Genomic DNA, 121,896 nt, shown 5'->3' with positions numbered 1-121,896 from the left:
TGTCTTTAGCTTACCTGGGTCCTCTAACTGCAATGCCCGGCTGGGGCAAGCACCTCGCCCTGGAGGATGAAGTGGTTCGGGATCTGTAAAACTGAGGGCTATACTTTATGTCTCACTGCATGGATAAATAGGCACCGGAGACCTTACTTGTCACATCCCAGGTAACATCTTAGACGCACTCTTTCGAGTGCTCTGGTATTGTACGACACATGCAGGTAAGTAGCTGAAATCTCCAGGAGTTAGATGGGTGGCCTTTTGGGGGGAGACCAGGCTCGGGCCACAAATGAGGGCACATCACACCTTCGCCAAATCCATGTCTACCTTGTCAATCTAAATAACTGAGAAAGGGCAGGTAGATATTTTACACCTTGAAGATTTGTTTTCTGGTAATGTCAAAATGAAATATAAAGAAATAAAGAACAAAGTAAGAGAGACAGAAAAGAAAGAGAATGATAGACAAGGAAAGATCGTGTCGGGGGAGGGAGAGGGGCTGCCCCGTGAGGGCACTAAACTTTGGATTCATTCTCCAGGTTTGCCACATCACCATTCCTTTCTGTCTGCTCCTCGAGGTTCTTGTCCTCCTCTTCAGTCTCCAGTTCTGCATGTTGGTTGAGTTTGCTGGACACAGACCAACTCAGGGGCAGCTCTGCCCTGCTGGCTAACTCGGCCAGCTCTTTGGCACTAAGGGACGGGGTGCTGGTCTCATAGGTCTCGTGGAAGCTGTTGTAGTCAACTTCATAGAACCCATCCTCCAGCGTCAGGACAGGTGTGAACCGGTAACCCCACAGGATCTCACTGGTGATGTAGGAACTCCGAGCTTGGCATGTCATCCCTGGGGAGAGGAGAATGGAGGCTTTAGTATATGCGAGTGTGGGCTTTTCGTAGCCAAGGAGACTCAGCGGACCGGGCAGGGCTACCGCATGCAGCCATTCAGAATGACCTGCCTACTGTGCCACAACTGAGGAGGCGTCATTCATGCTGTAGACACCTGCTAGTGTGTCTTGGAGATTCTAGACCTCCCGGTGGAGTCCTGGGGAGCAATGACAGAGTCCTGGCTCCCATCAAGCCACATGTGCCTGCACGGCCACGCACACACAGAGGAGGGCAAGTGTACCCATGTACACAGGTGTGTATGGCTACGCCTTGTCTACTCTGTGTACCAGGAGAACACTAAAGTCATGACTGTGACCTTCCACTGCTTTTAGAGGCTTAGCATGAGTCCTAATGGGACTTGAAGGCTTCAGCCACACACTTGGAATGAAATTTGACTTGTGGCACTACACTTAGGCTGCCTTTAAGCTGGAGGCCATGGACCCACCTGCCATGACACACAGGCTGCACTGGGGTCCCCAAATGAGCTAGAAGGGATATCCCCTTGAGTTTGTGCTTTCCTCAGGCTCAGTGGGCATAGCTGCCCGTATTGTGTAATGATATACTACCTTAAAGCTCTTCCTCCTGCTTAAAGATGAGAAGACATTTTCTAGTTTGTACAAAAATATCATGTGAACTACTGGTAGCCCCGGAGTGAGGAGTAGCTTTCTTTTAAATGTGAAATGGCAGAATGGGGGAAATTCCATCCATCTCCTTAGAAATGAAAACTAGGCAACAGGCTTGGCATAAGATATGGGAAATGACAATCGTGCATTTTTTTTTCCTGACGCCAAAAAGCTCTCTTATAAAAATTCTCAGGAAATGACAGCACTCATTTAGTCAGTAATTCAGGGCTCACTTCTCCATTAGGCAAGTAGGCACAGTGTCTAGGGCCCATAATACTTTTAGGGGCCCATGAAAATGTTTTAATTTCTTTTAAAATTAGAAAAATAAACTTTTAGCTAGAAGAAAATGTTAATACAGTCATCTTTATACCAACACAGTTATAAAATATAATTAAAACATTTTTTTAAATGGAGCAAGGGAACCACAGAGGCAAAACTACCAGGGACTCAAAGAAGTCATACTATCACCCAGGCAAGCAGCACACCAGCTGATCAGTATGTCATCTGTTAAGACAACCAATAATATACATTAGGCAGCTGCTTTGTGCTGAATGCAGGTGGGCTAGAGAGAAGAGGATACACGTGGGTGTTCACACAGAAGGGTTCAGAGCGACAAAATGGCCCTGCCGCAGTGCATTTGCTCCTTGTGTCCAGAGAAGCAGCTGGGGTGCCGGGGATGTAAGTGCTTGACTCAACAGCAGCTGTCAGAGCCTGAGCCAGCAGCAGCCCTCACTCCAGCCCTGTGTTACCTCTCAGCCTCAAACCTGAAATGCTGCCCTTCCTCAGTGTTTCCTTGGCTGACCCACAAAAACCCCACTTTATTCCTCAAAAACGAATATTGCAGAGCTTCTAGGTGTTGGAAAGACAGATCCACACTGACTTGATTTTCTTTCTCAAATGATGTTTTTCCTCTGAGTTATTTTCTTTATTTGTGCTTGGGAGCGGTGAGGAAAGACAGGTGATGGCAGGGATATGTGGGCTCAGAATGGGGTGCAAATATGAGTAAAGGGGAAAGGTGATAAAATAATTATTTTTTTTCCATAAAGGAAGTACATGTTTATTGTAAGGTGACTGGAAAATGGAGAAGGTGGTGATAACAGTTGGAGAAAACAGTAAGCTAACCAAAACCAAAAAGCAAATCTGGGGAAAGATGTCCACAGGGGGTTTTGGAAAACTCCAACATATTCTGGAGAATCTAGAAGACCACATGCATGTGTAGGGCTGTGCATGAGCCCCCCAAACCTGGGAAGGCCTTGAGCTCTCACCACTGTTGACCCGAGGCTCTGTGCAAGCAGGAAGCGAAAGTTAAGGCAGAGTTGTAAAGTGCCTGGCTGAGTGTTGAAGACGTGTCCCACCATGCACACAGAGCCCCTTGACAGAGACTGGGAGATATATTGGTTATAGGCTTTTCAGAACATCTTTGTCTAATTATTATCTAATAATTAAGTTAACTGAGCAGAGACTTTAGTGGCCAGACATATGAAGAATACATACCTTACAAAATTAGCTCAGGAAAGTCACTAAAAAACAAATAACAGCAACAAAAAGCCCTGGAGAGGAGGGATAATCAGATTTTCAGGGTTGCCACATTATATTATTTAAAATGCCAGTTTTCAACAAAATTTTATGACACATGCGAAGAAACAGGAAAGTATGGCACATACACAGAAGAAAGATAGTCCATAAAAACAGTCCTTGAGGAAGCTCAGAGTTTGGACTCACTAGACAAAGACTTTAAATTAGCTATTTTAAATATATTCAAAGAACTAAAGGAAGTCATGTTTAAAGAACTAAAGGAAATTAGAGAAATGAGGTCTCACCCAATAGAGAATATCAATAAGGAAAATAAATTATATACAAAAAAACAAATATAAATTCTGAACTGAAAAGTATAATAAATGAAAGAAAAATTCACTATAACAACTTAGTAGATTTAAGCTGTAAGAAGAAAAAATTAGTGAACTTAAAGATAGTTCAATTGAGGTTACTGAGGAACAGAAAGAAAAAGACTGGAGAAAAATGAACATAGCTTCAGAAACCTGTGGGACACCATCAATATACCAACATATGCATAATGGGAGTCCCAGAAAGAGAGCATAAAGAGAACGGAGCAGGAGTATTTGAAGACATAATGATGGAAATTTCTTAAATTTAATGAAAACACATTACAAATCCAAAAAGCTTAACAAACTCCAAGTAAGTTGAACTCGTTACATACAAATGATCCTCAGTAATAATAACAGTTTATCATCAGAAACCATGGAAGCAAAATTATCCTCCACAAATGAAAGAGATATGAAGACATTCCATGAACAAAAATGAAGAGACTTTGTTGCTAGCAGACCTGCAGTATAAGAAATAATAAAGGGAGTCCTTCAGGCTGAAATGAAAGGGCATTAGACAGTAACTCAAATCCACATGAAGAAATAAAGAACACTGGTAAAGGTAACTATGTAGGTAAATATAAATGTTTTTCTCCAGCATAATTTTATGGTTATTCCATTTTTATGGCAATTATACTATTCTATTATGTGGTTATACCGTGCTCTATTTAATCTACAAAACAAAGTGATTCAAAAGTATGTGGTGGGGCTATTTGTTGAGGGAAATGTTAATAATACTGACTTGGTTTGTGGAAATTGTCCTAAGTATACTCTTAGGGGCTGAATTATGTGTCCCCTGACCCAAATCCGGATGTTAAAGTCATAACCTCCAGTATTTCAGAATGTGATGTATTTTGAGAGGGGATCTTTAAAGAGGTAATTAGGGCCGGGCATGGTGGCTCACGCCTGTAATCCTAGCACTCAGGGAGGCTGAGGCAGGAGGATCACTTGAGGTCAGGAGTTAGAGACCAGCCTCATCAAGAGTGAGACCCCATTTCTACTAAAAGTAGAAAGATTAGCTGGACAACTGCAATAGAAAAAAATAAATTAGCCCGGCGTGGTGGTGCACGCCTGTAGTCTCAACTACTTGAGAGGCTGAGGCAGGAGGATGGTTTGAGCCCAGGAGTTTGAGGTTGCTATGTGCTAGGCTGATGCCACGGCACTCTAGCCTAGGTGATAGAGTGAGACTCTGTCTCAAAAAAAAAAAGTGTCAATGTGTCTATCAGTAAAATATATATATTTTTTATTTCAGCATATTATGGTGGTAACAAAAGTTACGTTTATTGCCCTTGCCCCCTCCCCCACCCCGAGTTAGAGCTTCAAGCATGTCCATCTCCTAGACGGTGCACATTGCACTCATTATGTATGTATACACCCATCCCCTCCCTCCCCCACATCTGCCCGACACCCTATTAATGTTATTCCTAAATGTGCTCTTAGGTGATGATCAGTGAAACCAATTTGATGGTGAGTACATGCGGTGCTTATTTTTCCATTCTTGGGATACTTCAGTTAGTAGAATGGGTTCCAGCTCTATCCAGGAAAATACAAGAGGTGCTATATCACCATTGTTTCTTATAGCTGAGTAGTATAACTATACCACAAAAAGTATTCCTAGGATAAATTCGTAATTTTCATTTCTTCAGAAAGATTCCTGGCTTACATATTGACCTTGGTCCCAGATCAGTCTTTACAAATGTGATGTTTTACTGAATTTCAAAAAGTAACAAAACGAAACCAACTGAGTTAGCATCATAAAAAAGGCAGAGCTACTGGGATGATATCAGTGTGTATGTATGTGGTATTCACTTTCCATATCAGAAACATCATCAGAAAGTTCCCCAGAAGTAGGTTTTTTTTAGTGAGTAAAGTACTCTCTGGAAAAAGAGAGGCTTTGTTTGGTGAGGAGAAAAAGGTGGAAAATCTGATCTTGATCTCCAAGTTGTGGGCACACTCTATTCTCTGGGCATGCTGGCTGCCTTATCTTTTGTTTTGTTTTGTCTTATTTGACAAACAGAAATTGTACAGATTTATGGTGCACAACCTGATGTGAAATATGTGTACATTGTGAAAGGGCTAAATCAAACTAATGAACATATCCATTACCGCATGTATAAGTATGAGGTGATTTATACATCTACTCGTAGCAATTTCAGGTATATAACACATTGTTATTAATGGCAGTTAACGTTAGCTTTTATATTTTTATGCCAGTGTTTACCCTGTTTGTTTTATCTTGAATGTCCTCCCCCCAGTGGAATTCTGCTCATCTTTCTTTTTTTATTTCAAAATATTAAGGGGGTACATATAAATGTTTTAGTTTACATGGTCCACTTTTGCAATACTTGAGTACCAGCTATAGATGTGCCCATTGCTCAAATAGTGTTCATAGTACCCATTAGGCAGGGTTTTTTTCCCCTCCCTTCCTACCTCCCCCTGCTTGATTTCCGCTGAATTTTACTTTCCTCTGTGCACATGTGTTCTCAACAGTTAGTTCAGATTTAATAGTGAGTATGTGGTGTTTGTTTTCCATTCTTCAGATACTTCGCTTAGCAGAATGGTCTCCAGTTCCATCTAGATTGCTGCAAAGGTATTAATTCATCTTTTTAATGGTTGAGTAGTACTCCATGGTAAACATATACCACATTTTATTAATTCACTCTTGAACTGATGGGCCCTTTGCAATTGTTAATTGTGCTGCAGTAAACATTTGAGTGCAAGTGCCTTTTTGATGAAAAGTCTTCTTTTTCTTTGGGTAGATACCAAATAGTGGGATTGCTGTATTGAATGATAGATCTACTTTTAGTTATTTGAGGAATCTTCATACTATTTTCCATAGGGGTTGTATTAATTTGCAGTCCCACCAACCATGTATAAGCATTTCTTTCTCTCTGCATCCATGCCAGTATCTATTGTTTTTGAACTTTTTAATAAAAGTCATTCTACCTGGGGTAAGGTGATGATATCTCATTATGGCTTTAATTTGCATTTTTCTGATGATTCTTTTTTCATATTTATTTTTTCATATGTTTACTGGCCATTTGTCTTTTTTTGAGAAGCTTCTGTTCTTGTCTTTTGCCAGCTTTTTAATAGGGTTGCTTGGTTTTTTTCTTGCTGATTTGCTTGAGTTCTTTGTAAATTCTGGATATTAGCCCTTTATTGGCTGTATAGCTTGTGACTATTTTCTCCCATTGTGTAGGCTGTCTACTGGCTCTGTTGATTGTTTCCTTAGCTTTTCAGAAGCTTTTTATTTTAATCAAATACAATTTATTTATTTTTGTTGTTGCCATGATTGCCCTTGGGGTCTTAGTCCTAAATTTTTTGCCTAGGCCTGTATCTAGAAGAGTTTTTCCCTATATTTTCCTCTAGAATTATTATGGTTTGATGCCTTAGGTTTGAGTCTTTTATCCATATTGAATTAAGTTTTGTGAGTGGTGAGGTAGGGGTCCTGTTTCATTCTTCTGCATGTGCCTATCCAATGTTCCAAGCATCATTACTGAATAGGTCTTCTTTTCCCCAGTGTACATTGTCATCTAAAACTTTGTCAAAGGTCAGTTGGTTGTAGGTAGATGGTTTTATATCTGGGTTCTGAGTTCTGTTCCATTGGTCTATGCCTCTATTTTTGTATAAATACCATGCTGTTTTGGTTACTATAACCTTTAGTATAGTTTGAAGTCTGGTAATGGGATGCCTCCAGATTTGTTCTTTTTGCTTAAGATTTCTTTGGATATTCAGGCTCTTTTCTGGTTCCAAATGAAATGTAGAATTATTTTTTCTGGATCTGTGAAGTATGACATTGGTAATTTGATGGGGATTGCATTGCATTTTTAAATCACTTTGGGTAGTATGGACATTTTAACAATGTTGATTCTACCCATCCATGAGCATGATATGTTTTTCCATTTGTTTGTATTCTCTGTGATTTCTTTCCTCAGAGTTGCATAGTTCTCCTTGTACAAATCTTTCACTTCCTTGGTTAAGTATATTCCTAGATATTTTATTTTCTTCATAGCTATTGTGAATGATATTGAGTCTTTGATTTGAGTCTTGGCTTGACTGGTATTGGTATATAGGAATGCTACTGATTTGTATACATTGATTTGTAGCCTGAGACTTTGCTGAATTTATTTATCAATTCCAAGAGTCTCTTGGTGGAGTCTTTGGGGTTTTCTAGCTATAACATCATATCATCAACAAAGAGGGATAGTTTGACCTCCTCCTTCCTGATTTGGATACCCTTTGTTTCTTTCTCTTGCCTGATTGTGCTGGTTAGGACTTTCACACTATGTTCAATAGAAGTGATGACAGTGGGCATCCTTGCCTTATTCCAGTTCTTAGGGGGAATGCTTTCAACGTTTCCCCATTAACTATGATGTTGGCTGTGGGTTTGTCATATGTGGCTTTTATAATTCTGTGATATGTTTTTTCTATGCCTATTTTTTGAGGATTTTTATCATGAAAGGGTGCTGGATTTTGTCAAATGCTTTTTCTGCATCTAGTAAGATGATCATATGGTCTTTTCTTCTGCTGGCTTTGGGTTTGGTTTATGCTTTCTTTTTTAGTTTCTTGAGGTGTGATGTTGGGTTGTTAATTTGTGATCCTTCTGTCTTTTTGATGTAGGTATTTAAGGCTATGAATTTTCCCCTGAGGAATGTTTTTGCTGGGCCCCATAGATTTTGATAGCTTGTACTCTCTTTGTTGTTCAGTTCAAAGAATTTTTTTATTTCTATCTTTATTTTATTCTTGACTCAATAATTGTTCAGCAGCAGGTTGTTTAATTTCCATGACTTTGTGTAGGTTTGAGTGTTTTTTTCTTGTGATTGATTTCTCTAATAGTTTTATTCTGCTATGGTCTGAGAGGGTACATGGTATGGTTTCAATTTTTTTTTTTTTAATTTGTTGAGGCCTGTTTTGTGGCCTAAGATATGATAAATCTTGGAGACTGTCTCATGTACTGCTGAGAAGAATGTGTATTCTGTAGTTTTTGTGTAGAATGTTCTGTAAGTGTCTGTTAGGTCCATTTGATTTAGAGTTTGGTTTAAGTCCACTGTTTATTTATTTTCTGCTTTGATGATTTGTCAAGCTTTGACAGTGGGGTGTTAAGGTATCCAGCAATTATGATCATGCTATTTATTTCTTTGCTTAGCTGTAGTAAAATTTGCTTTATTATCTGGGAGCCCCTATGTTGGGCACATAAATATTTAGAATTGTTAAGTCTTCTTGTTGAATTGCTCCCTTTATCATTATATAATGACCCTTTTTGTCTTTCTTTACTTTTGTTGGCTTAAAGTCAATTTTACCTGACATGAGAATAGCTACACCTGCTCTTTTTTGATTTCTATTTGTGTGGAATAATTTTTTCTCTCTTTCATTTTGAGTCCGTGTGTGTTCTTGTGGTTTAGATGTGTTTCTGGAGACAGCAGATATTTGGGTTGTGTTTTTTCATCCATTTGGCCAGCCTATGTCTTCTGAGAGGAGCACCCAGTCCGTTAATGTTAATTGATAGAATCGATGTGTGTGGAATGTTGATCTGTTCATCCTGTTGGGTAGTCCCTTATTACTTTGTTTTACCTTTTCTTCTATAGTTTTATAAAAGTTGTGAGTTTTGGGGTTTTTTTTAAGTGATTTTACACTGGTGGGTATCTCTTGTGATGATTTGTGTATAATACTGTTGTTCTGAGTATTTTGCGAAGGGCAGGTCTGGTCATGGCAAATTCCCTCGGTGTTTGCTTGTCTGGAAAAACTTGATTTCTCTATCAATTGTGAAACTTAGTTTTGTAGGATGCAAAATTTTAGGCTGGCAGTTGTTCTGTTTAAGTCAGTTAATCATGAGGGCCCCAATGCCTTCTGGCTTGTAAGGTTTCTGCTGAGAAACCTGCGGTTAGCCTTATAGGTTTTCCTTTGTAGGTTATTTGATGCTTTCATCTTACTGCTTGCAGAATTTTCTCCTTCATTTACTTTGGCCAGGTGGATTACTATGTGTCTTGGAGATGACCTATTTGCTATGAAGCTTGCCAATGTTCAATGTCCTTCTTGTATCAGTATGTCCTTCTTGTATCAGTATGTTTATCTTGTATCAGTATGTATCAGTATTTCTAGTGATATCAGGGAAGTTTTCTTCAATAATTCCCTCAAATAGGTTTTCCATGATTTTAGCTCTTTCTTCTTCTCCTTTAGGGTTAGCTATAATTCCAATGATAGTTCACTTCACATAGCCCCATCTCTCTCTCAGTGATAGCTCAGACTTTTTAATACTCTTCTCTGACTCTTTGAATGACTGGGTTATCTCAAAAGCCTTGCCTTCAAGCTCTGAGATTATTTTCCTTGGTTTAGCCTGTTGTTGAAGCTTTCTGCTGTGTTTTGAAATTCTGTAAATGACTTTTTCATTTCATTAAGTTCTATTATATCCTTCCTTATATTGTGTAGCTCTCTAGTGACTTTCATTTTTTCATTGATTTCTTAAAATCTTTTTTTTGGCTTCTTTTTGTTGGATTTCAACTTTCTCTTCAATTCCATGCATCTTATTTGCCATCCATATTCTGAATTCCATTTCTGTCACCTCAGCAATTTCCTTGTGGGTGGAATCCACTACTGTAGCTCCATTGTGTTCCATCGGAACTATTTTTTTTTTTTCATGTTGCCAGGGTTCATTTTCTGGTTTCTTCTCATCTGGCTCCTCTTCTCTTGGTTCTAGGCTAATAGGATTGCAGGACACCTGTTCTCCTTTGCTGGGGACTCTCCTGTGGCATCTGGGGCTCCTCCTCTGTTTGGCTTCCATGCTGAGTAGGAGGTGTGCTTGGCCCCTAGTCATAGGGCACGACATGGGGGAGTGTCTGTTCCCTCCCTGACCCAGAGGAAATGAGGCAAAGGCTACCGCTGGAAGTCTGGGTCAGGAGCAGACCTGGCTCCATGTGCCAGGGAAATCAAGATGGTGTCAGTTGCAGAAACCTGGGAATGGCAGGCACCAGATCTCTGCTGCACCTGCTCTCTGGTGGAATGTCTCTGCACAGACTCTGAGCAGCTTTCCAGTCCCCCTAGAAGTCTGCAGTGGAAGAGGAAAATCCCTCACAGATTGAGCTGCCTGTAACTTTTGTTTCTCTCCTAAAAATCAGTGTCCTCTTGGCTTGCTTCTATCCTGCTGTCTTCTCCTTTCAAAGCAGTGTGAATTGTATTGAGACCTCCCAGCTTGCTCTCTGAGATGGTGGGTGATCCTTGTAAGACTCAGCCACACCCTGTTTGATTGAGTTGGTAGATGCTGTAATGAGCTAGAGTTCTTCTCCGTGTCACTGGTTGATGTGTGCAGGAAAGAGCCAACTGTAGAGGTTTTGTGTGTGTGTGTGTGTTTGTTTGTTTGGTTTGGTTTTTTTTTTTTTTTGCCTGTAATAAGCTCTAGCCATTCAGGAGGAGCACTCGAATGACCCAGGCTTTGGGCTTTGGGAGGGGCCCTGTAGCTCCCAGGGTGTTGCTTGTTCTCCACCACAGCAGAGGTGGGTGGAGAAGTGAGGCTGGGCATGGTTAGGTTGGGTGAGCCTAGAAGGCTTTGCAAAGCCTCAGTAGGGCTCAGAGATCATTTTCCTGGCCACTAGGGAGAGCCTCTGGGAGCAGGATTGAGGCAGGCTCTCCAAATGGGGATGGCTGCTCATGAGGAAGGGGTCATAATTCCCCGACTGGCTATCAGGAGTGAGCTTCACCCCTCTGGCTACCCCTGCCCTCTGATGTCTGGTTGCAAACAGGCCCCTGAACGTGTCGCACTGGGTTGCTATAGTGCTGCAGGCTGGGATCTTCCCTGCCAGGGGGCCTGCCCTGGTCTGACAGAGTGGCTTTCCTGTGGGGGGGATGGGTGCTCCCCCAGATTGCTGTGTCTTGGACCCCCACTGTATTCTCCCATCAGTTCCACCCACATGGGCTCCTGTGTTTCCCAAATCCAGCCCCTAGATCTCCTCCCTGTGTCCCCTAGCAACTTGCTTGAGTCCTGTGGGCATGTGATGGATCAGGCCTGCAAGTCTGACCTGCACATCTCTGGGAAGTGCCGGCAGGCAGGGAGCTCCCAGACCAGGCACCCTGGGTCCACTGCAGGTCCTCAAGTGGAAAGGCACAGGCCCCACTTTCTGTAGCAACCACGGACTGGAGGATGTGCCAGCTGAGGAGAGGCAGCCGCTCACTAAATCCTCGGCTTAAACTGCTCTCCCAGCTGCAGTGGGCAGGGGAGGGGAGAGGGAGGATAAGAATCTGAATGGAAGAGAGTCGGCTCTCTGGCTTCTCAGGTCACTCTCTTTGGAGGCGAACCCTGTAGGGAATGTCCAAGCTCTGAGATGCCACAAGTTCTCCCCACGATTCTGTGGGTGCTGCAGTGCTTGGGCTTGTGGGTGTGGAAATGCTTCCAAGTAACTTGGTAGCCCGCTGGTCACCGAAGATGTGTGGGAAGAAGGGCTCCCCCTGTACCTCTTCACTGGGCTCCGAGCCTCTCTGGGTTTGATCCTCACCAATATCTTTTCTTCCTTTTTCCTCTTCCTTTTTTACTTCCTGGTTTTCCTGCATGAAGTCCCAGGCAGGTACTTCTTCCTCTGCCCTACACCTGAGCTGCGTCCTTGGTCCCCTCCCCTTTGTCTGAAATCCTGCCTTTCCTCCGGGACCGTCCAGTGAGCAGTGTCTCTAGTCAGCTGTCTCACCCCGAATTCCCCTGCTCATCTTTGAAGAGCTAACTAATTTACGGTCTCCTTTCTAAAGCACTCTATGACCAGCAGTCTCTCATTGGAACTGTGGAGCCCAGGGCCTCCTAACACTTCGGTGACCTCCTATCACAGTGTTTATGCAGCAGTTTGCAGTTAGCTGCACGTGTCTGTTTTCCTGTTGAATTGTGAATGCCTTGAGGATCTATTTGTCTCAGTCGTTTCCATATCCCAGAGCACTTAGCACAGTGCTTCAACACCGGAGGTTCTGAACAATACCTTCTGTTAAATGGGAAGAGTAGACTTAGGGAACTATACACAAACAGCTTAATACTGTTCACTGGCAATGTCCGAAATGTACTATTAAATAAAGATGGCTTATGAGTCATTAGGAAAGAAACTGGGAGATTTCTGCTTCCAGCATTATGTCAGACTATTAATACATGTGAAAGACCCTCAGCTAAAACATGAAATGCTGGAAAATTACAAAATCCATAATTTTAATCAAACCTGAGTTCAATGAAAAGCAAGGGACAGGACTTCTGGTCCTGGTAAGGGTGGAATAAATGCAGCCGTTCCCTCCCACTGAGCACAGCTAAGACCTCTGGACAAAGTATTACACAAAATGCAACTCCCTGAAGACTCTGGAAAGTTTGTCATAGCAGGAAGATTGGGGCAGGGAGACCAAACTTGAAGAATGACTTGTTTGAGGATATATTTCTTTCTCTTTTTTTCCTTTCTCTTTTATGTTCTGGCTTCAACCTGAACATGGCCCCAATGCAGAGCTGTAGCAGGTGCCGACAAGAAAATCTCCAAGAGAAACCCTGCTGGGAGCCAGGACAGGTGCCGCTGTGAGTCAGGGGGCAGGGGGCAGGATCCCCATTAATTGGGTGTTCAGCCACCACCCTAGCCCTGAGTGTGGCCCCTGTTGTCACTGTTCTGTGGTGAGGCAGTGGCACAGGCACTAAAAACCCTGGGAGAAAAATCTTTCTGGCCCCAGCACTGGGAGAAGGAGATTCCATGGCCCGAAGAGTTTGTGGATGCATTTTTCTCTCTTTGAATCCACTGTTTTACTCTGAGAGTGGCCCCAGTTGTGCGAAACCATGAGGAGTGTGGGTGGCTCAAATGCTGAGACAAATCTTGTCTTCAGAGAAGAAGGCTGGGAAGAGGAGATCTGGGAGCTGAAAGCAGGGGAACCCACAGAGAGAGAACTGAAAGGGGATCCCCAGATTCTGTGTATGAATTGACATAGTCTGAGCTTTGCATGCACAGGATGGAAAGCAGTAAGAAAAGATGAACTTAAACAATTACCATGTGTTTTGTAGTATGCAATCACACTTCTAAACAATGTCAGTCAAAGAAGAAACCATAATGGAAATACATTAATACCTAGGGCTGAATGATATTGAAATACTAAATATCAAAATTGTCTGATATAAAGCAGTGGTCCCCAACCTTTTTGGCAGCAGGGACTGGTTTCACGGAAGACAATGTTTCCACAGGCTGGGGCGTGGAAGGGGGTGGTTTGTGAATGATTCAAGTGCATTACGTTTATTGTGCACTTTATTTCTATTATTATTACATTGTAATATATAATGAAATAATTATACAACTCACTATAATGCAGAATCAGTGGGAGCCCTGAGCTTGTTTTCCTGCAGTTAATGCCGCTGTTGATCTGACAGGAGGCGGAGCTTACGCAGTGATGTGAGTGATGGAGAGCGGCTGTAAATACAGATGAAGCTTCCCTCACTCCTGCTGTGCTTCCTGGTTCCTAACAGGCCATGAACCACAACTGGTCCTCAGCCTGGGGGTTGGGGACCACAGATATACAGACAGTAAGAAAAATTTATAGGCCTAAATGCTTATATTAGAAAAGAAGAAAGTCATAAAATTAATGTGCAGAATATCCAACTGCTTAAGGAATTAGAAAATGAACATCAGGAGTATTCCATGGGAAATAGGTAATAAATATGAGTGTATAGATTGATAAAATAGAAAACAAATTAACTTCTGTCAAAAAAGAGAAAAGCTAGTTTTTTGAAAAGTCTAGTACAATAGAGAAAGCTCTGATCAGATTGGTCAAGTAGCAAATACAGAAGGTAAAAGTGAATGGCACTGGGAGCCCAAAGGGTGATACAACTACAGAAACAGCAGAGCTTAAAAACAACAAAGGATATTATAACTGACTTTAACAATGTAGATGAAGTGGGCAATTTTCTAAAATCATATAACTTACTGAAACTTATTTAAGAAAATAAATAAAAAGCTAAGAAGTCTTATAACCAATTATGAAGTTGAGCCAGTGATTAGACACTTCCCATAAAGAAATTACAGAGCCCAGACAATTTTAAAGATGAGTTAAATGAAATATTCTAGGAAGAGATCATGAGAGTTTTTGTAAGTTCTGGGCTCTGAAGGTCTGAAAATCTGGAGTGCTGACGTCTGAGAGCAGGCGAGGAGGGAGGGGTGCCCAGCTGTAGAACAGAGGGTGGATTCGCCTTTTCTCTGCCTTTTGTTCTACCTGGGGCCCTTAGTGGATTGGATGGGGCCCACCCACATTGGTGAGGGCAGATCTTCTTTATTCAGTCTACTGATTCAAATATGAATCCGTTCTGGAACCACCCTCACGGGCACATCCAGAAATAGTATCTTACTGGCTCTCCAGGTATTCCTTTACTCAGTCAAATCACATAGGATCACACACATACATCACAAGGAGGCTGCTTGATTTCCGTAGTGTTGTCTGGCTGAAGTTATTTCTCCAAAAGTGTGTGTGTATATGTGTTTATCTTTTAAAAATGATGTAATTTCACAATTTATCTACCGAGACCTTGGCTGTTTGGATCCCTAGTTGTTCTTCTAAGAGTTTGATCTGCAGGCAGTGCATGGAGGCAGCCTGTCTTTGGAGGCCACGTCACTCCTTGATGAGCAGTTAAAGCCTGGAGGGGAGGGAGTGCATGTTGTCAGTGGTGACTGCAAGGCCCACCCCACCTAGGAGCCAGGAAAACAGCCGAGGCACCGCTAAGGAGTCTGTGATAGGCACTGAGCAAACACAGCCGGGCTCGCAAGACAGGGATTTAACAGGCAAAGCCCTATTTTTAGATTCAGTGACAAATTAGGATGGCAGAAGTTTGCGTATAGAATACAAATATGCTGAAAGCCACCCACAGGAGAGAGCCCCTGGGCAAAACCAGAGGTGGAATCAGGAGGTAGATAATACATCAGTGTGGCCTGAGGAATGAGACTTCAATAAAGTAAAATGGACATAAACCACTTTGGAATACTGTAAAATTAATCTACATTGCTGGTATTCCAGAACAGAGAAAGAACTGGCTGCAGGCCAGGGATGGGAACCTGCTGCCTTAAAGCCACATGTGGCCTTGTAGGTCCTTAAGTGCGGCCTTTTGATTGAATCCAAATTTTACAGAACAAATCCTTTTATTTTTATTATTACATTTTTGTTCATCTTTTATATTTTCATTTTATTTTCAAAATGAATGTATCTAAAATACCAAAGCATAAAATAAGTTTCAACGAAATAATCCTCCCAGATTGACCGGCACAGTTAGAACATTAGTAAGCCATAGGGCTAAATTGACGGCTGCTACGCTCATGATTTAGTTCTAACTTCCCCCACCTGACCGGCGCCACTACTACATGAGGCTGGTTGGTGAGGGTTTATGGAGGTCGAGTACAACAGTCTGTTATCAGCTTTTGACAACCGTGCATTGTGTTTCTATTTGAAATGGAATTTGTGAATGGTTGCAGAGCTAGACAGTATTTTTCAATTCTGCCTGCTTAACAGCTCATCATATCAAAAAAGACCAAGAGAACATTGAAGGAAGAAAACAGATTTTTAAATGAGGATTGGGAATTGCAATATTTTCTTGTTCCTGCTAAAGATAAGATGGTTTGCTTGCTTTGTGATCCTGCAATATCAACAGTAAAGAAATTCAATGCTCATCAGCTTTATAGCAGTCATAAGGACCAAAATATTTTAAATTAGAGGGAGAGGCATGAAAGGTTGTATTGCAGAAATTAAAAGATGAAAAGCAAAAGCAAAGACAATTCTTTCAAGCAGCAATAAGACTTGGAAATAATGCCACTGAAGCAACTTATAAAGTAGCTTATATACTCGGGGGAAGAAGGGAAGCCATTCAGTGATGTAGAAATTGTGAAAGAATGCGTTGTCAAAGTTGTAGGATGCTTAGACCCTGATAATGTTTCAAAATACAAACAACTGCCTCTTTCAAGGAGAACCATAATTGATTGGCAGCACAAATTAGCCTTCAACTTAACAGAACAACTTCATGTAATACTTCAAAAGGAAAATATATATTATTCAATCGCTTTGGATGAATCAACTGATACTACTGACTCGGTGCAGGTTTCATACTTCATTTGGGTCATAACAGAAGATTTTCTTTGCTATGAACAGAACATAGGGAATAGATGTCTTCAACAACTTTCCAGATAAATGTCGTGAAGTTGGACTGAATTTGGTAAATTTAGTGAGTGTATGTACAGAGACAGTGCATCTTCCATGACAGGAAACCATGACGGGTTCATTGCCCAGGCAAAAAAAGTATTTACTGATCCAGATACTCTCATTTGTTTTCATTGTATCTTGCATCAGCAAAATCTCTGTGCTAAAGCAGCTACTATGTTAAGCGACACTTTGCAACAAGTTATAAGTGTTGTTAACTACATTTGTGCAAGTGCAACATGGCATCATCAGTTTCATAACATGTTAAAGTTGAACAATGAGGTATTCAGTATGGATTTGTCCTATCATTCTAAAGTGCGTTGGCTATCACAGGGATAGGTGTTAACCAGAATTTTTTCTCTATGAGAATAGATAGTTAAATTTTATGAAGAACAGAATCTGCAATGCAAATTATTGAAAGAAGATTTCTATAGGAATGCAGCATTTCTGGGTGATATCACGTCAAATCAAGATGACTTGAATATTTCTTTGCAAGATAAAACTAAGTCTATGTATGATATGTGGCAAAAATCCAAGCATTTTGAAAAAGCTATCTTTTTTCAAAACACTTCTTCAAAAGGAAATTTCAGATGAACATTTCCCTAGTTAGCAAAGCTCATTGATGAGCAGGATGATATATGCGAATCATCTGAAGAACAGGCAGGTGTTATAGACCTATTAATTGGAAAATACAATGAAAGTTTCACTGACTTTGAGAATCATGACATGCCACTCAAATTAGCATTTTAGCCTCACCTAGTTGATATGACCTGAAGAACAACTGATGGAATTGATTGAGCTCCCAGTAGATGACATTTTAAAGTCATTGTTTGACTTTAGAAAGATCCAGTTGAAATACGGAAAAATGCAGTAGAATGCTCACACCTTTGGCAACATGCCTGAAAGATGCTTTCTTGCTTTTCAACCACTTACTGCTGCAAATCCACATCCCCCTACCTAAGCCAGATCAAGATGCCCTTAAGGTCACACATGACTGACACCCATCTCTAGGATCAACTGAAACTGTGAGCTCTGCGCTGTCACAAAATATTAAAATGGTTTCCAACAAAAAGCAGATACAACAAAGTCTTTAAAGGTTTGTTAACTTTAAATTTAACAAGTATTTTTCATTTTTTGAAATTATTAAGTACATAGTAGTTAGATTTTTACAAAATAATGTACATTTTTAAGTATATCTAAATGAAGTTTCTTGAATGTGGCCTTATTTGATTACAGCTAAATTAATGCGGCCTTCCAGCATGAAAAGTTTCCCCACCCTTATTGTAGGCACTCGCTGTTTTATTTCAAGTGCCAGGAAACATGATTTGATATTTCCTTTTCCTTTACCTCTGTGCCCATTCTCAATAAGAACTGGCTGAATGAGCACAGTAGAAAGTGTTGTGCACTTATAAGTCTTCGCATTGGGTTGTCCTTCGTGTAGGAGAATAATGTCAGTGATTTACCAAGCCCAGTGTCAAAAAGAAGCAGGATAGTGTAATTTCTAGCATGGTATAAGAACGATTATAATTCAGTAAGTTCTTCCAATTGCTGATCATTTAAATAATAATGAGCCCTGTCTTTCTCTCAGATTAAAACATCCTTCAATAAGCAGTTATGTTTCTTCTTTTACAGTTATGTTTCTTCTTCTTCTGTACTCAAATAATGGAGGGCCAGTGAGGTTTACCTCCAGCTACACAAAAAACATTGAAATGTGCATTCTTTTAATGTTTTAAAAAGGGATTCTACATGTGTACCCCTAATTCTACTCTCACCAAATTAATTGATAAATTTATAAATTAAGTATTGAGTTAAGTAATAACTGTTATTTATTGAATGTTTATTGTGTGTCAGGCACTGGGTACTTTATGTGAATCAACCATCTAATCCCTTCAGTAGCCCCCTGGGGTGGATGCTGTTATGATCTCTATTTTTACATGTGAGCAAACTGAGGCAGAGAGAGGTTAAGGAACTTTCCTGAGTCATACAGTGTTATGGATTGACTAGAATGCCCCCCAAATTCATATGTTGAAACCCTGACTTCCAATGTGACTATATTTGGAGATTGGGCTTTAGAGAGGTAATTAAGGTTAAATGAGGTCATTAGGACCAGTGTGTGGTGTCTTTATAAGAAGGAGAAGGCACCAGAGTGTGTGTGTTCCCTCTCCATATGCACACAGAGAAGAGGCCATGCAGGGATGCAGTCAGAAGGCTGCCGTCTGCTCACCAAAGAGAGAGCCCTCACCAGAAATCAACCTTGCTGACACCTTGATCTTGGACTTCCACCTCCAGAACTGTGGGGAAATAAATTTCTGTTGTTAAGCCCCCCCATCTGGTATTTTTTTAATGGCAGTTTGGGCAGACTAACAGGCACAGTAAGAGTGGAACGAGGATTCTTATTTAGGTATTCTGGCTCCAGAGTCTGTGCTCTTAACCACCACACTATTATTTCTGCTCTTGAAGATAGAGGCCATGTGTTAATTTTGATCTTATAACCCCAATAGTGCCTTACACTGGAGGGTGGCTAACATTTCACAAAATAAAATGGAGTGTGAATGCATTATTGTAGCCAAAGGGATGCTGCCCACCAACACTTGCCCAACATTTGTCTTACCCAAGTTGCTCCTTCCTTCTACCTTCCACTTTCCCCACTAGCCTTCCTTCCAAGCCTTCCCATGTTTACCTCGTCTTCCACACAAACGCTGTTTATTCTCTACCAAAATGTGGGGTACTGGCTATCATCTTTCGGAAATTGCTGGGAGGCACCAAGCAACCTTCATTTATTTTTAAAGAGCTCATGAGATATCCTCAAATCAAATCTCAAACTATAAGATTCCTCTTTAATTTATCCCATTCTATATTTTTGTTTCTCTTCTCTAGCAGCGAAGACCTGAGTTCCTAATAACCTATACATTTATCATTGGCTCTATCCTAAAAGAAACACACAAAACAGTTTTGGAATTGATATACCAATAATTCTATTGAGGAATTGCTTATGCAAGACTCAGACCTCAAAGCCGAAGACCACACATATTCTTCCAGTTGAAACAGGAAAAACCTTGTGAGCTTACTGAGCCTGGAAAGCTCCTAGTAATGTACCAGTGTGTAGAGAACTGGTCAAAGACTGCCCAATGCACTTGAGAGCCAATCAGAAAGCTTTCCTGCTTCCAAAAATTCCACCTAACAGAACACTAACCAATGAAAGACTGTCTCAAGACTTCTTCCTTTTACTCTATAAAACCCACCCTCCTTTCAAAGTCCTTTGAGTTTCTACTGGGAGGAAAGTGATGATAGCAGACCTCCTTGTATGATTCAAATAAACAGCCTTTTGACAATTCTGCAGGTGCTCTCTGTCCTTTTCACACTTATCAACTGAAAACCTGCCAGGTAAAATTGAAAATTTCTTTGCAGTTCTTTTTAACCATAGAACATTCCTTCTGAGGTTGCACAATCAAAATACTGCTCAAAAATTACCTGAACTCATTCTTTTTTATATGTGGCTATGTTATCCATCATATAACTAGTTAGGTTCATTTGTTTCTATTTGTGTTTCCTTTACGATTTGCTATTGTCACCTTTTGTTTTGTTTTGTTTTGTTTTAAAATTTGTAAACCATTTAAATGGTTCAAAAATTTAGTCAGCATAAAGGGATAAATTCAGAACAATCTCATCCCATCCCTCCTCCTATATGTGGTCATTTTCATCAATTTCTGCCTTCTTCTCCCGGGTTTTTTTTTTTTTTTTTTTTAAAGAAGAAAATAGACATATACACATACACGTTCTTATTTCTCATTATTTCTGGACAAGAAACTGAATAATGGTTTCCTTCTACTAAAGTCATTTGAAATCACTCAATGCGCTCATTTCCTTTTACAGCAAACAGCCTCGTCAATGACGCAGGGGGGCCAGGCTGCGGAAGTTGGAGGCAACGGGCCTGGGTTTGAATCCCGGCTGCACAGAGTGGCAGTGGGACCTGGGGCAGGCTACTTAACCTCTCTCACTTCCTCCTCCATCATAATGGGGAAAGGAATGACCAGATTAGAGGTGTTAGACGCTTCTCATGTGAAAGTACTCAATACAGTGTTCTGCCTGAGGACGCCACTAGCGGTTCTCTTAATTCCCTTCCTTTCCTTGGTCAAGTGTAAAAGCAACAGCAGACCTTTCTTGCAGAATTAGCAGCATTGATTAATAGCTTTTATCCCTCACATCAAGTGTTTTGTTGTTTGTTGCTTCTTTCAAACAGAATAAAACCCAACGGGGAAAGATCTGGTGATGCCATGTCTTAGCTTCCTATTGATGTCAGGATTTACTTTATGCATGGCTGTTCTTTGAATATTTCAAAATACTCTTTGGTGCTTGATATTTGAAGTCTCTCTTCTCTTCCATGCCCCTCATTATTCTGATTTTTTCAGGCAGTGATTCTTAACTTTTTAAAGTCAAAGACCTTTTTGGGAATCTAATGAAACTCATAGATCCTCTTCTCTTAAAATATGCACTTGTATAAAAGTTTGCAAATGGTTAAGTGCTTATGGACTCACTAAAAGCCCAAGGGATCCCAGGTTCAAACAAAACAAAACAAAACAAAAAAAGCAAAGATAAAAAAATAATATTACTCTCTTTTAGGGGAAAGCGTGTGCATACATGTAAAGGGGAAGAGGTTTAAGGAAAAATAGGGAAGCAAAGGAAGAGAGAATTTATTTAAACTGCAACTGGGTTTGACAGTATCTGGTACTCACCTCGACAGAATCTTTCTCACTAAATTGTAATTGTCAATATTTGTGTGTATCTTTCTCAAGTCTGGGGACAGGGGTTCCTGTGGGCAGGAGCTCTCTCTTGGCCACCATTTTATCTCCATCCCCTTGTACAGTGTTTGGCAGTATGTCCAATAAATATTTGTTAGTGGCTAAATGAATTAAAGGACCCAAGTGGTAATAATTCATTTACTTGTTCATCATATATTTATTGAGAACCTATTATGTGCAGGCACTTTGATGGGTTCTAGGGGTAGAGTGGTGACTTGGTCCTGGGGTTCACTGGATTTACAGTCTACTGAAAATAAAATAAACATCCAAATAAATGTAAAATTACAACTGTGTAAATATAAAATTATAACAAATGCAATGAGGAAAAGTTAGATTCTTCTATAAGACCACACTTGGTAAGGTGCGGGAATTAGTGAAAATGTCCCTGAGAATGTAATGTTTGAGCTAAGATTTGAAGGATGAACGAGGGGATGTGTGGGTTCGGGGTAAGTGCACTATGAGCAGAGGGAACAGCATTTGCGGAGCATGGGTCTGTTGTAGTAGGGTTCCTGAGGTGTTCAAGAAACTGAAAGAAGACCAGTGTGTTTGGGGTATGGGTGAAGGGAGATTGGTACCAAATAAAAATATTGCTCTGGTTGCAGAGGGGAAATGACTTGGAGGAGGGCAAAGCAAGCAGATGTGGGGAAAAGAGATATGATACTACTTCAATAGTACAAAGAAAAAAATTATAGTTTTGGGACTAGAACAGAAACAGCAGAGATGAGGAGACTGAATTGGACTCAGGACATATTTAGGAGGCTAAATGAACAGACCTCTGCAATGAATTATTTATGAGGGTGAGTTAGAGGGAAGAGCCAAAAAACGATGCCCAGGTTTCTGGCTTGGGCAACAGGATGCATGGTGCTGGTCATTGGGAATCCTGTGTGCAGGAAGACTCTATGTTTGGTTTGGGCAACAGGATGCATGGTGCTGATCATTGGGAATCCTGTGTGCAGGAAGACTCTATGTTTGGTTTGGGCAACAGGATGCATGTGGTGCCACTGGGAATCCTGAGTGCACGAAGACTCTATGTTTGGTTTGGTGCATGTTAAGTTTATTGTGACTCTAAGACATGCAAGAACATTGAGTAGGCTGTTGGAATAACCAAGTCTCAAACCCACAGAAGAGGTCTTGGTTAGAAATATGTATAGGGCTATCAGTGACCTATGGATGAGAATGGAAGCCTGGGAGGGGATGAGATTGTCTAGGGAAGGGTGCAAGGAAAAGGGAAGGCTGAGGAGGAGACTAAGCCTTGTGAAACTTAACATCTGATGGGCAGGAGGAGGAGGATGAACCTGCCCCAGCTGTCGAGAACTAGTGGTGAGACAGAGAGGAGGAAATCCAGGAGAATGAAGGGTGGCAGAAGCAAGTGAGGAGGATACTTCAAGAAGGGCAAATGGGCCAGGCATGGTGGCTCACACCTGTAATCCTAGCTCTCTGGGAGGCCGAGGCAGGAGGATTGCTTGAGGTCAGGAGTTCAAGACCAGCCTGAGCAACAGTGAGACCCCCATCTCTACCAAAAATAGAAAAAATTAACCAGGCATGGTGGCTGGCACCTGTAGTCCTAGCCACTCGGGAGGCTGAGGCAGAAGGATCACTTGAGCTCAGGAGTTTGAGGCTGCAGTGACCTATGACGATGCCACTGCACTCTACCCATGGAAACAGAATGAGACTCTGCACCTCCAAAAAAAAGACAATAACAAAAACAAACAAACAAACAAGAAAACAAAACAAGAAGGGCAAGTGGTTGTCCATATGCACAAGAATGAAACTAGACCCTTATCTCTCACCATATACAAAAATCAAATCCAAGTGGATTAAAGACTTAAATCTAAGACCTGAAACTATGCAACTTCTAAAAGAAAACATTGGGGAAACACTTTAGGACATTGGTCTGGGCAAGGACTTCTTGAGTAATACCCCCAAAGCACAGGCAACCAAAGCAAAATTGGACAAATGGGATCACATCAAGCTAAAAAGTTTCTGTGCAACAAAGGAAATAATCAACAATGTGAAGAGACAACTCACAGAATGGGGGAAAATATTTGCCAACTACCTATCTGACAATGGATTAATAACTAGAATATATAAGGAACTCCAACAACTCAATAGGAAAAAATAAAATAATCTGATGAAAAAAACGGACAAAAGATCTAAATAGACATTTCTCAAATGAAGACATATTACTACAAATGGCCAATAGGTATATGAAGAAGGGCAAGTGATTACCAGTGTCAAGAACTGATAAGAGACAAAACTGCCCCAGACTGACAAGCAGACCTTGAATTCAGACACAGTGGTCACAGTCAACTCAGTGGGAGTTGAGGGGTAAAGAGGGACCCAGTGAAGTGATTTGAGAAGCGAGTCTGAAGTGAGGAAATGGGGAGAGTTAGTATAGAAAAGTTTTTCAAGGATCTGCCCATGAAGATGAGGGAAGAAAGCCATAGTTAGCAAGGGATGTGGGATTGAGTGAGTTTTTAAGATGTGAGACACACGACTATGTATAAACACTGATGAGAAAGGCTTGCACTGAGTGGGTGTGGCTCGGTCTACAGGTGGGAGAAGAGGTGATCAGCCACAGCTCTGGAGAGATGGCTGAGGCTGGGGGGAGAAGGAGCTACACCTCCTCGGTCCTCACAGAGGGAAGGACACCACCACGGGTACCGGTACAGGTAGACACAGTGGCAAAGAACTGAGGGAATTTCTTTCTGTAAGTTTTCCTTTTCTTGTGAAGTAGGAGGTGAGGGGGAGAAGATTTGAAATTTTCTGTGGAAAGAGGTGATTTGATCAGAGAGACAAAGAAGGATTTAGACAGGTGGGTAATCAGCAATTTATAGTAAATATTTGTGGTTACATACCCCACATCCATTCCCTTTCCTTCTTCCTCACGTACCCAGTTTTATCAGCTGCCCCTAGCACAGCCCATCAGCTTTGGGGTCCCACTTGCCTTAAGCTCACTGACACATTCCATCTCCTTGGCCACCCCCGCTGGGGGCCTCCACTGCCCTACCTGACGCCCATCCTCAGCTCACCCGGCTGACTTTTAGCCCTTCCTCGGGGATGAGGTCACCTCCCCCATGGGGCCTTTCCTGACATCCACACCCACTCACTGAATTAGGTCTCCCTGTCATACACATCTGTCTGCCTGTCCCCTTGGTGGCTCTGACTGCATTTGTCATTGTTTATGGAATGCCTGTATTCTCTGAGAGAACACAAGCACGTGACGGCAGGGACTGCACCTGCCTTGTGTTTCTGGAACCGTGCCCAGAGTGGATGTTACAGAGTCTAGCGAGCATTTCTTACACTGACAACCCTCACAAGGACTCAGAGCCAGTTGCAGAGGTACAGTAATGCCTTCACCTGTGGGAAAATATGGCTAGTAAGAGGCTGTTTATGAGACAGGCTAAAACAAGCGGCCCAGAGTTTACAAGATTAGGGGCCGTGAGATTCACTCTGGGCTGAGTGAGCCTGCCCGGGAAGGCTTCCGGAGAAGGAAGAACGCCTTTAGCCAGGTCCTGAAGGTTGGGCAGGGGATGGATAGGTGGAGGGGTCAGAAAGGCCCTGCAGGTGAACAGAACCAATGTGTGTCTTGGAGTCTCCATCTGTCATTTGCAAACACACTCTGGACTAAGGTGAGGTCATTTAGAACTGGACACTTTAAACAAAAAAGCTAAATGTGGCTTCTTGGGGAAACTGTTGGTCCCCGTGACCCAGGTCCCTAGACCACATTGTGCCATGACTTTGCATCTGGGCAGTTATCTGCCCAGATGGAGGCAGGCGGGTTACCAAGAGAAGGAGCTTTCACTGATTTGCATTTGATAAAGCCATTAACACCAATTAAAACAACTTTTAATTCCCCAAGCTGAGATTTGTCTCTGCCATATAAGATGTCTGCGTCCAATGCTTGATTCAGTAACTGGGCAATTGACTTGTTGGAAGGGAACAGAATGTGCAAGCCTCTCCCGCTGATATTTTTTAGGTCTATGAATCTGTCTGGCATTTCAGAAGCACAGAGAAACCGGAGAACATTAACTATAAACTAGGCATAGCTTAGGCTGGCCTCACCATAGTTCACTGTCAGTGCCTGTTCATAATTGTTTACCTTTTCTTTAATTTTTGCCCCTCAGGAGCTATTTTGATCAGTTTGAGAAGTGATAAAATTCCCCTGTTCTCTGAGGACCAGTTTGTACTCTGCCTCGTTAATAGCCTGTGAAAAGGAAATGCCTCCAGCATGCTTTAAATTCTTCTTAAAGTTAATGGCAAAACAATGGTCAAACTTCCTGCCCTCCCTCCTGACCTCACAATCATTTTCAGAAAGATTCAAAGGTGCCTTTCCACAGGGGGAGTAGGGCTGAGGGCAGAGGGAAGGAGTGAGAGAAACATTGATTGCAAGAAAACAGGTGTTTTCTTTTGAAAAAAGCAGGCTTTCAAGGATTTTTAACCAAAAGCAATGAATTTTTAAAAACAAACAAGACCCTTACCGAGTGACTCACAAATCCAGTGTCAGGATGGTAACATAATAGAGACATATTTATAAAAGTGACCACATCTTCTTATGGTCTGTCTAATAAATGCAATCTTAAACTGAAATATGGGGCACATTTTGGGAAATGTAGTTTGCATCCTGCATGTTTGTACAGGTCTTTGGTCCTTGGCGACAGTGAACTGATTGCACGACGTTCAGTAAGTAAGCTTTTGTCCCAGAGGTTCCGGGCATTCCTACGCTGCCCTGGGACTGCAGTCCTGCCCTGAGGGCGCCGCTGTTCCTTTAGTGGCAGCTACTAGATTAGAGAACATCATGCATAGAGTCACTTAGCAGCCTTTCCTAGAGTTTCTTCACAAATCCTCTTTTACTATCAGAAATGTCTCAAGGTGTTCAGGAGTCTAGCAATAGCATACAGACATTCTTGCAATATGCTGGAAGTTCCTTGTTCTTCAACTAACAGTGAAGAGTTAATAAAATTGGGGAAAAATCCACTTATGACACTATTAAGGAATCTGCACCCTTTCTTCACACTTGGAATCTTTCCTGACTTGTGGAAAATTTAGTTTTGGTTTATAGTGTCTGAGACAGACTTCTGAATTAGTACATCCTCGTAAATGTAAGCGTAATACTGTTAGAAATGAGAGCCTCCTTTAGTCTAAATGCACGTTTGAAGGATTGATTTAAAGTGAATATACCAGCTCGTCTCTACATTCCTCACTCCAAACCATTTATGGTGAAAAATGCAAACCAGGAGAGTTTAACGTTTCACATATTTAATGAGAATCAAACATTTCCAGGAGGGTAGAAAAACTGTGTGGCAGAATAAACCCCCACCACACTTTACCCATTGGCTCCCAAATCACCACCAGGTGCCCGAGTTCTGTCCGACTGTTAAATTCTAGTCATAACAGGAGTATCTCATCAATTTTCATTCACATCTCTAGCTTTTCATTATCCTGGGGTGATATGATATTCTTGTGGCTTAATCATTTATTTGGCTCTGACGTTTAAAGACAAGCAGGGACAGAATAACAACACTGTGTTCCTCTCTGGGCTAATCTCTGTCATCTCAACTCACTGTTCGTCCTGGGAAGGAGGCTGGCGTGTTCCAGCTCCGGCAGGCAGTGTGCCAGGAGATGTTCAAGAGAGTTCCTGAGAGAGCAGGAACAGCAGGTACCAGGATGCCGGGTCATGGCACATTTTCAATGAGTTTCATTTTAACAGCAGCACTTCCACAGTAGTGGAATAAATTGTGTGCATGGATCAGATCGAAGGGGGAGGAATGGAGGGAGCCCTTTCATCTGTCCTAGTTGGAGGAAGAAAAGTCATATATTAAATGAAATAATACACGAGTGTCTAGCCCACTGCAGAGCATGTAACATGTTCTAATGAATCTTTATTAAGCACAGATTATCATATTATTCTTATTATAATTTGAAGGATCTAGTTCAATTCTAACTTTCTAGCTCATTTCTTTGGATCCCATGAGTTTTTTGGTCTTTCTAAGAGTGTCCTATTAGATTAAAGAGCTGGCCAAGGGATGTGTGTATGAGTAGGTGTGGAAGAGCAGCATTTCATGTCTTTCAGAAACAGCTTGGTTCTGGGTGCATGTATTAATCATATCTTTTATTTTCTGTATTCTGACCCTATGACATCATAGAGATAGCAAAAATCTGTTTGAATGCAAACCAGCCCATCCCGAGTCCACGCCTCAGCCATCACTCCGGGCCACTAGCCAGTTGCCCCGATGCCCCCAGGGTCAGACACCACACAGCTGAGCACAGTCCACGCTCCAGAGCCTGCGGAAACTATTCGAACTAGCCAATGCTAAGTCTGCTCGCCCAGGCTCAGCTGTTCCCTCCCGCGGAAGCCAACTAAAGCTCTTGCCCACAGTTTTGCATCCTGACTGACCCTGGTGCGTCCCGTGTGGCCCCATGGCATGGGGTGTCCCCTCCTCTTGGGAACTGTGAGTAGCAAACTACCTTTTCACTGGCAGTCATCTGATCTGTTGGCCTTACTGTACCTCAAGTTTTCTATGAATATTTTAAACCAGCTAATAATACTGCAGCGGAGCTTGGTGGCGACTGGAGGCAGAGTCCACTGCTTGGTTGATGCTGATACAGTGTGGGGAAATACGCTGTCAACACTGTGTTTCCTGAGCCTCTAACTGGGACCAGCACAATGTATTGGATGTCATGGACCGTGTCTGTGACTGTTTTGAGGCCGCAGGAGGTCCTCCCAGCCTGGGTTAACCAGGAGTGAGCTGGGCTGCCGTTACCACGAGCCCTTGTCAGACCAGACATCAGGCTGGAGTGGAGCTCGTGGGGGTGGCATCTCTGAGCACTCAGGGTTCAAGGCTGGGGAGGAGTCTACAGGGAGAGGCTGCAATTCCTGAGGCCAGGCAGCTCTGTCTGCAGAGCGTGGGGCCATGGACGGGAGGATGTCTTGCAAGTAGCGGTGCTTCTCACTCAAACCTCCATGAGTGGCCACCTGCTGGCCGGGCTCTTGGAAGGCTCCTCAGAGGGGTGACGGGGGAAGATGCTAATGGCACATATGCCTTTTTCCTCTGGTACCCACCTCCAATTTTCACTCATTGTTCAATCTTGTCCCACAGAATCAGAATTCATTATAATCATATACTCCTCAGAAGTTATTAATGAATTTAGAATGTGCAATTGATGGAGAAGTAAACCGGATTTTTGTTAATAAGTTGGAAAAGCCTCCAGGCAATCCCATGACGAAACCCTCGAGAAACGGATTTGTGGTGGGTGGCTGTGGGTGACAGTGGTCCTTTGCCTGTGCAGCACCACTGAGATGCAGCCACGGCCCCTTGTCATCTTTGCTAGGCTGTGCCTTGCTGAAGTTTCTGAAGGGCTGTTTCCAAATGGACCAGCCTGGGTTCTGATTTGGCCATGTTTATGAAAAATGTTCCTTTTGATACTGAAGCTCAAAACTGGGAGAAGCTGAACTTCTCCACTTATTTCCTGTGTATTTATTTATTCTACCTCCCTAAATAGGTGGGTGACAGTGAGGCACAAATTCAACTCTGAGTGTTTTCTGTGTGTGTCAGGGACATGTCCCCCACCAAGAGCTCAGGAAACGCGACCTTCATGAGTCGCCCAGTCCTGCTTTCCTCCCATGACCTTTGTCTGTGTGTCTGGGGTGGCCCTCGGGGTGGATGCAGAAGGGTTTGGGGAACGGTTCTTCGTTCACTGGAGGCACATACTCCAATATCCAGCTTACACGTTCATAAGGCCTCCCTCGCTGTGCAAATACTGGCAACGGGCATGAATCAATGTGTATGGATGTAGGGAATGATGACATGATTTGCTTTGATCTGAAAATATATTAATATACCAGAAGGCCGACTTTGAGAAATGCTAAAACGTTTGCATGGACGGATGTTAGCTGCAAGCGCTAGGCCTAGGAATGGGCGGAGATACTGCCAAGATGAAGAGCATCTGTGGGACACGCAGCCCAGAGGGCTGAGCTGGGGCCCACAGGGGGCTGTGGGACCCCGGGTGGGGGAGGTTCTGATAGCTCAGCCCTCGCTTCACGTTCACAGTCACATCCACTGAGCGGCTCAAGTCATCACAGCCATTGGCCGGACTACTGCCACGCGGGATTCTGCAGGGAGCGCCGGCCTCTCTGCCGCCTGCCCGGGAAGGCAGGACGAGGCCGCCCCAGCGGTCCGCAGTCAGCTCTCTCCGTCCTCCCGCGGCGATAACGGAGCGAAGCGGGACGGGCGCGGTTACACTGCACGCAGGAAGCCCTGAACCTCCTTTGCTCACTTTGCTGGGAGGGCGGCCGTGCTGTGACAGTGACCGTGGGGCGTGTCAGTAACTCAGCCTTGCCTCTGCCAGCACTGGAGAGTTTGAGGAGGAGGAGACGGGATCTCGTCTGTGTTGTGAAAAGAGCTCTTGAGCTACAGTGTCAACAGAGGACCGGGGTGGAGCAAGAGTGGGCGTGGGGAGGGCAGTGAGGGGCCTTCCTGGGGTCTGGGCAAGGACAGCGGGGGTGGGGTGGAGTGGTCACCGGGGATTGAAGACAGAGCTGGGGGGAATGGGCTGAGCTGGACGCTGGATTGGAGTGGGGGTGCGTGTCTGGGGTGATCACCCGCATAGAGAGTGGTGCTGTACAGCAACGTGAGGACTCCGGGGCGAGGATGCGACTTAGGGTGCATTTGTGAGTTTAGTTTGGACGTCCAAAGCTCTAAGGGGAGCTGGGCGATGGGTGGCTGGATAAACCAGTCTGGAGCCTCAAGGACAGGTGTGGGTTAGAGGTAAATCTGAATTTTCGGGAGGGGATGAGAATTGGAGGCAGAACAGAGTGAGAGAGAAAAGGGCCTGGACTGAACCTCGACAAATTCTGACGTTTCCTGGCTGGTTACAGGAATTTGAGCTTGAACAAGAGCCTGAGAAGTGGTCTTGTGTGGGTTTTATATGGACTGTGCGTGTGTGTGTGTGTGTGTGTGTGTGTATGTGTGTGTTCCAGAAGGTGCATGGGCTGGACAAGAGGAATGATGTGAAAATTCTTTGCGAAGTGAAAATCTTACTTAAATAAAAAGTGATCTTCAATTACTGTTCAGTTGACACTTGGCTTTTGGGCTCTGCACTCCGTTTCTGGAGTTGGCTGACCCTGCTCCATGGACTCAGGTGGCGTCTTCCTTTCTCTTTATCACACATAGCCCAGGAGGATGGCAGAGGAGAGCATATCACACCACAGGGCCACGACACACGGGGGGCCTCCCTGGACCCTCATAGACTTAGGGGTTCGCATCATCGTGGCACTGCTGGTGGGGGCAGGGCAGGCACAGTGTGCACATGTGATATCCGTGGTGACAGGAAACGGCGCCTGGATTCTGTGTGATGTGGCCGTGCCCTCCCCAAGCGACATGCCCCTGCTCTGTAGGCTGGTGTCCGCTGCCCACATCCCCTCTCCCTCCGGGACACGCTTACTGCTAGACTCTACACCTTCATCCGACTGCCAGCGCTTGGTCTTCCTGCTGTGTTCAGGTCTGTGGGATCTTGAAGAACTCCCGGAACATGCCTGCCATCTTCAGACCCCTCCTGAATGCTAAGGGGCCTGCCTCGATGTCCCCACCTGCTCTCCGCTCCTGCTAGGTCCTCCTGAGGGCATAGCAACAGCCCCGGGCTGATGTGAAGTGGTTGGTTTGTGGTGTAGACATTGAGCTTTGGTGTGGTGGCCCTCCCCCCTACCCCGGCTGACATTTGGCCCCTGGCGCTGTAATGTCTGAGGTGGGCAGCAGCTTCCCGGACCCACTCTCCTTGCCCCCTCCCAGGGCTCTGCGGTCCTGCAGGCATAATGCATGGGGCCGCCCTGGCCCGCCTGAGCTGGGCAGGAGCCTGGGGGCCAGACCCTTGGCCTGGCTTTGGTCTGGGGCGCTGTCCTCAAAACTTGAGGATGGAGACCTCTGTGGTGCACAGCCCTCCCTGTCTCTCCTCGCTGGGGGATGAGGTGGCTTTTGCTCACCCTTTCTTCTCACTGCTGGAAGAGATTGGATTGAGGGGGCTGTTTGCTCCTCCTCAGCCTAAGGAGTTGGCTCCCCAGCCCTGGGGTATGTCCGTGGCATTTGTGCTTCTCTCCTTCTCTAAGAGAAGTTCCTGGGGGCGTCAGCGATGGCTCCGCCCTGCTCTGCTTTGAGGGTCCAGGTGGATGCAGAGAGGCTGCTTCCTGGGGTGGAGGAGGGTGGGGATGCCCCGGCCCTGGGACCCACCTTCCTCCACAAGGTGAGGGGCCCAAGAAGCCAAGGGGACCAGCCCATCCAGAGCCCACACCCCCCTGCCTGCCAACCCCCAGGTATCTGGGACCCGGGAACACCCTCCCCAAATGGCTCTGGGCCGAGGCCTGAGCAGGCTGGAGTCGTTGACTGTGTGAGGGGAGGCTCAGGGCTGCAGGGGCCGTGAATGGGACTTGGGGAGCTGGTTGGGGTGAACCCCTCCAAGGACCCTCACTGGATGAGACTGGAGATAGGGGCGGGAGAGAAGACATGCATCCTGGGGGCCCCTCTGTGCTCTTGTTATGGCCCCAAAACCTTAGGGGCAGAACTGGGGTGAGGCCCAGCCAGTGGGGGCCCTGGGGAGCTCCTCTGATGGGGGGATGGATGGTTCCATCTGAGACAGGTGGGGAGCTGCCCCACCATCCCCAGGAAACAGCCCCAGCTCTCTGTTGGTGGCAGAAGTGCCCAGGCCACCTGCTCCAAGCTTGACAGGGAACATAGGACCCCTCCCCCTCCTCCTCTTTCTTTTTTTTCTGAGACCCAAGGACTAAGCTGGGGATCTGTTGGGGTGACTGTAATGAACCAGAGGGTGCCCCCTAACTTCCTGAACTTGGTGAAAATCTAGGAAATTTTAATTTTGCTATATTGTTCCTGGTGAAAATTCAGTAAAATGAGGTCGAGAAAAGGTAATTAAATAAAGTGGCCGTTTCTCATACCTGACCCACCCAGGCCACCACCTGGTTTAGAAAGGTCCCTGCGCCATGAAGTGAATTTTCTGGGGGAAACAGCATCTTTTACACCTATATTTTAGGACAGCCTCTTTCCCGTGATCGTTTCGCAAGCTGGTGAGGTGGTGAGCAGGGATTCGAACTCTGGTCTGTCGGCCTCCCAAGTTCACCTCGCCATCCCATGTCGGGAGGGGCTTCAGCTTCCAGACTCATTTTAGTAACTTGGGTATTTTCTCTTAAAATGAGGCTCCTGTTCCTGTAAATATTTGCAGCTTACTTTGTTACATGTGGAACAGAATTGCTTGGAACGTGGTAGGGCAGGGAACGTGGCTGTCTGCAGTAAGGGCCCAATTAGCTGATTACATAGCACCATGGTATGTTGAGACAGTCACTTTAGAGATTAAGCGGAAAATAAAAGTGAGATCAGAGCATCTCCAGCACACGGCAGGACGCACAGTGAATTAAATGGAGAGATGGAAGCATTTGCTCCCTGGAGACAAGCATGACATTGCAATTTAGTCTGGATGAGAAAACTGGGGTCTCTGGAAATGCCTACCCACACATGGGGATTTCTCTGTCAAGTTTCTGCTGCTTTGCGGCCATTTAAAATTGGCCCTAAAATATCTGCAGTGCAGAACATTTGAGAAGAGCTTTTCATTTGCTATAATGTTGCAGCAAGCAGGCAGAAGTGATGTTTGTGTGCAACTTTCTGATGGATTTAACAAGACCTGCAGAAATAGGTGGTGGTGATAGAGAGACTTTCTTTTCTTTCCTTCTTTTTTGCTCGTCTGCAGAATGGATGAAAAGAGAAAATCTTCCCAAATACTGTGCTCATGCTCAAGAGCACACTGGGCAATCCACGCTCCGGAGGAGGAGCGGAAGGGTGCCGAGGCCAGAAGAATCCTCTGTAGCAGATTCATGGTTCACTGGGGGTGAAGGGACTTCAGAGGCTGTTCCCCACTCCCCCTTTTGCAGATGGGGAAACTGAGGTTGTGGTCACTTGCCCCAGTCTGCTCAGCTGGCTAGCAGCACAGCCTGGGGCACCTCCAGATGCTCCAGTGCCCAGGCTGGTCCTCTTTGCATTGTGACCCCCAAAACATAAAGAATCTGTCTGGAAGTTTTGTCTCCCATACTTCAAACCATTAAACTCTTGTTCCTGTTCTCTCTCTCCAAATGATTGATTTGTTTTCAGTGTTTACATTAGCCAGGAACCAAGTTGGGAATACGCCTAACTCATTTTTCGAACAAATAAAGTTTTCTGGCATGGAATGCTTGGCTGCTGTGTATGGGCCGAAGCTGCTTAGAACGCCCCTCACCTGTGTCAGCACGGTGCTCTCACAGCCCCTGGTGGAGCCCAGTGGAAGAGTTACACACAGTCCTGGGTGGTTTGTTTCTTCCCAGGCACTCCTGGAAACCGCATCCCAGATGGGATAACGTTGTTTCACGAGAACACCATGTAGCTGTGAGCTTGCATTCCTGACCATGAACTGAGCACCAAATAAGTCCTAGATGTGAACCAAAAGGTGTGACCCAAGGGAGGGTGCAGAACCCTGGCAGAGGGAGCTCTGCTCTCAGGACACCTGCCTGGCCGCAAAGCCTTTGTTCTGAGTGGAGAGGGGGTCCTGTGGCCACCCCTTACCCATGGCAGGTCCCTTGTGAGCCCAAGTGCTGCAGACGCTGTAGGATTTGAGACAGGTCTGAGAACAGACAGGTCAGAGATGTGACTGAGGAGAAGATGAGTGGAAAAAGGGAAACCAGAGGAGGACAGGACAAAGGAGGGAAAAGCAGAGAAAGGACAGGGAGTGAAGTCCCGCTGGAGGGCAGGCCATGTGCTCTCCCACTGCCTCAGGGCCCTACCTGAGGACTCGGGCAGTCGGGATGGGCACAGTGCCACAGCCTCAGTTTCCTCCTTTGTTGTGGGATTTGAAAGAGACAATGTCCCATGCCCAGGGCACAGTCATACTCATGCCATAGACATGACTCTTCCTAAAGTTTGCTGCTGCAGGATTCCACCTTGTCCCCTTTTGGCTTCTCCTTGCCCTCTCTGGCAGGTGGTGATTCAAAATCTTTTATAAAACTACCCAGCACTTTCTTATCTGGCAGTGTGACTGTCTGCAGAACCTGGGAAACCACCCCCTCTGCAATACCTAAAATTCCAGCTATGTTATAAAAATGTAGATGCTAGTGCATGATGATGCTGAAAAGAAAGGGAAATCCTCAGAGGCCAAAAGAGGAATTGCGACCTGAGGTCCCAAGGACTACAGAGATGCTGTGGGGAGGCTGCTCTGGGGCAGGTACTGACCCCATGACCTCAGGCAGCTGTTGTGTGTTCACGCCCTGGGAGCTCGGCACAGTGGCTTAGGTGGGACTCATGTACAACGTTCAACATCCAGGTAGCTTTCCTTAGACCCACCTGCCTGGGCACACACCTGCAATTTCTCTTCCCCTTTCTTTCACAATTGGTCTCCTTCCACTTGACCAAAGGTCACAATTCACCAAGATCAATGCCCCAGAGTGCAAGAGCCTCCCAAGGACCCACACAAGCAGCAAGAGATGAGAAAAATCAGTGACGGTGGACACCCTTTTAATCAGGGCACCACGTTGGCCCAGGCTGGCTTTGAGGCTCTCCTTGTCTCCCAAACTCTGACCTGAGTGAGAAGCTAGACATGGGGTATTGTGGCCCATTGCATGGTTCTGAATTCATACGTGTTGCAGAGTGGGCAGGCAGGTGGGATGCCAATTTCCCTTTAATGACCTTGCTTCTTCCATCCCTGTTATGGTCACAGAATGTATTGTTCTCATGAAGACTCCTGGACAGTGGTGCCTTGTGTCACCCAAGCAGCAAACACATGCAAGGCTCCACACCTCATCTGCTTACCTGTGTTAGAAACATTTGGGATTGGGGGAAGGTGTGCTGGGAAATACCACTGGCTTAGGAGCCGCCCAGCTCATGCTCACCTCCCAGTAGTGGGAAGAGCTTGGTGAGCAAGCTTCCTGTGGGCCAGGTACTGGCACTAGAGGTCCCACATTCTGCCTTAATTAACATCACTAACCCTGGTGGGTCCTATTTTTCACTGGTGTCCCAGTCTGTGCCTTGGTTGAATCATTTGCATGATTTTAAGGATGAGAAGGTAAAAATGTCTACATCTAGCAGGTTAATATAACATCTCTGAGAGAAGGTAACACAGGTCAGAGGTAAGATAGTGTTTCAGTTCCTTTAACATTTATTCACATTGATTGGGGAAACATTTTTATATTCTTTTGCCAAAATGCTATTGACTACTATAAATCCATATTCAACATTTTTTTCGCAAAGGTCTATTAAAATTTGTTTTTCTGAAATTTTTGGAGAGTATCAGTCTAAAAGAGGTGCCTCTAACTATAAGAGTAGCAGATATAGTAGTTATTTGATAAGTTTTAATAAAGCCTCCTTGCCATCTCTGCCTTTTGGTATATAATTCTTTGAAACTGAGAATGTGATGATTGACTATAATGACTAGTAACAAATGCTTTTGTAAATCAGGTGGGTTCTAATTATTTGCTTTCAATAAAACTGAAACAGAACCAAACTCATTTATCAGCTTATGGATCATTTAAAATAATTTTTGATGGATCAAAAACTTAAGTGGAAGACCTGCAACAATAAAAATTCCAGAAGAAAACCTAGGAAAAACTCTCTGGACATCAGTGTAGACAAAGAATTCATGACTAAGATCGCAAAGGCAAATGCAACAAAACCAAACATAAATAATGGGACTTAATTCAGCTAAAAAGCTCTGTACAGCAAAAAAAAAAAAATATTAATAATAATAATAATCAACAGTGTAAATAGACAACCTACAGAATGGAAAAAATACTCACCAATTGTACATTTGACATCCAGAATCTACAAGGAATTCAAACAAATCAGCAAGAAAAACCCAAATAATCCCATTAAAAAGTGGGCAAATGACATGAACATTTTTTCAAAAGAAGATATACAAATGGCCAAAAACATATGAAAAAATGCTCAACATCACTAGTCATGAGAGACATAATGAGATATCATCTTATACCAGTCAGAATGGCCACTACTAAAAAGTCAAAAAAACAAGAGATGTTGGTGCTGATGTGGTGAAAAGGCAACACTTATACACCGTTGGTGGGGATGTAAATTAGCACAACCTCTTTGGAAAACAGTATGGCAATTTCTCAAAGAACTAACAGTAGATCTACCATTCGATCCAGCAATCCCACTGCTGGGTATCTACCGAGAGGAAAAGAAATCATTATATCAAAAAGACAACTGTGGCTGGGCTTGGTGGCTCACGCCTGTAATCCTAGCACTCTGGGAGGCCAAGGCGGGTGGATCGTTTGAGCTCAGGAGTTCGAGACCTGACTGAGCAAGAGCAAGACCCTGTCTCTACTAAAAATAGAAAGAAATTACATGGACAACTAAAAATATATATAGAAAAAATTAGCCGGGCATGGTGGCGCATGCCTGTAGTCCCAGCTACTTGGGAGGCTGAGGCAGGAGGATCACTTGAGCCCAGGAGTTTGAGGTTGCTGTGAGCTAGGCTGATGCCACGGCACTCTACCCCAGGCAACAGAGTGAGACTCTGTCTCAAAAAAAAAAAAAAAAAAAAAAAAAAACAATTGCATTTGCATGTTTATTGCAGTACAATTCATAATTGCAAAGGTGTGGAACCAACCTAAGTGCCCATCAACCGAGGAGTGGATAAATAAAATGTAGTGTATCTACACCATGGAATGCTACTCAGCCATAGAAAGGATGAAATAATGTCTTCTGCAGCAACTTAGATGGAACTGGAGGCCATTATCCTGAGTCAAGTAATGCAGGAATAGAAAACCAAATACCACATGTTCTTATTTATAAGTGGGAGCTAATGGAACCCATTGCACTAAGTGAAGTATCCCAAGAATGGAAAAATAAGCACCATATGTACTCACCATTAAATTGGTTTCACTGATCAACACATAAGTGCACATATAGGAATAACATTTATCAGGCGTCGGGCAGATGTGGAGGGGGGAAGGGATGGGTGTATACATACATAATGAGTGCGATGAGCACTGTCTGGGGGATGGACATGCCTGAAGGTCTGACTCAGGGAGGAGGCAGGGGCAAGGGTAATAAATGTAACCTGAACATTTGTACCCCCATAATAAGCTGAAATATAAAAAAGTGGGAGCTAAGCTATCAGTAGGCAGGGGCATACAGATTGGTAAATTGGACATTGGAGATTCAGAAGGGGGGAGGGTGGGAGGTGGATGAGGGAAGAAAAACTACCTATCAGATGAAATGTATGCTGTTCGCGTGATGGGTGCACTAAAACCCTGGATATCACCACTATACAATTCATCTGTGTAACCCAAAACCACTTGTACCCCTAAATCTATCCAAATATACATTAAAAAAGTATAAAATAAATATTTTAAATGAAAAAAGTTAAATTAAGAAACATAATTTTTCATGATTAATCAATATGTGATTTTTTAAAACAAATGACTGCAAGGAGTCCAAAGAACTGAGTGATGTGCAATATCAATACTCATTCTATTCCTTTTAATACTCATTCTATTCCTTTTTATGTAAGTGTAGAAATAATACTTATGTGTTTATATATAAACTAATAAAAGATTTGAATAGTAGTAATGCTGAATTCTATCGCAGACTACCAATAAGTCATATTAAGCTATAGCTACATGCAAAAAAATAAAAAGTTCCATCCATGTCCTTAAGAGATATATTTCTAATAAAATTCTACTATTTGTACTTAATAATTATTTACTAAAATATAACATATTTATGTTTTGATCATCTGTGTTTTACTTATGTTATAATGATAACTATCTAGAAGAAAGCAATTTATCCCTTCAGTCTTATGACCAGAGGAAATTTTAAATATTTTAATTTTATATTCATATTCTTGTTGCAAAGATGTCTAATAGCATAATTAAAAAAGAAGCATAGAAATGTAATAGATCAGGATAAAATTCCTTGGGGGAGGCCAACTGAAAAGAAAAATATGAGGAAAAAAGGACACTGTAGAACTTTAGATGTTTATTTATTTTTTTATTTTTTTTTGAGACAGAGTCTCACTCTGTTGCCCAGGCTAGAATGCCATGGCATCAGCCTAGCTCACAGCAACCTCAAACTGTTGGACTCAAGCAATCCTACTGCCTCAGCCTCCCGAGTAGCTGGGACTACAGGCATTGGCCACCATGCCCGGCTAATTTTTTCTATATATATTTTTAGTTGTCCATATAATGTCTTTCTATTTTTAGTAGAGATGGGGTCTCGCTCTTGCTCAGGCTGGTCTTGAACTCCTGAGCTCAAATGATCCACCCGCCTCAGCCTCCCAGAGTGCTAGGATTACAGGCGTGAGCCACCGCACCCGGCCAACTTCAGATGTTTAAAGAAAAGATTGTTTTGTGTTTTTTAACTGGGTGATGATGAGTATTGAATTGTTATGTTTTTATAGTCCATGGGCTCTATTTAAATGAATGTGTAATTGTTTTATATTTAATGTCAATATTTACCATATGCCAGAAAAGCATCTTTTGCAATTATTTAAACTTACAATAAAAATTATATGTCAAATTAAAAATATGTGAGAGGCATAAAGTTTGTCAAAATTTGTAAGGAGTATGTGAGCAAAAAAGTGAAAGACCACTGACCTAGAACACTCAACTAATTCTCTAGTAAAACGACAGAGTCCCACAGAATTTTTTAAAAATCCAGTTACATGCTATTTATAAAAGGCACTCCTAAAACAGAAGGACATCAAAAGGCTGAAGATAAGATAATAGAAAAATATATATCAGGCAAATGGTAACCAAAAGAACAGTTATGTAGCTATACTAATATGGGAAAAAATGGATTAAGGCAAAATTATTGCAAGAGATGAAAGGATCGCTATAATGATGAAAGATTCTACTCATCAGGAGAAATAAAAATGTTAAATTTATGTACATCTAATAAGAGATTCAAAGTAGAAAAAAAATCCTCAAAAGTACAAGAAGAAACGGACACATTCACCATCACAATGAAGGCTCTATCAGTAATTGAAAGATTAAAAAGACAAAAACCAGTAAGAATATATATACACATGTGAAGAACACAATTAACATCATGAACACGTCAAACACTGCACCCAACAGCCGGGCTCATATTCTTTTTAAGCATCTACAGAATATTTATGAAATTGACTATGTACAAACAGCAAACAAATCTTGATAAATCCCAAAGAAACTATCATTCAGTTCATGTTCTCCTATCACATGAAATTAAATTAGAAGTCAATAACGAGAAAACTAACAAAATCCCATACTTTAAAAAGTAAAATAAAGTTGCACCTAAATAATTTGTTGGTTAATAATCCAACATCAGAGAAATTAGATAACTCTTAGAATTAAACAATATAATGAAACAAAAATAAGTATCACAACTTACTGATAAAACTAAAATGACTCTTAGAACATGAGCCCTAAATTATATTAGAAAAGAAAAGGAAGACAGAAAATTAATGCATGAAACACCCACTTTAAGAAATTAGAGAGAAAAAGTAACAGAATTAATGTAAAGAAGAAGAGAGAGACAATAAAGATGAGGGCAGACAATAATGAAATAGAAAGCAACAATATAATGGAAAGGATTGAAGTCAATTCTTTGGAGGCTAATGAAATTGACCAGCCCCTGATGAGATTAACACAGTCAAAAAATAAAGATAATTTAAGCAAACGCTATTAGGAATTAAAAAGTGTGCATAAATCATTAATATTTCATACAAGTAAATTTGAAAATTTAGATGAAATAGACAAATGCCTAGAAATATATTACTTACAAAAACTGACTCAATTAGAAATAAAAAAACTTGAATAGTCCTATAACTATTAAAGAAACTAAACCAGTATTTAAAAGACTTCATAGGAAGAAAATACTAGATGGAAAAAACCAGATGATTTTCCTGCGAGTTTTTCCAAACATTTAAGAAATAAATAATTCTAATTTCACAGATATTTAAAAAAGAAAGCCTTGGTTTAAGCCTTTTAAGTCTTAGTTTAGTCACGTCCTGAACGGAACAAAAATGAGACAGAACTCACCGGATCCTTGTGAAGACAGAAGGAGATAATGAATGGAAGTCTCTTGCGGGGAGCACCGGCGTTAAATGAACAGTAGCTGTAATTACTGTGCATCAGGGCCCAGCAAAGCAGAGCGTTAATGGGGGGAGATTGCTCCCGAGAGAGCCCGGCTGGCAAGGCAGTCCATGGGGCAGGAAGTCTGTGCTCATCGAGAGTCATTTCTCTGGGGTTTTGCAATAAACGTTTAGCAATTGGCAGGACGCAGTCAAACCCCATGGGAATCAGAAGTAGCTCAGAATTGTAAACGGGAACAGCAAGATCAGGTGGGAAGGTGACTTTTCATGACTCTACCTAATTTCAAAGGGGGAAGATCTCAACCTTGGTTGGTGCCTCTCCTAGCCAGCATGAGGCAGAGCAGAGCACAGAGGGGAGGACCCACCCTAAGGAAAGCGATCCCACCCTAATTGGAACCTGGGTGCTAAAGGGGAGTTATCACTACCTTTTTTTTGGTCCTAAAGCTCCTGAGTTCTCAATTTTCAAAATGCCATTATATATTAATAAGCAAATTTATTCTCAGTGCAACCTTGTGAATATTTTGGTGGTATCTGATGCAACAAATGCAAAGCTCAAGGAAAACGAAACAGGGAAGCCCCAAAGAACTCCGGATGCCTGCAGTTCTTTGCATTTTGGGGTAGACTGTGTGTTGGGGAGGATGAAGTCTATGTGTATGTGTGTGCATGTGTGTGCACGTGTGTGCGTGCACATTTGTGGTATAAGGCAGAGATGTAAAAAATGATGCTTTGGACATTTTCATGATGCCGAATCTCCTGTCTGGAGATTGGGAAATGTGCAGAGACTGTGGAATGTCTCACAGAATCGTAGCTGGAATAACAGGGTTCAATGCATATTGGTGTCCTCAGAGCACATAACACCCAGGCCAGCCTAGGACTCACCAGGACTAGATGTCGGGCTGTGGCTGGTGGCACTTCTGTGGATGTGGTGTCCGGGAGGGGTGACTTTGGGGCCTGAATTTCACCCCTGAACGGAATGGGAGGAATATCCTGACCCCAAGAAGCTTGGGACACGCATTAAACTTTAAGGAAGGTGTCACACAAAGCCCCGTGGGGGGACAGCCGTCACCAGCACTAATTTCCCCTTTGGATTCCCCCCTAATTTTCCACTGGGGAACTCCTTTTTCTTTTTGATGAAGTGAAATTTATAAAGCATAAAATTAATTATTTTAAAGTTAACACACCAGCGGCATTCAGTGCATTCATAATGTTGTTCAATCACCACCTCTTTCTAGTCCCAAACCATTTTCATCACCCTAAAAGAAAATCACATTACGCCGTCTCTCCCCCACTCCTCCTCCCTTCAGCCCTTGACAACCACCGGTCTTATGTCTGTCTCTAGGAATTTACCTACTCTGTGTATTTCATATAAATGGAGTCATACACTCTGTAACCTGTTGTGACTGGCTTCTTTCACTTGGCATAATGTTTTTGAGTTCATCCATGTTGTAGCATGTATTAATACTTCATTCTTTTTATAGCTGAATAATATTCCATTGCATGTATATGCTACAATTTATCTATTTATCCATAGATGGACATTTGTGTTGTTACCACCTTTTGACTATTATGAATAACGCTGCTATGAACATTTGTGTACAAGTATTTGTTAGAGCGCCTTTAAAAATCCTTTAGGTATACACCTAGGAGTGGAATATTTGGGTCTTACAGTCATTCTGTGTTTATCTTTTTTGAGGAACTGCCAAACTATTTTCCACAAAGGTTCCATCAGCAATGTACGAGGGTTCCAATTTCTCCACACCCTTACCAACACTTGTCATTCTCTGTTTTTGTGTGTTTTTTTTAATTATTATTGTAGCCATTTTAGTGGGTGTTCAGTGACATCTCATTGTGATTTTGATTTGTGTTTCCCTAATGACTAACGATGCTAAGAGTCTTTTCATGTGTTTATTGAGTATTTGTAAATCTTATTTGGAGAAATGTCTATACAAGTCCTTTGCCCATTTTTTAAATGAGGGTTTGTCTTTCTGTTGTTGAATTTAGATATTCTGGATGCTAATTTGAAACTATTTTCTTCCATTCTGTATGTTGTCATTCACTTTCCTGATAATGTTCTTTCATGCATAAAAGTTTTCAATTTTGATGAAGTCAATGTTTATCTATTTTTTTCTTTTTGTTGCTTGTACTTTTGGTGTCATATCTAAGAATCCGCTGCCAAATCCAAAGTCATGAAGATTTACCCCTGTTTTCTTCTAAGAGTTTTATGGTTTTCACTCTTCTATTTAGGTCATTGAGTTGATGTTTGTATATGTCTGAGATAAGGGTTCGACTTACTCTTTTGAATGTAGGTATTCAGTTGTCCCAGCACCATTTGTTGAAGAAACTGTTTTTTCCCCATTAAATGGTCTTGGCTTCCTTGTCAAAAATAAAATGGCCCTAAGTGTATGGGTTTATTTTTGGACTCTCAATTCTATTTCATTTGTTTATATGTCTATATTTATGTGAGTTAAATTCAATCACTGCCTGGATTACTGTAGTTTTATAGTATGTTTTGAAATCAGAAAGTGTGAATCTTCCAACTTTGTTCCTTTTCAGTATTGTTTTGGTTATTCAGGGCCCTTTTCAGCTCCATATGAACTTGAGAATTGGCCTTTCTAGTTCTGCAAAAATGGGAATTGGAATTTTGATAGCGATTACATTAAATCTGTCAATCACTTTGTGTAGTATTGTCATCTTAACAATATTTAGTCTTCCAACCAAGGAACACAGGATGTCATTCCGTTTATTTAGATCTTCTTTAATTTCTTTCAGCAATGTCATAGTTTCTAGTGCTTGAGTCTTTTACTTTCTTGGTTAAACTTTTCCAGAGTGTTTTATTCTTTTGGATGCTATTACCAATGGACTTATTTTCTTAAGTTACTTTTTGGATTGTTCATTGGTAGAGTATTGTGATATTGTGAAATATATATGGGACTTCCCATTTCCTGGCACACAGCTCCTGAAACCCTTGGAATCTCTGGAGTGATGAGTGTCTTTTGTATGCTACTGAGATGATTGGCAACTGGGAGACCCCTGGATAGCTTCAGGATGGGGGTTGGCCACCTGAAAGAAGACCATGGCATGATCAGAGAGTTGGGACTTTCAGTTCCACCTCGCAACCTCTGGGGATGGTTGAGAGGCTGAAGGTTGAGCCGATCACCAATGGTCAATGACAAAATCAGTCATGCCTAGGTAATGAAGCTTCCATACAAAAGCAAAAGGACTGAGCTTTGTGGGCTTCTGGATAGCTGAACACAGGAAGCTTCCTGGAGGTGGTTGCCCAGAGCGGGCACAGAAGCTCCTCACCTGTTCTCCTATATCTTGCCCTGTGCATTTCTTCCTTCTGGCTGTTCATCTGTACCCTTTGTAATATCCTTTATAATAAATGGGTAAATGTAAATAAAGTGTTTCCCTGAGTTCCATGAGTTGCTCTTGCAAATTAATTGAGCCAAGAAAGGGGTTGTGGGAGCTTCCAATTTGTAGCCTGTTGGTCAGAATCATAGGTCACAACCTGTGCTCGAGACTGGTGTCTGAAATGGGGGACAGTCCTGTAGGACTGAGCCCTCAACCTGTGGGGTCTGATGCTGTGTCCAGGTAGATAGTGTAAGAATTGAACTGAGTATTAGAGAACACTCAGTTGGTGTCCACTGGAGAATCATCGGCAGGATTAGTTGGTGGAGAAAAATCCCCAGGCACCTGGGGTCACAGAACTGTCCCTTGCTGTGATAGCATAGCAGGAGAAACTGAGCTGTTTTTTCCTATAGCCTTATGTACAGAAACACAACTGATTCTTGTGTGCTGATCTTGTACTCTGCAACTTTACTGAATTTGTTTATTGGCTCTAGTAGTATTTTTGTGGATTCTTTGAGATTTTCTCCATATAGGATCATGTTATCTCTGCATAGAGCTAGTTTTACTTCTTCCTTCCCAATTTGGATAACTTTTATTTCTTTTTCTTACCGAATTGCTCTGGGGAGGGGGGCATTGTGTCTTGACCTGTTCTCTACCTGTGGTTTGGGAGGGACTGATCCCACTCCCTGAACACTGCTTGGCTTAAGCCAGTCAACAGAGCCCATTTGCTGGTCCCCAGTGATGGGTCAGGAGTGGTCACAACCTACTGCAGGACAGTGAGATGCAAAGAGATATTTGCATTAGCTTCTAGGAAGGAAGCTTCTCTTCTCTGTGGAAGCTTCTGGAAGAGATCCTAACTCTTCCTCTTGTGAGAGGTTGAGGTCTGGGATTGTGGCGGACACACCTGCTACCATGGGAGAAGACGCCTGGGGATGATGGCAGGAGAGGAGGGAAGTCAGAGCAGGAGACCTGGAGAAATGGAGTGAGGGCCAGCGGTCACCTCAGGCCTTAGGAACTGTGTCCTCTGAAGCCCTCTTCCCTGGGGTTTTTGGTTAGATGAGCCAAGAGATCCTCATTTGTTTTTCTTATAAGTCAATTTGGGTTCTCTGACACTGCTCTTTGCTTAAAATTTTTAAAAGTTCCAAAGTACACAGTATAGCCTTAGCTTAGTTTAAATTTAACCAGCTATGGTGTTTCCCTTAGACTTTTTGCTTAATCACAACGATGATAAAGATGGAGACGTGTATAAGCAGATGGTAGGTGTTTCTTTTAAGTAAGGCAAAAGCTTTTTTTTTTTTTTTTAAAGTTACCTTTTTATTAATATAATGTATTTTTCTCAAAACATGTTTAATGATGCCTGTTCATTGTTGAATGTGGAGTAAGAAAAAGGAAACAGAGAAGAGAAAAAGAATCGAGGGCCAAGGGGGACAGGTGAGATGACACAAGGAGAAAGGGGTTGTGGAAATGGAGCAAGGGAGGAGGTGGAGGGACAGGGCCTGGGTAGTCTCTTGGGACCTCTTTGCTGGGAACACTCTCCTGCTGGTATCCACTTGGCTCCCACTTCCTCTTGCCTAGTTTGGCTCTAGTGTTGCCTCTGCAGGGAGCCCTTCCCTGACTTCCCTGCCCTCTACGTCTATCACCCCCTCCAGGAACGGATTCTGTTTCCTCCTGCAAGTCCCACCCCTGGCATGCTCACTCTCTGGTTTAGTCTCTCAAGCTCACTTGGCTGTAAGCCTGGGACACTCACCGCTGGGACTCACTACCCGAACACTGCACGGACCATAGTGTGTGCGTAGTAATGACGAGTGATGAGTGAGTGAATGAAATCTGGACAACTTACTCACTTAGGGTGGCTAAGGAGAGGCAGGGGCCGCTCCTCCTAGACAGGACCCCACCCCACCCCATTCCCCAGCCTTCCAGGTGGCCCAGGTAGCCCTGCTCAGAGCTCCCATGGTGCCCCGGGCTTAACTCGAAGGACACCCTTCGTGCGCTTTCCAGGCGCCTCCCTTGGGCTGAGCCCTTGAGCCATGAACGTATTTTGTCTAATATCGCGTTCCCAAAGCCTGGTGTTAGTCTGGTGCTCCGTTTGGAACTAACGGTCTGAGCAAACCCCAAGTCTTTCCTTTTGTTATCTGGAGTTTAGGAGATGATGGCTGCATCTCAGATGCCACACAGATTAAACCCCAGAAAGGAAGCAAGAGAGCTAGTGGGCATTTTACTGCGTTTGGTTCAAGAATCTGTGGCCCAGAGTCTGCGGCCGGCGGGGCCGCGCTGTGGCCGCTGCGCCACTAGATGGCGGTGGCGCCCGCGCGTCGCGGGGCGGTCGGGGCCTCCCGGCCCGGCGGGCTCTGGCCAGCTGACGCCAAGCGGGGACCCCTCGGCTGTGCCTCTGCACCCCATGGGAGGGGCCGCTGTGCTGACTCTGGCCCCAGGGTGCGCTGACACCCCAGTCCCCGGGTGCCGGCGCTCTGCCCTAACCCGACGGAATCTTCCAGCCCTGGGAGGGGATGTGGTGGCCGTCAGAGGGCCGACCTCTGGATTCTGACCCTGGACGTTGTCACTAGAGGGTTTTTGCTGCTTCTGGAGCAATACCAAACCAGCCAGCCAAATCTTACATAACCTCTTTGTGCCCTGGGAAGAAGAATTTGGAGGCCCGCTCCTGAATAGTCCATCACCCGGTCGCCCCATCTCCCAAATTCCTACTGCTAGAGTCATTGTTAGGGCCCCAAGGCCCTGCGAGCCTGTGTCAGCAGGAGGCAGTGCGCTCACCCTGTTGACGGGTTTGTCGCGTTTCTAACTGCAGCTTGGGGCTGCCCCTCACGCAGGGTCCCCGGGGGAAGCCGCATCTGCATCCCGGCCAGCTTGCTGCAGATGCGGAGCCCAGAGCCACGGCATCAGAGCCTGTGTCCTAACGCAACCCTCAGGTGCGCACCGCACAGCTGCAGAAGTGCTGGCAGAGGACGGGTCTGAGGGCAGCGAGGAACGGCGGGCAGGTGTGCAGCCTGGGGAACCTACCTCTGGGTCAGCGGCAGAGAGGGAGAGCACAGGGGTCCTTCCTGCAGGAGAGGGTCCTGGCGTGTGCCCGGCCTGTGTCCCGACCTCCAGGAGCACATGGTGGGCAGGCCAGGAGGGCTCTGGGGTCAGGAGGGAGGCCCTGCACTTTGCTCCCTATGGAGCCGCTACCGGCCAGGACCAGGCGCCCCACAGATGTTTGTGGACTGAAGCATGAAAGTGGACAGATGGCCCAGTGCCCTGCGGCAGCTGGGGTGGTTCTGAGGGCTGGCACCTTGGCAAAGGGCCTGTGCTCAAAGATGAACTTTACCCACCTCTGGCTGTGCTCAGGGCCGGCTGTGCCAAGTGAATGAGCAAAACCAGGGGACAGGGATGACATTCCAGTCTGAGCCATGGTTCTCCGCGGGGGTGACTTTGCCTACTTGGGGTCATCAGCCATGTCTGGAGACAGTTTTGATTGTCACAGCTGGGGCTGGGGTGTTACTGGCAGGTAGAGGCAGAGGGCAGGGGTGCTGCAAACACCCTTGCAAGGCGCAGGGCCGTCCCTCCAACACAGCATGATCCGGCCCTAGATGTCAGCAGTGCCCAGGTTGAGGAACTGCGAGAGAAGGCAGCTGGCTCCCCCGGCACTGTGAGTGCGGATTTCTAGTCCCAGTAGCTCCATGGCCCCCTCGCCACCTCCACTGGTCTCTGTAGGGACCTGAGACCTTATTAGGAGTGACTGCAGTTCCGGTCCCAGTTGACTGTAGGAACAGGGTTCCTGCCAGGCTGACGTTGCCCTTGGGAGTCTAATTGTCCATGGCAGAATTCTGTAACCTGTTCCAGTTCCTCCTCCCAGATGTCAGGATGCCGGCAGTGCCCACCACCCTGCTGGCTGTGTGACTGTTGCCTCTGACTGCAGGACTGGTCCCTCCAGTGGCTTAAGGCAGCTCCAGCCAGCCTGCTGCAGAGTGACAGCCTGGGGGCGGGGAGGGAGAGAACTCCTACACGGAAAGGCTTTTCCATGGCAACAGCTCATTCCTGGTATGCGGCCCCGTCCCCCACTGCTCCTGCCACACTGGGACATGTGCAGCCCCCGTGTCCCCTACCAGAGATCAACTTGGCCAAAAGGATTTATTTTCAATTCTTTGGGGGGAAAACAATAAAAACAACCCCAGAGAGCCCTACTTTGCTCAAGAGAACCAAATCCTTGCGTTTGCAAAATACTAGTGCTTTTATTTGCCCTTTCCTTTCTTCTCCTCCCCTTTTGTTGTTAATTGTGTTTAAAATTCCTGCTTTGTCTTTCGTATGAGTTTCTCCTGATGAGGCTATTTTCCATAACATTTTTCTTTAGTAAATTTCTCCAGACTATGTGGTTAAAATTATTTTTATTTGACTATTATAAGCTCTGTGGCATCGGAAACTATTTCTTTCCATCCATCCACCCATCCACCCACTTTCCCATATACCCACCCACCCACCAATTCATCTACTCACCCATCAGTTCACCCATTCCTGCAGCCAGCCACCAATCCACCAATCCATCCATCCATCCATCCATCCATCAGCACAGGCAAACATTTGGAGCACCTGCTCTCTGCCCCACCCTTCAGAAGATCTTACTGTCACAGAAAGAGATATCTTTCTAGTAGAGCTAGAAATTCACAATGCAAAGTGTTAAATGCAACTTGAGTGTTATGTACAAAGTCCTATGGAGTCAAAGAGAAGGAGCTGGCTAATTTGGGGGAGTCAGGGAAGATCTCAAAGGGGAGGGGGCTTATCAGGGGAGCCCTGGAGGAGCCCTGCAGGGTCATGGGATCAGCATTCAACTGGAGGGAAGAGTGAGTGGGTGAGTCACTGGGTTGCTGGAATGAAGATGGGCAGGAGACGATGCTGGACAGGTAAGCTAGGTCTACATTGTGAAAGGCCTCCAGTGATGTCCAAGGCCATTGCATTTCCTCCTGCAGACAATGGGAGACACTGGCGGATGTTATGGTCAGCACTGTTTTAGACATATACCTCTGGGAGCAGGGATTGTGCAGGGAGGGGGAAATGCTCTTGTAAGTACCTTAAAATTCTCTGGTAGGTTTGGAAACCTCTTTTCTGGGGTTATGGGCTTGTTGCACAGTTCCTGACAACACTCAGAAAGCCCCCGTTGTAGGTGGTGGTGCCTGGCCCTGCAGCTTTCAGAGAAAGAGCATGGAAGAGAGTATAACCCTACTAGCTGTAGAGTTTCTACCTGTGGTTGAGAGACCCACGTTACCCAGTGAACTCAGGGAGCATCTACTGATGGGGAAGCTTGTGGCCTTTGGAGCCAGACCGCGTGGGCCAAATCCCAGCTCCACCACTTGCATGCTGTGGCAATGTAAAATACGTCCACAAATTCTTCGATGCTTCTCCTTTAAGAGGTGGAGTCTAATTTGCCTCCCCTTATGTGTAGGCTGGACTTAGGAACTCATTTCTAATAACTAACATTGAAGCGACATTGTGTAACTTCAGAGACTAGGCACCTGGCTTTCTCTCTTGAATCGCTTGCTTTGGGGAAAATTAGCTGCCAGGTTGCGAGGACACTCCAGCAGCCTACAGAGAGTCGCAGGTGGCCAGGAACTGAGGCCTCCAGCCAACAGCTACCTGAATGTGCCATCCCCAGTCCAGACTTCGGGTGACTGCAGCCCCAGCCAACACCGTGACTGCAGCCTCTTGAGAAAGCCTGAGCCAGAGCTACCCAGCTAAGCAGCTCCTGAATTTTTGATCTACAGAGACTGTGAGACAATAAATGTTAATTGTTTCCAGTCACTAAGTTTTGGGGTAAGTTCTTGTGCAGCAAGAGATAACTAATACAAAAGCTATGCACCCTTGGACAAGTTAACGAACTCTCCTGTGCCTCTGTTTCCTTGCCCATAGGATTAGAGTGATAATAACGGAATCTGTATCATAGAGGAGCAATAAGGATTTTGTGAATTAATACAGGTGAAATGCTTAGAACACTGCCTGGCATGCAGTAAGTGCTCAATAAATGTTAGTTATGATGACAAGTAATTGCATGATCTCAGGCAGAGGTAGAAGGAATGGGGAAGAAAGAGAGCTCTTGCTGAATGAAGGAAAGATAATGGTCCTAACCATTTGGTAAGCACCGCCAATCCAAACTCAGCCTCAGGGTTAGATGTCCACAGGCTGGTGAGGTGCAGGGGATGGGTCATCTCCAGGGGCCCTGCTGTGTGGTAAGGATTCTGCTCAGCCCAGTACCCTGTCATCTCAGTAAATCCTCATGGCTGCCTTTGGCATATCACATACACTCACCTTTCTAGATGTGATTGAAAGAACCCTAAACATCAACCTGGAAAAGCTTTATCAGAGATCCTCTGAAGCTACGGAGCACATCCATGGACACTGGTGTTCAGGGGAGCCCTGAATCAGCGGAAGGGCTGGATCCCATGTCCCTAGGATCTCACTGCCCGCTGGAAGAGTCCCTCCCCTCGAAGGGGCAGCACTCATGATTCCCAGCCAGTGTATTTCGGCAGCGGGTCCCGTCATGGGCACTGGCCTGAGGATCACACTGGCTGTGGACGTTGCTATGATCGCTGGAGCTGACTGCAAGATCAGTAACTAATCTCGGGAATCTGCCTGTTAGACATCAAGGAGTGGAAAGCTTAGGTTCTCATGAACCTGGTTAGAAATAACAATGCCAAGGTGCGAGCTTTCTCTTGTCTCTCTAATTTCTCTTCAGGGGTTGAGAGTTCCCATGCGTTACCTTTCCTGGCATTTGCCAATCGATGCTGACAACTCGAGACTCTCAAATTAGGGGAGGGAATTCCCAAGGTGTGGGTAGGGTAATGAAAGATGATCTAGAAATAGCCACGGTAATTTGACAACTTGCCAAGCTCCTCCGATGTGCTCATCTCTTCCTCTTCTGTGGGTAGTTCTTTGCTGGCTTCAGTCTAAGAGGAGAGTGACAGGTGCCTCTCGGGGAATTTAACACCAGATGTCACAGTGTCCTGAGCAGAATATAAACCTGTAATTTGACGGGGAGCTTCTGACAGGTGTGTGCATGTGCTTGTGGGTTTCACTCTGATCTATCCGGAGGGGGTGGCTTCTTTAGGAATTTCTGTGCTGAGTCAGATTCTACATAATGTTTTTTTTACTCCAAAAGGTAAAAATGAGTGACTTTTTAAAATCCTTCTGTTCATTAAACTTTTTGTCTGTGAATACACACGTGGCTGGTGAATTATGCTAGTGACTTGGCCAGAAGGAAAAAGAGACAGATTGAAAAGAGAAAGAGGTAGTGATCCAAACCAGGCTTTCCAGATGGTCATGTCCCTGGGTAGCAACCTGGTCCAACGAGACCACTCACCCATGGAGCCCCTGCGCAGTCTGAAGGTCGGGGCGTGCGATGCCGGCCTTGGTTGGGTGTTGGATGAAATGAGCATCTGCTGCTCTATTTCTCCATTAAGGGGAGAGACGTCTGACTTGTCCACACACTGGGGACTGCCACGTTACTGTCCTGTTGGTTCTTTCATTCCACAAATGTTACTTGTTTAGATGGCCATGGAGGAGACAGCAGGAGAGGGTTACTCACAGCGATGGTGTATGCGTTTCCTGTAGCTATGGTGGCAAATTACCACAAACCTGGTGGCTTAAAACAACAGAAAATTATTCTCTCACAGTTCCGGAGGCCAGAAGTCTGAAATTAAGGTGTTGGTAGGGCCGTGCACCTTCTGAAGGCTCTAGGGAAGGCTTTTTTGTTGCTTCTCCCGGCTTCTGGTAGCTCCAGGCATTCCTTGACTTGTGGCTACATCACTCTAGTCTCTGCCCCGTCTTCATGTGGCCTTCTCTGTGTGTCTCTCTCTAAGGACACTTGTCATTGGATTTAGACCTCATCTCGAGCTCTTTAACCCAATTACATCTACAAAGACCCTTTTTCCTATAATTTCACATTTACAGGTACTGGGGCCTAGGGTGGAGACATATTTTTTTGGTGGTCACCAGTCAACCCACTCAGATGGGTTGGTACCTGAGCAGTGACCAGAGTGGTCCTCTGTCCACCCGAGAGCTACTGCGGAGTGTGCCTCGGGGTGGGGGCAGCACTGGGTCCTGCTGCTGGTCCCTGGGCCATCCTTCCCTGCAGCCTGTTGGGAAGGTCTGCAAGCCCAGCTCTGGAGCCATGGGCAGGGAAGGCAGGACTGACGCAGGGTGCAGCCTGCTCGGCCCTACAAGTCGCTCGGGACCGTGCTCCGGCCAAATTAGAATCGAACATTCAAGCGAGCCTTTGTTTTCCCAAGTAAATCCAGCTTGCTTCTGCTCACTGTTGGCGTCAAGTGAGGGAAGCATTCCTGGAAAAATGTGTCCTCGGAATCATATTACCATCCTGATTTACGTTAAAATTTCTTCAGCTATGTATTCCCAGAGGGAGGAAATTGGCCACAAGACATCACCAAAAATTCACACATAAGCACAAAGCAAGCCTGAAAGAAAAATCATGTTTGCAGAAAAAGAAGGCAATGTTGCAAATGTGGCTTCCCCAGTGACACAAATGGCCGTGGACACCAGCACAATGTGGCAAAGGAGAAGCCCCCCTTCCTGGAGGGATTTTTCAGCCCCTTGCTTTTTAAAAACAGCATTTGAAGAGAGTGGCTTTGTATAAATCCTTCCTCAGGGTTTACAGAAACCATCATCTTTTTCCTCCCCCTCCTCTTCTCCCTCCTCCTCCTCTAAGCCCAGTGTCTTCTTTACAGTTTCTGTTTGCAGGTTGCAGATAATTGTTCTCAGCGGAGGACCTTGGGGCACTGTCCCTTTAAGGGTTGGGATGGTAGTTTCCCCTGCTCAGCATGTTTGTTTGTTTGCAGGAAGAGGAAAGAAAGATCAAAGCCTGGCCGGGAGGGAGAAGACAGGACAGGACAGAAGCCAACTCCCAGGCAGTGAGATGAACAGTCAGGGTGTGGTGAGCCCAGAGCGGCTCCCACGAATGTTGGTGGTCTGGACCTTGGGCCAGGGCTCCTTCCTGATGTGTCACAGGGGAAGGCACCATGACGTGGGTGCGTAGGCAGGAGGAGAGAGGATCGCTTCTGCAGCGTGTCGAGCTGGCTGCTCGCCCTGCCTAGGTGGGTGGGCATGAAGCCAAGTGAATTTCCCTGCTGGCCTGAGACGCACAGTGACCACGCTCTGTGTGAAGCCACCCCAGACAGAGGAAAGATGTTCCCTGTCATACTTTCTCCAGCAGCAGATGGACTGGTCTCTAGTAATAAATAAGAAATAATACAACTTCCCCCGGAATTGCTGCATTAGTTTCCTCGCATTAGTTTCCACAAACCGAGTGGCATAAATGACAGAAATGTGTGGTTTCCCGCTTCTGGAGGGAAGTCTGAGATCCAGGTGTCAGCAGGGCCGGTTCCCACTGAGGCTGTGAGGGAAGGGTCTGGTCCAGGCCCGTCTCGGAGCCTCTGGTGGTCAGGTGGTGCTCCTCGACCCCGTCTGCCCTCACCTGCATGTGTCCTTCTCCCTGTGCACATCACGTCTGTGCCCAAATTCTCCCCTTTTTATAAGGACACCAGCCATATTGCAGTAAGGTCTACCCTACTCCAGTATGATCTCATTTAACTTAACTAATCACATGTGCAAAGATTCTGTTTCCAGATAAGGGCACACTCTTAGGTACGGGGGCGAGGACTTCACCATATGAATTTGGGGGGCACAATTCAACAACAGTTGTGAAATGTTACGTTGGCATAGAGGGTCAGGGGAGCTTAGACTGATATTGGAAAGAGTCCCCACGGCCCAAATGTTAGGGATAGGATTTGAAAACTTTTGTTTTTTGCTAGAGCGCATCAGAAAAAATCAGGAAGTACTAAGCTGATGACCAGCAAAGCCGGATTATTTAATGAGTAGTGTTAGGATGATCACATGGTCATTTAGAACAAGTCACGAGCCAGCTGCCTAGCTGGGTCAGCTGGGTCAAAGTTCTCAGCCTAAAAATTAAACTATTAAAAGCACTAGAAGAATACAAGGGAGATCATTTTATGTTAATTTTATAGGAATAGGGAAAGCCTTTCCAAGTATTACATAAAACTGAGATCTCATAAAGAAAAATATCAACAGGTTTCACAACAAAAATAAAAAACCAAAAATATCATTAACAAAGAAATCCATGACAGACTGTGAAAGCTACATGCAAAATGCATAGCTGACAGAGGGCTAGTTTCCTTTATATAAAGTAAGCCTTTACAAATCAATTAGAAAAATGTAAAAATCCATTAGGAAATGGCAAAGAGTAAAAAGAATCACCAATAAATATATTAAAGATGCCCAACTGCACGCTAAGAGACATAAATGACATCTAGTTTTCTCTGCTCCTACTGGCAAAGATCAATGTGTCATTCATGTCCAGTGTGGACAGAAATATGTACTCACAGTCGTGCTCGCCTCTGGAGGCAGGATTGTAAATTGGCACAACCCTCTGTAGGGCAATTTGGCAATATCTTTGAAAGCAAAGTATGCACATCCTCTTTTATCTCACCAACCTCATTTCTAAGAATCTATCCCATGGAAATCAAAGAGATGCATTGCAGTGTTGTTTGTGGTAGGAAAAAAGTAGGAAGCTATCTCAAATATTCTTCAATGGAGCACTAATTATAGAAATGACCATATATCCATAACATGGAATGTTATTTTGCAATTTGAAAAGAGTGTGTTTCTATGCAAAGGAGAAAAAGACATTCTATAAAAAAGACATCTGCACTAGAATGTTTACAGCAGCACAATTCACAATTGCAAAGATGTGGAAACAACCCAAGTGCCCATCAATATATGAGTGGACTAACAAAATGTGGTATATGTGTACCATGGAGTTCTATTCAGCCACAACAAACAATGGTGATCTAGCACCTCTTGTATTACCCTGGATAGAGCTGGAACCCATTCTACTAAGTGAAGTATCACAAGAATGGAAAAACAAGCACTACGTGTACTCACCATCAAATTGGTACTAACTGATCAACACTTATGTGCACATACAGTATAACATTCATCAGGTGTCGGGCAGGTGGGAAGGGGAAGAGGGGATGGGTATATTCACACCTAATGGATGTGGTGTGCACGGTCGGGGGATGGACACACTTGAAGCCCTGACTCAGGTGGGGCAAGGGCAATATACATAACCTAAACATTTGTACCCCCACAATATGCTGAAATAAAAAAGAGAAAAAAAAAAAAAAAAAAAAGAACCCAGAGTGCAGCTCTCCTTCCAGGCATGCAAATTCAGACTCCTAAGAAACATTCTGCTGAATAAAGCTTGCTTCTGAGGAAAGTGAGGCCCTGAGCGGTTCAGTGACTCATGATGGCACTGGAGAGACCTCTTAGGCTGAGGCCCCAGGCCCTTGGAGGTGCTTCAGAGGCTAGCTTGGGTTAGAGCAGCATGACAGGAGCTTCCTAACTGGGGATGGCTGGGCTGGGAGAATTGGCTGCCGGAAGTGCAGAAGGATAATAGTTGGGGTCCCGCCAACGTCTAGGTCACATGGGATTATGCGCCACAGCATGAATGCTCTGGGTGACCGAGGTTTGTCCCTTTAAAGTACAATACAAATAAACAAACACTTCCTAACTTGCGGCCAGAAATCTTTCTGAATTGTGGTAGACACTTCCCTTTCTTCACAAGCAGACTGCGCTGCATATAATTTAAGCGTTTTCTTCAGGTCTCTGCGCCATCTTGTTGAAACATCAAATACTGTTCTGTCCCGCAACAGAGACCTGGCCTCAGGAGACAGTGAGGTGGGTGGGGACATCGGCCTCTCTAATAAACGATTCCAGCCAGCTACAAGTTTGGGCTCTTTTCCTTTGATTTATAGCTCTGGGCTTTCCTGCTCACTGTCAGACCTGCCTCTTGCTGCTTTCAAAGTGACGGTTTTAGCAAACCCATCTCCTCCCTTTGCTGCTCCCAGACTGCTCTGGTTGGGGAATCCAGGCACCTGAGCTTGTTAGGATTTCTCATTAGAAAAAAAAAATATGTAAAAAAGACACAGGCTCTGTTTATTTTCGTGTGGGTTTTAGACGTTGTACTAAAATGTACAGCATCGAGGTACCTTCCATGATTGCATTTCTCCCTTCATTTTGGGATTTGTAGTTGTTTTCTGGAATCTAGATGGATAAAGTTACTAGATAAGCAAATGCCAGATGATGGAAAAGTTTCGTTATTCTATATATAGCATATTCAATAATTCTGGACAATTTAAAATTTTTTTTGGTTCACTAAGTCCCACCATCCAAGATGGCAGGTCTCACCTGACCTGTTTCAGGTATAAAACAAATGAATGAGAAATAGAGAACTCTCCAGTCCTTAGCTGATTTTTAAAAAGGCTTGGAAGACAGGGTTTTTTTTTTTTTTTTCTCTTAGAGGTATAATCTTAGATCTAAAGTGCTCTAATGTATTTTAATTATATGTGATGGGATTCCCATCGCATATAATCATTCAGATTCAATCTAAAAAAGAAGAATTACCAGCTAATAAGGAAGGGAAGCACTTTTTCTAACTTGACATTTTTAGATGCTTGAACCATCTGTCATTATACAGGCGAGTAGAACCGCTGAGTACTAGAGATATACCAATATTTTAAAAGCAATTTTTAAAAAATTATTATTATTATCTACTTTATTTCAGATTCTATGCTAGGCTTTTTAAAAGCATCATCTCATTTAATAATTACTGAAACCAAGCCAGGCGAGTATCTCATCAGATAAAGGACCTGAGGTCCACGGAAAGCGGATCACTCAGTCAAGGGCACGGCTAACAAGCAGGAGGTAAGGAGGTGAGTGCAGGTGCTCTGACCCGAGTCCAGGGTTTTCCCTAGGGAGCCTCACCCGCATTTCTCAGCCTAATGGGATGTGTCACCCAGCCCACAGCTGGCCAGGCTTGTTCTGCCATGCTGGACTCCAATAGCCCAGGGAGCAGGGAAGAGGGGTGCAGGTGTCAGATGAGGTACCTGAAATTATTTATTTACAAGGCCTGTCTGCAAAGATACTTGGCTGGAACCCAGACTTTGTTGCTTCAGAAGTATTTTCTTTACTATTTTGAAAAAGTTGCTTACTAGACACAGTGACATGGGTGGAAGCGTTGGCTGAAGTGTCAGGTCCAGAGAAGATGATGGTGGTCAAATGGAGTCGTCTTTGAATATATGTTGCATTAATATAATTCTATGGTAGTGAAGGTACAGTTAAATATATGTATTATAGATACATTAATACATTAATGTGTATATAGGCATATGTGTGTACATGTATGTATGTGTATGCATAATCTCTGTCTCTATGCCTATCTCTCTCTCTCTCTCTCTCTCTATTGAAGTGCAGGAGGGAATGAGAAGTCCCATTACGGGAAGGCTTTCAGGGTCTACAGCTTTTCAAAATTGATTGCTCTGTAGTGGACAGAGCCCCGGTAATGAGAAAATGGCACTCTCCAGCCCCCACTGTCCTTGAGTAAGATGAAATCTCCACTAATCATCAGCTCTGAGATCACTTCACAATCCCTCATATTACAAGGTCTGATGGGTTATCAGGAGAAGGGCCACTTGAGGCACATTGGCAAGCGAAGTGTGTTTTCCTTTTCTTCTCACTTCCACGTTTCCACATTGTTTTTCCCTTTCCTTTAAGAGACTCGGTGTTCTCACCCTGTTTCTTTGTTATCAAAGGAGAACTTAGAGCTTAGGTTCAATTTTTCAGTGTCTGACTTATCTACCCATCTATCCAACCACGGTCCTAGTTCTTAGTACGTGGTAGGCACTCAGCAGATTCCTACCCATCAGGGAGCTGCGTTTGAGATAAATGATCTTGAAAGATGGAAGACATCCCACTGTAATCAACTATAGTCTGCCCTTATAAAAATCCTTTCCTCTTTAGGATAGGATTATGTAATTAAAATTGAGTTTAATCATGTGATATATTTAAAAATATCCATATATATGGTAAGTTACTAACTACTATGATTCTTTATGTCATCATTATGAACTATTCAATGTTCAAAGGTTTATCATTTTCCATTTAATTATTTTTTACATTCAAGGCTTTCTACTCTATAGCATGAACCTGACAGTAACTATCCTCCTTGAATCTGTGTTTATAAAAGTTCGAGGACTACCTATCACCAGATTTTCAATAAAAAGTTTGCATTGAAATAATTAGATGATGCTCTGTGGGGTAAGTTTTAATCTTCTGTGAATGTCTACAGTGGAGCTATATATCTTTGCATTTTTAATGGACGTTGCTAGGATAAAAGGCTTTAGCTATGAGAGTCTTAGGAAATCTCAAGATTTTTGCATTTTCCAAAGGCCTAAGAATATCTTCCTGAAATTTGGGGACAGTATCGCAGCTACCAAGAATGGCCCCTGGCTCAGTTAACAGTGAAGTCAGGGCACAACTATGAATTTTAAAAGTTCCAAAGAGCCCCTCTTTTTCTAAACAGAAATTGGACATACATATGCACATGTTAAAGTAACATATTAATGGGTGAAATTTTGGGTTACTTTTTAATTTCAAGCTAAGCAAGCTTAATTCATATGTCTGAGGAGGAAGGATGGAGAAGAATTGTATGGTGGCTGAGAGTGCAAGGTTACTAGCCCATGAAGCCACTGCAGGGGCAGCTGGCCAGGTGTGGGTCAGATAATGATTCCCTGGGTCCCGTTAGCTCCAGGGCAATATATCAGGACCTTTATGACTCCCACAGGGGCTTCATTCACTGGACTTGAAGTGAGTGACATCTGTCACCCCACACTTATGGGGGGCTGTGGTGGTCTAAAATCACACTCTCCAATCTTAACTTCCTGATGGTTTACCTTCAGTGGGGGTGAAGAGTTAGGCCCTCAAACCTGATTCTGACTACCCGCTTTGCACAGCCTGCACAGAGCCCTGGCAGCTCTCGTTGGAAGGTGGGAGGTATTGACGCCTATTGAACGGGAGCATCAGCTGAGACTGACTTCTAAAGAGTTCCCCTTGGGTGTCCTGTTCCTTCCTGATTCACAATTTGGCTTCTGTCTGGAACAGCTCCCAGGAACAGCTTCCGCCACTGTTCAGTGATTATGGTCTCTGCTCTAGCTTTGCTCAATTTTTGGCATGAGTTGAAATCCAGTAATGTCAGTGGGGTGTAGTGAGAAATGGTTGGAGGCCACTTGGCAGGGGTGGAATCTGTGCAGTTAGTAGCACACCTGTGCTTGCAGGAAAGCACAGCCATCGGAACGCCGCAGACCCCGCAGACAGTAGCGGCTGAGACGTGAATGTGTTCATCCCATGCACTTGTGCTATGATCCACCACTCTGGATCAAATACCTTTTCTGAGATGTTTTGCTGTATATTAATAATTTAAAAAAGTCTCTAACTGCAGCTGATTGCCCATTTATTTCAAGCAATTTTTGAGTTAGCTGAATTCAAGCACACTCGGATGGTCACTTGGGGTTTCTTGTGGTGGAATTTGGTACATGGGTCCACGCCCACAGATGAAATAGCATCGAGTGGCACCCACAGTCCCATTTCACGTTTGTGTTCCAACTGCTTCTCCCTTGACCGTTGGGAAATAAACACAATGCATTTTTTTCCTTCAGAATAATTTCCAAGGAGCAGCATAAGGGATATGAATTGTGTTTAAAGCTGACAGAAAAATAAGTATGATTTCCTCAGCTGATTCCCAATTCCCACACTGATCTATTATAAGAATTATGCCCCCTCCCCAAACCCCATTTTAATAGAAAAGTCTGGAAAATGATGGGAATGTGCCTTGATTAGATGTCTGCTGGCCTGACCTACTGCATTCTCTTCCGACAGGACTCTGGGGCCTGGCGGTCAAGGGCGACCCTCTCTCAGAAATACAGAGTTAAATCCTGGCTTTGCAGTGAATCAGGAAGATGGTGGAACACTTAAAATTCACTTTCAAAGAGACATAGGGTATTGACAATGTGACATTCTCTAAGAAACAAAATTTTCCCACTGAGATCCATAAATGACCCAGTGATATGCCAAGCAACTATGTATTCAGCCCAAAATTCTAAGTCATTTCCCTCAAATAAATGGTTATTTAGTTAAAGTTAGAATAAATGTGCCAGATTAGATATGTTACATTTTACTCTTAACATACACACCAAGAAGAGAGAACTTTTTATGTAAGTCGTTATGTAGGTTGATAATAGCCACAAAGAAAACTAATTCTATAAGCAAGCTTCTATAAAGTCTCACTCATGACTAGCTACACTCTGTTTATTTTGTTTTCCAGCTTTTATTAAAAGGGTTTATGGCCAGAGAGAAACATCCCTGTGATACTTTCTATTTTGACAGCAGGAAATTAATAACATGAATCCAATTTGGAAATCTATCAGATGACCTATTTACATAATTTTTCTGAGATAGATGGTACCAAGTGCTATGTTATGGGTATTTTCTTGCCTCTTGAAGATAGAATTGATGTTTCAGGGAATACTCAAGCAATGAAATATACTCCAGCAAGTTTGGTGACATATAGGCAGGGCTGTAAAGATTGTCATCTCTTGATTCCTGTTGCTACTGGGAGGATAGTGTCTCACCTTCCTCTTTCACAAGAGGGGGCCCAGAGACCAGCCTGAATTGCAGAATGAAGGAGCACGTAGGCTCGGGCTATGACAGATGAGTCCACAAGACAGAATTGTGGATAAGTGTTGCGAAAGCAAAGCCACGGTCCCAATGGTTAAGGTGGGTGGTGCAGATCTGGGACACCCCAGGAGAAAGGCAGGGGCACCGATATGCTCCTTGGGCCTCTCCAGTGGACAGGCTCTGGCCTTGAGAACCTGGAGCCCCTCAGACAACAGTAGCCAGGAAGGGATTGTGGGAGGCATGAGTGATGCAGCACAGTGAATAATTCAAAATTAATCCATAAGTGATTTGGGGATAAAAGCAGAAAAACCACTGGATGAGCTAGAATGGAGCTCCGCAGACCTGCAGATAAATAGTGTTGTATGCTCTGCCAGCCCTTGGCAAACAGGCCCTTCCTGACAGAGGGGCATGAAAGGTAAGTGAGGAGAAGTTTCTGAAGGGACAAAGGCCCATGCTGGGGACAGCAGCCCTGGGTACCCTGTGCCCCTAGGGTTTTTCTGGAGGGACTTTCTGCTGCTGGGGAGATGACAACTGGACTCCCAGATGCTTCTGATGTGTGTTCATGTTGGTGGTTCTCACCAGCACAGCCACTGTCCCTTCACTCAGACCCTTGGCCCTTCCCACCCTGGGTGGCTCTTTTAGCAAGGACAAGTTCACATGTTCAAATAAATAGAGAACAGGTGTGCTCATCTTTGGGGAGGTGGGGATGTGGCATTTTAGTATTTTCCAATACTGCCTGACTGTGGGATAATGAGCCAAACTTTACATATGTGGATTTTGCTTGACATAATCTTAGCTAAAGCACAATGGATCAAGTTACAGGCATGGCCCTTACTCCATTTCCACCTGTCAAATGTCAGGCTGTCTATCCTAAGTGCCAGTGCTGTGTGGGGGGATTTATGGGGAGGGTGCAGACTCCTAGTGATGTTGAAAACATTGTGTCCCTTTATTATTGATCTGGCTTGGTCCAGAAAGGATGTAAACAGTTTACATAGTGTCATGGACTGAACTGTGTTGTGTGCCCCTGGACTTCACAGGTTGAAGCTCTAACTCCCGATGTGGCTGTATTTGGAGATGAGGCCTATAAGGAAGTCCTGAAGGTTAAATGTGGTCCTAAGGTGGGAATCTGACCCAAAAGTACTGGCGCTTTTCTAAGAAGAGGAAGAAGCACAAGAGAGCTCTCTCCCTCTCTCTGGGCCCACCCAGAGGAAAGGCCATTGGAGACGCAGTGAGAAGGTGCCATCTGCAAGCCAGGAAGACACTGAGCCATCATCACCCAATCTGTCGGATTCTCTACCTGGGACCTCGAGCCTCCAAAGTGTGAGAAAATAAATGTCTATTGTTTAAGCCACCTGGTCTATGATATTTTGTTATGGCAGCCTGAGCTGACTCATATACACAGTATGTAAAATAGCCAACATCCTGGTGGGGCTTGCACTACGGAGAGGAAACGGCCTAGGATAGGGACCTAAAAAGCCCCTGGAATGCAGCATTCTGAGGACACACGCCATGGTGATGTGCGGCCTTCCACATGCACAGCACATTTGATTCTAGGCACTGTTGCAACCACAGGGGACCTGGCTGGTTATAGAACTTACAGTGTCTATCACACAAAAGGAAATCAACAGCTAAGCCAAAGCCCAACTATTCTCAGGGCTATGACATGAAGAAATTTCTCCTGAGAGTTCGCAACAAGGTGGCCAGTGGGCAGATCAACACCGCCTTCTAGCAGACACAGGGTCAGGTTCACATGGCTGGTTTTACATCGTTTGGTGCAGTAAAAAGCTTCCATATTGGGCTTCTAAGTAGAGGGTGGCTCTTTGCTCTGCCTGAAGTTGCCAAAGCTGGGTTTGCAAACCTCTGGAAGAATGCAGGGACCGTGTGACTTTGCGTAGACCTTCCCACGTGTTTTTACCCTAGACCAACTTTCTGATAAATATTGGAAGTGATGAACTTGGGATTTCTCCCTGATGAGTTTCTGGAGGGCAGTGTTTGAGCCGCCAGTTTAGTTCAGATACATGCACCTGGCAGCCAACTGAGCTGGGCTAGAACTGACCTTCTTTTTTGTAAGCTGAGGGGCCTAATATAAATATCTGCTGGGCACACCTAGTGTCTGGGTCTTAGCCTCCAAAGACCATTCTCTACCAAAAGGAATCAGGAATCTTTGGAGAAACGTCTGATCCCAGAGCTGGAAATGTTCAAGGTGAACCTATAACATTTTTTTTTGTGCCAGAAAGGAGAGAAGAGCACAAAAAATGATGGTGAGGAAATGTTCAAAGGACAAGGAGCCTCTAGAAGGGGATCCCACTGGCCAAACCTGGGATAATTTGAGCATCACAAATAAATAATGATAGTAGCAGATTATAACCCACTGAATAAAATAAGAATCAATGAGTTCATTCTGATATAGATAGATAGTAAGGGAGGGGAGAAGCTCTTCCCTATAGTTGAAAGCCAACACATGAATGTAGAAAGAACTATGCAGTTAAGAAGGTCACCATTTGGTAACCATTATAGGAATAATTGATTCAGGCAAGAATCGTCAGTAGATGCTAAAATGAAAGTTTGAGGAGGAATAGGATATTTATATGGTCTCAAAGTATCTACTCAGAAGATACTTTTTTCAAAGTTAAAAATAATAACCTTACAGTGGAGAAACCTGACGCTTTGCACCCGAACCAGTGACGGAAGTTAACATCGCCCAACGGGAAAAGCTGACATTGTGTGTCCCTAATACAAGGCACTGAGAAGGACACAGCACCACCTCTGTTGTCATCTTGCCAAAAACACATATGCCGAGTCTAATCATGAGAAACATTAGAAAAACTCAAGTTGAGAGACATTCTACAATGTAACTGGCCTATATTCTTCAAAAAAGCTAATGTCATGAAGGAGAAAGAAGAGCTCCACTAGATGACAGAAGATTAAGAGAAATGACAACAAAGTATGACTTGGGGTTTTCTTTGATTATAAGAGAAACTATGGAACAACTGGCAAAAGTGGAATCAAGTCTGTAGATTGGATAATAACATTGTGTCAATATCCATTTTGTGATTTTGATCACTGCACTGTGGTTTTGTAAGATTGCCTTCACTTTTGCATAATCTACACTAAAGAATCTAGGGGTAAAAAGTGATTAAAAGAGCTCCAATACCACACAGGCATCTACATATATATCTGCCTCTGTGTCTGTATCCAGAGAGGATGATGAGGCAAACGTGGTCAATTTTAGAAGCTCATTCCTTCTGCCCCTAACTTTGATGTAGCTTGGTGAGTGGGGTCCATGTTATGATCCGAAACGAGTTAGCTGTGTGGAGCTTCAGAGCCAGATTCACCTGTCAAATTGTCATCCACGAACTCTAGCACGGTTTGGATCCACAGAGTTAGGCCAGGAGGCACCTTGACAGGTCCCCTAAGCTGTCACCAACAGGCACTGTGCTCTTCATGTGCTCGGCACGGTGCCAAGGGCACAGGGGAGAGAAGCCCCTAAGAGTAGGGGGTGAGCCCTTCCGGATCCTTGATTGTGGCCTTTTGACCGAACCCAAATTTTATAGAACCAATCCTTTTAGAAGTTTGGATTCGGTCAAGGGGCTGCACTTGGGGATCTGCAGGGCCACATGTGGCCTGGAGGCCGCAGGTTCCCCACCCCTGTGGGGGTTTTACCACTCGTAGCTTAGAGTCTACCTGGAGAGATGTCATCGAGCCACAGAAAGCCGTGTGGGAAGACAGAGCACAAACACGAACCCGGAGAGAACCCGGGGGTTCCCAGCGTGTATTTTCCAGTGAAAATGTATGCCAGGGAGAATGACTTTTATGTAGGAAGTTTCACAGGTGCTACTGTTACTCAGCAGTGTGTTACAATTATTCCGATCCAAGATGCTGTGATTAGACAGGAACAAGCCAAAGCCCGTCCTTGCGTCATCGTGAGGTCTTTCCAACTTCCGTATTTGGTTGGGTCTGTGAATGGAAAGTTTAAACCATGTCACTTGGAAGCTGTATTGACGATAGCTGGTCTGTAAGCTCGGAGGCATTCCTGGAGAGTTTATTAAGGACGCCTTTCTGCAGGGACATGTCCCATAACTGCCTGGTAGAGCACAAGGCTGTGTCGCGTGGTTGTGTGATTCATAGTGTCCTTGTGGATGGCAGATTACTGTCGGTGATTACTCCACCTCCTAAGCAGATGGAGGTGGGGCACAGGGGAGTTTGGATGAAGAAAGGCTATTTCCAGGAGGATGGAATTTAGGACTTTCAGCCTCCAGAGGAATTGCTGTTAAGAATAAATGCTGCTGTGAGGAGAGTGGGGAAACTTTAAGTAGTGGGTGTACTTTCCCCCCAAAGAAACACAGAGCAAACAAAAAGGGAAGTGCAGGCATCGACGCAAACACTCATTAGCCAAAGACGTTGCTGTTCTTCCAGCTTTTTCTTTGAAAACAGGATGTTAATAATAGTACTGTTTACTGCGGCATCTCTGCTTGAAGTTCAATTTTAGCTCCCTCCCAAAGGTCAGGAAACCTCTGCTCCCCATTGTGCTCTCACTCGGGGAGAATGCAAATGCCAAGTGCAAACGCAAGTGCTTTCATCACGACTTGGTGGCTGCTTCTGCTTTCCCAGTGGGGCGAGGGGCTGTCCTTGCCGCTGTGTGGCCGAGATCATGGGGGCACGTTTGCGTCGCAGTTCTGGCTGGGAGTGCGGCAGGGGCGCTGGTGGTCTTCCGATGGCCCACGTCCTCATGTAGGATGTTCCCCTTCTATACATCGTTCCGTGTGGCATTGTGTTTCATTTGTTTTTATGTCAGACTCATCATCCAGAACAGGAGAGAGCTACAAATGGTTTTGACATTTTTAAATGGTTAAAAAAATCCAAAGAAGAATAATATTTTATGATCCATTAAAATGACTTGTGCCCACAAACACAATTTTACGGGGACGCAGCCACACCCGTTTTGTAACTGGTTGCCTGTGGCTGTTGTCACACTGCTGGCAGCGTCGAGTCATCGTGGCAGAGACCGTCCACGAAGCCTAAAGCACTTACTCTCCGGCCCTTCACAGAAAATACTTTGCTGAAGCCCCGCTCTCAACTGCCAGATCCTCAAGGGCAGGACCGTGTCTTTTTTATCTTTGCACAATGCCAGGCACATAGAAGGCTCTGGAAAATCCTTGCCTGCCGACTGAGTAGACCTCAGCCTAGGCGCCCTTGCCTGTTAAGTTTTTACCTTCAGAAAGGCCTTCTGGAAGGCTTCAGAGGCACGTGGTGCGTCCCAATCCAGCATGCACCCCTCAGTCCACCACTCCGTCATCGCTGTGCCGGGGAAGGGGCTGTACAGTGATGGACATCCTTTGTTGACAGATTAGAAACTTTCCCCGTGTTTTGTTGTTCTGAGAGCCTTGCTTGTTTCTCTGGGGAGGGGAGGAGATTTGCCAGCAAAACTGGGTGACATCAAAGGGAATCTCTGTGCAGGTGACTAGGTGACCTACATGCCTTGAGGGACAGCTGCCCCTGGAGCCCCGTCTCCTGGCCCTGGAGGGTCCCCATTGGACTGGAAAAGGGGGTGCAAAGATATTTCTACTTGGCAGAGTCTCTTGTGTGATTCTGAGACTGAATTCTGGGGAGGAATTTTGCATTTTGGACCCCTCCTTTAAACTCTGTATTTATGTTGGATGGAGTTTATAAGATGCATGGTGAATATTGGGTGGGAAAATGATCTTACAGAATAAACAGACTCTTTTAGTAAAATAATATCTATAACTTTTAAATTCAATGACATGACAGCCTTCACAAGGAAGCCAGATGTTGCCCTTGGCTCCTGGTGGAGCCCAGAAACACCAGGCACCGGGAGGAAAGGAAACCCTTCAGAGTGCCTGGGACATATTTAGAAAGGCCAAATCTGCTTTTAAAAAAATCATTTAGCTTTTCATCTCCTTATTGAGCATCCACCATGCCAGATTGGGCTACTTGTTGGGAAGAGGGAAAAAAGGCATAATCTTTATCCTCAAAAAATGTCACATCTGTTGGGGACACCCACATGTGGTCAGTCACACACAAGACATGAAGATTTGTAGAAATAAAGTGCAGCAGAGAAGGGGGACTTTTAAGTCTGCTACGCAGTCTGGAAGGTTCCATAAGGGGCAGCATTTAGAGGGAGATTTGGTGGGTGCGTAGGAGTAATTAGATGGTGAGCGGAAGAGGGTGTTCTAGGCAGAGATAAAGTCACAGCACGTGTGCAGGCCAGAGTTGAAATAACCCACGGTGTGTTCAGGCATTTCAGCAGAGTGGAGGACAGGGCCCCTGGACAGGTGGCAAGTCTGTGACATGCGAAGGTGGTTGGTCCTTATTCTTTATCTCCTCAGAAGCTACTGAGAATGTTTGAGCCGGGTAGTGAGGGGATGGGATCTGTATGCTACAAAGTTTGTTCTGACAACTATGAGGAGAGGGATTACAAAAATGAAAGACTATAGTTAGGGAGACCGGTATGGAAGCATCGTAATAGTCCAGGGGGAGGGCATGGTGGTGTGAACCAGCGCAGTGGCCAAGACGCTGGAAAGGAGTGGATGTTTGGGTACTAGAGACAGGTATGAGATGGAATGGACAAGCTTAGCCAGGGCTGCCTCATATGGTTGTGCGGGTTGTACACTGCACAACTCACTACATCTAAGGGGTACAGATTTATATATTTATTACACATATTTCCCAGCAGGTGGCAGTAGAGTGTCTTGAGGAGGGATTCCTTTTCCTAGGGTCCAGCAGCAGCCTAGGGACTGGGGAATAATTGCATTGCAGAACACAAGGGAGGGAAGAGCGTAAGATGACAGCCAAGTTTCCAACCTGGGCAATGAGGAGGCAAGAAATTCCATTCATGAAGGTGTGGAATGCAGGAGAGGGAGTGGGTCTGAATTTAAGACAAGTTATATTTAAGGGACCTGAGAGCCACCTGGATGCAGATGTCCAGGACACAGTTGGCTGCCGGGGTCTGTGGCTCAGGAGGGAGGTGTGAGGCTGCAGCTGAGGGAGCCACCTACATGCAGAGGGAGTGATGCCCAGAGGCAGGGAGAGGTTGCTCTGGGAGAATGTGCAGAAGGGAAGCGAGGAGGGCCCAGAGTCCTGGGCAGCCACCAAGATTTTAAGAGGCAGGTGGACGAAGGGTACCTCGAAGAAGAAGCGGAGGAGGTAGGTAGAGGTGTCAGGCTGACCAAGACCAGGGCGATCTCTGGGGATTTGGGGGGTAATTTTAAATGACTCCAGACTTTCTTTCTGTGTGCTTAGGGTCCAATCCGATTTGTGACCATATAAGACACTTCACTCATTTATTCCCCCATGCATTTATTCTGCACCTACTTATTTCTCCAGTGCCGGCTATGGTGCGGGAACCGTATGAGTACTGGGTGCATAGCAATGAGCGAGGCGAGGTATTGCTCTGATGGGGCTTACATTCTAATTGCTAATAATCTAATTAATGAGATAGCATCCGCTGGCCGTGAGTGCCACCCCACGTGGTAGGACGCACAGTGAGCAGAAAGCTGGTTTCTGTGGGGCGGTCGGGGAAGGCCTCCCTGAGCAAGATCTCTGTGCTCGGAACTGAACCCAGGTGGCTGCAGCATGAGTCAGGCGGGAAAGTGGGGAGAGCAGACCAGCCGGCGGGGGCCAGGCCAGGGGGTCTGGTAAGCCGTGGGCTGGGATTGGATTTTCCAAGTGCGGTGGCATCCCCAGGGAGGGATTGAGGAAAGGGAAGTGACTTGCTCTGATTTGTGTCCTACTGAGAGAGCTCTGGCTGTCACATGTCAAATGGGATTTTGCAGGGAGGTCGCCAGCAGGGAGACCAGCTGAACGCCATCACCTCCGTGTGATGACAACTGACTTCAGGGTGGCAGCTGTAGAGACATAGCACCCACAGGACTTCCACGGGAAGGGAACGAGATGAACCTAGGATGATGCTGCAGTTTTGGACTTAAGTCACCGTATGGTTGATGACATTTACGAACGTGGGGAAGATGGGGAGGGAACAGGCTCTGGGGCAGCTGGGAAAGCTCTGATTTCTGCTTTGCCACATTGGAGGTTCGAGCTTGTTAGGCAGGTGAATAGGGACCCAAGTAGGCGCTTGGGTCTGTGAGTGCAGAGCTCAGGGCAGAGGCTGGACCGGAGATAGAAACTTGGCGTCACATAGAAAAAGACAGTAATTAAAGCCAAGGGCCTGGCTGAAGTCGCTGAGAAGGAACATGGAGAACGGGGGTCTGGATGGACATGCTCTGTCTGAGGGCTTGGGGAAGAGGAGAAACAGCTGGCAGAGTGGGGTGGAGAGGCCATGGGGGGGAGGAGGGAGAGCAGAAGGGGTGGTCACAAATGCCAGGGAAGGAAGGGCTGGAGAGGGAGGCCGGGGAGAGGGGACAGAGGAGTGTTGGAGCAGCAGGTGGACCTTGCTGGCGGGTTTCGGGGGTGTGCTGGGAATTGAAGTCCGTTTGAGGTGTGCAAGAAGACAGTGGCAATGGAGATGACAGTTCTTTCCGTCAGTCACATGGGAAGGAAAGCTGAGAAACGGGGTAGTACCAGAATGCGACACAGTATCAAGAGAAGTGTAGTTTTGTTTTGTTTGTTGGCTCCTTAAGGTGATAGATATTAGACAATGGTTTTATGCTGACGGAAATAAACCATTAGGAAAAAAAATTTGTGATGGAGGGTGGTTGCTGTCTAGGAGTCTCTGAGAGGCTGCGGCGATGGGCCTGGGCCTGGCTCCTGGCGGGACAGGCTTCCTCAGTGACGGGAGCGAGGAGCAGAGAGAGGGGCCCAGGTGGGGTGGGGTGTAGACATGACCATGAGAAGATGTGAATACTCCAGTCTGACCGCTTCTATTTTCTCAGCCATTCGGTTATCCAAGGGGGAGGTGGTGTCAGAGGATTGAACAGAGAGAAGAGAGCAGAAATCATGGGTGTGGTGGGTGGGAAGACAGACTAAACATTTAAATTTAAATGCATACTCCTCGGATCCAGCTGTGGATTTCATGTCATCATAAGAAGAGACCCTCGGGCGGGACATGTGACAAGTACCCCCTGAAGGCAAGCGCACAGACAGTCTAACACCCTCTCTGACCCCCCTACCCCATTCTCCTGGGGTATGGGTGCTCACTGTTCATGTGATGTCCGCTCATACCTGGTAGAGTATGTGTCAGATGACACTCAAGGGTAGAGATGCCACTATGTCTTTCTACCTTTCAGTGTGGCAGTAGGGGACACCTTGCCTTGCTGACATGGGAACTCAAAGAGCCCATAGCGAGCCTCTTCAATGTCAGGATGGGCATTCTGAGCCGCAGATGAGGCTTTTGCTAACTCATCCACCAGTCCCAGGGTGTGACTCTGGACCAGGCCCCCAGAGCAGGGGAGGCTGTGAAGCTGTGTTGGAAACCAGCCCTGCCCTCCCCTACTCATGGCCCAATCTGCTGGTGGCCGACCAAGCTGCCTTCCTCCTCACATGCAGTCATGACCCATCTGTGGTTGGCTTCACGACCCCTTCTCATCCCCTAACCTTGGGGGAAGGGGCTGACACAGGGTCTGCAGGCCAGGCTGAACATGCTGCAGTCCCTTTGGGCGAACACAAAGGAACCACGCTGGAAGGACCCAGGGAGATGTTTGGAAATCTTTCTTGCCCTATGGTGGACCTTGTGAATTCTTAAGAGTTTCTATAGGAATCATGGACCAGCAACATTTTTGTTCCCTTAGGTTGTGCACCTTTTCCAACTTTGTTTGGGGACACAGTACATATTACTGAGTATCTTAAGCAAATAAAGGTCTACTTCTTTAATACGACTTTAGATTTCCAAGTTGTGGATGTGTCCTCAGTCTATTTCAGACTCAGTCTTTACAATCTGGTCTTCTCCATGCTCCTATTGCATGTTTTTCTCTAATCTCATCCATCAGCCCTCCACTACCCATCAGCTTTCACAGATTTCCTTTAATATTCACCCTACCTAGAGTATGCTTGAGAAGATATAAAAGGAAATGTATTCACTTAGCAGGTGCTTCATTAAAATCTCCCAAGGATGGCCCCCTTGCTGGAGAATCATCATCATCGGCATCATCATCCCCCCAAAAGGGTCTTGCTGAAGGTTTTACAGTGAAATGGAAACCCCAGCAAGGGTTTAATTAGCCTGATCAAAGCCTATATCTTTTTATTATAGTGCTTTCTGGCAGAGAGTTCAGAGTCAAAATTGATTTTTCCCTTTCAATGTTAAACTTTATTTTTTCCTCCCCTGAGGGTTTATAAGCTAGCCGCTTGGTTGCACTTTGGGTTATACTTGGCACGGCACCAGGCCATTTGGGATGGGCTGGCCCAGAGCTTCAGCTGGCACAGTCACCTGATGACATCGAATTGGGTAGAATTGGAGAGTGTGAGCCGGTAGGCTGTCCTTTCAAGAGACTCAACGTCAACCGTTATGCATGAGCAGATTGCCCCTACCTGCCTCCTGCAGTCAGGCAAGGTGAGCCGGGTGGGAAAGCCACGGCCAGCAATCAAGAGAGAACATATTGCTGAGCCGTAGCTTTCAGTGCATGAATGAACATAATCCATAACCACTACCTTGGAGGTCCTTAAGGCTTTGTGTCCTGGGCTCCTCTAGAGAGGCACTGGGGCAGGTGGATGAGGAAGGAGGGCTGTCTGCGACTGCATCCTGGCTCTTCCACTTCATCAGCTGGGAGGCCTTGGGCAAGTTACTCTTCTTAACCTCCCACCCAGGACCCACACTTCTCATTTGTTAAACGGAAATGGTCCCTACATTGGAACTGTTTCAAAGATTGAAAATGATCCATGCCAAGCATCTAATAAAGTAATCAGCATCCAGAAGACACCAAACGAATGGCAGCTATGAGAACAGTACGATTGAGTCACAGAATCATAGATTCACTCTCTAAATCGAGCACCTACTATGCGCCAGGCCCCACGATGAAGGATTTGCATGTATTATCTCATGGAATCTTTTTGTGGGTACAAGTATAATTCCTGTTTTTCAGAATGGAAAAGAAGATTTGGAGAAGTTGAGGAAAGTGATGTGAACAATCACAGGATGGTCAAGAGAGGATACAGAATTGGAATTCTGACCTCAAAATCTTCACCAGTGAAGAGAGAAGGAGGAAGGGAGAAGTTCTGCAAAGTAGCTAACCACAAATTCATTTCCTGGCAAGTCTAGTGCGCTTGGCAATGTACAATAGCCAACTTTATAAAATGTTCACGTGACATTTTATAACAGGGAAGACAGACTAGATTTTACTGTGGTAACAAACAACCCAAATTTCAGTGGCTTAGCTCAACATAAGGTCATTTCTCAGTCATGCTCCATGTCCCAAGTGACGTGGCAGGGCCAGTCAAGGGTCCAGGATGACAGAATTTTCACTGTGACGTGCGCTTCCATTAGAAGTGGGAAGAGAACACCACACATCGGCTTGTAGAGTTCGCTCCAGTGTGATTCTCACTCCTTAATGCTTCTGTTGATTGACTGTTGAGTCACACGGCCAAGCGCAGCAGGAACAGGGAAGCGTAATCTAATGTGCGTCTGGAAGGATGAAAGCTGGGCATTTCTGGTGAACACACTAATGACTACACCGCCCTTTAAACCCTAACTCACAAAAAGTTTTCAACTCAGTGTACTGGTTTTCAAAACCACGAGGTGGTCTGCGGTAGGTTGAAATTATTGCTCTCAACGATTTATTCCAAGTCCCTATGAGAGAATTATACTTCCCATTTCATGGACATCAGGCACTGCCATAGGACTTGCTGTGACTAATGATTGTGAGCAGAAGTGAGGTCTTTTGTCACTTCTTTTTGCCTGACATGAGAAAGGCCCATCCTATGTAGGGGGCTGCTCCATCAGTTGGCATCTTGGAGTGAACGGGCTGTGAACAGAGCTGCTGCTGACGAACGGTGTGAATGAGACATAAACCTTCACTGTTTTAAGCCCTTGGGGGTGTTTGTTACTGCAGCGTAACTTAGGCAAAGCAGACAGATACACTGTCTCTATCGTCCATTCTTCATACACAGAGAATAACGAAATTGACCATATAGAAATTCACATTTCCTGTCTATTTTGTGGAAGTATACCTATACTTTACAGTAGAAGTATCTCTGATGACTTAATGTAAACAAATACTATTTAGTTGAATTGAATTAATAGCACAAAAGTGCATTTTCTAAATTGGGACATCAGATGATACCTCAGAATTCTTATGAAAAATCTAGGAGGGGGATTGGAAACGTAGAAATGTTGTTTTCAAATGCAAAGTGTTAGTCTTGTCCTCACCAGGCAGTTGCCTCAGAAGACCGGAGAGTAATCTACATTCATGTCCACTGTCGGCAGAAATTGTAAGGATGAGATGTTACTATCTATAGGAATGCAAAGTCCTTTCTGGCTGAGTCCAGCAATCCTCATTAATTCAGATCCCATCAATTTGTAATTCATGGTAGGTAGCTGGGGCGGAGGCCAGGCTGGCTTTTACTCTTGCATTGCGCTTGTGCTTTGCGGGGCCCTGGCAGTCATAGGTTAGCATTTGCTGCTTTGACTATTCCCAGTGGCTTCAAAGGGGAGTCATTTGTCATTCTGTCGTGGCAACCAGCTGCAAGGTCCCTGGGGACAGTGGAGCTTCTTGCTGGTGCTGGGCCTCTGACTGCCTGGCTTCCCGTCCCTGCAAATCTTTGCTCTTCGTTGTTTTTCACCTGTGTGGTCCACAGGGGAAGAAATGGTCTGCTCTAATGGAATTCGGGAGGCTGAAAGGCCACCTGTGAGGTAGTACCATTACTGTGCCCATTTGAGAACTGAGGAAACTGAGACAGAGAGAGGTCACGTGAGCCCGTGACGGGAGCAGCTGTGGCTTGAGCCCAGGATGGGCTGATGCTACCAACGACATGCAGAGGCACAGATGCACTGAGCTACCACTGAGGGAGAACAAGCAGCTTACTAAGAAATTAACTCGACAAACGAGATCAGGCGTGGGTGGGTGCGCGGCAGCAGAGCAAGGATCTGGTTAACTGGAGAAGCAGCGCCTCTGGCTGCTGAGCTCTTTAGCAGGTGTGTGTGTGTGTGTGTGTGTATGTGTGTGTGTGAAAAATTTGCATGGCTTTCCCTAATGATCCTCTTCTGGTCATTAGAAATTGTCGGGTAGAACTGCTTCACTGGCAACCCGCTGTCAGCACTCACATTACCGAATGCCCTAGGAAATAATAAAACTCCATTTATTTAAGGATATGATAATTAGAGGCTTCACACTATTTGACACTCATCTCCTAATTTGAATGGTGCTGTTTCTTTCCAGGGTGAGTATTGACTTTAGCGTTTGGGTCAGAGCTAACTTTTAGATGCCAGTCCGATTTTATCTTGGGTTTGAATTCTACATTGTATATTTTGGGAGACCATCACTGACTCGAGCATCTATTTTAGTGATTCCTCATGGCCCATTTGGAAAAGGAAGAACCATGGATTTTCTGGTAGTGGTGTTTTAATAATGAACAATTTTTGGTCTTTACAACCGCAGTAATATATGGCTACTCTGATGCCTTGTCTTCTATTTATGGGAATGTTTAATAGAGTTGTAACATTAGGTCTCTTGTAGTATTCTTCCTTTTGGAGAAAGTGGTGGAAAAATTTAAGATTGTATGTGTGCTCTACAGCATCCAACATGAGATTGTTAGGACATTTGGTGAACCAGAACACAGCGTTCCCAAGCTGCTGAGGATTACAGAGAGTTTACATATTTGGGGAGCAGTTGTCATCAGTTTTTACCCAGCCAATGACACTACTTGGATATATTATACTGAAGCAGACATTTTGGAAGGAAGCCCTGAATAAATGTATTGAACCCAATGCTCAAAAAAGAAAGGATAGTTGGATTTCTTGATTTAATGGATGGTAGATTTAAACCTAGGCAAAATATATGTATATGTCTTTGAATTAAAAAAAAAAATAACTGCTTATAGAGATTTACCGGGAAGATACTTCTGTGAAGATTTTCACTCAAGTTCTTAGCATTTCAATCTCATCAATGAACTCTTTCCCTATGTTAGGTGATTGGGGTTATAGCTCTTAAGAGAAAAATGATAAATTCAGAGAGATAATGGCTGGCCAATGCAGGGATTAGTATACTTATTAAAAGGAGAAAATAAGATTTGAAAAATGTAATGGCTATAAAATATCACTACTAGAAGCAGCTTAAGAGCACCGTGATGTTAACCTTCAACCATCTTATCTTTTCAAATTCTGTAGTCTCATATTCTCCCTGTATTAGTAGCATGGCACTTTGATTATGGCAAAGAAAAATGGTTCTTGGAAATCAGACCTGACAGAGCATCACATTCTCCTAGGGCTGTTTTTGTAGACGATGCTTATTTAATTTCGATTGCAGTGCTGTTTTGTGGCACATCTCACTTTGATAAATGGTTGTTAAAAATTTGTGTGAATACCTCGAGAATTTTAAATGGAATTGATAACATTTGGAAACCAACAGAGGAACCTTAAAGAAAAAGAGGAACTAATGGTGGGAGAAAAGGGAAGAGGGCACCTTGATAGTAACAGAGGTCACCTGCACATTAAATTCCAGTTGTCTTTTTTAGGTGCATTTCTCTACAGAATCTGCATGAATCGGCAGCACTCACGATGCAAAGGGCACCGAACATGGGGCGCCAGACAGCACCGTCAAGTGGTCTTGGCTTTAAAGTTCCTGCTCTGTTAGTGCTTTTGATCTTAGCCAAGCCACTAGTCTTGTTGGGCCTCCATCTCCTCATCTGTAAAATGGGCAAAGATTCCTTCCAACTCAAAAATCCTGTGATCTGCGATGTGATTCGTGGGACTAAATTCATGGGAATAATGCCGAGTCAGCGATGGAACTGACGTTTCCTGCGGTGGACAGGTGCCCTCACCTGTTTCCAGCGAATACTGCCATTCGCCTTGGTAACCCACAGGTGGCGCCTTCTGGGAAGTCAGCCCTGCCCCCTTGTCCATAAAGTGTTAGCTGGTGTGTTTCATTCTCCACTTTCCCTCGTTTTCTATGCAGTATTTAAACCTTTCAGAAGTTCTCTTCTTTAAGAAAAACTTATCGGGATAGGAAAAAAAAAAAAAAAAAACCCCACAGATGGAAGGGAACTCACAGATTAAGAGGCTTACAGGAGATCTCAACCGATCACAGTGCATTAACCTTATTTCGATCCTGATTCAAACAAGCCGATTGGAAACCAAAAAAGAAATTATGACATTTGTGAGACAATTAGAAATTTGAGCACTTGGTAGATATTGGATCTGAAGAAATTATTGGTCATTATTTTAGGTGTCACAATGGTATCATAGTTACATTTTTAAAAAAGTCCTTATCTTTTAGAGACACACTGAAACATTTGCAGATGGGATGGTACGATGCTGCCAGGCCGTGAGTGAGTGGGATGTAGACGAAACAAGTCTGGTCGTGAATTGGCAATATCGGAAGTGAACAACGGGTACACAGGTTAATAATGGTACTATCTGGTCTGTTTCTGTGTAAGTTTTATAGGCTCCACAATAAAAAGCGTAAAACCCCCCAAAGACTCAGTGGGGACTAGTCGTTTGCTGAAGTGTTGGAAAGGGCTGCCTGTCACAGTTGCATAATCGTTGGGGGTAAATGTGGAAGTTCATCAATCAGCAAGGCTGTCGTGGGAGCTGACTGGCAACAAGCCCGGTGCTGTGTGGCTGTCATCTTGCCTCGAGGCCCATTTGCCCTCTATAAATAACAGTCTATATGAATGCTTTACTATTTTAACGCACATTTGCCACAGCTGCTGAGCATGTTTGTTTACGTAGCTATGAAACCTTCTGTAAACATCACTATCTCAAAATTGCCCATGTGTCAGGAACATAAACGGCCCCCTTTAAAAATATATTTGCAGATGAGACACGGCCAACTCCTAGATGTCTGGGTGGCTGGTGTCAGAATTTTCCAGGGTTTGATTCATTTTCAAAAATAGAACCCCATGACTGGAAGGTTCTTGAAAGGTCACTTGGCACATCCCTGTGACTTCAGGCAGGACCAGGCCGGAGCCGTCCGTGAAGGATACGGGGCTGTTCTTCATGGGTGTGAGCCCATGTTCCATGAGATCCCTCGGGCAGAGATGATGGGCTCACTTCCTGCCTTTAAGGGGCCCACTTCCATGATCTAAAAGTGGAGCGGACTCTGCAGTGCAGCTGGCATTGGAATACGGTGCATCCACGGAGCCCCCCAGCCTGTGTGGGGCCTGAGCTCCCAGCAGACTGCACGACCCAGGTGGCCAGCTGCCTGCAGGACAACTCAGGACTCCGGAAAACACCACATTGGGATCACCATGTGGCTGGGACGTGCACGCTAGGAAGAGGGCACTGCGTCAAGGTTGCAGCGTGGCGCTCATCCCTGAAAGAGGTCTGCCAATCGAGCCCACTGAACACAGTAGCTTAAGGTCAACCGAGACGTTTTTGAAAGAAATAACGAGTGCGGCAGAAGCTGTTTTGTGTCAGCCTGCTGTTTCCACTGCTCCCTCCAGTCCAGCTCTACAATGAATAATTAGACTCTTGTGAATTTGTTTTCCTCTGTGCATTTGGTCCACATTTTTTTCCCCTATGGGTTTGATACACTGAAGCATTTTTTTCCACTCAAGGGTCTGTTTAATGTCCATAAAACCCAATTGTGCTTTTCGTTCACAAAGAAAACATATCCCACTGAAGCTTAAGAGAGTTTTGCTAGAGGTATTGAGTTATACAAATCCCATGAGGAAAAGACCAAGACATGTCTAGCTCCCAGACACCTCCAGAACTTTCTAGAACACCTTCCTCCACTTTCCAGAAATTAGAAAACTTTTGTTTTGGAGGGGAAAATTAATAGTAGTTGCCTTTTCCCAGCGGCAGGGGTGAGAGTTTTGATTGTTTTTGCTGGTAATTACCCAGTTTTCTGTAAGAAAGCCACGGAAAGGCTGAGGAGTGCTCAGAGGCAAGTATCATTGTTCACTACTAAGAAAACGATGTTTCTCCCTTTGGAAAGTCTCACTCATTGCGAGCTGTCATCAGAGAGATGGGGTCTGCCTGGGGAAGAATTCACGAAGATAATTTGCTTGTTCCAGATTCATTTATTTTTCAAGATTGGGCTTTGGTTTGGGGGAACGCAAAGGGTAGCTCCTGCAATTTGAAGATCAGATTAGCATCAGTAACTAGAGGGTACATACCCAGTGTTTTTTGCTTCTTGAGCTCAGAGACGCAACACCGCCCTCCCTCACGTCTTATTGGAGAAATTTACAGTGAGAATCCAATATAAAAACTGCATGGTGAGTGGTCAGTTTATCCTGCCAGAGGCTGCAGCTCAGCAGCCACCACTAGGGGGAGCCAGAGCCCCTGTGCTCAGCGGAGGCTGAGGAAGTTTCTGGTCTGGAAAGCGATGGAGCTCCCTGTTGGAATCGTCATCCACCCCTCCTGCTGTCCTCCACCCAACGAGTGCCTCGCAAGTACACCCCCAGATCGGGCTCAGGGTACAGATAGCCCTATTAACATCAGCACTCATTTCGCAGTAGTTATTTTGTTACTCTGTAAAGCCAGTGTCCGGATTAGTCCCTGTTCCTTTTGTTTTGTGTAGAGACCTCTCACATCACTGAGCGCCATGCAACGCCCTTTGCTCACATTTGCATTGTTTGCCGCATTTAAGCAACGTATTGCAAAGTTCACACCACCACAAGAGAAACTTGTCGGACACCGTGAGGTGCAGGGAGGTAGCAACATGGGACCAATGGCTTTCCTCTGAAAGAGACAACCTGGATTAGGTCACTTGTTACAGGTTGATGAAGAAACTGGGGCCCGCCTGCCAGTCATGCATTTTCAGATGATAGAAACCAACCTGAGCCTCAAGTTGAAGACTTAAAAAGGCGCAGAAGGACAGACTGTGTCATGAAAGAGGACTGCAAGGCTAATATCAATGACTCAGAAGAACAGTAAAGGAATCCCTGACTTAGGGCTCTAGTGCAGACATTTCCTGTGAGGCACTGGAATGGCCTGAGTCAGAGTTGATGGCTCTTTGGGGGACGTTACAGATAACCATGGGCAGAAACTGCTTTGCTGTTGGAATGTGTAACATGTGTAAAGTTCAGATATGAGTGCAGACTTCAATAAAAACAGACCGTTTTCTCTATTTTGAGAACAGATCATCTTCCCTAAAACACACCAACGATTAGCCAGTAACAGCAGAGGGGCAGAAGAGTCAATGGGATTCAGATGAATGGATCTGCAATTTTCTTCTTTTCTGCCAGAGTTACTTATGAGTCTGCAGCATTATGTCTACTGAGGGTTTGGGAGGTAGAGTGTGGAGAAATGCTAGGAGCTCACATGATACCAAAAAAACCAAAAAACAAAAAAAAACCACCCAATGCTATGAGTCTTGCAAATGGCTCCCAATGAATGGGTGAAACCGCATTTTTATTAAAGCAGTTTGTCAGATTTCCTCAAAGCCTTGACTTTCCCTCTTAACTTGATAATGAATAACCTCAAGTATTTAAATTAGCAATGTTTAAAGCCACTTAAAAAGTGCTTTAGAGACAGATCAAATTTTAATTTAAGAAAATATTTGGAAATTTAAAATGTATTACATGGTAATTTTTCATCGTTCATTAATTTATTTTCCAAAGGGCTTTTAAAAACTAAATGGTTAGACTTCTTGGTGGATATACTTGAGGTTACAGGACACATAGGCATACTATTTCATGAAGCAAGGGGATTTTGTCCATAGTGAGTGAGATTTCGTACTCTCTAGCTTGTAGTAAATAAGGACGTCAGGTCTAGTTTAAAACGAGCATCTACCCCACAGAAGTCTCAGGATGGAGCACGTCTTACCTGTGGCTTCCACCATTCCTTCCAGGATGACCACAATTTCCAGTTCCTCTTTGGGCAGCTGGGCTTTGGAGATCTCCCAGAAAGGACTCTGTTGGTTAATTTCGTGGCTAATGATCAGTGGTGACACCAGAAACAGACGGTCATCCCCTGTGTAATACCCTACGTTGATATCCGTCTGGTTCAGGGGGATGAACTCCCCCTCTGAAGTCTGTTTGGATTTGATCAACTTGGCTCTGATGGAAGCCTCCACGATGTGGGAATTCCTAAGGTCCCCTACCCGGAACATCAGGCACAGTTTCCCATCCCGCATGGAGATCACCGCATGGGTGGAAAAGACCAGAGTCTCTGCCCTCTTCTTGGGTTGAGATATTTTCACAAACATGCATCCCACCATGAATGCATTGACAATGGATCCCAACACAGATTGGATTAAGAGGAGAATAATTCCCTCCGGGCACTTATCTGTGATGACCCGGTAGCCATAACCAATGGTGGTTTCTGTCTCTATTGAGAATAAAAAAGCAGAGACAAACCCATTAAGGTTGGTAACACAGGGAGTCCATGAGGGGTCCTCTATGTGGTCCATATCTCCTCGGATGTATGCAATTAACCACCAGATCATTCCAAAAAAGAGCCACGTCACTGTGTAAACCATGACGAAGATCAACAGGTTGAATCTCCATTTTAGGTCTACCAGGGTGGTGAAGATGTCGGTCAGGTAGCGGTAGGTCTCCCTCACGTTGCCGTGATGGACGTTGCACTTTCCGTCTTTCCTCACGTACCTCTGGATTTTCCTTTTGGTCCGGTCTCGGCTGATGTGTCTCGGCAGGTCGTCCCTGGCCTGCTTAGGCAACTTTGGCTGGTGAATGGCCACAGGGCTCTCGACATCCTGATCCATGGAGTCGCCCTCCAGGACGTTAGCTGGTGGTTTGGAGAAAAGAAAAGAAAAGAAAACCAAATGAGATGCTGGCTCTTTGAGGATAGTGGAACCGCACACTTTGTGTAGGGTAGTAAAACCAAATGCCTTTGTGTAGCTATAAACAAAGTAGACAAAGCCATTTTTATGTGGTGCCATCTGGGGAGGCCTCCGGTTGACTTGGACTTGTGTGCTCTTCGATCTAGCTTGTGTAAGTACTTCACCACCCTGCCTGCCAGGAAGGAGCTAATTGCTGCAAAATGGTCTCCCTGCCAGCAAGTTCTACTGAGTCAGCTCTTACAGAAGGATGTCTCCCCACTCTATCTGAGATGTTGTGGCATCGGAGAGGCAGGGAGCTCTGAATAAAGAAGACATCTTTAGATTTGGACAGTTTTGGTTCTACCGCTTAATAACCGAGGGCCCTTGGGTTGCTGTCTGTTATGGACTGAACTGTGTTCCCCCAAAATCCATACGTTGAAGCCCCAACCCCGAATGTGACCGTATTTGGAGATAGGGCCCTTAAGGAGATAATGAAAGGTTACATGAGGTCATAAGGGTGGGTTCCCAATCTACTAGGACTGGTGTCCTTAAAGAAGATGAAGAGACATCAGGGATATGTGCATGAACAGAGGAAAGACCGTGTGAGGACACAGTGAGCAGGCGGCCGTCTGCAAGCCAAGGAGAGAGGCCTCACGAGAAACCAACCCTGCAGACACCGTGATCTCAGACCACCAACCTCCAGAACTGTGAGAAAATAAACGTCTATTGTTTAAGGCCCCCAGCCTGTGATATTCCGCTATGGCAGTCTGAACTGACTGATATACTATCCAAATTCCTGAGCCTCAGTTTCCTCATTTACAAAATGATCGTGATACCAACTCACAGGCTTGTTACAAGGTTAAACAGAACTACATACATGATATATGCCCACATGAAACAGCCATGTATAAATATTTCTCTGTAATAAATTGTTCCCTTGTTACTCTCCTCATATTTACAGCATGAATTTTGAACAAGCCATTTACATTATTGGTCAAATTTCAGGATTGAAAAAAAATTTCTGGTGTCTGTTGGTAAGTGTACATTCATTGGACTGTAATGGTAGATTCAATGACAAGGTTTAAAAAAGTGGGAGGAAATGTTCTCTCCGTTTCTGTGTGTTTCCATGTTTGATTTGGCGTCTGCCCCATCATTTACCGTCTGTAGTTGTGGCCTGTGGTTATTGTCTTTCTTATGGTTTTCATGATTAATGCATGGGTACATTTATTGTTAGCAACGCACTAGGAGAGCTCTTCTAAACTCTGAGTGCAAAGGGAACTTTGGAACTGATTCTGCTATTAAAGGCATATGAACCACTGTATGAAATTATTGTTCATCCAATAATTTTAAAGTTTTCTACAAGTTTTACAAGAAGTGTCTTCCTTGAGGCTTCCATTCTGTGTCCTTTGACTCTGCCACACATTTCATCTGTGGTCACTGTTTTTCCCTTGGTTAAGGCGGAAATGCAATCTGTTGAAAAAACATCATTTATCTGAACAAGGCTGGGCCTGGTGGCTGGTGCCTGTAATCCCAGCGCTTTGGGAGGCCAAGGCAGGAGGATTGCTTGAGGCCAGGAGTTTGAGATCAGCCTGGGCAACATAGTGAGACCCCATCTCAGGAAAAAAATCATTTATCTGGATAAGAAAATAGCAGGGATGGGACATGAGGGCTACTAACTTAACTTCTGGACTAACCTTGCTCATGGTTGGTTAGTTGCCTTAAAAATCAGTCCCACAGATGTGTTTTTATGTTTCAGCCCAAGAAAGAGACAGCACATGGGCTGCAGAACCTGTTCTTTGGCTTGACACCTTTGACTTTCAGATCATTGCCCTCAATAACCCTTCATTTGTAAGTCAGAAAATTTGCTTCTTCCCCTTCTTAAGACAGATCCCAGGACAGGAGTTGAAGAGAGAGGTGCTGAGGCGGGGGCGGCTGGAGGCGGGTGGGGTGCCTGAAGGAGGGCAGAGGAGATGTCCTGGTCACTGCCAGCAACCCCTGCATAGCGGATGCTCTTGGCCTCGAATGGTCAAGTCCAAGCTCTCACTGCTACTTTTGCCCTGAGTACATGTCTCTAAATGTGAGTTCATGTGGGGCGATGTCTGGGCTGAAACTCTCCCTGGCTGGGGAGACCTGTCTGCAGAGCCCTGCACAGGCACCAGCAGGCCTGGCGTGCGTTCCTGCCGTGGCCTTGGGGAGGTGTCTGACTGTGCAAAGCCACCCTGAGCCCATGTCTCTCTGAGGCCATAAGTGGAGGAACAGGGTCTATCAAATTAGCTGAGTCTTGAGTCTTCAGTGCCATTTTATACTTTAAAGGTGTTATGGAGGAAATGTGTCCCTGCCTCCCCTCCATGCCAATTTGTAGCCACTTTCCCACTTTTTCTGGCTCAACTGCAATCATCAGGCTCCAGGCATTTGCTCTGAACTGGAAGGACCTGTCGGCAAGGTCAAGGAATGAGTAGTGGTAAGTGCTCCGGGGGTCTGGGGGGACTGTCTGCTGATGCCCCAAATCTGGTTCCTCCCCCAGGCTGGGCCACACCCTCTTTGCACTGAGGGGCGGTCGTGGTGATAGAGTCCTGGCCCGTCTGGAGTGGGGTGAGCCTGCCTGGGTCAGGGTCTTAACAATGTGCCCTCCTCATGCCTTTGCCCCCTGCCCGAGGATTCTGAAGTCAAGAGGCGAAGGGGCCTGGGGCCAGAGTCAGCGTGGAGAGCCACCATCTGTCTAGAAACAAGACAAAAACGATTGTGTTTGACCAGTTATATATTTTGTGTCTATTATCAAATTAAGCCTCATCTCAATGTTTATGGGCAGAAATATATGCCACCCAGAAGCAGACAGAAGAGCAATCAGGGGACTGGCTATGGGGACGAGCAAAGGGAGACCAGAGGAAGTTGAAGGGGTTGCGTTTGGGTTTGGTGTTGGTAATGAATTAGCCCACGGTTAATTGAATGCTGGTGTTTGGTGTTAGGGGAACAATGTAAGTGCTTATGCTACTTCAGTGCTTTTAAAAACAAACATTTAAAAATGAAGAAAGCCAGGCCTCCAGCAGGGGAGGCCCTGGGTGCAGGCCAGGTGCATCCCTGGGAAAATGGGGAGGGAAGGCTGGGCCTTGCCTCAGTGGCTGGTGGGGGGGACAGGCACGGTGTTGCCACGGCAACGTGAGAGTGCTCGGAGATTAGAAGACACTGAAGTGGGAGCTCCAGGGGCCAGGAAGGGTGCAGGCAGGGAGAGGAGAAGGTGTGGGGTGGGCAGGGTTCGTGGCAGGGGCAAAAGAAGGGCAGAGCCTCATGTCTGTCCAGAGTGGTGGCAGCCAAGGTGGGACCAGGGGACAAAGCCACTCCAGGTCTGAGTTGCGAGCAGTGCTGGGGTGCCCCAGCGCCATGCGTGTGGATGCGTGCAGGGGGAATGCAGAAGGGAACGTTAGCGTGCCTTGTAGCATTTCTTTCTTTCTTGGAGTCCCTGGTGTGGTGTGAGCAGGGTCCTGAACTGCATTCCCAGGAGCACTTGGAGAGGCTCAGCAGGGAAGTTGCAGCTGTGGCTGGAGAAGCGGACATTTCTCCCGTGTTCCTGCACAGCCCGTGACACCAGCAACCCCTTACCACCAGGGATACCACAGGGGAGAGGACGCCCTGCTCTCCCCGGGAAGTGCTGCAGAACGTGCAGAAGGACAGGAGGAACAGCGCCCAGAAGTTTAATGATTGACTTGACCGGAGAGCTGTTTTGACCCAGAGCAAAGGCAGACCTGAGCAAAGGTCAGGCTTTTTTTTTCCTCTTTCTCTTTTAGACAAATGATCAGTTTACACAGAAGGTAAGGTGCAAAGTAGCCTAGTGTTGAAATTTAACCTGAAAGAAATAATCGTAAAGGACAGAACCACAGCTGGAAGGAGCCTGGTCCGTGCGGAGTGGAGTCGTGTGGTCGCATTTCAGGTACAGCTCTGGCCCTGCCGCAGGGAAGGCTGCCCTGGTCTGCAGTAGACGTTCTCCTGGTGGAAAATTCTTGCATTCCAAATGATATATGAATTTTATGGGTGAAACTTCCAGTACCTAAGAAAACATCCAAAAAGTACTTCGAGATGTCTTAATGTTTTGGGGAAAATCTAACTGAGAAAAACATGATACCTCTCACGTGCACGTGCAAAATCAAAGATTGCAAGGAATTGAAAAAAAAAACACACTAAGATGTTAATAAGGCAATTCTCTGTGTGTGTGTGTGTGTGTGTGTGTGTGTGGAGGGGGGTATGGGTGCTTTTAATTTTCTTGTTAAACATTTTGATTTTTCCAAATTTTCTAGAATGAATTTATATTATTTTTATAACCAGAAAAAACACCCAGGAATTTTCAAATAACACATTGAGAAAGAACACTCTGCTGACATCCGATTTAAGAAATTTATCACGTGAAGAGAGAAATAACTATAAGGCGCCTGACCTGAAGCTGTCCCGTCACATGCATCTGGCAATTTAGAAACTGAGACATTTGCATGACCCGAATCCAAGAAAATCATAACTAAACTCCACAGGGTGCTTGTTGGGGGTCTCACCAGGAAGGAACAGTGAGAAACACCACACATTCAAGTGTGAGGCCACTAAAGGGGCAGGGCCTATAGGACAAATTGAGTCTGCTGTCCCTGTGACAGGCCCAGGGGACCCTGCAAGAGGAGGGAGCCTGGGAGGTCTGGGGCCCTGGAGGGGCTGCTCCCGTGAGCTGCAGGACAAAGGCACAGGTGCAGTCTCTCTGTCGGGTTCAATCAAGTTTCAGTTGCTCAGGTAGGGCCCTTAGTGACACAGAAGGATGGTTTCTTCCTCGTCAAAAATCACCTACAACCCACACAGTGGGAGAAAATGTTTTCTAATCATACATCTGAGAATGGATTAATATCCAGAATATGTAAAGAACTCCTACAACTTAACAAAAACCAAACAACCCATTCAGAAATGGGCAAAGGACTTGAATAGACATTTCTCCAAAGAGGATACACTCAAGGACAGTCGGCACATGGAAAGATGCTCCTCATCACTAGTCATTAGGGACACGCAAAGCAAAGCCATAATGGGATGCCACTTCGTATCCACTAGGATGGGCGGTACTAAAAAAGAGACATAATAAGTATTGATGAGATGGAGAAAAATTGGAACCATGGTATATTGCTTTTGGGAATGTAAAATAGTGCAATTGCTACAAAAAACTATATGTCGGTCCCTCAAAAAGTTAAACATAGAATTACTGTTTGATCCAGCAGGTCTACTCCTAGGAAACCCAAAAGAATTGAAAGCAGGACTCAAACAGACACTTGCACCCCTGTGTGCACAGCAGCATCATTCACAACAGTGGGAAGGTGGGAACGTAGGGTAATGGTGGTCCCACAGAGAGATGAATGGATGAACGAAATTTGGTATGTGCATGCAGTTGAATATTATCCAGCCTGGGAAGGGAAGGAAATTCTGATACATGCGGCAACATGGATGAACCTTGAGGATATTAGGTTAAATTAAATAAGCCAGACACAAAAGGACAAATACACCATTCCACTTACGTGAGGAACTTAGAACAGACAAATTCATGGACACAGAAAGTAGAACAGAGGCTACCAGGAGCTGGGGGAGGGGGAAATGGAGAGTTGTTTGTTTGGGATGATAAAAAAGTTCTGGAAATGGATAGTGGTGATGGTTGCACAACACTGTGATACTCAATGCCATTAAACTGCACTCTTAAAATAGCTGAAATGGTAACTTTTATATTATGTATATTTTACCATAATTAAGAAAATGACCTACTTAAATAGTTCTTGTGCTACTGAGAGTCCCTAGATGGTCTATCAGATATGGCTCACTTTTCTTTTGCTTTCCTTTCCTTTCTTTATCCTCTCCCCACCCCCTGAATTAAAAGAATGTGGCAACTTTGTTCCAGCATTCTTCAACAGAGGGGCAATTCAAAATGTGGACCTTCTTGCCGTGTGAGATCTAAGCTGCAAAGTATGTCATTGGCAAGGGATTTTTTCCTGGTTGAAAGTAAACACCAAGTTAAAACACAATGTGAAAGGGGCACTGGGAAAGGTATCAGCAAGATTATTAATACTTAAAGTTGTCTTGGGTGGACTGCAGGGTAAGTTTGCTCAAGGAAGTGACGAGTACGTGCTTGCTTCCTGGTGGGCAAACACTGGGATAGTGGGGGCATTTGAAAAGTGAGAACAGCATGTGCAAAGGTCTTGAAGGCAAGAAACAGCTCTGGTTGGGAAGGGCAGAGATTCTGCGCTGCTGGAACATGGTGTGCGTGGAGGAAGTGAAGGGAGATGAGAACAGAGAGGTGGGTGGAGGCCAGGCTGGACGCTGAAGGCCTCCGTGCTAGGCTCAGGAGATTGTTCTTAAATTGGGGAGTGATGGGATCAAACATTTTACGCATTTTAGAAAGCTCTTCTGGAGAGCAGTGACGTGGAGTATAGATTAGATGCAAGGGTTGGCAAACTTGTTCTGTAAAGGGCCAGATAGTAAATATTTTAGGCTTTTCAGGCAACAGAGGTTTCTGTTGCATATTCTTCTTTGTTTTTTGTTTTTTTTTTTTAACTTTTCACAACTCTTACAAAATGTAAAACTATTCTTAGCTTTTAGCTCACGGGTGGTACAGGAAGAGCCTGCAGGCTAGCGTTGGCTCATTGGCTGTAGGTTGCCAAACCCTGGATTAGAGAGATGCCCACGGGAAGGAGAAAGGCTAGTAGGTGCTGAATTAAGGTAGCAGTGGGGGAGTGAAGAGGTGGCGTGGATTTGGGGCTACGAAGCAGAAGTGAACTAACGTGGAGATTGGTGAGAGTGGGGGAGAGTGGGGGAGAGTGGGTGATGGTGGATGGGTGATGGTGGGTGGTTGAGACGGGGAGGAATGGATTTTGGAGGGCAGAGGATGGTGCTGGCTTGGCCTGGTTCAGTTTGAAGTGTCTGCAGACATCTGGGTGAGCTCTCCTGTGGGAATCCAGGTGTGTGGGGCTGGAGCTGAGGGCCGGCAAGACCAGGGCCAGGTGCAAAGGGAACATAGTCAGGGTGTCAGTCGGCACAGGCCATGGGACACCTGGATGCCTGCTTGGAAGAAGAACGATGAGTCCCATCCTTATTCCTTACACCAGAATACATTCCAAACAGATCGAGGATTTAAATGCAAACAATAAAACCACAGAAGTAGAAGATGTATGCTTTTTTTGTAATTCCAAGAGTTGAGAAAGCCTTTTCTAACTGTGATAAAAATCCAGAAACTATTTTAAAAGACTGATATTTTTGACAATATAAAAACTATAAATGCCTATTAAAAAAGTAAGAAGACAAACCAGGAAAAATATTTGCAACATATATATATTTCCAATTACAGAAGAAATAAATACCCTGACAGAAAAATGGTCAAAGGAAATGCATAAGGAGTTTCTGAGGGAAGAAGTAGGCATAGCTAAATAGCATGTGAAAAGACTGCCCAATCATGGCAAAGTAAAACAGTACAAATATGATAGCATTTTTTTACCCTAAGATTGGCAAAATTAAATATAAATAGCAAATGTGGTACGTGAAGGGTGCGTGCTGGGAAGGGAAGTGGAATTTCAAACTTGTGCATTATTGGACATGTATAGCAGCATGGTCTCTCTGGAAGGTCGAGTAAAGTGGGTATCATACACCTTGGATTAACAATTCAGGGTCGTTTATGTTAAGGAATTAACTTCACAAACAATCATAAATTGTATGCAGGGGATGTATTTCAGCTGCTTTAATAAAAGTGAAAAACTAGAAGCAACTTAAATGTCTATCACCAGAACACTGTTAAACATACTGTGGCAGATATAATCAATGGAGTACTATGCAGTCATTACAAATGATTCTTCAGTATTATCGGGTCTTCAACTCTCTGCAGAGCTCATCTTCTCAATGAGGCTTACACTTAAAATTGCACCTCCCGCCACCCAGTCCTCAAGGTGACCCTTCCTTGTGCAACTGTTAGCTTTTTCCATAGCATTTTTACCTTCTGACATGGTCGATGCTATTCATTATGTTCATTTTTCTATCGTCTGTTGGCCCCTGTCAGAAGGTAAGTTCCCCGAGGGCAGGGATCTATGTCTCTTTTATTCACCAATAGAGCTCAAGCCCTCGAGAAAGCACCTGGTACAGGTAGTAGACCCCCAGCACCTGTTTACTGACTGAGTGGGTGTGTGTTTACTGACCTGGCAGACTGACCATGCATAGTGTTAAGGGAAAAAGCAGAGTAAGAGACATATGGTCTAATTTGCATATATTGCCTTCTTACAATAATGTGTGTATGCTTGTGAAAGTGTGTGTGTGTTGTGTAGAGAAGAATGTTCTACAAAATGTAAATTTTGATCAGTCTCTGAGTTGTAAATTTCTGTGGGTGTTTTTGCTTTCTCTTTTAATTTTTCTATATTTAAATTTTCCCCTAATATGCTTCTATCATCTAAAAAATCAGTAGGAACTATAAAGCTATTTCTGTTTTGAATAACCAAAACAAATGCTGCATAGAGCTACATGGAGACGTCCATTGGACTTGGCAACTGGGATTCACCGGTGTAGCGGCTGGAATAGTGTTCCCCTTAGATTCACGTCCACCCCAAACCTCAGAATGTGACCTTATATGGAAATAGCGTCTTTGCAGACGTAGTTAAGGCAGGGATCAAGATGGGATAATATTGGACTGGGGTAGGCCCTAACTCCAATGAGACATTCTCATAGGAGGCAGAACAGACAGACAGACAGAAAAGAAGTCAGAGGCCGAGCTTGGAGTGATATGGCCACAAGCCGTGACATGCCTGGAGCCACCAGGCGCTGCAGAGGTAACAAGGGCTTCTCTCTTAGCGCTTTTGAGGGAGTGTGGCCCTGCTAATGCCTTGATTTTGGACTCTGGCTTCTGAAATTGTGAGAGAATATTTCTGTTGTTTGAAGCTTCCCAGTGCATGGTAATCAGTTATGGCAGCCCAGGGAGACTAACGCAAGGGGTGACTTTGGCGAGGGTGGTGTCCGTTGAGTGGTGGGGGCTACAGCAGGCTGCAGTGGGGTGAGAAGGGACTGATCTGTGAGGGAGGGAGGGACAGCAAGTGTGGACGTGGCTAAGGACAGAGAGAGCCGGAGGGGAGCTGCCAGAGTAGCGATGCATGCGTGTCTGTGTGTGTACTCGTGTGCCTGTGCATGTCCGTGTGTGTGTGCACGTGCACCATGGGTGTGCACGTGAGCCGAGGGAGGTTTGAATTCATTTTACGGGCAGAGAAGGAGCCAAAGGGGGAGGCTGAACTCGTAAGGAAGGGGGCAGTTGGGGGCGGTAGGGGTTTGGTGGGCTGGAAGTCAATACCCAATATACAATGCTGCCAGGAGCACAGGTCGGGGGACAGGCTCACACTGAGGAAGGGATGGGCTTCCTCCCAGAGAGGATGAGAGGGAGATGGAGAAAGAACATGGGAGACGTTACTCTCAGGGTTTGTGTCACAAAGGAGCCTCAACTTGACTCACTTTTGAGTGTGAATTTCAAGAAAACCCTATTTCAGCGGATTCGTTGAATTCAATCTGCATCTAGCAATGCAAATAACTGAACTCAGCATAATCATAGACCAAGGGAAGGCTTGGCCCACCTTGACTGGTCAGGAAAGGCAGATATAAACGGCTACCTGCCCACCCACGTTCATAGCACACGGTTCACAGTGGCCAAAAGTGAAGCAGTGCAAGTGTCCATCAGCAGATGAACGGATAAATAACATGTGGTCTATCCATACAGCACAGTATTACGCAGCCTTAAAAAGATGGAATTTCTGTCACATGCTCCAACAAGGATGAACCTTAAGGATATTATGCTAAGTTGACATAAGCCACACAAAAGGACAAATACTGTGTGATTCCACTTATATGAGGTCCCTAGAGTAGTCAAATTCATAGAGACAGAAGGTAGAACGGTGGGTGCCAGGGGCTGGGGGAGGGGAATGGGGAGCTGGTGTTTTTAATGGGGACAGAGTTTCTGTTCGGGAAGATGAAAAAGTTCTGAAATGGACGGTGGTGATGGTTTCACAATGAAAATGTACTTCCTACCATTGAACTGTACACCTAAAAATAGTTAAAATGGGTAAATTTTATGTTAGCTTATTTTACCAAAATAAAAAGGAAATTGTATTAAAAAAGAAAAGAATATATATTTTAGAAATGAGAGATTGGCTTGTGAATGCATCCCTGTCTTACTTGAGGGAGATGTTTACAAAGAGCCATAATACTGTAGACCGAGGAAAGGTGGGATTTCCCCACGATATTCATTCCTGCAGTTTTTGATTTATTACCAGTCACTTGTTACTGATACGGCTGGGGTGTTTGTAAATGTTTGCCCTGGGAAGCAGACGCAGAGAAGAGCGTATGGAGAGAGAGGCTCCCATTGTACGACTGAGTCACAGTCGAGAGGTAATTCAGAGCTGTAGTTGAAAAGGGTGCCTCAAGTTCAAAATCGACAATTTTCCTTTTGCCCTGATGTTTATCTTCTTGCCTGAGTCCTTATCTGAAGGTTTTCCCTGTCAGGAACTGGTGATAATGCCTGTCATTTGTGTCCGCGGTGTCGTGTGAAGGTGAGATGGTTTTGATTTGTTCTGCACCTTCGGCTGGTGTGACTGTGGGAGTCCATTCTAATCAGCAGTCCAGACAGACCGGAAAGTTTAAGGCCATAGATGTGTGTGGTCAAACAGCTCCCGTATCCCATCAGGAACTTGTGATAGCTACTAGAGGGCAGCAAGAACCATTGAAATTTTAGCGTGGGGACCCCATAATGAGAATTTAAATTTAGACTGTCTAGTTCCCACTGCAAGGTCAGGGCACTGACGTTGGCTACCCATGGGATAGGGCTTTGTAAAATGTGCAATTTCATTGCTTAAAGGAGATGAATGACAGGTCACTTTGGGAGGGATAAAGGAGAAGGACATTCAACTCCCTGATATCTCTTTTATAGGAATTTCAAGAATCAGGACCTTCGGCAGCGAGAACCGTTAGGAACCTTGCAGGGCCCCCATGTGCAGAGATTTAGGTTGTCCACTGCACATGGGTGCCCAGACGAGGGGAGCAAGAGGGTGAAATCCAGTCCGTGCTTTGCCTGCAAAGCCACATGCCCTTTCTCAGGCCTGAGTCTGTTCAGAGGAAAGGGCATCTTCTGTGATTTGCACAAAGGCACAGCATGGGCCAGCAGCAGTTCTGGAACCATGGATGTCATTTATTTTATTTCAGCCTCATCCTTTTTTTTTTTTTTTTCCATTACACATGAAGAAAGTGAGGCCTCTGGAAGCCAATGGACTTGGCAGGAACAGAACGGGGGCATGCTCCAAGACCTGGGGGTTCCAGTCTGTGTTCTCCACCTTCTGTGTCCTCTGAAGTGGTGGCCACTTGGGTTTTCCTCCAGGCTGAGGGACTGTGGATGTGGTGGTTTCCTTCCGAGAAGAAGTGCTCTACTGCTTTGACTACTGCAGTGTGGAACTTGGATCTAGCCAGAATGGGGAACCCCAGCTCTGCGGCCCGTGAGCTGTGGAATCCAGGAGACTTAGGTTCTTCCTATGCAAAATGGGGTGAAATGCCCACCATGCTGGGTGGTTGGGAGAAGTGAGTGACATTTGCATGTTGGGAGGTACAGCCTGGTGACAAGGCATTGGGCTGTGGTGCCAGGCAGGCCTGGATTGGAATCCTGCCCTGCCAGTTGCAATCTGCATGCGGATTGTGTTCAGGCCACTTCTGTCTCCGAGTCTCTGTTCTCTCAGTTGTAACATGCGAATAATAAGACCCATCTTGCAGACTTACTGTGAGAAAGAAATAAATCATACAAGGAAGGCACCTGGTTCACAGGGGACATCAAACAAATGGTAGCAATTACGATAGTGCCTGGGTCAAAGGAGGTACACTATTTGTAACTACAATCATCACTATTTTTATAAGCTCAACATTGTCCTGGAAACTGTGGGAAATCCAGAAATAATCTAAGAGACAGATGGGTAGATCCATCTGGAAGCTAAGAGCCTGCTTGGTAACACAGAACCTGCACACTGTCCCATATCAGCGTGCAGTTGCCTTCCACACCGTGGACAAGAGACCCAGCGTGTTTTAGCACGTCAGAGACAGCGGGCAGCAGGCTGGACCGATTGGCAAAGGCATCACCGAGGAGGTGGGAAATGACTGGTCCTGAAGGGAGGACGGGAGAAGGCCACCCCCTACTGAATACCTGCTACGTGCCAAGTGCTGAGTGCGGCACAGCAGCCCCCGGGGAGGTGTTGGACCAGGCACAGATGAGGCAGTGGAGGTGCCCAAGCCCCAGTCGCTGGCTGCAGCTTGTGTGTCTCACAGGTGGTGGAGCTGAAGTCTCTATCAGGTCGGCCCTACTCCAAAGCTCGTGTCCTCCCCCTTCTGCCACAGCAGACAGCTGAGAGGAGGTGTGTGAGTGTGAGCGTGCGTGCCGGCACGCGTGTGCAGGGTGAGGAGAGAGCGGCAACGGGAAGAGTTTTGTCCCACCCGTGGGTCGGTGCAGCGAACTCCCGCAGGGAGCAGATGAAGTGGAAATAGTGGAGTGATGGGTTTGGGGGGTTGTACCTGGGATGAGGGTCGACACGGAGTGGGGTTGGTGGGGATGGAGAAGGAACAGGTGATTATTAAAAATTTAAAAAAAAAAGGACTTTCTAGGACTTGGGGTCAGATTAAAATTTGGTAAGTGGGAAAACCCTGGTGTCTCATGAAATCAGCAGTTGGGAAGGGGAATTGACAGTTGAGGGACAAACATTTATTGAACACTGATGACATGCTGACATTGAGCTTTGTCCTCAGCTCCATGTGCTATTTCAGGTTATTTCCCTCCCCTAATACGCCTGTGTGGTAGGTGACATCCCTGGTTTGAGAGAGGTTGACTGCCTGGCCCAAGGTTACACAGCTACAATTGTGTTTGGCCCCGGGCGTCTGACTCCAAGTCTAGGGCACTTTCCATGAACCAAGCAGCTCAGAAACGTGAAGCACTCAGGGTGCTGAGTGGGACGGATGAGCTGTCCCAGAGAACAGAGTGCAGAGGGACGGTGGAAGAATAGAGACCACCAGATACCCCAGGAAGCGCCCACAGATAGTTTGGCTCGGAAGGAGCAGCGGGTTCAGGGGTGAGAGGGAGGAGCGAGTGGAGGTGAGGACACTCTGTCGACGGGCAGGGTCCGGGACAGGGAGACCAAGGTGCTGCAGCCAGCAGAGGAGAGGGCCTTGGCTTTGGCAGCCAGGAAACTACCAGAGAGTCTGACCAGGTGGTCAGGATGGAAGTCAGACTGCAGAGGGAGACTGTGATACGGGCCGAAGTTTCGGGAGACATTCATGGTAGGTGGAGGAGGGAGAGGGCAGAGTGGTGGGGGACAGTAAGCATGAGACCCGGTTTTCCAAATGGGGAAGGGGATGCAACCAGTGGAGGCAGAGCAATGGGACATTCTGGAGGTAACGAGAGCAGTATCTCTTGGGGACTGGGAAGAAATGGGATGAAGGTCACGTTGCCCTCAGAGAGAAGACCAGCCCCTCCCTGCCTGCTGAGGGCACGGCATAAGGCACAGCACGGTGGACAGGGCTGGCCAGGCCAGTCGCTGGGCCTCCGCTCAGAGGGCTGACAGTGGTTCCAGTCCTTTCCTCTTATCAGTGGACTTTGGTCATCCATCCTGGAGAGCCCACGAATTAGATCAGAATTCCCAGTCTCGCGGAGGGGCGGAGAGAGGTGAGAAAGCGACTCCTTGGCTTTCCTAGGAGATCAGAGATGCAAGACCCCTCCCTCAGATTCTAGAACTGCAGAAAGCCAAATCTTCTAAAAAGGGTCTGGTGAACTTTAGAGTGAGAAATAGGGAAGCTATTGCAGAATAACTGGTCTCCCCATGACTGATGGGCAGGACGTTTCCTGGTCAATTTTCTGGGGCAAGACCAATTTGGACTTGCCTAGACTCCGCCACGTCCTGGGTGCTCATGATGGAGGAAAGTATAGTCAGTCCAAGCCCTCACATTAGCCAGAGTTCCAATTTTAGACAAGTGTTCCAACCCACTTCCCACGAACCCGTTTCTGTTAAGAATTCTAGCAAGTGGAAAATTGAATTTCATTTCCTCTGCTGCCCCTCTCCTGGGGATGACAATAACTGGGTTTCAGAAGAGGAAAGTGTCCTGGGTAATTCACTCAGAGCAGTGACCACGTAATCGAGGGTTCAGGGTAAACCAAGCCCCACAACTAACACCTGTGAGGTGTCTCCACCTGGTACCAGCAAAAAGGAGGAGCGTCTGGCAAACAGATGTTCAAGGGTATGTTCTCTGCTCTAACAAGGTAAATTTAGTTTCATAAGAAAACGGTGCTTTCCCTGCGTCATTTCCCCTCTTGACTTCATGTTTAACGCACCATCTACAGGGGTCGTGTTGTTTAACTTTGCACTTGCGAAGTTTAAGTGTTAGCACAAATGAACGCCGACCTCCCTCTTTTCCTATGAAGGCTGTATCCTCCAAATGTATTTCAGTGATTACACTAATTCCTACATCAATAAAACAGAATTACTTTTACTTAAATGTGGTTTAAATTCCTAGCGATACTCCATTGGAAAGCAAAAGGCCTACATTTTGCAGCTCATTAAACCTGTGTTGTTCTGGAGAAATCTGCAGTTGGCATTTCAGGGTCTTTTGAAGAGGCGTCTGCTCTCTGTAAATTATTGACATGTTTGTTTTAACTCTATTAAATTTCCTAATATTTAGGAATAAGAATTTCCTAAGTTTTTCTAATTTCCTAAATTTTCTAATTTCCTATGCCCGGGTTTTGCAGAGGAGAAATACACTAACTAGATTTGGGGTTCAAAGACTCAAGTCCTCAGATAATCACACAGTCCCTGATCTCGGGCCAGTGCCAAACCTCTCAGCCTCATAGTGTCCTTCTTCTAAGGACTGTCAGTAGACAGCTTATCCTACCAGCTTGCACCCAGAAAAATAATCACTACATACAACGTTTTTTAGGATAAAATAAGAAATTTCTTTTAAAAGAAAACTTGATTTTTTTTTTTTTTGGAATGATCTGTATCCAGTGAGTAAATTGCATTTTCTTTTCTCTAGAAAGCAAATGAAATAATTTTAGTCCTAAGTGTTCCCAAGCCTTTCAGCAAGTTTCAGTTAACAGGAGAGCAGTGTGTCTGTCTGCTCACACCCACAGCTGTGTCTTGTGAGTCTTGCATCCTCCCAGGTTTCAGGGAAGAACGTGACGCTGTCCCTCTGTGTGTCGGACATGCAGGTGAGGTCCTTCTCTCACTCTACACCTTCTTTTCCTGGACAACTTGGTTTTCTGTAAACAGTGCACTTGTGTTCCCTTCAAAATGGCCACCAGCTTCACGCAGACGCAGCTGAGCGAGAGGTTGTCCAGTCTGGCGGCTGCATTTTCAGCAGTCTCCTGCACTGCAAGTGTGTTTCTCCGTTTGCCGGGTTATCGTGTTGGATCCTCGGGGGCTCCCAGGTGCTGCCAGACAGGGGTCTGCATCTTCAGGCCAGGTGTGGGCTCCCCGCTTTCCAGCATGCCAGGTTCCAGAAATATCATTTTTCTTCTCAAAATGACTTCACCAGCTGGGGGGTACTTTGCTAATGATATGTGGTGGGTTTCCCCCTGTTAGGGATGGCCTGGAGATGTTCCCACCGGGGAGGAGTCACGTGGGGTGGGGCTCCCTGCTGCTGTCTCTGCTCTTACAGGCTAAGTAGGAAGTTGCTGAGGCCTCAGAGGGTTCCACAAAGGGGATCTCGGTCTACGGGTTCCCTAGAGAGAGCAAGGTGTGGGGGACCCTTAGACCCTCTCCAACTCCAGAAAGACTCTATAAATTGGGCTCAATTCAGTGTTGTGCTGGTGAACTGGCTTTCCAGAAACAAATAAAAGGAGCCCCAATTTATAGCATTTGCCATTTTCTGTGGTGTAAAAATTCCTGCCATGGCTGATTTCAAACTATCAACTGTTGACCAGCTCTCAAAATTCCCGATATGTAACAGTCGACAGTCATGAGCTGATGTCAGCCCACTTCAGCACCCCCCTGGATCAAATCCCGCATCTTAGAAGTTGGGGTGGAGGGTCTTGTTTTGCTGGGAGGTGGCAGGGAAACAAAGGGAGAAATAACAGCTTCAGGAAACATTGCTTACTCTCTCTCCCTCTTGGAGAATTCTAGAACAAGTGAGCTGATTTAGGGCTCTGAGAAATCTGTAATAGATCTAATCACTTAGACCACCTGCACACATCTTGGTCCTGTGGAACATGTGTTTGAAACGCATTTCACTGGAGGGTTCCTGAACTAGGGGATGCGGGGCAGGGCCATGCCCCACCGTGCCCTCTGCAGGCTTCGCTCAGGGCCAGCCCATCCGTCCTCCCTGTGATACCGCCCAGAGCTGCCCGCCTGCACGTGCACCCTCGGTGTCCCCTACTGTCCTCGGTGCACATCGACCCCCTTCCTCCCCTTGCCTCGCCTCAGTAAGAAGAGACGCGTGACTCAGTCAACCAGCAACGAGCAAAGTGAGAGTGACATATTATCCAAATAGAGGAAGATTCTCTGACACAAATGGGAGGTGAGCTTAGACTTTGTTGCTAGACTCAGAGGGTAAGATGAAAGCAACGATTCTAAAATAGAATCACGTAACCAGAAACCGGGACAGCCCTGGGCTGGGCTTACCTGCAGACTACTCCGGCGCTCTCGCCTTCACCAACTCCATTTTTCCCCCATTGGCCTGGAAGTGGGATGATTTTATGTTTGCGTGTGGTGCTGCCCCGCAAGAGGGCAGGAAGCCCCCAGGCCTCCGCACTCCGGGTTCTGAGTTTCTCCCCCCGCCAGCCCTTCCGCCTGCAGCTCTCAGCTTGGGTGAACGGGGAAGGCTGGGGCCAGGACCAGTGTGGTATGGGCCGGGCCCCGCCCCCAAGGCTCAGTACAAGTCCCCTGACCCTGCCCAGAGAGCAACATGTGTGGGCCATGGAGTTGGGGGGGGGGTGACTGGAGCCCGTGACTTTGTTTGGTGGGAACCCACAGCTGGAGGCAGAGGTCAAGGGACACCTGCTCTGAGTGAGCCACAAGCAGCCTCTTGGAGGGTGGCCAGGGGTAAAGTCCCAGCTCTACAGCAGCTGTGGCTGTGGCTGTGGCTGTGGCTGTCGGTGCTGGAGCTGGGCGGAATTATCAGGGGAGAAACAAACACAGTCAGATGGCTCCCCCTGAAAGGTGTGTGGCATCCCCCCTTGCAATGTCACCGTCCATCACAATGTCCCATGAGCCCCCAGGGCTGTGTTTCCTAAGGGGAGAGGGGCAGGTGTTACAGAGCCCCATCGATGGGATGTGCCACCTGGGAAGCACTTGGGGTCAGGACTCGGTTTATAACTTCCAGTGGGCACCTGCTGTGTGCCAAGCACTGTGCTGGGCCCTGGGGATACAAAGACTCCTGCAACATGGCCCGTGCCGGAGGAGCCCAGAGTGATTTTGTGGCTGAAAGCTGGCCGGAGGCTGGGGGTGAAGGAGAGGTAGGGGTAGAAGATGTAATTTGGAATTAAATAAGACTTTCTTTCAAAGTTGTTTTGCAGTTGGGAGTGACTGCTTCATGGGCATGGGGTTTCCTTTTTGGGTGATGAGAATGTTTTGGAACTTGATAGAAGTGGTAGTGGCACAACATTGTCAATGCCACTCACTGCCACTGAAATGTACACTTTATTATTATTATTTTTTGAGACAGAGTCTCGCTCTGTTGCCCAGGCTAGAGTGCCATGGCGTCAGCCTAGCTCACAGCAACCTCAAACTCCTGAGCTCAAGTGATCCTCCTGTCTCAGCCTCCCGAGTAGCTGGGACTACAGGCATGCGCCACTATGCCCGGCTAATTTTTCTATATATATTTTTAGTTGTTTATATAATTTCTTTCTATTTTTTTAGTAGAGACGAGGGTCTTGCTCTTGCTCAGGCTGGTCTCGAACTCGAGCTGAAACAATCCACCCGCCTCGGCCTCCCAGAGTGCTAGGATTACAGGCGTGAGCCACCGTGCCTGGCCTGAAATGTACACTTAAAAATGGTTAATTTTATGGTGTGTGAATTTTACCCTAAAAAAGAAGTTGCTCTGGATGGTAAACATCTAGGAATCCAACAGCTCTGGAAGGTCACCCTTCTTCATCTATCTGCCTATGCCTTCGAACCAGGGCTGTGCAGCCTGGTTCTAAGCCTGCGGCACGGTGGGACGTCTGCCCAGGGCCACTGGCCCCATGGGGAGATGGAGAGAGGGAAACAGCAGGTGACACCCCCCATCAGCCTGGAGAGGCTTGCACCCTGGCCCTGTTAATGTACTGTTCACCTCTGCAGTCTGCAGCCCCAGCAACGGTGCTCGATGCCAGGCTGGAACATCTGGCAAGCCATTAATAACCGGTGACTGTGATAAATGCCTCTGAGCTCCAACTGACTTCAGCATTTCACGGTCACCCTACTGGAGGCACCGTCCTTAATAATATTCTCATGCAAATTAGACGTGAGTTGCCACACTGGGCTGTTGCAGCTGACTGGGCAACAACTTTTCTTGTGAAGTCCATTGCCTAACAAATGACTTGGGGGCAACATCCTTTTGCTTTTGTGCGATTGGACTTTCCCTTTTATTGCTCAATGTTCTTTCCCTGTGTCGTATCGACATGTTGTGGGGGGAGCTGCACAGTTTCCTTGGAAAGCACATCTTGTTCTTCCCCTGAGGTCCTCGCTGTGCGTCAGCGCCCGATGCCGAGAGAAGACCTGTTTCATTTTGTCTCTCTCTGGGTGTGTCTGCCAGAAAAGGAAGTCTCCTCTGGGATTAGAATGGCCAGAAGTAAACTGGATTTGTGCCTAGCATTCATTCCATGTTTGAGGCATTTCCTACTTTAACCTGAGATGCTTGGTGGATTTTTATTAGACACTGGGAATATTTGCATTTTCCTTCCTCTCTTAGCTTGGATGGCTGTGTTTCTTTTGCAAAATTAAGTGCATTTGTAAAGTGAAGCAGAAGGAGAGTCAACAGAGTGATTTCTCTGCAGTTCCTTGCCTGTTTTTTGTTTGTTTATCTTTCTGGGACCATCTTGCTGAAAGGAAAAAACAATTTCCCAGCAATAACCTTGCATTTTGCAACGTTGTTAGGCAGCTCTGATCACAGTTGATGTCCAATCAAGTCTTCCATCCTAGAAGAGAAAGATCTAGAGAGAGGACTTGATTCCCTCCTGTCCCTTCCTAGCCTACTGAGGGTGAGGTCTGGGTGGTCTCAGGGGGAGGGTTTCTGAGGACAGGGTCTGAGCAGGCCATAAATGCTCCCGGCTGGTTCTCTGCACACCAACCCTTGTACCCTGTGTCTGCACAGAAGGGGGAAACCTTCTGCCTGGCAATCCTGTCCTGCCCCACAGCGGCCCTGTCTGGTCCTGGGTTTGTAGCGTCTACATTCTAAGCCCACACTGAGTGAACTCGGGTGGAGATGGAAGACTCTGTGGCCGAGATGCCTTTGGTGGAAGGCTGGAGAACTCTTCGCGTCAGTGTGAGGAACTGCTCCCGGGGGTCACACCGTGCTCTGAGCCTGGTCAGCTCTCGAGGAAGCCAGGGTGGAAAGAAGGGTTTCAGGACAGCGGCTTCAAGGGCTTTTGGGGCCGTATTTTCCTAATGTTCATATCATGCTCTGTTTTAACAGTGGGGTTGCGAGTTCTTCTTGAGTCTCTGCTCACACAGACGACTGGCATGGGCCGTGGAGACAGGCGGCCCTGGGGGGTAACTCTGATGCCCCATTTGCTGCTCTGCGTCTCCTGGGGCTGACTTATTAATAGCCCATAGATTACAAACGGCCTCGCGCTTCCCTGCCCCCGTGGCTTGTCTGCGGCAATGCTGTTTGGGTTTCATGCACCGGGGACACAGTCCTTTTAAAATTACACTTCTCCTGCCTCTGTGCTTCTCCCCTGGGGCACATTGGCACTGCCTGTGTGCTCTGCTCAGCTTCCCACTGAATCCTTCTTGCCTTTCGGTTCTCCAGCAAAGGTTTATTTGATTTCTTTAAAGGCACTTGATTGAATTCTCAACACAAGTACATACACTGAAGTAATTACATCTGCTATTTTTCAGGGAAAAATAGAAATCTGTACTCTTCTCTCGACTCGGCCTTGCCTGCAGAACTCCACATTTGCAAATGATGAGTCCTTGAGAAGTCATGTTTTATCCCGTTTTGCAAACTTCTGGCTTGTATCATCAATTCAGAGATGCTGGTGTTCCCAATCTTAATTCTAACATTCCTATTTATACCCTTTTCCCTGAGTCCCAAGAAATGTTTTTCAAACACATTCTCAGCTGGACCAGGAGAGATTTTGTCTGTGTATTTGTTTTTAATGCATCCCGCGTGGACTTGGATAATGCTGTTGAAAACACAGTAAGGCGTGATGGATTATGTGCGGGCTAATTCTCCTCCCAGCACCAGTGTTCTCTAACACCTTTTTGATACGTGCAAAACAAAAGAAAAAAATCCTCTTTAAGCTGCAGGTTCCTCGCTGGATGGGCTGAAGGGCAAGGTTATCTGGAAAAAGTGAGTAACTTCTGCTGGAGCGAATCCTATGCCACCAGCGCAGGGGGGTCGTTGAGCCTTGAAATTAGCCTGGTCTGAATTGAGATGTGCAGTAAGTGCAAACTACATGGGGGATTTTGAAGATATACCATGGAAAGTAATAATGTAAAACATCCCATGAATGGTTTTCATGTAGATTACATGTTGGAATGAAAACATTCTGGATGTATTGGGTTAAATAAAATAATATATCCTTATGTTAATTTCACCCATTTCCTTTTTACTTTTAAATGTGCATACTAGAGAATTTAAGATTAATCCAGGGGCTTGCATTCTGTTTCCACTGGGCCGGGCTGTCACAGAACACCCAGCACTCAGTAACGCCCACTCCCAGGGTGTTGGAAATGGGATTCGTGCAAAGGGGCAGCAGCTGGTTGGCTTAAGTCGGAAGAAAAGGGGCGCCTATTAGAAGGGTTTACCTTTCGGCAATGAAGGAACTGAGGGCTCTGTAATAGGGAAAAATTAATAAGCGTTTATAATAGAATATGGAGTACTGAACACAACTAACTGAAGAAGGGTTGGGGAGTTACTGAGAAATGTACGTAAACATTTTCCCTCTTAGTTAGGAAGCTGTGGCCACTTTAGCCAGCTGGTTCATTTTTTCATTTTTTCAAGTGCTAAGCAAGCTTGTGTCAGCTTTCCACACATCGCCAATAACCCAATTTGTGCCTGACTGGAGAAGCTACACATCGATAGTGTCTTATACAAAGGCCACACACACTGGGGTAATAGAGGGAGTGAGGGAGAATAGCTCCTGGAAAAATGTGGACTTGCAAATGGAAAAAGTGAACTGAGAGAAGGCAGTGTATCTTTCGGCTTAGATAAATATTCATTTTATTTATTTATTGGAAAATTTTTGTTCACTGAAAATTCCTCAGGTTTTTAAAAAAAAAAGTCACATGTTGGAATTCAGTGCTGAAGGAATGACTCATGGTCCCAGCTTTGTTTTTGTTTTTTCAGAGGTGGTACCTTGCTCTGTCACCCAGGATGGAGTGCAGTGGTGTGATCATAACTTATTGTAACCTTGAACTTCTGGGCTCAAGAAGTCCTCCTGCCTCAGCCTCCTGAGTATCTGGGACTACAGGTGTGCCACCATGCCCAGCTAATTAAATTTTTTTTTTTTTTAGAGATGGGATCTTGCTATGTTGCCCAGGATGGTCTCAAACTCCTGGCCTCAAGCGATTCTCCTGCCTCAGCCTCTCAAAGTGCTGGGATTACAGGTATGAGCCACTGCGACTAGCCACGGTCCCAGCTTTGAAAACAACAGCAGCAACATTGCTTGTCACCCTGCTCTTCCCGCCAAGTCCCTTACTCCAGAGCGGCTTGCTAAGGATACTTGCTGCGACTACATTAGACGATGTGCTGAAGAAAGTGCAAATGTTGTGACCAGCACTGTTACAAACCAGTAGTCCTCCTCTCATTCCCTTGTCCCCGGAGGTCCCAAAGACCATGAACTTCAACAGAGTTATTTGGGTTTGGTTTGAGTCCATACCTTTTGGTTTAGAACTTTGCCTAATCCACTGGTAGACTTTGCTGCTGAAAAGTGTCAGTGAAAATTGGCTTTTGCCTCTAGGTCTCTGACCACTTCTCCTCAGCGACTTTCCCTGACTTCCTCTCCTGCCTGCCCCCGTGAATGCCGGGTCCCCCAGGGTCTGTCCTCACCTGCTTCTCTGCTCAAAGAGTAAGGGGTTACTCTTTCTTGGGGAGGGTCACCAGTGAATGAAACTCTTGTTGTGTGTAGACGCCCCCCCACCCCGCCCCCTCTGCCCGCCATCTAGCTCTCCAGCTCAGATCTTTCCATCAATTTCTTCACTGCCATCTTGGCTTGCTTGCAAGACATCTCCTCCTGGGTTTCCTATGGGGACCTCAAAATGAATGTTTTCAAGATGGAGCTCATTATTCTCATGCTGTCTGGGCTGGGTGTTCTCCGTCTGTCCCTGCAGAGCTTCCTTGCATCTCTGGACTCTCTCGCAGCCCAGAAGAATGACCTTTGAGGATGTACCTGGTGTCTCACGTCCTCTGGCTTCCTGTTGGGTTTGGCCTGTGGGAGGCACTTGCAGGAGATCAGAGGGCAGGAGGAGAATAGAACCTTCCTATGAAAACTAGGGTTGAGCTGGAATGGGCTGAGTTCCTCTTCCTGTAACCATGGTTCTATCCCGCCGTCCCCTCTCCTGCAGCTGTGTCTGGTCTCCTCCCCCGGCCCCTTTAGACCCAGGGTTGTGATGGCTCCAGCTGCTTCCAGCCCTGGGGTTCCTCTCCTTGCCTGGTTGGTGTCCTCCCGCCTTGCCTACACCTGCAGAGTCCCTTTCATAACTGTCCTTTATTCACCCCAGTGAGCGTGCTTTCTGTGTCCAGCAGGACCCCAGCTCAGACCTCTGCCACATGTTCCCTCCCTCTGCAGGACCCTGGGGGTGGCACCAGCACCAGCTCAGAACCCCAAGCCAGAACCCAGACGCACCTTTGCTTCTCTGTGCTGCAGCCTGTTGCCAACAGAGACCAAGGCCTGAGGCTTCCTCTTCCTCAAAGCTTTTCCTCATGGCCCCACTTTAGTGCCCCCATGGCACCAGAACTCTTTGGGTTGTGGAAATAAATGAAAATCAACCCAATGAGAAGAGCGAAGACTATTTATTCAGAACTTGCTGTGGCAAGGAAGTCGGGGACTATCACTTGCATTTGGTGGAGACTGAGAGGCCAGCAGGGGAGTGGGCAGCCTTACAGTGGGACGGGGGAGGCTCCGGGTGTGCCCTGCCAGGAGCTGCCCTCACGGGGACGCCCGGGGGCTAGCTAGCAGGGGCATCCTGTGTGACGGGCTGGGGGCATATTTGGCTTTCCCCATTGGTCCTAAGTTGGAAGTAGGAACAAAAATTAGGGAAACTTGGTTTTTATTCAAGTCTTGGTCATTTAGGGCCAGTGGTTACATAAGGTATTGTTTAGTTTCCTGGATTGTCTCTAGAGAGCGCAGGCTGGTTTCTTGCAAGTCTGGCTGCCTGGGTTGTTCATTGTAGATAAGGAGACGGTTTCCTGGGCAGGTGGCTGCAGGTTATGGGGCCAAGTTTGTTGTTATATGTGGTACGGCCATTTGCATATTCAATCTCTCAGGTTCATTGCCAGTTTTTAATAAACAACAAATCTTTTTTATTTTTGATTATAAAGGTTATATTTCCTCATGTAGAATATTTTCATCAGCCCAGAGAAGTATTAAAAAAATCACACTATATTCCACTACTGGAGATAGCTGCTGTTAACACTTCAGTGAACATCTTTTCAGAGACCTCTCTGTGCATCAGCTCATTCGTATACAGGTGATCATCCTCCACATGGCACTTTCCAGCCCTCTCCTGGGTTTTTATCTGGGCTGCAGCAGCGAGCACCAGGTCTAGATCTCTGCTCCAGTCCTGCCAACGTCCACTTCATGTCTCACATTTCAGAGGACTCAGCATTCCCTAAGGACTCTGCCCTTTCCCGTGAGTGTCTGCCCTCATGGTGCCTCCTTTGCCTTCCACACTCTTCCTCAGCCCGCACCACTGCCTAAATCCTCAGGACTCAGCTCAGACTGCCCCTCCCCAGGAAGCTCCCAAGGTGGTTGGTTTCTGTGCTCACCTCCCGGTGCCTCAAGGGCAGCGCTTGGCACCGGTGTGCCAGTGTCTGGCATCCCCATCTCTGCCTCGGCAGACCCTGGACTTTCAAGGTAAGTGACCATGTCTTACTCACTTTCTCCCCAGCCCAGTGTCTGCGACGGTGTCTGAAACCCACTGGAGGCTCAGGAGATGCTGCTTGCATGAATAAGGGAGTGGATGGATGAAATCATGAATATGCATGCGTGTGTGTGTGTGTGTGTGTGTGTGTAAGTTTATCTGTGGATGAGCTGACCGTATGTCAGGTTGAATTTGGAGTACCTGCAATAGTTTGAATGTTTGTCTCCTCCACGACTTATGTAGAGATTTAATTCCCATTGTGATGGGATTGGGAGGTGGGACCTTTACAAGGTGATTAGGCCACGAGGGCTCCACTCTCATGAATGGATTAATGCCATTCCTCAGGAGTGGGTTTGTTGTCCCTGGAGTGGGTCTTTATGAGAGGACAAGTTTGCTCTCTCTTGTCTTTCCACCTTCTGCCATGAGATGACACAGCAAGAAGACCCTTACCAGATGCCAGCCCCTTGACCTTGGACTTCCCAGCCTCCAGAACTGTGAGAAGTTTCTGTTTGTTATAAACAGCCCAGTTTGTGGTATTCTGTTATAGCAGCACAAAAACGGGCTAACGCAGTACTGAACAGAAAATGCAAATACCTGCTTTCCATGGGGTGGCCACTGAAACCATTTTCAAAATATCTCAGTTACCTTTCAGTGTGGTCAGTACCACTTCCATATACTTTGGCTTCATTCTCACTCCTCCTATGATCCCACAAAGATTTTTTGGGGGGGAGAAACATGTTGTATTCATGAAAGTGCTTTGAACTTTTTGGAGGAAAGTCCACTCTTCCCCACGTCAATAGGGGAGCCACTGCCCTGTCAATAAGGGACAGCATGCATCCCTATTTTTCCAGATGAGACAGCTTAGGAAGAGATGAGTGGGAAGCCACGCAGGTGATCTGGACACGCTGGAAACAGAAAGAACCAGAGTCCAGGGAAAGAAAAGCTCTGAGGAAGGACAGGCTTCATCCAAGATTTCCCACCGGCTGAGCCATGTCTTCTTGGGAGAGGGAGGGGCAAAAAAGGGGCAGAATCCATACTCCGAAGCCTTTCCCAAAAGTCTGTCCTCACGTTTGCTAATAATTCAAATGAAAGACAGGGAAATTAAGTGGTTGCTCAACTGAGGATCAGCAGGAAGTTACTTAAGCTTAGCAGGCCTGGTGATTTATCTCTGCTGCAGTGTTTCTCAGATGTTCCTGAGATGGTCACGTCTAAAGACTAGGCTCGTCTGGAGTGTGTGTCGTCAGCGATGGCAACAGGAAGAGTGTGAAGATCTCACTGAATCACAAGTCAGGATACAGGTTTGTACAAACCTGTTTGCATGGCGTGTGGGAGACGGAACAATGGCCTCAACACACACTCGTCCCTGGAACTGTGAACATGCACGTTAGATGGCAAAGGACACTGAAGTTGCAGATGGAATTAAGGCCTTGTCTTCAAATACCGTCATATTGGGATTAAGCCCTCAGCATAGGGATGTTGGAGGGGACACAAGTCAGTCCATCGAGTATGGGAATGGGAAGATTGTGTCCAGAGGGGACAGATTGTCTGGGATGAGGTGGGGAGGGGTTAAGGAAAGCAGGAGTGGGAGCGCTTAGGTGGAGAGTCAGAGCCCCAGGGATGCTCCAGACTCGGGGACAGTGTAACAAAGCCTGGGTCACAAGACAGCCACTTCCTTCATCCTTTGTAGTTGCATAGTGCTCTGGGATTGCTTTGGGTGTGTTTTCTGAGGTGGGGGGAGAAGAAGCCTGTTTATTGAGGTACTCTACGTGCAAATTAGTCTTCTCCGAAAGGCTGTGAGCAGATGTCATTTTTAATCACCCTTGTTAAGAGATAGGGGAGAGGAGGTTCTGGAAAGTTCTGTAACTTGCCCAGGGCACCTGACCTCTCAAAGCCTGTATTCTCCATGATACTCACTTTACTCTGAATAATTCCCCCCAGTTAAACCATGGAAAAGCAGAAGAGAAGACAAGATCTCCTGTGACCTTAAATGCAGGGCTTAAAACAGTGCCTGGCACCTAACTGGAGCCCAGGAAGTATTTATTGAATAAACAAAGAGGTAGTTTCCTTTCCTTCAAGACTGACCATTTGGAGTGGTAATCTACAGCATTTAGATGCTCTCTAAATTGTCCTTTTTTCTCTTTGATTGCTTAATGGCTTTTTCTTAAGTTCTAGCATTATGTCCAAATAAAGCCCAAAGTTTACAAGCGTTCCAGCTAGGGGCTTTTGTTGGCTATTGGAATTGGTGGCACAGCTATATATTCTTTATTTTTTGCTGACTTGCAGGGCCTAGTTTGTAAGGTGTGAAATCAGTGAAACATTTGAACACGGCTGCAGAGCCCTGTGTAAGCCCGGTGGAAGGTTCCAGAAGTACAGGGTGTGAGCCCAGATCCCAACAAGCGTCACGGGAAGAAGGGGACCCTACAGAGGAAACTCTGCTGGGAGTTCGGCAGACGCAGGAGGCAACTGCAGGAAGACAACTGGGAGTGTCTGTCTTCTCCCTCCCTGAAAGGGGCAGGTGTTTTCTTTGTCCCCTCAGGAGACGGCAGAAGGGATGTGGGGATGGCCTTAGGAGGAGGGTCTTTAGCAGTCTTTTATTTTCCAGTGCTTTATTCTAAAGGGGTGAAGCTTTGGGATTTAGTTAGGAAAAGTGGCAGGGGCCTTACTAGGGGAAAGGAAGGACCCCCGAGACCTGGCGAACGGAGCCGGGTTTGCTGATCTCTGGAACCTGTGAGTGTGTTCTGCTGGGCAAAGGGCCTTGGGGCTGCAGATGGAATTAAGGCTGCCAATCAGCTGACTTTCCAAGGGGGAGATTACACCAGATTACCAGGGAGGCCCAGGGTCACCACAAGTGTCCTTATCAGTGGCAGAGGGAGGCAGGAGAGGAGAACCAGTTGGTGCTGTGAGAAGGCCTTGGCCCAGGTTGCTGGCTTTGAAGGTGGAGGGGACCCTGAGCCAAGGAATGTGGGCGGCCCCTGGAAGATGGAAGAGGCAAAGATACAGCCTCTCCCCTGGAACCTGCAGAAGCAACAGAGTCCTGTGGGAAATGATTTTAGCCCAGTGAGGCCTGTGTTAGTCTTCTAACCTCCAGACTTGTCAGATAATACGTATGTGTTGTTTAAGCCGCCAAGTTTATGATAGTTTTTGTTCCAGCAGCATTAGAAAATGAACACGGGTGACATGGGGTTCCTGGAGACCCAGCCACAGGGCTGAGACATTGGGAAACCGAGTGAAGGTTCAAGGCTTTCCTGGATACAGAGGAGTGAAGTTCATTCATCCACAATCTCGTGCCTTTGGCTGGACGGTGCAGACTTAGGAAGCAAGACCAGAAACCCCTCCACACATTTTATGCACTGTGTAAGCCTCTTGGGCCATTTATACAACCCCAGGGAGAAGTGGTGTCCCTTAATATCGGCAGATACAGGACAGCTCCCCAAGCCTGGATGGCAGGTGCCCAGAGCCGGTTTAGCTGGATCTGGGAAAATGAAGGGTTGTGATGTATCTCGCCCCTGAGGGTGGGGAATGGATGCACAGCTGCTGTGCTCTTCGAGATTGTTCTAAAAGAATATGTTAATGGCTGCAGAATCGCGCTGTCAGAGCAAGCTCATAAAAGAGATGGGTTTTCGGTTGTGATTTGAACAGGGTGGGAGTGGGTGGGTGTGGACCCCGGAAACCTCAGCCATGTTTCACATCGACTCAGAGCTTGGCTTTGTATCAGTGGGAACGTGACAAAGTGAAGGACACTGTGACAGGAAATGGGGGAGTTGCCCGGGTCTCAGCAGGCAGTTTCAAAGGTGTGGTTCTTCCGGTAGCAGACTGTGGCTTCTCCTCCCGCTCACTCTTCATTCCCAGTGAGCTCTGTGGAGATTTGACAGCTGCTCCAGGAATGTGCAATTTCATATATTTTTTGTTCACTTTACACGAATTCATTCTTGGCTTTGTAGCATAAAGGACAAACCTAGTGGGGTCTGAGCTCCCTATCGACCCCAAACTTGGGAGCCGTGAAGCTGCAGTGACAAAGGGGAGAGTCCAGGGATGCCACCGTGGCAGAGACCCACACATGAGGTGTTCCAGAGTGATCTTGCATTGTGCTGTCTCAATAGGTAAAGAGAAATCAATCCTGAGTAGGCAACAGGTATTTAACCCTCCAATTTCATATATATGTGTGTACGTATATGCATGTTTACATAGAATACACACACCTACATAGACATACTTTTGGATGGCAGACACTAATTTTGGAAATGTATGGTCAATTTCTGACCCCCACATGGTGCAGTGCCCAGGTGCTGGGTAGGAGGCGGGAGGAGCGACGCAGCAGCAGGTGTGCCACCCAGCCGGCCCCGAAGGCATCGTTGCCCAGAGAGAGGCAGGAGGAAGCAGGCACTGGCATCCCGTCAGCGAAGCTGGGTTTGTGCCTGTGGCAGAGCCAGGAACGGCTTTGCTTGGGATGTGGTTGAGCAGAGAATAAGTGCGTGTGGGAAAGGCCAGGCAAACACCAAGAGAGCCTGAAGAAACATTCTGTACCCGTGGACGTGTGGCACCCCGAGAGGGACCCCGCAGGAACTGCTTAATGAGTATACACAGACCGGATTTGTCACTAGGCGGGGTGAGATGGAGCTTGTATTGCCCTCACGCCTGGAACCCGCTGTCACTGTGGCCATGAAGTGCAGATGTTGGGGCTGAACTCACCACTTTCCAAGAGGATTTAGACTCTAGTGTACAGGGAGTTCGTGTTTAAGCTGATTGTCCATTTGTGGCTAAGAATTACAGCAAGGAGCTAGGAAAGTGATGTTTTGGGGTCATGATCCTAAGCGACTTCTACTCTGTTAGCTTAAGGATTGAATCCAAAAGATGTTGGAAGTTGAAAAACCGTCTCAAGCAAGTCCTTGAACTTGCTGCAGGGAGAATATGTACTAAGGCAGCAGGGGATGCAGGGCAGGCCACTGCCTTTGGGGCCAAAGTGCCCGGTGCATGACATTTCTTGAAGGGCAGCGATTGTACCTGCCCAGCCTGCCTCACGGTGTTGCCAAGAGAGCCCCAAACCCCCGATTAAACCAATTGTCAGCAAAACATTATCTTAGGAGAGGTAAGAGGTGGGCTAAAAAGTCACAGATCTGAACCTTTATCTGTGGGATAAAACATTTGGATTTATGTCTTTAAAAACACTTGCTGTTTTTTTGGTAGCAGAGCATGAAGCCACATTAATGCAATATTTTTATTAGCAACTAAATCTTGGTAAGAATGGAAGCCTGCCTAAAGCTGCTGTCTGGTTACACACTCAAAGAAGCCCTCGTTATATGTTTAGGGCTAAAACAATGACAAAACCAGCTACGGAGGCCTCCAAGGTGTGAGAATCCTGCTTGCCTGTGGGTTTCATGACATCCTTTTGAAGAAACCTCCACTAAACAATGGAGTAGGGAACATTTCTGAGGGTGCTGAAGGGACAGTCTGCTTTGGCAGGGGCTGCCTAGGCAAGGCCAAGAATAAGCAAGAGAGAGCCACTCCCACACGGAGAGTGCGGTAACCTTTGCCGTTAATCTCAGGAGAATTTGCCAGTTTTCCAGTCTCTCACTGGAATTTTTTACACCTGAAGTAATTTATGGTGTGGCGGTAGCGTGCGAGGCCCTGAACTGCCGGGCACTTTGTTAGCAGAATGTGGACAGTGCTACCTGCCGACCTGCCGACCTGCCGACCTGCTGAGGAGCTCAGGCCTGTCCCCACCTGTCCCTGCGCTTGCGCTGGGCCAGGGGAGAGCAGGAGGGACGTGGCCGCTGCTTGCTAGCTATGATGTGCCTGCTTTCACGCTTCCGTGTGAGAGTGCCTTGGGAGTGAAGTGCGAGGTCGGACATTCCGGTGTTTGGAGTGAGTTTGCACTTGCTGAGTGCAGGGAGAAGTGTTGAAAAGCTTCTTGGCTAGGCAGATCTAGCAGACTGGGGGGCGGTGGTGAATCCGGCTGGCCCGGGGTGCTCCAACGCTGAGGGTGGGCTCCCCTTTAAATGTCATGTTTATGGTACCACAGGAAGGTTCTGAGTAAAAGCGATTCAGCCGCTTTGCACTTAGTTTACACGAGCGATGATGCCACCTTTTCAAACACTTCCTCCCTAATCCTCACCAGAAGGGAAAATGATGCATGCGTCACAAACCCAGGCATCGTCAGCTGTTGCGTTCTACCGCGAGGGCTGTGCAGACAGGGGCTGTGTCTTCTCAGGCTGTGTATCCTCCGCCCTATTGCAACGCTTGACATACGGTGATTCCTCAGTGCATTCTTGGGAAACGAATGAACGAGGGAAGGAAGACATTTCTACCGTGTTAACAGAGAGTATTAAGTTCAAAGTGCGTGAGGAATAAAGACTAGACAGCGATGGAAAGTTACCGACAAGGTACAGAAATCTCATTTCTGTGCAAATTCAAGTCCGCCTTTGATGACTGCTGAAGCTCTGCCACTTGCAGTAGAAGAGCCCTTCAGGAGTCTCAGGGACCTGCCATTCTCCCAGTGGGAAGTGAAGTGCGGCACGTCAGGCAGGCTGCTCTGTGTCCTCACGAGACCTCGGGCGCCAGGCCAGCCGCGCTCGCAGCTCCCTTGGGAGGGGTTTTCCAGAATAAGTTGCCCTGATTCGCCCCGAGTGGCCTTGCTTCTCTGATCCCGGTGGTTGGACCAGAGATGGACACCTGACCAAAACGGCAGCTGCAGTAGGAGGGACCAGCATGCTAGGGGGTGGCCTGACACAGCTCCGTTCTACATGGGTGGTGGCTGGACCACCCGGTCCAACCCTCTCTGCCCGGGAGTCTGAATGTGAGCTAAACAGAGAAGCCACAGGAGCAGTGGGGGCTGAGAAGAACACAGAGAAGGCGACGAATATTAAGAGAAGCTCCGAGGGAGAAGGAGGGAAGAGTGGAGCAAGGTGCAATGCTGCCGGCAGAAGGGTAGAGATGAGATGCGAGGCCTCAAACATGGCAGACTCACTGCTCCTGGGACACCAGAGCCACCACAATGTGACAATGCTGACAAATCCCGAGGACAAATGAGGTTTCAGTTCCTAGGAAACCTGGCATGGTGGTCACAGGCACATTTAAGCAAACCCCATGACCCAGGGCAGCCCACAGGGCTTCCTGCAGCCTCAGGGAGCCTCATTCCTTGGCCCCATTCCCATCCTACTTCTTGGGCCTCAGAGCCAGGCTGGTGTCAATGACGCAGCACTAAGATCTGTGACTGTAGGATCCTGTGTGCTGCAGAGAACCAAGGGGACTACAGGAAACCGCAAGGCTCTGCCCTTGCCCTGGGAGGAATTTACACTGGAATTGGGGATGCCAGAAAAATCCTTACACAGGTATCCAAGGTGTTACATGTTAAATTGCTGAAATGAGAGGAACGCCATGGGCTACCGTGGAGCAGAAGCAGAAGAAAGCAAGGCGGGCTGGCAGGGCTGTGGCAAGGTCTCTGGGGGGCGGGGGTGGGCTGAGTGCTGGCGGTGGACGAGATGGCAGCGTGAAAAGCGCCTTGCAAACAGGCGCACGGGGTGGCGAGTGCCTGCACCACGTGCGGCGGGCTGAGGAAGGCAGCTGGCTCTCTGCAAATCTGAGGGGGCTTCCCAATGCCCCGAGGTGACCAGAGCTGCAACACTGAACTCGTCCAACAGCCCGAGTGAGCAGGCAGGGCCCAGATGCTGTTTCCTGACTTGGGGGACAGCTGTGATCCTGGATGTCTCCCGGTGCCCTGGGATCAGAACATTTGAGAGCGCGTCTGTGTTTCTTCCTGGGAACCACAGATCCCTGAGGAGGAGAGGCTATGATGTGAGAAACCTCAGCCAGGCATAAATTGCAGAGGGCGGCAGAGTGTTCTGTTCACACAGCAAGTACATATCCTCGCCTTATAAGCAAAATAGAAACAGCACTGAAGCTGGAAGGGCGGACGGAGAGCTGCCTGGTGGCCGCTAAGTAACACCACGTTCTCGGCCAGGCCCTGCTCCTGCTGCTCAAAGGGAAACCTGGAGAGACAGCAGCCAAGACCTACTCGGGGTGAACAAGGTTCAAGAAGAAGCATCCTCATTCTCTGCCCTTTCTCCTTTTCCTTCTCATCATTTGCAGTACCTGCTACCTGCAGATGGCGGGAACGCTGCCACTGTGTTATGTTTCATAGGTGAGTCTTTGCAGAGTAAGAGACTACCCTCAAAAGGATCACCAGGGCCCTCCCAGTTATCAAAGCATGGGGCTGGTGTCATCCTCACTCTCTTGGCCTCTGGGGTGCCTGACACCATTACTCTCACTCCTATGGGACGCTCTTGTCTTCCTTGGCTGGGTTTTATTCCATCGGGAGCAAGGTTGGACCCTTAAACATGTGATGAATGACTCTTCAGAACACAGGGCAGCTCCTTTGTGGGGGCTGAAATCAAAGGTGGCACCTGCAGATAGTTTTCATGAATGTTTGGAAACATCTGGGGTCCGGGTAACGGAAGGTACTTCAACCAACTGAGAATTAAACATGAATGTCATCTGCAAGCTCGTTCTCCAGGTTTTGCAAATGAAACAGGCATTACTAGAGGAGGAACTCTGTAGGGGAAGGAACGCCATGCCAGGTAGTTACTGAGGCTGTGCGTCCCTGTGTTTTCTTAAAATAGTGTGGCTTCCCTAGAAAGGAGGGCTTCTGGCACCCCGCAGAGACCAAGCATGCTAACGCACAAGAGCTGCTTGCTTGAGCAAGATGCTACTGGCTTTTTAAGAAACAATGAGGTTTCTGAATAAGAAAAAAGGCCTTTTATCAGGATATTTCTAGCTCCACAGTAGAACACAGAATTGGTTATGATAGCTTGAGGCCTGTGGTATGGAATCGTGTGTCTTTTTAGTCCTTGACACTTAGTAAGCATCCCATAAACGTCAATTCCTTACATACATAAATGAAGGATTACGATGAAAGAAGAAAACACACTATGTCTAATCTCCCGTGGCTCTGGCATACCTATTTTAAGACTGTGCTGTATCAGATAGACAATGGACCTAATGCCATCTCGAGTCTCAATGTGCTTACCTATAAAATGGGTCGTGTGAGGTGCCAATGACAATGCACGTGGGAAGGCTTTGCAAGCAGGGATTGCAATACCGGGGAGGGCCCGTGTTGCTGTGGGGTAGTGTGTTGCTGCCCCTGGTTGGGTTTGTTTTTGTTTTAACTCTTAATTTTGGTACATTTCTTGCCTCAGATATTTGTGATGGTGGAGGGAAGTCTTGATTCCATTCTTCAGGTTTGAGGGCAGCTGGCTTCCCTTTTGGGGTCTGTTCCCAGAACTTTGGCCACAGTGTCAGCGCTTAGTCGGAAGCAAAGCTGAACGATGGCACAGTTGGAGAGGGAGCCATTGAGGTGTCTTAGGGCTTCTACAAGTTCCTGAAGGGTTGCATCTTCTCAATCTGTAGCAAAATGACAAACTCTAGACAATTCTAAGATGTGTTCAATGATAAAACCCATATACTGGGTCTTAATTCCTTTAGGACCCAAGTGAGACCCACTTCTAAGTCTAAGAAAAGAAGTTTGGAGCTGTCTTAGTTGATCCACAGTCAAGATAAACAGAATTTTCTAATGCCAAGGAAGGAGCAGAAATTACAATAAAGAAGAAATAGAATCAAAAGGAACTTGGCTGACTTTCATAGTTTCTGGTTCTCTATTTCTGGGACATCTATGTTCAGTGGCAAAGTGAAAAAAAAAAATAACACAAACATACGTGCAAAGGATGTCAAAGAAAGCAAGAAAAAGCTGTGCCCCAGGGATGGAAAAGGCTCTTTTCTGAGACTTTTCTTTGTTATCTTAAGTCCTGAAAATCTTCAAATGCTACCTGAGAGCTTTTCATCTGGAGTTGAAAGTCTTAAAAAAAAAAAAAAAAAAAAAAAGCAAAAGCAAAAAGCCCAAAAAGAAAGCAGAGCGAGGCCAGGTTTTCTTGACAACAGACACACTGGCTTCAGGGAAGCACATCTGTGTGCACTTTGCCACGAGGGGCAGTTGGAGGAGAGAAGGACCCTGGACTAGCCAGGACTTGGACATTCACAATTGAGGGAACAGCAGAGATGACCTCCGTCTGCCTTAGCCAGCGAGGTGGCACCGCTGAGCTGCCGTGAGAGGGTGAGGTGGGCGCCCCCACAGGCAGCCTCGGAGTGGGAGGGAAGACAGGGTGTGGCAGGCGCTGGGAACGGTGCTGAGCTGAGTGGAGGCTGCCTCTTGGCCAGGCACGTGTCACTCTGCCCCTTTGGCCCTTGGTGAGCCCCTAACTTGGGCAGCCCCGTGCTGGGTGGGAGCTTCCTGCTGAGCGCACGCACCGTGTCAAGTCTAGTCGGTGGCTCTGCACGGTCAGAGCTTGAGAGGGAAAGTCAATGCCCAAAGGGGTTAGCTCCATGAGATGCTTCTGGATTAAAGCTTTTGGTTGCTGGGGATGGACAGACGCTGGTGCAGCTCCCCCGTCTGTGAAGCAGGACTGGTGGCCGCACAAGGGTTTGTGAGCTGCGCCTGTCGAGCCCCTAGCTCTTCCTTCAGTGTCCGCTGGCTCCTTCAGGACCTGGGCAGCGTCTTCATTACACATGAACAAAAGTAGGAAACGGACTCGAGGAAAATAAGCAATACCATTCCAAGTCAGAAACCAAAGCCCGCACGTTGTTTTGTCATAACCTGGAGAGCATGAACCAATTCTTGATGGGCTGTAGACCCCGAGCTCGGAGCAGGGCTGGTGGGAGGGGCGCTGGCTTGGGACCCGGGGGCACCGAGCTGATGTGCCTGGAAACAGGCTCAGCCTGGGTTGAGGGGTCCAACCCCAGGGGGCTCTGACGTCTCCACCCCTGCCCGGCACCGTGGCTCCTGCCCTGCTTTGCGGCTGTGAACAGGGCAAAGCACCAAGTGGAGTGTCTGGCCCGGAGTGAGCACTTGATAACAGGGTGATGATCTGGTTTGTTGCCAGAGCAATCATTTCATATCACAGAAAAGAGAAAAATGACTTTGACTTGGATGAGGTCACCTATCTAGCCCCTGGCTGGCTTGAGCCCGGCGTTGTCTGACTTGAAATCCAGTTCCCGAAAAATGCTTTTCGTAGCAAATGATTCCTAATTAATAGACCAACACGGCCTCAGAATCTCAAATCTTGGATTCAGATCAGGTTTTGATCCGCTAACCCTGCATTCGCTCACCTGGTGTGAATGACTCCCTAGCATTAGGTTTCAGGTTCCAGGTGTCGGCGGGTGGGTTGAGGGTGTCCCCGCCCATCAGGTGAAGGAGGAGACCCTGGGCCTGGTCTGGGGAGGGGTGCATGCTTCACCTGAGTTTCAGGGAGGCTGGCCTCAGCTGACTTGCCCCTTAGTGCTTGTGGGCACGAATCCTTGACAGATTAAGGGCACGAGAGTATCGAAGCAGAGAGTTACCACGGAGGTGGTGTTTGTAGATGTCTGCGAGGTGGATGATGTGCTTTGAGGTCCTGCCACTGTATTATCTTTAGACTGAAAAGGTGTCCTGAGATCATCGTGTTTGGTTGGTGAGAGTGTGTGCAGAATAACAGCAGCTGTCTGGGGAGAAGTTACTATGTGTCAGGTGCTGCAAATATTTATCTCCTTCTCCAGTTCTTAAAACCTGAGAGTGCACAGTGACAGGCTGGTAATCACCTCTCCAGAGAACAAAAATCCCCGATTTGCAGCGTTTGCCCATTTCCACGGTGTAAGTGCTTCCACCACTCCTGATTTCAAGCTTATCAATAGCTTAACAACCAGTTGACAAAATTCCTGAGTATTTATTTACCCGTCAGCTCTCATGAGCCTGAGAGATCTAGAACACATGAGCCAAGAAAGGGATTTTACAGACATAGGAAGGAAGCGTTAGGGATTTTATAGGGGAGGAAATGGAAGGTTAAGGTCACATGGCTCACCCGTGCTCCCCTGGGTTGGCAAGAACGGAGCCCCACTCTGACCCACAGGGCCCTGGCTCTGAAGTCCTCTCGGCTGCCTCCTGGCCACCGACTGACTCAGCTGAGTGGTGACTGTTTCATGTTCAAGGCTGGGGAGAAGTTTCCTGTCCCCCAGGTCAGCTGGGGTTGGCCTGGCTAGGGGAGCTGATATGTTCCAGCCCGGTCCCTGGCTGGCCCTGCAGCCACCTCCCCTCCGTGTCCACAGCCCCTCACCCAGAGGCCCCAGAGAAAGAACTAGCACCCCACAGAAGCTTGAATGCAAACACCCTGTCCAGGGCGCCTCCCCACTTTCCCCGGGCCCTGGCTCAGAGTGGACACAGTGTGTCCCTGCACTTAGCCTCTCCCAGAGACGGTCCCAGACTTGCCACACCTCTCATGGCTTCTCTGGGGTGGAGGTGGGCACGCGGCCCGTGGAAAATAACTCAGACACTAAGCTCTGACCCTTGGTGGAGAGGCTTCCTGCCCAAGTTACTTGAAATTGAAAAACCCAGCCTGGCCATGGGGTCTTGAGTCTGGAGCCGCAGAGGAAACTCAGGCACTGGCCACGTGGGGGCTGCTGGCTGACTTTGCTGGGAGCAGAGCCCGTTTCTCTTTTGGGTGCCCTGAATAAGGGGCCACAAGGATCCCCTCAAGAGCAACTCTCCATGTCACCAACGCCCACAGCTGTGTGCGCCCACTGCTGACAGCAGAGCAGGCTCAGCACAACCACGTGGGCTGGTCCCCGGGGGAGGACGGAGAGCGCAATGACCCGGGGGAGCTGCACTTGGTGATGAGTGCTGGTCACCTCTGGCTCCAGCCCTGCATGAAAGAGAGGACCTCCTGGGGGAAGGGTGTAAAGATTCCAGTGCCCCGAGCCTCTCTCCAAACCGAGGAAATCCTGTTTTCTGGGGGGCTGGTGGCGCGTAGGCCTATCTGCAAACTCCCAGCTGTGTCTAATGGGCAGAGGGGTGCGAACCAGCACCTGAGAATAATGACGTCCAAGTCTTGCTTCGGCAGGGGAGCGCTTTCTTCAAACGGAATCCACTGGAGGATAAACACGGCAGACGAAAGCAGGGCTGCTCTAAACGGCGTGCAGCCTCCCGTGACTGCCGGGCTTCCGAGAAGCCCAGATTCATCAAAAACCACTGATTCGGGCATCTGACAATGGCACGAGAAGAGGAATTTGCTGAAGTTTCTATGAGAGCATGAGGCAAGTTGTCACCCAGCCTGGGCTGTGTGCCATGTCTGAGGACCAGACCCTGTGCTGTCACCCCACGCGGGCACTGGTTGGGCCCGCAGAGCCCTTCCTGGTGCCCCTAGGACTTGGAGGCCAGTGTGGAATTTTTGCATGGTGCTATTTAACCATCTTCATGTGATAAGGAGGTGATACCCTCAACAGCTGGGACAATGTCACCTCCTCTGTCATTCTCTACCCCACTTCCTGCCCCTAATTCCAGAAGGGCCACAGAGCCCAGCTCTACCCCATCCGCCTCTGTGCATCCTGGTCACGTAGCAGGTAGGAGGCTCTGAGTGTCACAAGGGCCTTGCCAGGCCTGTGTCTGAGACCTTTCTGCCTGCTGGCAGAGGAAGAACCCAGGGGCTCTGCCCCACCCCTCACCACACCCAGTAGATGGTGCAGCCCCGAATATTAGGCAGCCCCCTGGACAGAGCCCTGGCACACGGAGCCTACCAAGCCGCCTGGCCGGGGCCTCTCGGGCCCTGCTGCTGGAGCACATTGCGGATAGAAGGGGCCTCTGGGCAACAGGGGGCTGGGCTGCTGGCGTGAGCTGTCACCGCTGCCTGCACTTTGGGTGTCGCTTGGCCTCAGGCTTGCTGGCCTCCATGTTTCAGGAGACCCCCCGCTGCTTTGTTTTATATCAGAGTTCTCTGCACACTCACCCATGCCAGCCTTGCTCGGAGGGCACATTCCACAGCGGGGGGCCACTGGTCTGCTCCAGGGTGGCCACGGTCCCTGCCAGCCCCTTGCAGCTCCCAGGGCTGTGCGATAGCAGCTGGCTGAGGTCTAGGGGGTCCTGGCAGATGGGGGAGAGGGGTATTTTCCCAGGGCTGCCCCTAGCCCCCTCTGCTTTGTCTTATAGTCCCCTCAGAGATTTGAGCGTGACTCCCAGGAACTCCTGGAGGCCCTGTACCTATAGGATCCTCCAGGACACCTCAGGCTGTGTCCCTGTGTGCAGGTGAAGAGAGGCCAGGCAGCTCATGGAACTGCCGCCCCACCCCCCAAACACAGCCCTGAACACTTTAGGGCACCTTCACCTTAGGCCCGTCTATACCACCTACCCCGCAGGAACGGGGGCAGGTGAGCCTGCTTCCAGGAAAGCCTTGGGGGGCCGCATCAGGCACACAGTCCTGACATGCATGGGTGCTGTCTCTCAGAGCCAGCATCCAAGCCACCCTGGGGTTGTGATAGTCTCCCGGACAGGAGTAATCAGGCCTCTCAGATGAGCTGGCCCAACTTTGCCGTCTTGAAAGGGGAGAGGGTTTCCAGATCCCTGCCTGGACGAGGGGTTTTCCAGTGGCTGATGTGGCCTCGGGCAGGGGACTCGCAGGTCACCATAGTCCCCACACATGGGAGAGGCTGCCCTTCCACCCACCCAGCCTGGAAGAGCAGAGCCGAACCCTGGCTCGCTTCTGCGATATCAGATGGGGGGCTGCTGTCCTGGGCTTTACTTCTTCTCTGGCTTCAGGCTGGGTCAGACTGGCCGAGACGACAGGTTTTCTCTGAGCACAAGTCCTCCCTCCTTCCCACGTGTGTCGGCTATAAATCGAGGCCCACACAGCCGGATCCAGGCTTCTGAGACCTCTCTGAGACTCTCCGAGGCGGCGTGGAGAAAGGTAGAGAGGACGGTCTAAACGCAAGCTTAGATCTTCCCAGCTAACTGCTCTCTTTTTAAGTGTCTCTTAGCAGATAAGACATTAAAGTGTCTCTTAGCAGATAAGACATTAGGGGTCTTCCCATGTGCTTTCTGAAAGCTTCTCCTTCTCATAGCCCCCTTGTTATTTGTGATGACATATTTGGGGGATTATCTGAGTGACGATTTCCCTCCATACAGTGACTGTGGGGTTGTTCCCTTTACCTGTGGTGTCTGGACGATGCCTTCTCTAATAGGAAGTGTTTAAGCCTGGTGTTTAGATAAATGACTGGTCTCTGCTTGTTAAAAACCTTTGTTTCAGGCCCTGACTCATTGCCATACATCTGCATAATCAGAGGTCATGTGTAGCTAGAAGTAGAACCAAGTCCCTGATCAACAAGCTGAATTATTATAACCCATTGGTGTGTAAAAGCAGGCGAGTCATGGATCAAGTACCACCTATGGAAACTGACTGTCGGCACCAGCCCTTTCCTGGACATGGAGAGTGAGGCTGAGGGCCTGGCCTTGCAAGAAGTATCTGTCACGGAAACGAGTAGAGAAGCAGTTGGTCTGAAGGGTCTTTCTCCTTCCCAAGTAATTGGTTGAGAAAATGGAAATGTGTGAGCCCCAGCAGGGTGTTAGGGAAGCATGACAGAGGAGGGGAGGATGAAGTAAGAGGGACATTTTAGCCTGGGATGATGAGAAGAAAAACGTAAAGGAATTTGTTAGTTTTTGATGGTGTTTTCCAAAATGAGTGTCCAGGCAGTCTGTGGCCAGATGTGTGAATATGTCTAAGGGGGGATGCGTGCTTGGTCATCCTGTGATCTTGTGCTTTCAAAGTGCTTCCGAAACATGCCTTAACTGAGGGAGAGCTGAGGTTGGTGGGCTGGGGAGATGCGGTCATGCGAACAAGCCAGAAGCTCTGCTCCAAGGTGCGGGCAAGAGGCACCCCAAGTATTCCCTTCCAGAACTAAACCTCAGGGGGTAGAAGCAGGGCGTGCTGTAGTCTGCTGTACCGACTTGTTGGAGTTGATTATTAAATTTACAGGAATTTTATGAGCCGATTGTTAAACATAGCCATTGTTAAGAATTAAATTATATAAACTTTTCAATGAAATTAATTATATTATAAACAAAGGTAATCAATACTCAAAACTTATCACCTTCCTACTTATTTTACTACATTGTACTGCATCTGTGTTCTTAAGGCTACTTCCATCTGCTGCGTGCTGCGTGTCTGTGGTAGAAACGGTGCATAGTGACACGCTGCTACACGTCTCTTCCCAATTTTGCACTCATGATATCACTATGATAGCTGGAAATTTGCCATGGTGGGAATATGTATGCTATGGACACTGTCAGGCAGAACCAACTGGTTTGGTTTATTGTTTTGTTGATTGTCAAGGTCAGTAGTCCTGAACTGGGGGATTTTGCTCCCAGGGGACATTTGGCAATATCTGGAGGCACTTTTGATGGGGCAGGAACACTACTGGCCTCCAGTGGGTAGAGGCCAGGGATGCTGTTGAACCTCCTACGATGCACAGAACAACTCTGTTGTGGCCCCCGACCTCCAAACAAAGAACGCCCTGTTCCAAAATGTCAATAGTGTTGAAGTTGAGAAGTCTCGGTCTAGATATAAGAAAATGATGGGAATTGTTAGTAACTTAAAATAAACTTAAAAGTGTGTCTTATCTGTACCTATTCCATTGTGAATACCACACACATGAAAAAAAATTGCAGAAATATTCTTCCAGTATTTGAAAACTATTACTTGATTTGGCAAAGAAGTTGCTCAAGTTATTGGCAAATGAATAAAGTTCTGATGCACATCTTCATCTTTGTTTTTCACTAGATGAAGATATCACCCAATGTTCACATTGGAACTACAGTCATCCAACAATTGCAACCTTAGATTGGCTGCAGAAACAAGAGTTCAGCAAAATTCAGCAAAAGCAGTCTGGAAGAATCAGTTGGCTCTGTGGAATCTACAATAAAATTATGATGATTATTTGTAAGTTGTGTGATAAACATCCTTCATATCAGTAAAATTTGTGTGTATGTGCATTGTTTTTCCCGAACAGCCTGTTGATAAACATTTACCAGCACACCACCAGCTAGAGGTTGCAGAGTTATCAGATTTAGATGTAACGCTCTCATTCTGCATCCTACACAGTATGTTCATGAATTTTCTATCTAGAGAAAGTGCAGTACTGTACATTTCTGGGAAACTGTTTTTTGGGAAGAACTGGGGTAGGGATGAATGTAAACGCATGCCCAGGCTGGCTCTGTGCGTGGGGGGAGTGGGCTGCCTCTCCTGCAATGTGGTTGGGCATGCCACAAGGCTATCTGCCGATCCCTGCATCCCCCTCCAGGGGTCTCTCTCCAGTGTTTGACACGGGCCCTTTTGGAGACAGGTGGGTTGTCACTAGGCTAAAAAAAAAAATGGGTGCAGGGACAGAAGGGAAGGGGGTGGGTAATACAGTCACTGAGAGTTTGGGCAGGATTTTGATCATGTATTTAACCTGTTAGATCCCACTCTAGTCCATCTGGAGCTGAAGTCAGAAGAAAGGGCCAACAGGCCGGGTCAATTTTAATAGCAGGAATGGAGCAGGAACACCCTGCGTGTTCTAAGTCGGTGTGGCACACTCTGATGAAAGGCACTGAGGGAACCGGCCGAGGGCTCCCAAGGAAGGGAAGG

The 121,896-nt window shown here is 46.2% G+C and overlaps 1 protein-coding gene across 1 annotated transcript; it reads right to left on the bottom strand.

Annotated features, from left to right (window-relative positions):
- Positions 1-405: 405 nt before the first annotated feature.
- Positions 406-80,126, bottom strand: KCNJ6 (potassium inwardly rectifying channel subfamily J member 6). Its single transcript, XM_069474949.1, has 2 exons — positions 79,214-80,126; positions 406-832 (listed from the first exon to the last, which is right to left on the bottom strand). The coding sequence occupies exons 1-2, from the start codon at positions 80,109-80,111 to the stop codon at positions 507-509; spliced, it is 1,224 nt and encodes a 407-aa protein (XP_069331050.1). The 5' UTR covers positions 80,112-80,126; the 3' UTR covers positions 406-506.
- Between the last annotated feature and the right edge of the window lie 41,770 nt (positions 80,127-121,896).

This window comes from Eulemur rufifrons, chromosome 7 (assembly GCF_041146395.1).
Source record: "Eulemur rufifrons isolate Redbay chromosome 7, OSU_ERuf_1, whole genome shotgun sequence".
In the NCBI taxonomy this organism is placed as follows: domain Eukaryota; kingdom Metazoa; phylum Chordata; class Mammalia; order Primates; family Lemuridae; genus Eulemur; species Eulemur rufifrons.
The sequence above is the reverse complement of the archived record's forward strand: the minus strand, read 5'-3'. Positions and strand labels throughout refer to the sequence as shown.

Coding starts and splice junctions, on each gene's coding strand:
- KCNJ6 (XM_069474949.1), bottom strand. CDS start 80,111: ATGGATCAGGATGTCGAGAGCCCTGTGGCCATTCACCAGCCAAAGTTG. Junction 833..79,213: donor AGGAATGGTGGAAGCCACAG/GTAAGACGTGCT, acceptor TCCTCTCCCCAG/GGATGACATGCCAAGCTCGG.